This window comes from Dendropsophus ebraccatus, chromosome 3 (genome assembly GCF_027789765.1).
Source record: "Dendropsophus ebraccatus isolate aDenEbr1 chromosome 3, aDenEbr1.pat, whole genome shotgun sequence".
NCBI classification, from domain to species: Eukaryota; Metazoa; Chordata; class Amphibia; order Anura; family Hylidae; genus Dendropsophus; species Dendropsophus ebraccatus.
In genome coordinates this window covers 145,082,797-145,226,975 of record NC_091456.1, presented here as the reverse complement: position 1 = coordinate 145,226,975, position 144,179 = coordinate 145,082,797, and the positions used below count along the sequence as shown (strand labels likewise).

At 40.3% G+C, this 144,179-nt stretch overlaps 1 protein-coding gene and 1 pseudogene across 2 annotated transcripts; both read left to right on the top strand.

Annotated features, from left to right (window-relative positions):
* Positions 1-11,316: 11,316 nt before the first annotated feature.
* Positions 11,317-12,043, top strand: LOC138786554 (isoamyl acetate-hydrolyzing esterase 1 homolog pseudogene; annotated as a pseudogene).
* Positions 12,044-29,232: 17,189 nt separating this feature from the next.
* Positions 29,233-124,989, top strand: HAPLN1 (hyaluronan and proteoglycan link protein 1). Of its 2 annotated transcripts, XM_069962879.1 has the most exons (5): positions 29,233-29,411; positions 81,824-81,950; positions 101,285-101,653; positions 115,675-115,977; positions 121,121-124,989. In XM_069962879.1, the coding sequence occupies exons 2-5, from the start codon at positions 81,851-81,853 to the stop codon at positions 121,402-121,404; spliced, it is 1,056 nt and encodes a 351-aa protein (XP_069818980.1). In that variant the 5' UTR covers positions 29,233-29,411; positions 81,824-81,850; the 3' UTR covers positions 121,405-124,989. The 2 variants fall into 2 exon arrangements, with proteins under 2 accessions (XP_069818980.1, XP_069818981.1); XM_069962880.1 differs by lacking the exon at positions 29,233-29,411 and having other exon boundaries at positions 81,733-81,950.
* Positions 124,990-144,179: the final 19,190 nt, after the last annotated feature.

Below are 144,179 nucleotides of genomic sequence, written 5' to 3'. Positions count from 1 at the left end.
TGAGGTCACGCAGTTCTTTGGTGTGGAGGTTTCCTAATGTTTGCGCGGATGACAAGCTGAGCCCGATGTGCACGCTATGTCAATCCAAACTGAGTAAAGGCTCGGAGAAGAGCAACTTGACCACCTCGGCCATGCAGCATCATCAGGAAGCAAAGCACTGGGCTCAGTGGAAAAAAGCAAACGCAGGAGAACCTGCGCCCGGTGTTGCCACTGCTGACTCTTACCCTGTTTTCTCTGCTAGCGCTACAGTCCAGGCTAACAGCCAGAACACTTTTCTATCTGCCTGTGCTTCGGCCACTTTGGTGCCTTCTTCACCCCCCCCTTTGCCTGTGTTTGCTCCTTCGCCTGCACCGTCATGCGCCTCTTCACTGCAATTGTTCATCAGTCAGGCATTTGATTGCAGGCGTAAGTACACCTCTACTCACCCCTCTGGCCAAGCCTTAAACTGACACATCTCCAAATTACTGGCCATGGAGATGTTGCAGTTTAGGTTTTTGGAGACGCAACCCTTCCGTGATCTGATGGCAGCTGACGCACCTCGGTATTCCGTCCCTAGCTGCCACTACTTTTTCAGGTGTGCTGTTCTCGCCTTGCACCAGCATGTGTCCCGTAACATCGGGCAGGCCCTGAGTTACGCGGTTAGCGTAAAGGTCCACTTGACCACCAACGCGTGGACAAGGGCTTGCGGCCAGGGACGCTATATCTCACTGATGGCACACTAGATGAATATTGTGGGGGTGGGTACCTGGTCTCAAGCAGGGACTGCCTTCCTCCTCCCCCCACCTAAGATTGCCAGCATGGACGCTGACAACCCCTCCCTCTCTTCCTCCTTAACTGTCCTCAGCTGTGAGCTGGAAACTCTGCAGCACTGGCGTGGGGAGACGTCAGCAGGCCGTGCTCTAGCTTATCAGCCTGGGTGACTGTCGCCACTGCAGCTGGGACCAGGCATGGCCGTGTGTGATAATGGCCGTAACTTAGTGGCATCTCTGGAGCTTGGAGAACTCCAACACGTTCCATGCCTGGCCCACGTTTTTAATTTGGTTGTGCAGCGCTTTTTAAAGACCTACCCTGACCTGCTGGAGCTACTGTTGAAAGTACGGCGCCTGTGCGCCCACTTTCGGAAGTCCACCATGGCGGCTGCTAGCCTTAAAAAGCTTCAAAAACACCTGCATTTGCCCGAACACTGGCTGTTGTGTTATCATTTGCTGGAATTCTACTCATCATATGTTGTCCAGGGTGTGTGAGCAGCATAGAGCTCTCATGGAGTACCAGCTCCAAAACACACGGGTGCCTTCAACTCCCTCAGTTTGCCAATCATGAGTGGCCATGGATGGCAGACTTAAGCAATGTATTAAGGATATTCAAGGAGTCCACCAAGAGGGTCAGCTGCGACGATTCCATAGTGAGCGTAACCATCCCACTCCTATGCATTGTTAAAGAATCCCTCATCGCCATCAGGGAATATTCCTTACACACACAGTAGGCCGGGATAGGAGAAGACATGACAGAACTAGACAGTCACAATACACTTCTGTCAGCTTCTTAGTGTCGATTCCTGGAGGAAGAAGAGGAGGAGGAGGCTGTTGGCCGCACTGTCGGTGAGGCTAGCAGTACATTTTTGTGCGTCCCTTTGGTCCAGCGAGGAAGGGGCGAAGAGGAGGCAGAGGAGGAAGAGGAGGAAGAGGAGAAGGAAATATTGAGTGATCCTTCTGGTGGGGGCAGCGATGTGATGCCAATTCACAGCCTGGCTGAATTTATGTTGGGCTGTTTTGCGAGGGACAAACGCGTTGTCCACATAATGGGGAGCAAAAAATACTGGGTTTTTGCAATGCTGGATCCCCGGTATAAAGATAATGTCTCCTTGTTCATTCCAGTAGAGGAGAGGACCACCAGACTACTTGAGTACCAGAGAGAACTGCTGCAGAATATGATGGAGATATTCCCACCTTCCATTGCTGGTGGAAGAGAAGAGCTTTCCTCCCAAAGCCGGACAACATTCATCATGTCCACGGCCGCCAACGGAACACTCTCCAAAGTATGGGACATGTTCATGGCACCCCCTCACCAAAGTACCATCTCTGCAGGGCCTAGTACGAACAGGAGAGATGTTGCTGGAGTATCTAGCCGACCAAAACCCTTTCCTCCCTGATCCCTCAGCGCCCTACAAATATTGGGTCTTCAAGTTGGACACGTGCCTCGAATTCTCATTACACGCCTTGGAGGTGCTGGCCTGCCCTGCCGCCAGTGTTCTGTCTGAAAGAGTCTTTAGCGCAGCTAGGGGCATCATCACAGATAAGCGCAGCCGCCTGTCAACTGACAGTGCTGACCAGCTGACACTCATCAAAATTTCCGCCCAGTGGATAGACCAAGACTTTGCTTCTCCACCAGTTGAAAGCCTCGAGAGGTGAAGTCGCATGTTTCAGCTCTAAGTCATTTCCTCCTCCTCCTCCAGTACCATAGAAATGGGCCATTTTAAAAAATATATACATAACAAGGCTCACCTGAAGGGCCATGTTCACAATTTTTTTAAGGGTTTACCTCATGGGCCTAATTTCATAGGCCTTTATACAATTTTTTTGAGGGCTCACCTAATGGGCCTAGGTTCATAGGCCTCTATACAATTTTTTTAGGGCTCACCTGATGGGCCTAGGTTTATAGGCCTTTATACAATTTTGTTAGGGCTCACCTCATGGGCCAAAGTTCCTAGGCCTCTATACAATTTTTTTGAGGGCTCACTTCATAGGCCTCTATACAATTTTTGGAGGGCTCACCATGGGCCTCAAGCTAATTTTTTCAAGGGCTAACCTCATGGGCCTCAAGCTAATTTTTCGAGGGCTCACCTTATGGGCCTTGTAAGAAGATTCTATTTGTCATTTTAGAGGACAGATACGTGTCACTGAGGTTCCTGGCCTTGGTGAAGTGAACCAGTAGCTTTAGACAGTAACTGTAGATTATTGAAACTTTTATTAAATGCATCAGCTGTTTCCACAGCTGATCCGGGTCCGGCTTTACTGGAGCAGTCAAAGCGACAGGTGAGACGACTGTTCCCACGTATTTCAGGCTTTTCCATTGCCTCAAAAAATAAAAGGACTGCTGTTTGGCTGAACAGCATGGGGAGAGAGACTCTATTGCCGTTTAAAGTAATCCCCACATCAACTTTGCTTTTTGTGATTTAAATGGCTGCATGACAAATTTTCTTTTGCTCAATACTTGGCTTTCTGTCCACGCTAATGTTGAGGCAATAAGTTGTCTGAATATTTTTTTTTTTTTTTTTTCAGTATACAAAGCAGTTATATTGTGTTTTAAGTCTATAGTTCATAGTCTTTGATAGTGGCATAATACTGAAAGTGGATAGATATATATATATATATATATATATATATGCATGTGTGTAATTCACATCACTGGCTGGGCAATAAATAACTCGTATTTCACAAGTGTACTGAATAAATATTACACATCACCTAATATGTGTACAAGTACCGCTAGACCAAAAGGTACACATCTACTTTACGTACATGTACCCAGGCATGCTTCCCCTGCTGTTCCATATACATTCCAGAGGTGTTGGCATCATTTCCTGAGGTTTTATTGTGCACTTAGCGTCCTCCTAGTGGTCGAATCTTGATTTCCAGGTCCCAAGGATTTTTCTCCCATAGACTATAATGGGATTCGACATTCGTTTCGAATAGTTGAATATCGGGAGGTATTCCAATTGAATCAAATTGAATATTTCACTATTCGCTCATCTCTAATAATAATGCAGTGCACAGGCAAAAAAAAAGAATAGAAAAAAATATATTGTACAATAGAGAGATACATGTGCAGAAAAAAATAACAAACATATCACCATGTGTGGCCCAGAATTTAAGGGAGGTCAGGTGGGAGCAGAGAACACCCCAAGTGTTCTACCGTCCAACGGCTTCCGCAGGGATGTGAAGTGGTAAGAGAAATGCAGTATATTTATAGGAGCCATATGTGCAAAGACGTCCCCCAAAACTAATTACAGATTACATACCATATGCAGGAGAGAGCAACATCTGCAAACAAACATCAGCGCCATCTTGTTGGTATGACGCATGCGTATAGGTGCTCAAGCACGGGAGGTAGATGTGTAGACTACAGAAACATGGCATCCACCGTGTTCTTCTATTCAGATATTTCATGTCATTTACGGGAAGGAGCATATCATTCACAGGGGAAACAGAGACGAATAGTGTTCACCAGACTGGCAATCTGTACCATGTCATGGTACCTGAGTCTGTACCTGAGTATAATTATATCACCTGTGAAATACTAAAGAAATCCTGAAGACATGACCTGTTGGTGGGCCATGAGGACTGGAAGTGAGAAGCACTGGCTTAGACCATTAGGATCAATGCTCCATCCTTTCTGGTTGCACACTTTTCAGGCTAGGCCTGACTATGTATCCTGTAGTGTAAAATGCTAAAGGTAGGCATATAGATGCCTATATTATTACAAAAAACACTTCCTAATTGCCATAATGTGAACAGAAACCGGAACCTCTCTCTGCTATCTCTTGATAAATATATTGTTCTCAATAGGAACTAAGAAGTTTAATTTGGGGGTTAATCACCTTTCAATATTATGTGAAATACCTCTGGCGGTTTATGCATGTGTTGTCATTAACATTGGGGGCACAATGTGACATTATGAGTTTGCCAAAAGTGCCCACAGAGATTTACAATGTAATGTATATCTCATCAAGAGGTAATGGATTAACTTCCATTCATCAGCATTTATTTCCTTTGGATATTTAAAATCTGAGCGTATTTATCGATTATTCCAATCAAGTTCGGAAAGCTCAAACACAAACAGCTAGAAAACTAATACAGGAGCTGGAGAAATCAATAGAAAATTCAACTTTACTTCACAACATCTTAAAAAAGCAGTTTATGAATTGTGATGAACAAAATAATACTGAAATTGGATGTTTGAATAAATCCGCTTTAAAGGGGTTGGCCACTTTATAGTAAATTGCTCAGTGTACAGTGTTAGTAAGTGTACTCACTGTATATACTAACAGCAGCTCCCTGTGTACCTCATAGAGCTGAAATCAGGCTCCTCTCCTCCAGGCTCTGCTGCCCTGCTCTGTGGTGTTTCTTTCTATGAGATGATTGACATGGAGGAGCATGCGACCATGCATAAGAATAAAAAAAATGGTATGCTCACCTGTGCACGCTCCCCTGGTGTCCTTCTCTGGGTCTTCGATGTCTCCCTAATGTAGCCTCCTATAGCCTGCTCAGCCAATCACTGACTGAGACAGGACAGTGCCAGAGCCAGTGACTGGCTGAGCGGGCTTTCACGCCTGAGACGAGTGTGACAGCCCACTCATCCAATCACTGACTGCGATGTTGTCTCTTCTCAGTCAGTCTCGGGAGTCAGTGGTTGAGCGGGCTTTTGGCAGCTACGAGGGGCACTGGACAAAAAGGACACCAGGGGAGCATGGGCAGATAAGTATCGATGAGCGAACTCTGTGAACTGCCCTAAAACAACTAAATGTCTGTTTTAGTGCAGTAATTGTTTGCTGATTTAATGCGGTTTGTTTAGGATTTGGTTCAGAGGAACCTAAACTTTACTTCAAAGTTCTTTGAACTTGCAGAACCAAACTTTTGAAAAGTTTGCCCATCTCTAGTAATAAATTTCTCAATAGCAACTGTATTATTTGACATACAGTACCTCACTGTTCTGGAGGTATACAGTTATGAGATTGTAACTCCTCTCCTTGTGTTCTCACTCTTTAATACACTTACCTCCTGAACTGCCACCTGCTGGTGATAGGTAAACATTACATGGGAGAATTACATATAGGCAGAGGTTACACTTTTTTCTCATTTATAATATCAATTTTGTTTCTTCAATCCATCATAGCAGCAATAAAATGGAATTCAAGCTGTGATGGATCTATCACACAACAGGGTCCATTGACTTTCATCATGGTGTCCGATGTTGTACCAGAAAAAATAGCGCTGCAGGTGAACGTTGCCTCAGACAGGATAGGGAATGGTAGGAGAGTATTTTTAAAGTTTTATCATCACTGCTAGCTAGAGATCAAGGAGCAAGTCCGCAGCTACACTGTCAAAGGTAATGGGGTTAAATGGCTTCATACTTCATAAGGATGTGTAAGAAGTATGAAATACAGCAGGTAAGTGGGTGTACATGTGTATCACACTGTCACTGTGTGTTGAGATATATATATATATATATATATATATATATATATATATGCATGTATGTCTATATGCGTCAAAGTGTGTGTATATGTGTGTGTGCACTTGTTAATAAATATATATGAACAGATGTGGATGTTTGTGCAGCCCATTTACCCCATCATTGTTTGATGTACATTGTAAACAGGTGAAGTGCGGCAGATGAAGATCCACAAATGGGCCACAAAAATGATGCAACCCAAAAAAGCCCTAAATTATGCAGGACCAGCCATATGTGTATTCTTACCGATCAGAGAATTTGCTTTCTTCCGCTTGAAAAAGGGCCAGTTCACACTTCAGCGCTAATTCCTCACTGAAAGTTCTGCCTAGAAATATAGTGCAGAGCCAAATTCCATTGAGTTTACACAGAGGAATTTTGAAATGAATTGAGCAGTGAGTTTCTGCTCTGAAAATTTTCAGCATGGAATCAGCGCAGAATCCTTGAAGAAATTCAGTGCTGAATTGGAAAAAATAAATTTAATTAAATGAAAAATGAATTTACGCGGAATTCCAACAGAGGTGAATCTGTGCGGAATTCCATAAGAACACTTCCTGCATCTGTATGCTTGTTTCTTCTGTGTCTCTACAACCTGATACCCTCTAGACAGGCAACTTTATCCCAATCATGAGCGACGTCATTGATGCCTGGATGTGCAGGTAAAATTAATGCAATGTTCCTCCCTGCCTTCTCAGAGCCATAGCGCTTTTATTTTTCCACCTACAGGGCTGGTTGGGGTGTGATTTTTTTTTTTGCTCCATGATCTCAAGTTTTTCTTAGTATCATATAGATGTAAGAGAAATTTGAATTGCTTTTTAATACATTTTTCTGATATATAATTTTAAAAAAATCAGCAATCTTTTTTTTTTTTTTAAGCCGTTCACCGTGTAGGAACAATAAGGAACAATAATGCTATATTTTAATAGATTAGACAATTGCGCACGCTACGATATATATGTTTGTTTATTTTCTTTTTTTTTTTTTTACATATTTTTATTTTTATAATGGACAAGGAAGTATATTAAACTTTTATTGGGGGGGGGGGGGGGGTTATAAGGGTTTTTTCAATACTTTAAAAAACTTTTTTTATTACACCTTTTTTTTACACTTTTATTTTACAGTTAAAGATGCATTCATTAGATTGCATACACTGATCTATACTTGCAGTTATTCAGCATGGTTACTGACACATCAGTAACCCTGTCTGTAATTGCAGACCCACAATTGTGGACAGGATTACAAATGGGTTTCAGTAACTGTCCGCATTTGCAGGGACTGTCAAATAGGTGACACAGGCACACAATGGCTTCATCATTGTTTTGTGGCAACGATCATGTCCCCAAAACGGATCCGTAACACCTACAGATGTGTGTATGGTGTCATATAAACTGAATGTCAGAAAGGGGGCATAATGTCACATGATTCATCTGAATGTAACAATTTTAAGGTTCCAACTTGCATCACATGATGGAATATTAGGCAAGTTTGGGTCTATTTTACAGTAAGAAACCAGACACTTTCTAGAGCAACTTTGTAAGGTGTGTTAAATAAGCAGAAAAAAAAGTTCCCCCTTAATGCAAACCAGTGGCGTAGCTACAATGAAGGCAGGGAAGGCGACTGCTATGGGGCCCCGGCAGGAAGGGGGCCCGAGGAAGCCTGCCCTGCCTTCATGGTAGGTACCGTGCTCCCCCAGGGGTCCAGAGAGGAAGAGGGACCCCCACTGCACTGTTCAGCCCCCTCACTGTAGTGCCGGGTGAGCGGGCTGAACAGAGGACCTGCCAGACGGCACAGGAGAGGAGTGATGGACCTTTGGGTCACATGACCCAAAGGTCCTCAATACTTCTATGTGAAGATCAGCCCGGACTACAGGAGGAGGAGGGGGAAGCCTGGAAGCTGTAAGTGCTGTGTATGTGTTTCAGTGTGTGTCCATATGTATCTGTGGGTATATGTATATGTCAGTGTGTGTATATATGTATCTGTGTATATATTTATATGTATGTCAGTATGTGTATGTATCTGTGGCTATATGTGCGTGTATGTCAGCAATGTCTGTAACACTGGTGTATATGTGTGTGTTTGTGTTTGTCAGTAGTGTCTCAAGTGATTGACAGGTTTGCTCCCAAAGATGTTCTGCAGCAGCTTCTATTAATGCTGGGCTCTAATAAAAGAGCCCACCACTAATATCTGCTGCATTTTCTTTTATTTCTGGTTGAGTATTTCTTATTACACTAAGATGATTTTCCTGTGTACAGTCTATTCATGGTGTATACATCAGCACTGGTGTAATCACATTACAGAGTATATATGTGTGTATGTCAGTGGCATATCTGTATATACATTAATGGTGCCTCTGTGTGTGTATATGTGCGTCGTTGTCTGTGTTTGGCGGGGGGGGGGGGGCGTACAGGATTCATGGGGCCCCATACAGTTTTTTGCTATGGGGCCCCATGAATCCTAGCTACGCCCCTGATGCAAACCTAACTCCTAGGTCAAAAAGAGGGACAGGGACTAGGCTCAAAAGTAGGGACTCTAAGGGGCAAAGAGTGACAAAGGGACTAGGCTCAAAAGTAGGGACTGTCCTTCCAGAAAAGTGACACTTTGGAGGTATGCATTACTGGGACCACATAAGTGGGGATTCAACTTTTGTCACCAACACCAATCAACTTAAAAGACCCATGGCATAGTGGCAAGACAGCTTCAAACATCTTGCGGTTGTACCTGGTATTGCAGCTCAGTCCAATAACCTTGCATTGGACTAGCCTGTAGTGAGCTGTAATACCAGGTGCAACCACTGTCAAAAGTATGGCGCTACACCTTGTAACTGGCAATCTGGTTTCACAGATTGGTTTTACATCCTTTGATGAAGCTATACAAATTAAAAAATGCCAGCTCATCCCATGTTTTATTTATCATAATATTTTTTCCCATGACATCCTAATGTTTGCAGTTCACACACGTTCCTTGTATGCTTTCTTATATTTCTACACATGATAAATGCATCCCTACTTATGCCGAGGTTGGAAGAGCAGATGTCTATCTGTTAAATTAAACCAAACATTTCCAACATGGAGAATGTATACAGTTTACGCACATAAGATCATGCATAGTTCAGATGTAAATGTACATTTATAAAATATGGAACAATGAAACAAATGTGTGTGTGTGTGTATATATATATATATATATATATATATATATATATATATATATAGTGGTGAGTAAAAGATGTGCATCTTCGTATCTTTGCTATTCGGTTGCAACATTTAACCCTCCCTCTCCATTTTTCAAGAAATATAAGTGTACAAATCACAAGTAAATATGCTTTTACTTCACTACATAATTATATACCAAACATCCAATCTATACAGACCAGCAATTATGGGCACAATAGGATTGCAAAACACCATGTGCAACATCTACAGTAGATCTTACAAGTAACAATCTATCTCACAGAAATGGAATATATGATACTTTTTGCTTCTAAAACTGTGAAAATGTGTATCTCACCATAAATCCCTCAGTGTAGCATCAAAGAACCCCAGACTCGATGGGATCTAGTCAAGTAATCTGCTATGTGAGGTGACCGGGATTTTACTGTAACAGCAAATTACAGAACCATGGTGGATTCTGCTTGTGCTCGCTTTGCGGGGTTGGCGGTCGCTGGCTGATACAGTGTTGAGTTAGTGTAGGACTCATGTGGGCCAGGGGACCTGCACGTGGTACATGAGGCAATATGGTTTCATCTAATTTTATACCAACATCCTGGCGTTGGTTTTAAAATGTAGCCGAGAGGCATTAGTGTCAGCCATATGTGTGAGGTGCAGCAGCTCCTTTCCTTCCATGTCCGTATTTTATTTTTCTCCCCTTTCTGAGTGGCTAGCACTCCTCCTGGTAAGACCCATGTGACCACAATTAGCAGGTAGCACCTGTGTACACATGGTAAGTACCTCCTAGTTTTCCCTTCTACCTCCAGTGCAGTGGTAAGTGGTTAGACCTTGTTCACACTTGTGTTGCTTGGTGGCCGCTTTCTCCATTGCCAGCGCTGGCTGGGTTTGGGGTGCCCTTGGGGTTTGGTCCAGTGACAGTGGGGTTGCAAGGCCATTCCGTGGCCTTCCTTGCCTGCTTGTGCTCGCTTTGTGGGGTTGGCAGTCACTGACCAACAGTGTTGATTTAGTGCAGGGACTCATGTGGGGCAGGGCACCTGCACGTGGTACATGAGGCAATATGATTTCATCAAATTTCTCTTTCTTTTCATGTCCGTTTTCTCATAGAAATGATGCAGTACCAGAATTAAATAATAAGTTCAATTAGCTGATGTAGTACGGCAATATGTAACCACTGCCTGAACTCCAAAGAGAAGATGTGGGGAATTTGCCTCTGTGTGCAAAAACCTTCAAAAGTAGTCAAAAATGTTCTCAAGAAAAAGTGGGGATAACATTTTTTCAGTACCAGTCAACATAAGAGTCTGGCACGCAGGTTTAAGAAATGCCTGGTGGAAGTGGCTTCTGTCAAAAGGGAGGAAGTACCACAGAAAATATCATCTATATAATATATATTCTTATATATAATCTTTTATAACCTCTTACTGACAACTTTTTACAACAGTCATTAAGGGTACTTGTTCTAGGCCACCACCTTTTTGGTGGACCTAGAATAAGGTATGAGGGGATCAAGGGAGCTCAGCTGTCAGTATGACGGCTGTTTCTCTCTAAATTTACCAGCAATGGAGAAAACTCACTTCCTGGTAGATTAACCAGTAATTTGCCATTTTCAGATTGTGGATTTGGATGACGTGATCTCTCTGATGCCGATGGGTCTTCATGGAGGGGGTGGGTGGGGAGGGGCTTGGCCTTGTTCCTCCACGCCTTCTAAGAACCATAGCGATTTTATTTTTCCACCTAATGCGCTTTGATCTTTAGTTATTATTATTATTATTATTATTATCATATTGGTGTAACAGAAAAATTGTCCTAGCTTTTTATAAAAATTTTCTGATATATAATTTAATAAAATCAGCAATCCCACATCAAGCTCCTACTCCCCCGAAGCCGGGACCAACACCAGTGCCCGGTGCTAGTAAACGTCGAGATGCTTTCTTGGCCTCGGATCATCCTCTTCGGAGATTCAATCACTCAGTTCGCCTTTAAAAATAAATGGCTGGGGAGCGACACTTGCCAATAAGCTGGTGCGAAAATGTGATGTCCTCAACTGTGGCCTTTCAGGGTACAACACCAGATGGGCTTAACACATCCTGCCAAAACTCATCCCTGATAGCTGCCATGCCAAAAACATCACCGCCATTACTGTTTTCTTTGGTAGAAATGAAGGCTCCATAAAAGAGGAAAAACCCAGCAGCACGTCCCTCTGGAGGAATACACTGAGAACCTGAGAAGCATAATCCAGTATCTGAAGGGCGTCAGTATCAGTCAGGATAAAATCATCTTAATCACACCGCCTCCACTTCACGAACTGTCCTGGGAACAGCAATGCTTCACCAAGGGACAAAAGCTGAATCGTCTGAACTGTGCAGCTTGGGCATACGCCAAGGCCTGTGCTCAGGTGGGCACTGAGAGCGGGGCAGAAGTTGTGGATCTGTGGACTAATGCAGGAAAGTGGTTTGGACTGCACTGTTTATTTATCAGACGGGCTGCATTTGTCGGATGAAGGCAACCAGTTCCTGGAGTCCGAACTGTGGCTCATCCTGGAGAAGAAGTTGGAGGCTCTGCCTTTTATCTTACCTTATTGGAACGTCATGGACAATAATAACCCAGAATCCTCTCTTTTTCAATGTATCACAGAAAAGAAGGATCAATGATCCCCTTTCTTAAACCAGGTTATACTTTAAAACTAAGCATATGGGGCTGCCCATGTTGTGGACAGGATCACACACCGTGGTTACAGCAGATCCAGTCCATAGGGACTATATGGCTCCATGATCATGTAGCCCATTATATACAGTTTGCAGTAGCCTGCAAATCATAGTATATTATAGTTCTCTGCTGTTCTAATCTTGATTTGGGGAGATATAAACTACTCTTCTTGGTCGTGCCATACCCTGGGCATGGTCGTTAACCCCTTAGTGACCGCCGATACGGCTTTCTACGGCGGTCACTAATGGTCCTTATTCTGCTGCCATCAGCTTTTTACGGCGATGGCAGAGAATAAGGCTGCGGGGCCGGGACGGCCCCCACCCCATCCCCCCGGCTACCGGAGGTAGCTGAGGGGTTGGGGCAGTGTGTGGGGTCCGTCCCGGCCCCCCCCTTACCGACGATCGCCGCTATTAACGTTATAGCGGCGGCCGTCGGTAAAGGGGATTACCGGTGCCGCCGCCGCCTTTCATCTCCCCCCGCCGTGAATCTACGGCGGGGGGAGATGAAATAAGTGTATATCAGACCCCAGATCAGGCCCCCCCTAGTGCCCCGATAACTAACCCCCCTCCCCCGGCGGCCATCATTTCCAAGATGGCTGCCGCCATCGCTGTGAACCGACTAACGTCGGTTCACAGCGATTAAAAAGTTAAAATGAATGAAAGCCCCATGCTCTCCGCCACCGGAGGTAGCGGAGAGCATGGGGCAGTCATCGGGGACCCCCCTGTGGGGTCCCGGTACAAGCGATCAGCGGTATATACTATATACCGCTGATCGCTTGTACCATGTGCTCCCGGCACTTTTTATCCCCTGTCACCATAAATGATTGGTGACAGGGGATAAAAAGTGATGTCCCCCCACCCCCCAAGTCGCCCCCCAACCCCCCTGTCACCCCCGTCCCCCAGTCACCCCCCGCTTCCCCATATACGTTACCTGCTCCTGGAGCTCCTTCCTCCTCGACGTCCTGGCTGGTTATGAAGTGCGCATGCGCTTCACAAGCAGCCAACTCTGAAAATTTAAAGTGACAGAGACCAATTTGGTCTCTGTCACTGAACTATGATTACTGAGATAGAAAATATCACAGTAATCATAGTAATACAGTGAAAATGAATGTATAAAGTACAAAAAGTGACAAACATACAAAAAAATAAAACACACACTTTTTATTATAGTAATAATTGCAGTTTACTCCCAAATTACCCCTAACCCCTCCCCAGATTACCCGTAACCACCGCACGTTGCCCGTAACCACCGCACGTTGCCCGTAACCACCGCACGTTGCCCATAATCACCGCACGTTGCCCGTAACCACCGCACGTTGTCCGTAACCACCGCACGTTGCCCGTAACCACCGCACGTTGCCCGTAACCACCGCACGTTGCCCGTAACCACCGCAAATTGCCAGTGACCCCCTCCAGATTGCCCGTAACCACCCCAAATTACATGTACCCACCCCAGATTACCTATAAGCACTTCAGTTTATCAGTAACAATCCCAGATTGTCTGTAACCCTTCCAGGTTGCACATAACCCCCCCCAGGTTCCCCGTAATCATGCCAGATTACATGTAACCCCCCCAGATTGCACGTAACCACCGCGCGTTGCCTCTGACCACGCCACGATGCCTCTGACCACGCCACAATGCCTCTGACCACCGCACGTCGCCTCTGACCACCACACGTCGCCTCTGACCACCACACGTCGCCTCTGACCACCACACGTCGCCTCTGACCACCCCAAATTGCCAATGACCCCCTCCAGATTGCGGTGCCCATGTCAGATTACAGGTACCCACCCCAGATTGCCTATAAGAACTTCAGTTTATCCATTACCACCCCACATTGCCCGTAACCACCCCACGTTGCCCGTAACCACCCCAGATTGTCAGTAAGCACTGCAGGTTGCGCGTAACCACCCCACGTTGCCCGTATCCACCTCAGATTGTCTGTAAGCACTGCAGGTTGCCCGTAACCAGCCCACGTTGCCTGTAACCACCCCAGATTGTCTGTAAGCATTGCAGGTTGCCCGTAACCACCCCACGTTGCCCGTATCCACCCCAGATTGTCTGTAAGCACTGCAGGTTGCCCGTAACCACTCCACGTTTCCCGGAACCATCCCAGATTGTCTGTAAGCACAGCAGGTTGCCCGTAACCAGCCCACGTTGCCCGTTACCAGCCCACGTTGCCTGTAACCAGCCCACGTTGCCTGTAACCAGCCCACGTTGCCTGTAACCAGCCCACGTTGCCTGTAACCAGCCCACGTTGCCTGTAACCACCCCACGTTGCCGTAACCACAGCAGGTTGCCCGTGACCACCACACGTTGCCCATAACCACCACACGTTGCCTGTAACCACCCCGCGTTGCCTGTAACCACCCCACGTTGCCTGTAACCACAGCAGGTTGCCCGTGACCACCCCATGTTGTCCGTAACCACCCCAGATTACCTGTAACCACCTCAGGTTGCCCATAACCACCCCTGGTTGCCCGTAACCACCCCACATTACCTGTAATCTCATTTTTTTTATTTTATTTTAGTAACTGCGCTATTCTAATAACCATTACTAGCTGCGGTTTTGCTCCTGTAAATTGGCGCTCCTTCCCTTCTGAGCCCTGCTGTGTGCCCATACAGTGGTTTATGCCCACATATGATGTACCATTTTACTCAGGAGAACCTGCGTTACAGATTTTGGGGTACGTTTTCTCTCCTGTTCCTCGTCAAATTGAGAAATTTCAAACTAAACCAACATATTATTGGAAAAATTCGAGTTTTTCATTTTTACTGGCCAATTTTGAATACTTTCCTCTAATACCTGTGGGGTAAAAATGGTCACCACACACCAAGATGAATTCTTTGAGGGGTGCTCTTTCCTAAATGGGGTGACCTTTGGGGGAATTCTATTCTGCTGGCACTACAGGGGCTCAGCAAACGCACCTGGCGCTCAGAAACTTCTTCAGAAAAATCTGCACTGAAAATGCTAATTGGCGCTCCTTCCCTTCTGAGCCCGGCTGTGTGCCCATGCAGTGGTTTATGCCCACATATGGGGTACCGTTCTACTCAGGAGAACCTGCTTTACATATATTGGGGTGACATTTCTCTCCTGTTCCTCGTGAAATTGAGAAATTTCAAACTAAAGGAACATATTATTGAAAAAATTCGAGTTTTTCATTTTTACTGTCTACTTTTGAATACTTTCCTCAAATACCTGTGGGGTCAAAATGCTCACCACACCCCAAAATAAATTCTATGAGGGGTGCACTTTCCAAAATGGAGTGACTTATTGGGAGATTTTACTCTGCGGACACTACAGGGGCTCTGCAAACGCACCTGGCACTCGGAAACTTCTTCAGCAAAATCTGCATTGAAAAAGCTAATTGGCGCTCCTTCCCTTTTGAGCCGTCCTGTGTGCCCATACAGTGGTTTACGCCCACATATGGGGTACCATTGTACTCAGGAGAACCTGCGTTACAAATTTTGGGGTACTTTTTTCCTCTTGTTCCTTGTGAAATTGAGAAATTTCAAACTAAACGAACATATTATTGGAAGAATTCGAGTTTTTCATTTTTACTGTCTTCTTTTGAATACTTTCCTGTAATACCTGTGGGGTCAAAATGGTCACCACACACCAAGATGAATTCTTTGAGGGGTGTACTTTCCAAAATGGGGTGACTTATGGGGGTTTTTCTCTCTGCTGACACTACAGGGGCACTACAAACGCACCTGGCGCTCAGAAACTTCTTCAGCAAAATCTGCATTGGAAAAGCTAATTGGCGCTCCCTTCCTTCTGAACCCTGCTGTGTGCCCATACAGTGGTTTACGCCCACATATGGGGTACCGTTGTACTCAAGAGAACCTGCATTACAAATTTTGGGGTGCTTTTTGTCTCATATTCCTTTTGAAAATGAGAAACTTTAATCTAAACGTATATATTATTGGAAAATTTAAATTTTCAATTTTTTTACTGCCTAATTGTGAATACTTTCCTCCAGCCCCTGTAGGGTTAAAATGCTCATTATACCCCTAGATTAATTCTTTAAGGTGTGTAGTTTCCAAAATGGGGTCACTTATGGGGGTTTTCAGGATACCAGACTTCTAAATCCATTTAAAAAAAGAAGGTCCCTAAAAAAATCAGTTTCACGAAAATGTGATAATTTGCTGATAAATTTCTAAGCCCCATAACACCCTAAAAAAGTAAAATATGTTTACCAAATTATGCCAGAATAAAGAAGACATATTGGTAATGTGACTTAGTAACTAATTTATGTGCTACGACTTTCTTTTTTTAGAAGCAGAGAATTTCAAAGTTCATAAAATGCAAATTTTTTTAATTTTTCATGATATTTTGATGTTTTTCACAAAAAACACACAAAGTATTGACCAAATTTTGCCACTAACATAAAGTGCCATATGTCACGAAAAAACAATCTCAGAATCGCTAGCATACGTTAAAGCATCACTGAGCTATAAGAGCATAAAGTGAGACAGGTCAGATTTTGAAAAATTAGCCTGGTCATTAAGGCCCAAACTAGCTGCAGCAAGAAGGGGTTAATGGTTTACGTTAACATTCTTCTCTAGATCACTAAGGTTACATTACTGCTCCGCTGTATTTGGGGCAGCAGACAATTCTTATTGCACTATAGTGAATGAATGGCTGAGGCTCAGAGGAAGTGACCAATAAATCGCGAATCTTATGTTAAAAAAAAAAAAATCAGCAATCCTGGTGTTTTTTTTTTTCGTTTACGCCGTTCATCATGCAGGAACAGTAATGTTATATTTTAATAGATCGGACAATTCTGCACGCTACGATATGTAATATGTTTATTTGTTTATTTTAATATTTTTATTTTTATAATGGACAAGGCGGTATTTTAAACTTTTATTGGGAGGTGGGTTATAAGGTTTTTTTTTATAATTTAAAAAAAAAAATTTTATTACACTTTTTTTTACACTTTTTTTCACTGAAAAACATTCAATCATTAGATTGCATGTACTGATCCACAGCCACAGCATAGCATAGATCAGTGTGATCGGCGATCTATGCATAGAGCCTGCCTGAGAGCAGACTCTATGGACAGATCGCTGAACTAACAGGACAGAGGTAAGTGGCTTACCCCTGCCGTCGGTACATGGCTGCGGGGGTCCCGATCACTCAGTGACAGAAGCTTGCTCTGTCACTGAGTACCTTAAATGTTGCGATCATTATAGGTTACTGAAATGCAGCTGCGGGATTTCAGCTGCCTTTCATTACCTCCAGCCCCGGACACACTGATGTGTGTGGGATCGCTCTCACTGCAGTGGTCCCGCACACATCAGTCAGTCCCTGAAGTCAGGAACGTATATATATATATACTGTACTGTACATTCCTACTGCATAGGGTATGTGCAGTAGGAATGTTTATATACAGATTACTGACGGGAAGGGGTTAAGGAGCTGTGGAACCTTTTCCTATTTTGGAATTTACCTGTGATATCCTTACATTTTTACATACATGTTCTGTACTGAATATAGGTTCTTTTTCCCCCTTAGAACAGAATTAGAATTTTCTGTGAGATCCAACAATAAGCAGATCCGATCCATGTGAACATAACTGCATCTCATTGCTGATACAGATTTGTTTGACTGTAAATCCATGCTGCAAATGTCCCACTGCTTTATTGGACTGAGATTTGGTGCAGAGCATTGGAATACACTGAACTCATTGTCATATTCAAAGGAAAAGCTCGAGATTAATGTACATGTGCTTAGTATGCATGGAGCATTTTACTGCTGTAAGTAGACATCAGAAGATGGATATCATAAAGGGAGGTGCAGCACATGCTCGGTAATAACACACAGACGGGCTGCAGCGTGAGCCAAGAAAGCATTCCCCACACCATTATAACACCATCACAAGTCATTTACACAGAGCAGGAAGACTCCAATGGTTCATGTGGATTAGACCTGGCCACATGGTGTCCGAAGTGCAGCACTAATTGAAATTCATTGGACATTGTAGCCTCAAAATGCTATTATTTTGTGACAAACCTCTATCTTGTCTAATGCTAAATCCCAATTGTTTAAAGTCTGAACAAACCTGTGTATTCAGGGGTGCCATGAACCTTATGGGGGTTCTGAATGTTTTGGGTAGCGGTTTAGCGATTAACGAACGTTAGTGCCATAATAAATAAATCCCACGCATCTATATGATATTTAGCAATATGACGAGTTATATACCACATCTTTACGAGTATGTGACACAAATAAGCCATGTTTTCTAAATTCACAGTACATCACCATATACTTTCATGGATTAGTATGGCATTTATTATAAGAAGAAAACAGCACCTCATACTGTTTTGTCGCTACTCACTACTACACAGAACCTATACATGCAATGACTTTGTTTGGCATGGACCTTAAAGGGGATACCCCAAGATTATTGTTGGGGTCTTGACTGTTGGGACCCCAATAAAACAAGAGCAAAAGTCAAATGTCCCCTGAGTGAACTGAACAGCAGCGCACATGTACAGGCAATGTTCAGAAGTTCATAGATAGTAAATGCAGTGGTGGCTGAACATGCCTGCTGCCATTCCATTCACTTGGGAGACATTTGACCTCCATTTTTTTGACCAAAGCAGGGCAAAGCCATTGGATCCCCAGGGATCAGCTAGTTATCAGGATAGTCGTTGTCAGTAGGTTTGTGCTGCCTTATCTAAACATAGCCTAACCAATAAATGGAGAAGCTGAACAGAATGATGTATTACTTACATTGTTCTGTGCATGTTGATTTAGAGATATCTTCCTGAATAACCCAGACTCTGAGCACAGCATACTAGTCCTCTCCATTATCTGTGTGCTCAGTAGTCCTCGATATTCATGAGCACCAGCTTCCTCTGTCCATTGGCAGCTTATTATAAGTTGTCTATCTATTCTGTTCATATATACTGAGTAATGGCAGACAGCTGTCAATCAGCAGCTGGAGGGGGGAGAGAGTGGCACAGCAAGAAGTCCATTCTACTGCATAGTAGGAGAACGGCTGAACAGAAAGATGAAGTAATACCCCATTCTGTTCAGCATTTCTGTCACTAGTTTAGGCTGCCCTCATCTAAAGCAGCATAAACCCAATGAAAGATTCCCTTTAAAGAGGGTTATCCAATAATTAATAGTTATCCCCTATCCATAGGATGGGAAATAACTACCTGATCAATGGGAGGCGACAGATGTGACCCCAACCAACTAAATGAGGTAAATTTCCCCTGGGTGTATGGACACTATAAAACATGAACAGTTGGTACTCCATTCAATGTCTATGGGACCACTAAACATTGTGGAGCAGTGAATTTGGCGGCCATATGACCTTAATTCTCATGAAGGGGGTGTTGGAGTCTCAGAGGTCAAAACTCTATTATTTAGTTAGTTATTGGGGCGGGGATAAATTTTAATCTTGCAAATATCCATTTAAGTGATTTTATCTACTCTAAATAACCATTAAGAGCCAGGACCATGCAACAATGGTAACATGTCCAACACTAGTAATAATGCATATTTTTATTGGCAAATGTGGCAGACATAAGTTTATCAAGGCAGAAGAGCTGAGTTGCCATTGTGTTATTACAGGTTTTTATGATGAATAATTTTAGCTCTGTAGCTTTTTCTTCCATCCATCTCTCCTGTGCTTATGCTCGCAGCTAATATCAAAATAACATTCTGTAAATGTAATGTGTGGGCTGGTAACATTGTGTAACACGAAGAGTTTTCCATGCAGAACACACAATATAAAATGCATGTATTCATACATGGTGTACATTAATTAAAACAGATGTTTTTTTCAGTACAGAAAATAATCCCTTTGTTGTGGCAGAGTTGACCCATAAAGCCTGAATGTGAAGCATGATGGCTCCATTTGGAAGCTGAGTATTGCTGTCAAAACAGAGTACTTACTCCCAGGCAGGCTTCTTCTAAATGTCACAGCACTAACGCTCCGCAAGCTTGACAAAGTCATCTTGGCGAGAGCCTACAATGCTGGAGAAAATGCTGCTGGAAGCCTGACAAGGAAAGATCATAAAGATCCTGTGAAAAGAAACCCTCCGTCTGAATATAGATTGTTTTATATGGCCATGATGGATGCAGTACAGAAGACAAGCATACGGCAAGCCCCAGCACTATACAGTATATTGCATTTCTGAAGTGTCGGCTTTTATTTTTATAAAGTGTTAAAAGTTATTTAACCAGCAAATTAGATTTATTCTAGAAAACAAATGACCTGGTCAGAGGCCGGGTTGAATTTATAATTAAAAGCATGGGGAGATAATTAAGGCGATGGCTGGTGAATATTAACGCCATCACTATGTGGGAGGAATTGGGAACGTTATTGTACCTCAAGTGAACAATGATACTGTGAGAAATGATAGTTTATTGATATTTATTCCTTTCTGGAAGAGATTGTCGGAAAACACATTTCACGTAGAGTACTATGTGTATTGTAGTTTTGTTTGTAATATGGATCTGAAATCTGGACATATTGATGTATGAAATGGCATCAGTATTGCTTCAGTGTCACATCTGTATCAGTACAGTAAAGGCTGTCAGGTTGCGTTTCAGGCAGGAAATTACACTTTGAACAATGGGTGAGAAGTAAAAAAAAATAAAAATGAAATACAGATGCAATAGAGATCAAATACGCAACACATAAGCATACTACAGTGTTTTAAACCCTTTTCCATGGAATGTAAAGGGGTATTCTGGGAGGTTTTTTTTAACTATGGCGGGAGGGGGTGAATGAAAGAAACAATGCTACTTACCTCCCAGCACAAAGGGTACACATCACATTGCTCCAGTCCTCCCGTCCTGGTCTGAGACGGGCCTTGAGACATCACATTTCAAGCCCGCTCAACCATTCAGTGACAAAGATGGAACCCCACTACAGCCGCTGAATGGCTAAAAAGGTTTTAACATTACGTCTCCAGCCCCGGGGGAAGCAGTCGGGGACTGGAGAAGTGTGATGCAAGCTGCAGCACTGGAACCATGGATGTCAGTGGACAAAGTTGCTTTCATCCACCCCCTTCCCGGCCATAGTGAAAAAATAGGTGTTTAATAGGTGTTTCCTTTTTTTGCAAAATGGAAGAAAGTTGCATATTTCACCCACGTGAATAGCTCCATAGATTAACATTGCAAGATAAGGTAGGTGCATGCCAACAGTAGTGTGGTACTATAACATCTCTTTAAAGAAGAGCAGACCAAGAGTTATCAGGTGAGCTGCAATGCATACAGCACTGTGTACATTCACTGTTCTTGCTGGGTGAATGTACAATGCCAGCACCATACCTTCACCTGACCCATGTAATATATACAGTACTATATACAGTACTGGAACAGAGTGTCAGGGGATAAAAGTTGCTGCTCCTATATGCACATTCCTGAATGGGTTATGCTGATAGCTGATAAAACAGACACAGTAGCAGGATCGGTTCCATGTGTATGCGGGTACTTTGGTGACAGAGCCTTAGTGGGCCCATTTGCAGTGCAACTCACACCACGATAGTAAAAACAGCTGAAACTACAGACACTGAATGGAATTGCTGGGCACCTCCTGTAATTGCACCAGGTCTCCTGCGGCTTTCAACCACTGGTTTGCAAAGGTAAAGGGGTTGTGCGGTGTTAAGCATTTATTCACTAAATAACACATTACAAAGTTATACAACTTTGTAATGTGTTTTATTTAAGTGAATGCCCCTCTTCCCCGTGTTTCCCCCCACCCACAGTAGACCTGGAAGTGTGGTGCATTATAATTACGGAATCGCTGTTAACTCCGGCCGCCATCTTGGGACAATCACGTCATCTTTAGGAGGCCGGCCGGACCACTCCAGCCCTCCCTCATGCCGGCTTCCCTCCAGCGCGTCATCATCTGCTCAGCCGCGATTGGCTGAGCATAATGAGTATAATGCTCAGCCAGTCGCTGCTGGAGAGTATGATGGCAGGGGGACACTGAGAAACACAGGGCAATGGAGGGACACTTAGCATCCCTCTGCCATCATCCTCTCCAGCAGCCACAGCCCGCACAGTTTTGGGAGTCAGGTCGTGACATCACCATTTTATTTAGGAAGTGAAGCCTTGATGCAGTAGTAAGTGCAGGGGAAAAAGCACTTTATGTACATTTCCCATAATAAGTGTATATTGGTGATTTGTGTAACTTTTGGGGGGCAATACAATACTGTAATAAAAGAAAATATTCCAGACTTCTCCTTTAAGGCCCTATTTGTGCTTGAATCTAGTAATTATGCCTCTCTGTTCCCTTATATATTAATTAGGTCTCTCTGTGCCACCAAAATGCAGTTAGGGCACTTTCAATGTAGGCAGGTCCCCTAGTAGGTGGTATGTCCTATGTAGCTATCCCCTCAGTCTAGCTAGGTAGTCTCTCCAATAGGAGTTAGTATCCCCATGGCATCCCTCTTGTATGAACTCCTTTGAGTAGTTATCCTCAATCCATAGGTATTATTAGCCATGTAGGCATGCCCCTTTTAGATTGCTCCCCTGGTACTTATGTACCCCAACAGGTAGTACCTCCAGGTTATTGTCAGAATATATTTTTTAATAAAAAAGTGATTGTGCTTATCAGATAACCCTTAGCAAAAGTTACAGCATATCTTGGTGGAGAAGCAGTTGCTGACAGAAGATTGGGTTGTCGTGAAAATGTCCTGAGCATATGAAATATCTGGGCATGAGCCCTATTTGTCTTACTTTGTTCTTGTATGTGTTGACCTCGCAGGAACTGCTTACGTTGCCAGTCACTTGCTGGGGAACTTCAGTGCTGTGGAAGCGATTGGCTGAATGGGCAGTTCCTGCGGGGGCAACACATCACAAAAACCAAGAGGTAGCAATGACTGGGGGACATAACCCCCAGCTGCAGGGGGTTGGGCAAGTAAATGTTAAATAAAAAAAATACCATGAGTCACTTTTTACTTTTTTCTGGGGCAGGCACACCCCTTTAAATATGGATACATTTACATCTGAAACCAATCTATATCCTTTGGTCCAAATATTGAATGTTTACATGTGTAACCTGCCGGAATCCAAATAGACTGTTATAAACTGTAGAAAGTAAAACTGGATTAATGCTTTTAAAGGAATAAAAACTTGAGGATTCAATTATATCCTATGTTCAGCAGTGCATAGGTGTGTTCATTGGATAAAATCATGTACTTTAATGAAAACACACGTTTTTTCTATTCACTGCACTTAACCCATATGGCTTGTCAACAGCGCTCAGGGATCCCATTATGCTCTGGGGCTCTTCACGATTATAAAGCATTCATCGGATTATAAATCACACTATTAGACTACCAATAATCATTGATTATAAGCCATGGACACACAGATGTTGGGGGAAAGTAATTGGCCATGACCATCTTCATTACAGATCAGTTTAAAGGAAATCTGTCAGCTGTAGATCATGCTCAGAGCTGCAGACATGGACAGATGCCTGATGAGGTAAAACAAATGATACCTGACCCTTAGCTTATAGCTATTTGCAAAGTTATAAAACCATGTTTTCTTTCCAAGCTCAAGTGACATAGAGTCCTTCTAGCTACTAACTTTAAATTAATACATTTAAAATCATAATCTAGCCATAGGCATTGGACCAACCATGAAATCATCACTTTCATAGCCTAAGTGTACTTTAGGGGTATACCTGTCCCAAACTAGCCTCTTTCTCCTGTTATGCTGCTCTTTCCCTCCCATTGTGGACAACTTGTTGTCTAGTTACTGACCACCACTCTGCTCTAAAAGCAGTGTTATGGCTGGTGTAGATATAGCTATAATGTAGATGTATAGTGATATAGTGTAGTGTGTATATTCTGCATAATATAGATAAACATTTTAACTCTTGCTTTATATGCACCAGCCAGAACACTGCTTTTAGAGCAGAGTACTGGTTGACAACCTAGACAACGAGCTTTCAACAATGGGAAGGAAAGAGCTGCATATCAGTAGATGGAGTCAACTATTCTAAATGAATTTATTTGTAAAAATCTTTAACTTGACGAGTCCTACAAGTATGTTAATTATGATGTGAATATCCCTTTAAAGCAGAATGTCGTCTTCAACCAGACTCTTTTTGATAGGGTCCTCAAAAGTGTAGTATCTCACTACTAGAGATGAGCGAATACGATTCGATCGAGTAGGTATTCGATCGAATATTGCGGTATTCGAAAGATTCAAATTCAATCGATTAGTGAGGTGAATACGCGGGAAACAATCGAAAGCCCTCCCATCGCGCTTGGCGCTTTTTTTAATCCAATGACCATGCAGGGAGGCCGTGAGGGACTTTGGGAGTATGCACGCAGTGCGAAAATGGTGTCTACCCTCATTGGATAGCTGAACCACATGACCATGAATCTTAAATAATTGGCTCCTGCCTCTCGACTGCAGATGAGCTTTCAACCTAGTCAGGGAGAGATCTTGCAGCAGGGAGACATAGGTTTTAGTAGCGTTTTGGTTAGGCAGGCTTACTACAGAACCCAAAAGTCCTTTTCAGGGCTAAGATCAAGCGAAAAAGTCATCTCTGAATCCAAAGCACTTCTCAGTGCTAAGAAATAGATGATATAACAGCAGCATCAGCATCAGCAGCTGTATTCATTCCAGTACCCTGTGTGTACAAGTCACTTATAGTGTCCCTGTTTAACACCACTAAGGGCACATTATACATATTGTTCCAGTAGCCCAGTAAGGGCACCTGATATATACTGTTTCAGTAGCCCAGTAAAAGGCACGTAATACATATTGTTCCAGTAGCCCAGAAAAAGGCACGTCATACATACTGTTCCAGTAACGTTCGTACAGCATTACGCGTGATAAGCGCGAATAACATGACGATCTTCAGATGCACATTGGAATTATGTATGTAACAGTGCGCAAGAAATACGAACGAAATGTGTGAACATTGCCATAAATGTTCGTAAAGCGTTCGCAAATATTTTTCCTTCGCAACTGCAGAGAGTGGCATTATACTGCGATTTTGCGGTGTTAGGTGCACCCAGGCATGCTTCCCCTAATTTCCCAGTGTCATACCGGAGGTGTTTGCATAGTTTAGGGAGGTTTTATGAGGGACAAGTGGTCGAATTTTGATTTCCAAGTGCCGCAATTTTTTTCCCTGTAGACTATAATGGGATCGAATACTCATTTGAATAGGTGCCTATTCGATTTGAATTCTCGAAAGTCGAAAGTGTTACCTGAGTAATGACTGTGTTGAATAAAAATTGCTCTTTATACAGTTTAACCACTGTTCTATTACTACATTTGGGCAGCTGAAATAAAAAAGCGTTCACGTCATTTACACTTACACATAAATTTTCTGCTCTCTTCTGCAACCTCTGGTGGACGGCAATACCTTAGCTTAATAGCTGTTCCTGCAAAAGGGCAACAGTGCTGTAGCCAAAACTATATACAAAGGTGGTATTAAAGAGACTCTGTCAGTAGGTTTATGCTGTCCTATCTAAGGATACATAAACTAGTGACAGAAAGACAGAAAAGCTGATCAGAATGATGTATCACTTACATTGTTTTGTGCAGCTGACCCCGAAATATCCTTCTGAATAACATGCACATAATAAGTAGTCCTCTCTATTATGTGCATGAGCTCAGTAGTCCTCACTATTCATGAGAAGCAGTAAACTCCACCCACTAGCTGCTAATTGGCAGATGAACGAACATGATGAAAGGTCAGGCTCCCACAAATCCAAACGATCTGTATTTGACTTCCACTGCCTGTAGAAAAGATTAAAATGCTGATCATTTGGATACGTCCAAACTATTGGTGAGTTTGCCATCGATATTACTCATACATTAACTTGTCCATGACATTTACCTCTGCTGATTGTGACTAAGGAGGCAAATGGTGAAGAATCAGCTCTTATAGGGGATGATGTGTGTGTATGTGTGTGGGTATGTATGTGTGTGTGTGTGGTGGTGGTGGCGGGGGGGGGGGGTTGTTAACACACACACAGCTACCATTCCGATGCTCTCAGTTCCTGCGCAGGGCAGGAAACCGCTTTGACCAGTGTTTGGCTGGCCAAAAGATTTAAGAGATAATCCCCTTTCAATATGTTTTTTAATGCATATGGACATTTTAGAGGGGGCCTCCACTTGGGACCTTTTCTCTATGAACCACCAAGAGCATCTCTCTCTCTCTTTCTCTTTCTCTCTCTCTCTCTCTCTCTCTCTCTTTCTTTCTCTCTCTCTCTCTTTCTTTCTCTCTCTCTCTCTCTCCCTCTCTCTCTCTCACTCTCACTCTTAGATAGAATGGTTTGAATGAGAAATGTGTGTCTGATGGGAAAGATCCAAGGCGATCACTTGATCTGCAGGACAGAAATTTTTTAGGGAAAGTGTGGTTAAAGTTTAGAACGTTATCTATACGTAGAGATAGAGAAAGACTGTATATATATATATATATATATATATATATATATATATATATATATATTGCAATGCCAAGCAATAACTTTTATAGGTTATATCCTTGCATAACAGATTGCATATTTTCCACAATCAAGGAGCTATTTTTAATACATGCACTTGGGGCTCATTTTCCACCCTCTGCATTTTAGTCTTGCAGTAACGCCAAAGGTTCAGTTCAGGGAAAAAGAAAGATATTCATCAGAAGACCCCTTTGTTGGGAAATGAAATCACGTAATGCCAAGTACGTTAGGGAAGGAAGGGGCACGGTGTAGTTTCCAAACAGTAATTGCTGTATAGTAGGACTTGTAACATCCCTGTGTCTATAAGATTATCTGGAATGATAGCGCCATCTACAGTTGCTGACTGAGCAACTCTGTTCATCACATAAGTTTTATATCAATCATTGAAAAATTCTATGAATGCCAGACACTTAAAGGACAATGTAAGCAAGGAAAATATTGTATATACAGTGGCAGGTTTATGTGTCATCATGTACTGTCCAATCTACATAGACACTTCAGTATCACTCAGTGAAATTTACTTGCAAATTGCTTAAATAGCAGTTTCCCAATATACTGTTATTACTGTGGTCTCAGATTCAGGCTGTGATTACAGTCCTAATTTACATAAACAGACACGTTTTGGCACCAAAATGATGGCGGTGCAAAAAAAGCCCGCAAAATGGCGGGAAAAAAAAGATGCTGTGGGAACATAGCCCTGCTGTGTTTTTAACCCACTCCTGTTTTTTGTTGGAAAGACTGACGATAACACTATTTGTGAGCATAGCCTTTCTGTGTTTTTAACCCACTTCTGTTTTTTTTTTTAAAATACTGACCAAAAAATCTTATGTAAAATCAAGTAAAATCTCATGTGTGAACAGAGCCTCATTCCCTTAAGCTTCAGATGTCATTCCCTTAAGCTTCAGATGTGATCCAATACTACTGACCCATGTTCGTACACTTCTTCTGGCTTGTCCTAGCTGTTTGTGGGGTCTGAACACCCAGATCCCGATTGATCAAAACTTTTAACATGTCAAAAGTTTTTTTTCAAATGACAGGGATACTGTGAGCAATAGCTAAAACTTTGCAGATGGAGATTAGACAACTGCTCAACAGTCACTTAACTAACAATTTCCAAGCATTATATTTTTAAGGGAATGTTAAGCAACGTTATTAAAGACACACTTGCAAAAACATACTCTGCTCAAGCATTCAATTGTTATGCACATCCATTCACAGGCCGACCTAATATATAGTTATAATCAGGATCCTCAAAATAAACTATTGAGGAAGAGGAAATTTATGTGTTTTGTAAGAGAACTGTCTGGCTGCAGGACATGATGATCTTATGGAGCCTTTCTCAAATGCTCAGCTGCACACTTCTAGCGGCCCTCCTACTAACAAGTATAGGGGGGGATCTGAATATCCAGCCCCCCCACCTCTAAAAAAAAAAAAATTACAAATGTGGTGCAAAGCATGTGCACTCGTTTTTGTTCTTTTTTGGCACAAATCGCACCAGAATTGTAACATATTTGCAATAGTAAATCTGCCCCACTGATCTCAAGACATCTGTGCATGTTGGCACATATCAAATAGAAACTGAATAGGCGCTACAAACATAAACATTTTTTTTCTTAGCACCCCCCCCATATATATATATATATATATATATATATATATATATATATATATATTACCTAACCTAAGCTGTGCCTCCCTAAACCCTGAGAGGTGTGGATAGAAGCCCCTGCAGGTTGATGTGCTAAGTAGGCGACCACAGGGAACTGAATTCCCTGAAGCTCTGCATATGTGCTATTGGGGTAATGTGAGGTTTACATATATGGGGTCTGCACCAGAGATCAGCAGTATGTGTAAGTGAGGTTGAATAGATTTCAGCGCAGAATTGCAGAGTGTAATCCGAAATGGAATACATATGAGTCCTAAGTAGTAGTAGATATTGAGTAGCTTCAATATCCAAAAACATTTTCAGGTAATAACCTGTATATGAAGCCCCTCTACTCCTTCTTCACCTTAGTCCAGTATATATCAGGGCTCGTTTTTTTCCAACCCGCCCTTTCCTATTTTCTTATTTTAAAACTGCTTCCATTTGCTGCCTTCTTCTTACTTTCCACCTTCTTCTGGCTAAAGGTGAGGTGCACAGACTCCACTTCATCAAAAGTTTCTCTGTTATTGAAATATGAAGCTATTTCCTATCCAAGAACATGCTTTTCCTGAGCGAAGTCATTCAATGGTCCCAATATGCTCTGTGGCTGGATAATGCCAGCTTGTTCTGAGGGTTGAGCTGGTGAGACTGTTCCTTCTGCATGTCCTTGCCTCGCTCCTTCATCACTCGCCTCAGTTCCCTTCACTTTCCCATCTGCTTCTAATTTTGGCAAGTGGTGTATATGTATTCCCAACCCCACCCACGACTGTGTCACCCTAACCCTGAGCACACTATATATACTGTACAGTATACAGTACTGGGGACTGACTGTTCTGGAAATAAGTCTACAATAAGAACATTTACTGGGTTGCAAGCTCTTGGGTGTATGGGTGATCTGACATATCCCATATGAGTGGGATCACACAGAGGTGCATAAAGGAGCTCTGTAAGTTTGGGCTGGAGGTGGTGGAGTAGGTGGGTGTGTTGGATACACAAGCCACCCTGTTGTTGCTGCTGTCTTCAGCACCATACACTAAGGCTGGGAGAGCAGCACTGGCTGAATGCTGGGCTGTAATTAACCCATCTTGGAGGCGTACTTTCTTATGACGTATTACTTTCCCTTTCTGCTGGATGAGAAGCTGGCTCTGGTGCCCAGGATCAGGACCTCTGCCATCCACAGAGCCACAAAGCAACAGTCAGGACTCAGAAGCAAAGTTTACAAGGTGAGCCCTTCAATAACCTATATACAGCAACTAGTGTTACACAACTTTAAAAAAAAGTTTTACAAATTGATTTTTTTTCTTTTACTTCTTAAAAATATTGAATGTTACGCAAAAGGTCTGATAGTTTCTATTCTAGGGGATGTCACTTTACCTGCAGCCTTGGTGTCATGTCAGGTGTACTGGATATGTGCAGCCGTATTATATGTCTCTGGTCATGGATACTGGCTATTAATACTTTCCCTCTGCATGTAGGTTTTTACTTGTTGCACAGGTGACAGTCTGACAATACTGAGTACACATGTAGCAGAGGGGAGTTTGTAATTGAACTGTTTCTGCATAGTAGAATAAGGCAGTAGGTTTATAGTACAGATAGTATGTATTTATGATATACCATTAGGTCCTGTGGAATCGTACATATACCTGTACTCTAATATCAGTCGTACTTGTTTGTGTGATTATTACTCACTTTAGGAAAGTTAGCTACAGGTCAGTAGCTGGTTAAGATGACAGGATCTGGTGCTTCATGTAAAATGACAGTATATTCCAGTGCAGTGTTCTCACATTTGTGGCTCCCCAGCTGGTGTGACGCTACAACTCCCAGAAGGAGATGTTGGGAGTTGTAGTTCTGCAACAGGTGGAGAGCTGCAGGTTGAAGACTATAATCAGATGCTGTGTAATCCTTGGGGCTAAGTTACACGCTCATTTAATAATCTATTGAGGAAACATAACTCCGCATATAAAAGTGCAGTCCTAACTCAAACCAGATACGACGTGACAGCTTAACATTTGGATTAAACTTGGTTACATTTTGTGCCTATACTCATACACATATACTTATGCATGTGACATTTACATATATTGCTTGTGACATCTATGACATAAAGCAGATTGCTTGCATTTCCCTGCAAAACTCCACATTGCTGAATACATCTGCTACATCCCACAAACTCAGCTCTGCTACCTCCAAAGAGATACTCATGTGTATTGTAAAGATATACATTAAAAAAGGAGTTAATCCATGTGCCATCTTCTTAATTCATACATTGCAATTTGTTGTAATTACCCATTACTGGAGACTGGCAAATTGTTTCTACAATTTTAATATTGAATATGAGTATAAACCTAAAGGGGCTAACCAGGACACAGCTACTTTCTTGCAAAAACAGCGCCACCTCTGTTCTCAGGTTGTGTGTGGTATTACAATTCAGCTCCACTTCAATGGAACTGAGCTGCAATACCACACACAACCTGAGGACAGGAGAGGCACTGTTTCTTTTTTTTCTAAGCCTGGGTAACCCCTTTGACATACTGTGTATAATTTTTGGACTCTTCTATTTAGGCCCAATGAAAATGACACAAAGGTGTAATGCTAAGCTGCAGGAGAATTCATTAAGTCATGTTGTGGCTCACTCGGTGGAATTCTCATCTCAAATAAGTTTACTTTATAACCTTTATACCTACAGGCCTAGTATATTTAATAGAATAGGTCAGTTTGAAAAAGGAAATTGAGTAATAAAAATACATTTTGCCATCCCTGGATATAAGAGGAATGTGAAACGCAATCTAAAATGATAGAATCAAATATTTATGAGCCTAACACATGGCTGTGTACAACCCTCCAGCATTGTATTTCCTCAGTAAATAATTGCTCATACTGTAGATCAGACTCACCACTGTTTGCCGTGCTAGGACAGGATACACTCTGTGAATGGGAGACGTCTCAGAGTCGGTTTTGATAGGACAAATGAGCATTCCTGTCGCTAGAATAATACACAGAGGGGCCAATACATATGGGAATTTTTAGTGGAAAACTGTGTCTGTACATGTTCCAATATGATGTCATAGAGTCAAACAAACCTCAGAGTGTAATCTTGGCACTGGAAAGTAGAACTTTGAAAACAAATGCAATAATGCCTCAGCCAGCGTACAAGACTATTGATCCGACGTGACATAAAACGCCAGTATTTATCTTCTTATATCGTAAAATTTACAGGTAATTGAAACCATATTGCACTTAATCTCGAGGATGAAGCGTGTTGTAAAACAATACACTGTAATGCACATTTTATGATCTGTCAAATTGTCCAAAAAACACATTGTTCCCTGTTGTTGTTGAGAATGCTGTCTTGCTGAAACAACATGTTCAATGAGATTTTTGATTCTAAAATTATTTGAGTAGAACTTTCATTACCATCTGTTTCTCTGTGCAGTGGTGGAGACTTTATACTAGTATTTCCTTGATGGTTATAGAGGTTTGAAGCTTTTTAAATACTTAAAGGAGAAGCCCGGCAGTTTTAATCCGGCAGCCGTCAGGGCAGGGGGGAATTTAATCACAAGTACAAGCTTACCTCGGGACCCCCTTCAGAAGGCATTTTCCCCTGAGCTGTGATGACATCATGACTTGGAGGGAAATGCCTGTCCTGGCTGTTAAATGGCATCCCATCCCAGTCACTGACTGGCTAAGAGGCCAGTCCATCAGCTGGGTCATGACATGTCAGCGATGGAAATCCTGGAGCCTAGCGAGGGTCCCGAGGCTGCTTCCGTCACTCACCGCAGGCATATGGAGAGGTAAGTTTGTACTTGTTATCAAATTGCCAGCTGCAAAATTTTAAAAACAGCCGGACTTCTCCTTTAAAGTGATAAAAGCATTAGTAAAGTGTATCTTGAGTGAAGCCTACAACCTACAATAACCCTGCTGCCTCTACATTACCATATGAGCAGCTTTTACCCTCACCTATTCTCTGCTTGCCCTTTCCTATGTAGATGCTAGTTCCTCGTGGGCGGGGCTCTCTTACTCTCCTTACCAGTCTGTCACTTATTTCCTTCATATTTATTGTACTCATTTTCATCATTTGTTATGTACTTAGACCCTTTCCAGATCTCACTAAAATAATTGCAATCTACTACTTGTTACCTTGTTAATCCACGAGTAGGCTAGGAGGCAGCTGTGTTTGTGAATAGGATTTGGGGGAACAGTCTGTATTCTGCTGACTGGAAGCTGCTAGGAGTTTAAATACTCACTTACGACCATGTTATAATAAAGAAGACCCCCACCGCTAGGAGCATATAAAGTGGAACCTCGATTCTCAAACTGCTCAGTTCTCAAACTACTCAGAACTAAAAAGGAAAGTTTGCTTTGGTTCTCAAACTCTTGCTCAGTTCTCAACCACTTTTCGGGCGCCCAAACTTGAAGTATAGTTAGTTATACCACAGTATTTGAACAAAAATTTACCTGGAAGTAACGTTTAGAATTCAAACTGTGTTCGGTATCTTTTTGCAAGTGTGGATTGTGGGTTGTACCTGAGTTTAGCACTGGAGAGGTTTCACATACAGTACAGTACTGTATAAGACTGCTGGAGTGCATATACAGTACAGTAGTAGTACAGTCAGTGCACCACCATCTCCCATCCTGTACTGTATAAGGCTGCAAGATGCACCTACCTACTCGATTCCAGTGCTGGGGTCCACTGTCAGCTCCTCCAGTTCTCGGTCCCCAGGCCGCTTCCTGGTCTGAGCTAAGTTTGTTAGGTCTATGTTTTTTTGGTTAGGTTCAGCCCCCTCCTCCCTGGACGCCAGTGCTGAGCTGATAGACTCAGTCTAGTGGGAAGTTTGCATTGCATTGAGTTGCATTATGTGGCCCTTGGCTCTGGGGAGCACTGGCGACCATATCTGTAATCACACAGCCAGCATCTCCCCTACAATAACCATTCCCTTCCATCTAGTATCCAGGGAACCAACCATCTAAAAAGATATAAAATTCCCTTAACCACTATAGTAGTTTATTGCCCTAAAGTACTTGCCATAGTTCAGACTTTTCAGAATCGAACACTATACCGAACTTCTTAACCAACTTACCATGTACAGTAATTCATTGTCCTAGAAGTATAGTCAGCTATAATTTACAGTGGGCTGAATGGAAGTCTGATGATGACCAGCAAACAATTGTTATGCATGGCTCCTATATTGGCCATAACAAATAGCGCGCTGAGCCCATTGCCTGTAATCATATTAGTGATAGATCCTTTTCATTTGCAGTAAATCGTACTCCATTACGCTTTCAATCACATAACATGTCCATCCGAATCCACTGTTTGACACGTGTTTGCTTTTGGCGAGATTTATAAAAGTCACGTAGCTTCTAGTTAGTGTATATTGTTGATTAGAGGTGATGATATATACACCGTATATCATACGTTTAAAGGATTTCAGACAGACTGGAAATGTCTCCTTTATGGTATTGGGTCAAGCTTACGCATAACTGCTATGTAAAATGAAAGGCCATGTATAGATTACAGTGAAGTTCTGTTATCCCGCAGAAATTATTAGACATTCCGGCTCCACAGTTTGTTACTGTAACGTACAGCCGCATTGAAAAGGTAGCTTGTAATTTGTAGGCAACAAAATGTTCTTTGGGATGAAAAAAAGGCTAAATGTACTTAAGGCTTCAATCGGTGGCGTTAAAGGAGGATTGGAGGAAACAGCTGGCTAAACAAATATTAGGTGTAGAGTGGATGCAATGGCATAAATTAATAATGCAGCTCTTTATTTACCATATGAATGGTAGGTTTGTAAGGGTAGGCTGGAATAAATATGGTTACTGTGTGCCACCTAGTGGTTACTGCCATGAAGCTGTCTGTTTGGCCTTCAAACAAACCACATCTGTGATAGATTTAAGTGAACTGCGTCCTATGGCAGTATGAACAAGCCGTTTTTTATAAGCTAATGTTTAAATAGAGGCTTGGTCCTTGTAAAATTGTAAAATTTAGATATACCAACGGTAACATTCCTGGGGCTTTACTCATTTCTATAAAAGCGTGACTTACGTGAGTCACCCAGACTAAAATATCCATAGTTTATAATACAGGGATAACAAACGTAACTTTTACTAAAAGGCTGAATAAACAGAACACGGTGTTTAACCTTACTGTGATATATGGGGATGTCTAGCTAAAAAATACAGGTTAGACAATGCCCCAATGCAAAAAGTAGGCAAGCTTTATTGGTCTAAACTCGTGACCTCCAATATGTGGCTCTCCAGCTATTAGGAAACTACTACTCCCAGCATATTTAATAGCAGGTTGTACAGATACTACTTTAAAGAACGTTTGTCATCACTTTTGAGACATCATATTTACTCACAGGCCTAAACACAGGTGTAAAAGAGAGTAGAATGAAACCTGGAAACTCAGTTATGTCATTTAGAAAACTTTGTTGAAGTCCTAGCCGTCCCTACAGCAAGTGTCCAGAAGGCAATGCTCTTCTTTTTAGGTGCACAGAGGTCCCAGCATTGGGCTTCCCTGGTCCCTCCTCTTAGCTATGATTGACAGTTTTAGCATACAATCAGAAGAGCACTGGAGCTGCCAATTATAGTTGAAAGGAGGAAACAGGGAACCCCTCAATAGAAAAAGGATGCATCTAAGTAGAACAGCCTACTTGTACTCACTCACTCAATCACTCATAATGGTGGCCAAAGACTAAAGAACATTTTTACTTGTCATGCAGTTTGAATAGTTAAAGTGACTCTGTACCCACAATCTGTCCCCCCCCAAACAGATAGCTGCTTTTAATCCAATATCTGTCTTGGGGTCCGTTCGGCAGGTGATGCAGTAATTGTCCTACACAACAACTTTTAACTTGCAGCCCTGTGTCAAATTGGCATGGCCTAGAGTCTCTGTGCCCTAGGATTGTGACGCCCCTCTGTCCCTCCTCCCCACCCTCCTCCTTATTAGGAATGCCACTGGCAGGATTTCTCCTAATCCTCACCTGTCTGAACCCTGCACAGGTGCCTTAACAATCCAGCACATATGCCCTGTTCAGACAAGTGATGAATAGGAGAAATTGTTCAAGGGTCATTCCTAATGATGAGGAGGGTGGGGAGAAGGGGCAGAGGGATGTCGCAATCCTAGGGCATGGGTACTCTAGGCCACGCCAATTTGACACAGGGCTGCAAATTTAAAAGTAGCTTTTTTAGGACAATAACTGTATAACCTGCCGAACGGACAAGACAGATCTTGGATTAAAAGCAGGATTTTTTTTTATTCTTTTTTTTGGGGGGGTAGATTGTGGGTACAGAGTCACTTTAAGACCTGAGATATCTTTCCACCCTCTTTTATTACCCCTTTATAAAGCTGTCAGTAGAGATCACAACTCAGATCTGCTCACAGATGCCCTTTAAGACTATGATGACACCAAAGCTTGGCAAATATAGGCCGCACTGACCCAACAAAGGCCTAACTATTGACCCCTTTCCTCCCACACACACGCACAACTGCATCCCCCAGTCCCCGCAGAGTTCTTAACAGAGCGCCAGCCAAGGCTTGACGTCACCCAGACAACTGATTGGCTGGACTTGCATTCCGGGTGACGTCATGCTACAGAGCCCCGCAGGAGAGTGGAGGAGAGGAACTTACCACTTCAAGAGGAAGGCGGCCAGAGGTGCTCCAGCAGACAGCTGCACATCTTTTTTAGAAATAGAAGTTAGATGTGCTGTCTGTCTGCCGTCTGTCTGAGAGTGAGGCGGTTAATGCTGCCAGGCCAGTATAAAAGCAACTGGCTTCTGATAACATATGCCTTGTAAACTAGTAGCTACAAACTCTTGGTTATGTGCCCACCAATAACAGAAGAATTTTCATCTGCAAACATGTAGCATGTAATTACCAGTTATTTGTGGCAAACATTGACATCATTGTCATTCCAGTATCCACAAAGCAAAAGGTTCAATATATCAGAATAAAAGTAGTAGGAAAAGTCATAAATAAAGAAGGCATGGGGATATGACAGATATGTCATATTTCTATTCATGGGAGAGTTATTTTCTGTCGTGCTGGCCCAGATCTACTGACCCTTTCATTGTAGACGCAGCTCACGTATGGTGCAGATAAACAGTTATGGTGCACAGTTTGACCGAGAACATTGACTCCTAGAGCGTTCTTCATGCAGACCACAGCAACACTTTCCAAGCTACTTCAGCAAACATGTCAAAATATATATTTGAACGTTCCGTAACTGTGTTATGGAGTTATTTGGTCATCTAGCTAAAGTGTCAAGAAGAGTAGTCTGTTATATGGGTAGAAATTGTATTTATTAACTGTTGCCCTCAATTTTGTTCAACATTACTCATTCATAAAGTGCATTTACCTCTATAGCTGTTACATAATGGCACAATAATAAGATTTATTGGGCTCCAAATAGGCTGAAACACTTAGGTAATCCTATTTAACAGCACATTGCTATAAAGTATAGGATTTTCAGTTGTCCATTATGAACCTGTGGAGCAGTTGGTTAAGAATATTATGAAACATTACCCAGCTTGATATCCTACAGGTAGTTCCTGGGAACACTGAAACATGTTGGAAAAGTTGGTAATAAGCTCGGGTAATCTGAAGACCTTTCCTATTCTAGATCACATAAGCACAATCTGCCTCCTAAGAGTTATATGCCCCCTATGATGATTTATTTGTGGAAACTTTAACAGAGATAGCAGTCACTATGCATTTGCACCATATTGTCCATAAAGGAACACTAAACCTAGATACAAATGATATAAGTATAGTATAATAACTCTCATTGTTTGTCGGTTTGTGAATTTTCAATTACACTGAAACGAAAGGGCATATTAGATGGCCTACTGTAAATAAGTGATGATATTGTAGATCAGCATTGGTTTACAGAGCCTACTATACAGCCAGGGCTGGATGAACAATCAGTTGACGCAGGTATAACAGACCCTGACCATCCCTCCTACCTTTAACTTCCAACTTAACCCGCCACCCACCGGGTCACCCCTGAATGACACACAGAGACCTGTTTCAAAAAAAGTGGCCTCAGCAGCCAATTTATTAACATAAAACACTGAATTAACATACAATAATATCAATAGTATATAAATACAAATTAGCATACAAAATATATATACAATTATACATACAAACAATACCATCCCATAAACTTCCGAAAACCCAAACCAGGAAGGGTTATTTAGGCTCCAACATTCAGAAACCATCTGCCCCACCCGATTTGCTTGCACCCCAGCCGCCCGCTCTTAAATGACCGGCAGATGGCTAATTAACTAACTGGTATACCATTCCCCATGACACCACACTGCCAGGAGCCCAAACTTCCACCGGATGATCTAAGTACATCAGGGGATTACTTTCAATGTACCCCCTTTACAGTTTAGAGACCAACCTCAAGGCCCCCAATCCCTCCAAAGCTGCCATGACAAAATACACCACTAGAAACGCTAACCTTAGGGAGGGTGGGCGGGACTCAGCTCTACTAGCAGCTCTCCTCACAAGTGTTACATGAGGAGAGCGCAGGCCCTATTTAACACCTCCATCCCTGCCTCCCCCTTTCCCTCTTAACCCTGTCAGGCCTGTTTCCTCTGTTATTGCAGCTTCTACCTCACTGGGGGGGGGGGGGGGGGTCACATCTAGCCTTTCTAGACTATTAGTGTGGCCCTTTTTTTAAATACACCACCAGATTTTATTTTTTTTTACATAAAATTAAGCGATCAACTCACAAGAGAATGTTTTTTTCATTTGTCGGCTGATCACCGACCCTATAGCTCGGGTGATATCTGCCTATAGATTGTAGTCCATTTTTAACATGATGGATTCCCTGCATCATAAGCCGCAATCTACTGAACACAGGTCACATGTTAAGTTATTTGTGAATTAAAGGGGTTGGCCAAAGTTGCTCAGTGTACAGTTTAAGTCAGTGTACTCCCTGCACTTACTGACATCGGCTCCCTGTGTACCTCATAGAGCTAAAACCGGACTCCCCTCCTCCAGGCTGGGCTGCCCTGCAGTGAGTGTCTCCATAAGATGGCCAACAGGGAGGAGCATATGACCATGGGGGTGATTTTAGATCTATGGGGCCCAGGGAGCTGCTGTCAGTAAGAGCATTGAGTACACTTGCTAATACTGTACACTGAGCAATTTTACTATAAAGTGGCCAACCCCTTTACGTTGTGAGAATTGTCTATTGCAGTGAATAAGATTTAAATAGGGTTGCTCTTGTTTACATTTTGGGGATTTTTTTTTTATGTAAAAACCTGGGCTCATTGGTGGTGCATTTAGCCCTATGAGAGGCCAGTCCAGTCTTGGTTGCAGCTATTTTGCTTTTCAATTGCTTTACTCAGATGTGGGATTGCTATATAACCACTGTAGCTCCAGAATAGAACAGAAATATATTATAACTCTTATAGAAATATAATTTAATTAAACAATGTACTAGGTGCTGGACTCAATACAATACATCTCTCTCATCTCTGTACTGTAACTTCAGTCACCTGAGTGTCTGAGTGTCATAAGACAGATGGTGTCGACCCCAGCATAGAGTCCACCCCAGGGTTTTTGAAGAACTCTGATAAGTGATTGCTGCCCCCCTGACATATCTGTACAACCAATCCCTCTAACAGGAGATGTTCCTGATGAATAAAGAAGGGCCAATGTTATACCCATCCACAAGAAGAGACCAGTAACTACAGGCCAGTTAGCTTAACATCTGTAGTAGTAAAAATTATAGAAGATAATGGATCACCCAAAAATCCACAATTTGATGGATTTAAACTAGCATGGCTTTACTGAAGGCAGGTCAGACTAATCTCATTATGTCACATAAGTGCTAGGTGAAGGTGGTGCTGTGGATATCGCTTATCTGGACTTCAGCAAAGCCTTTGATACAGTTCCCCATAAAGAGCTGATAGAGAAATTAGAGAAAATTGTACTTAACCCCTGGATAGTTCAGTGGATCTGTGGTTGGCTGAAGGATAGATATCAGAGGGTTGTTGTTAATGGTGCATATTCTAAGGAGAGACTGGTTATAGGGGTGTGCCACAAGGGTCTGTTCTGTGTCCTATTATTTTTAATATGTTTGTAAGTGACATAGGAGAAGGTTTGGTAGGTAAAGTTTGTCTGTTTGCTGACGACACAAAAGTGTGCAATAGGGTTGATATTCCTGGAGGTGTCAGTATTATGGAAAATGATTTAGCTTTACTAGATAAGTGGTCCAAACAATGGAAACTGCAGTTCAATGTTTCCAAATGTAAAATAATGCACTTGGAGATAATGAATACTTTATATGAGTACCATATCAGCAGTTCTGTGTTGGTAAAGACTTCAGAAAAGAAGGATTTAGGGGTAGTGATTTCTGACAGCTTTAAATAGGTCACTAGTGCCACCAGGCGGTGGGGAAAGCAAATCACATGCTGGGCTGTATAGCTAGAGGTATAACCAGTAGGAAGAGGAAGATTGTGATCCCGCTGTATAGAGCTCTACCTACATAAAGATATTGATTAAATAGATTAAATAGGTCTATAGACAGGCTACAAAAATTGTGGAAGGTGTTAAGCATAAAACATATCAGGAAAGACTTAAGGATCTAAATCTGTACAGTCTGGAGAAAAGAAGGGAAAGCGGGGACATAATCTGCAATCTTCTATGTTTCTAAGCGAAGTTTTATCCCCTTGTAGGAAACAATGAAGGGTCCTACTGAAGGACTTAAAACTGAGGTCTTAAAAACCATGAGGAATTGATACAAAAAATACATTGGAAAATTATATTACTTTATAATATACCAAGAATAACATTTATGTGCTGAAACCAGATTAGCCATTTAAATTAAATATAACAGAAGTAATAGCCCAAAATAGCCTTATATAATGCAATACTGTGATGTCTGTATAAATAATACCAGTGTATTTGGTAACAGAGGAGTGCAGCAGAACAATAATCCTCGCAATATAAGCTGGCTAACTCCGAGTAGAAGTGATCATTCCTGCCAGCAGCTGAAATGCCAAAGGCTACAAACCGCTGCCCAAAAACTGTACACTTAGATAATATAATAATAAGGCATATGTGTTTTTCCAGCAACAAGATAAACTAGTAATTGCTGCATGACTCATTCACAATCACCCTGCTATCATTCTGTGTTCTATGCCTGCTATGTATGGAAACCAGATTCGCCCATGACAAAGGCGGCGTTTATAGCAAGTTATGTAAAATGTTGATAATTTGCTTTTCATCCTTGTATTTTAAACTAAATTTGCAAATCTTGCAAGCTTATCTGACAACGTGAAAGCTCTGCTGATAAAACGGACGCTGTGCCACTAGACTGAATGGTATCAGTGTGCAGCAGGGCTTTGCTGCACTTTCCTTCCACTAACTAACACACTTCAAATAACAATTTTTTTTTGTCTGCTGGAGACCCTGAACTCCTACCATAGGACCTTTATAGCACTTGTACTTAAAAGTATCATTGCTACAGTACGATATCAAAATATCTTAAAGGATTTATCCACTCAAACTTTGACTAGAACCCCCAATAGCAAATAATGAGATCCGCTGGCTACAAGTCATATTGCTTTTTCATACCCATCCTTTATTTTCTGTTTTGAATTGTAGCTGACTAGAGATGATTGAACCTGATTTGTCCGAACCCAAACTTTCTGCATTTAATTACCGGTGACTGAAAAAGTTGGATTTAGCCTGAAGACTTCCTGGAAAACATGAAAATAGCCCTAGACTGTATCCATGCTTTCCAGGACTCACTAGGACTGCATCCATCTTCTTCAGCCACCCGTAATCAAATGCAGAGAGTTCAGGTTCGGATTAACCCAGGGGTGCTAGAGATTTGCTCATCTCTATAGCTGAGAAATGACATCCGAAGATACTGTGGTATATGAGAATGACAGCTAAGGTGCTTTATAGAATTAATAATGGGAATCGGATCATCATGATGAAGTCACAAAGGTAGCCTTGGCTTTAAACTGGTCATATGTATGGGATAATCATTCCAATTGTTTCTTATCTACTCCCTTTTTCACATTCTACATGGCCTGGCATCTATGTGAAGTTCAGTGGAGATGGGAAGGCGTATGTGATTGCCAACATTGCATAACCTGGGGGTAGAGGGAGAATCAGTTTTTCCAATTTGCAGACTCCTGAGGGTATCCTCAGTCTTTTGAATGATCATGCTGAAAACAAAGTATATTGATGAACACATATTTAGCCTTTGGGCTCTAATACATCAGTGTAGACTTCTGTACTACAATTATGATTGATGCTATCTGAGCACATAGTGATATATTGGATGCAAGCCTGGCATGAAACTTCTATGCACAAGAATCGGGATTACACCAGGTATACAATTCACTTTGACATGGCCACGGCAATAGGGATCTTTCGTTTTTGTTATTATGGGCTCTATGGGTAATAAAGAAATGTCTATGGGATTTCTGAGAACAAGTACAAATTATTGATGTATCAAATCCATCTAAAACTAGTTTGTGAGTTTTAGGAATTTGTGTGTCCAACATTTTACTGTAACAAGATGCAGGAATACAATAGAAGTCATGTTTAATATTGTAAGAAACAAAATGAATCTAATTGCATGTACCTAAAGGAGTCTCCATAGTAAACTCATCTCCTATCCCGATTGCATTGCACTCATTTTTATTTATTTTTTACTGGATTTTCATTTAATTACTACAACGCAATAAGAAATTTTAAGCGTAATCAATTACATTGAAAAATCATTTCAAAGGAATAATTGGATTGCAAGAGAATATCATTTCTTCTGACGACAGCCTTAGTTATGTGGAGACATTTTCTCTGGAGAGTTACAACATTGCACTAATTGGCTTTTAGCTCAATGCACAAGAAAACTTTTCATTAATTACCAAAAATGCATGAGATGTTAAGAGTCCAAGGTCAGGTGACCACAAGGAAGATGCTGATTGTATTGCTGGGCTTGTAAACTTACTGGGTTACCTCAAAAGAAGACTCATAACTTCATGGGAAACTTCATGAATTTAATTTGAGACTAAATAAATAAAACTTATTTAACCCCTTCACATCAGCAATACATACATATATGTTGCTGCTGCACATACCCCGTGCAGCAGGAGCGTATATGTATATTCCTGACTGTCAGAGGAATTTGATGTGTGCGGGACCGCTGAAGTTAGAGCGGTCCCACACATATCAATGTCCCAGGAGCCGAGGATAATAACAGGCAGCTGCAATCCCACAGCTGCGTCTCATTAACCCCTTAAATGCCAAAATCTATAGCGATCACGGTGTTTAGCTGCAGAATCCGCCCCGGGTGATTTGCGCGGATTCCATAGTGTGCACACACCCTTATTCCTAGTATGTACAACCCCTTGCAAAAGAAAATATGGTATTACAACACGTAGAGGACGTTCAATCAGCTTTTTGACATTATAACAAATATACGAATCAAAATGTTTATTAGCTGAACATTCTGCTTTCATGAACCCATATACCTCATACAAATAAGGTTAGGTTCACACATTGTAATTTAGTTAGTATTTGGTCAGTATTTGTTGCCAAAACCAGGATTTGGACTAACAGAAAGAAAATTATTGTAAATATTTGCCACTTTTTTCATGTTTTTGCCCACTCCTGGTTTAGACTAAAAATATTGACCAAATACTAAGCAAAATGCCTTAAACAAAAGCCTAAAGAAAATTATTTCATTAAATGGCATTTTAAAAAAAAAATCTAAAATAGATAAAAATAATAGGGAAACATGAAATGTTGAGAAAAATATTATTCATTACAAAAAAAAATGTTCTTTTGTTCCGTCTCAGGATTTATGATTCTTTGCTGTGCCGTGATGTCAGATGCAGAGGACACTCTTCCTTGATGTGCTGTCCTCATTTTGCCACCCTCAGACGCTTGTGTACAGTACTCTTTCACCGTCTTCCCGCGATAAGCGAGAGTACACACACGTCTGAAGATGAGGGTGACGCATTGAGGAAGAGATGCCCACTGCAGCTGAGATCATGGCATAGAATGGCAGCACTGAAACAGTGGCAGAGCTACTCTAAAGCATTCTGTACACCAAACACAAAACACCAAAAGTCCTGGATATTAGTTAATGCAGTGTATCTTATCCTTACCCGCAATAATGTAAAGAATGTAAAATATATATATATATATATATATATTATAATAATGTAAAGAATGTAAATAAATGTTAAATTCGTCATGCTATGGACCCCTTTATATTAGTTCACCAAAAATTATTACTGCACCCCCCCCCCTCCCGGTAGGCACTGGAACGTATACTCACTGCAGCTGATCGGTGTCCCGCGGCGTGGCTCCGTTACGACCCCGCAACGCCGTTCAAATCCGGCTCATGCTCACATCAGCCTCTGCTATGACTCTTTTCTGTCCTGTGATTATACGCCGGAACTCACACACTTACATGCATACTCTATGGAAGCGCGTGACTTCCGACGTTCGATTACAAGGCAGAGAAGAGGAGTCACTGCAGGAGCTGAATGGCGCCGTGGGACTGGAACGAAGCCGCGGCGTGGGACACCGATCAGCTGCGGTGAGTAAACGTTCCAGTGCCTTCCAGGGGGCCAATAATATTTTTTACTTTAAACCACCACTAAAACAGAATGGAATGTTTAGCTTTAGGTTTCTTCTTACATTATTTCTTAAATAGAACAATAAGTTGAATTTAGCAATTCAAAAAGGTGGGTGTATCCACCTACCCTAGTATGTCATCTCTGCTTGAGATCACAATTATACTGAATGTCATTCTGGGAAATTAAACTTCCTACTTTGTATTAGATCATTATAGATATAGAGACTTAAATTATGTCCTACTGTTCCTTTGGATTCCGCAGGCAAGCTGAGGCTGTAACCTGTGTTTTCAAACAGGATTTAAATGAATATGTCAAAAAGAGAAAGTGTTGCTTGCTGGCATGGCTACATGAACTATCAGGAAACAAATATATCATTTGCTCAAAAGGCAGCTTATATAGACATCAATTATATTTCATGTACAACATAAATCATAAAGAAGAATGAATTTTAAGATAGCAGTTCAAAGGATATGTCACTGTCTCTTTCCAAAGCGGATCTTTATATTAGAAAAATTAATAGAACTTTATGAATGTTTTGCTTGATAAAAAGTTTCATTTATAAAATGTGAAATTGTTAATGTTCTGTACAATATACAAAACCGCAAAACCATGGCACTCTGGGGCAATATCCCCTAAACAGCTCTTTATAGCAGGGCCGTTCTATGTAATTTGAACTAGAGGGCAAAATTTTGCTAAAAGCGCCCCCCCCCCCCTCAAGTGATGCTGGGGGGGGGGGGGGTATTAGTAGGAAGAAGCAGTGTGTGTATTATGACATAGATAAGTGTTATTCAACCCTTTTCAACTTGGGGCAAAAAAAACATCATTCAGTGACTCACAGGTGACGTCTTCTTTGTTCTGAGGCGTCACTTTCCTTTACCTCTCCTGGCCCACCATTAAGATTTCTTGCTGCAACAATTCGTCTCTTCTGAATAATCCCCTTGTGGTCTGCCCCCCATAGTAAGAACCCCCTGGGCAGCCCCCATAATAACAATCCCCCCCTTCCTCTGCCCCCCTTTCATTGCCAAACACACAAAAACCATTGGACTTACCTTAATATATACATACAGTGAGTCCCTCTCTCGTCTTCTTCTCCAGCCTGCGAGGAGCAGGCTGCCACTACTCCCGCGCACATTTTCTCCCTCCAGCAGTCGCAGTAATATGACGTCACTGCGCCTGCTAGAGGGAGAAGATGTGAGAGGGGGGCGGCGGCAGCCACCTGACAGGTGATCAGCGCTCGGCTGGAGCCACCTCTGCGGGTGTTCGGCTGGTCAGTACAGGTGAAGGGGCGGGCTGCGGGTGTTCGGCTCTGGCCGCACTCTCCATTGTGTTCAATGGTGAACTGGGATGGAGGTGCACAAGGATGCATTCTAATTCAATAAAAATGAGGATCAGCCGCCCGGTACTACAGTACCGGCCGGGATGATCTTCACCAACATCAGCCGTTCTGTGACACAGGAAGTGTGAACATGGCCTTATACTTTGCCAACATTGCATATTTGTTATTTTATTCCCTCTTCTTAACAGACTTCAAAAACTAGATGGAAACAAATGGAAACAAACACTGAGGAAACAAATTTTTGGATAATATCTATTTTAGTCCATAAAAAGGCACTTTGGGTCCACATGTTTTATGCACTAATACATCTCATTCCAGTGATTTCTTTTGGTATGGATAATCACATAGGACAGATAGACCATATTACTTAAAATTCCATCACCTCCTATACACTTTATACTGGCAAGTGGTGGGTTTGGCTTACATAAGTATTAAGTCTATGGAGATTTTAAAGCGTAACTGTCATGTTTTTTTTTTATTGCAGAAATCAGTAGTATAAGCGATTTTAAGAAACTCTGTAATAGGTTTCATCAGCCAAAAAAGCCTCCTTCTGTACTCAAGAAGCAATTTCCCAGCCTCCCCCCCTGACTTCTTATCTGAGCATTATCAGGCAAACACGTCTTCATTACAGAGAAGCCAGTGAAGACGGGTTCTGCTCTCTCCATTTTAAGCCTTTGAAGGGGGGAGGGGCCGAGGGAGATGAGGGAGCAGGAAGAGGTGACATGAAGGTCAGCTGTTTGTAGACTCTCTGGGCACCTAAATCGCAGGATTCTGGGGTCAGAAAGGTCAGTGCTTATCTATGAACTTACTGAGAGAAGATTGCAGGGTGTTGTGCTGTGCAGAAATCCTCCGTGCTCAGTCACTTCTAACAGCCCCTCCCCTCTCCATAGTCACATAATGGAGACAGAAATCCTGCTTCATTTGATGTGAGGGGGGAGGCTGGGAGATTGCTTTTTCAGTACAGAAGGAAACTCTTTTAGTACATAAAACCTATTACAGAGTTTCTTAAAATCGCTTGAACTGTTGATATTTAATGTTTTCAGAAAAATGACCCTGAAATGACAGTTACGCTTTAAGACTCAAGGCGGTTAAAGGATATGTTTTAAATAGAAGGAAACCCTCAAGGAAAGGGAATCATAAAAAAAACACAGGTTAAGGCGAACTTTTTTCCTTAAACAATAGGTTTCGTCAACAGTGATGGAAACAATAGCTTTACAGTACTGTTAACTGACATAAAATCCTTTGGGACTTTCCAGCATTGTGATACACGAGTATTTCTTCTTCTATGTATTTCAGAATGATGACAGCAAATCATAGAATGTCTTAAAAACAATAAGAAATGTGTGGTAACCATGAACTTAATATCTATAAATTCATTACTTTATAGTAAGATTTAGATTTACGAAATTCTCCGCTCTTCTTTTATATACACATCAATCCAATGTTATTTGCATATGTTAGAAAAGTTTTTAGATTTATGAACAATTAGAAGTTACGTGTTCAGGAAATTTGTTTCCAAGAAGTCAAATCTACACCCACAAGTACAGCACAGATTATTTTCTATACCATGTTATTGTAAAAGACCTTACCAACAATAGATAAAAGAACAATGTACGGTATTTATGATACCCACTCCTTTAAAGATAGGGTTATAAGGTGGTTACCCACAGGACGTAATAAAATTTCTGCATTACAGCGACCAAAAAATAACCTCAATGTTTTCCTATGGGAAACAAGCTTGTAGGAGATTTTGTGTTAATTACAAAAGATTGTGTCTATGACCTCATTTCAAGTAGAGAAACATAGAGGATTTAATACAGTAATGCTACAATATTATTGCAACTTACACGGCACCAAATGTTATTATTGGGAAAGAGGAACTGTTCGGTTAATAGTTGTAGGTAAGGTAAATTATACAGTTTAGTCCCAGGTGTGCTCAACATTTATCAGACGACAGGACAGTTTTCCTTAAAGACTAATAGGACAACAACAAACTTGATTGGAAAAATGTTATTCCTCTGTTCATACAGAGGAACCTTAATGAGCAATGGAGGTCCCAGTGGTTGGACACCCACTCATCAGACACATATCGCCTACCTTGTTATTAGGTAATAAGTTGTTGTTCTGGCAGATCCACTTTAATAAAGTCCTTTATTAAATAAATAAAAATAAATAAATTGTGTTTTTAAAAATGCATAAAAACATAAAAAAAACACTAGAGATGAGCGAAGTGCTCGGACTTTAGGTCCGAAAGCAGTTCGCTCTCTGCATGCCTTTGATCCCGGCAGCATACTTGCGCTCACGGGAATATCCCTGTAGAATTCCCTGAAATATCCTGGCCGCATATTCGCGGGAGCGCAAATAAGGAGGCTGGGATCACAGGCATGATGAGAGCGCCGTTGTCGTCGGACCAAAAGTCTGACGGTCCGCTCATCTCTAATAAACACCAACATTTTAGATAAAAGATATTTTAATGGCATGTTTGTAGTGATGTTTCTTATTAAAGGGGTCATGTAAGGAAGCAAAGAAAGTAAAATCAGAGTTGTTTCTGCATTAGAGATGAGCGAATACGATTCGATGGTATTCGATCGAATATTGTGGTATTTGAAAGAGTCTAATTCAATCGAGTAGTTTGGCGAATATGCGGAAAACATTCAAAAGCCCTCCCATTGCAGTTGGTGCTTTTATTAATCCAATGACCATGCAGGAAGGCCGTGAGGGACCCTGGGAGTACGCACACAGCGCGAAAACGGCATCTACCCTCATTGGATGGCTGAACCACATGACCTCGAATCTTAAATACTTGGCTCCCGCCTCTCGACCGCGGATGAGCTTTCAACCTAGCCAGGGAAAGATCTTGCAGCAGGGAGAGATAGGTTTTAGTAGCGTTTTGGTTAGGCAGGCAGCATCATCAACAGCAGCATCAGCATCAGCAGGTGTATTCATTTCAGTACCCTGTGTGTACAAGTCACTTATAGTGTCCCTGTTTAACACCACTAAGGGCACGTTATACATATTGTTCCAGTAGCCCAGTAAGGGCACCTGATATATACTGTTTCAGTAGCCCAGAAAAAGGCACATCATACATACTGTTCCAGTAGCCCAGAAAAAGGCACGTTATACATACTGTTCCAGTAACGTTCGTACAGCATTACGCGTGATATGCGGGAATAACATGACGTTCTGTGGACGCACATTGGAATCATGTAGGTAACACTGCGCAAGAAATACGAACGAAATGTGTGAACATTGCCATAAATGTTTGTAAAGCGTTCGCAGATATTTTTCCTTCGCAACTGCAGAGAGTGGCATTATATTGCGATTTTGGGGTGCTAGGTGCACCCAGGCATGCTCCCCCTAATGTCCCGGTGTCATTCCGGAGGTGTTTGCATTGTTTAGGGAGGTTTTATGAGGGACTTGGTGACTTCCAAGTGGTCGAATTATGATTTCCAAGTGCCGCTAATTTTTTTCCCATAGACTATAATGGGATTGAATACTTGTTCGAATAGTCGAATATCGGTGCCTATTTGATTCGAATTCTCGAAACTCTAATATTTCACTACTCGCTCATCTCTATTCTGCATAGATAGAAGTAAAGGGGAACAAATGGGCTATTTTTAGTAAAGTAGCTTACATAACTGTATCATTTTTCTTCCCCATGAATCTTTTCACTTTCTGGTTTCCTCACTGAACTCTGACCCTGCTGTTGCCATGCAACAGCGTAGACACTTCACTTTCCCATAATCCCTCTTGCTGGCATGTGTAGTGAAAACCAACTGACAGTACTAATAAGACAGATTAGTTGACTGTATTGAACTTGGCATCAGTGACTCAACATAGTGGATGCCTGGTGGGTCATAGCCAAAGCAACACGTTATCAAAACAGAGCAGGCACCTGGGGGGATTAGTGTATCTATATATCTTAAATGCTACATTTTAGGAAATATGCTAAAATATGCTTCAATTTAAATATTGCATCACTAGAGACCTAGTTTTATTCATGACACTGCCCCTTTAAGTGTAGGCGTAAGGAGTAGCACTCAGTTATTTAATTCCAAGTGGTTATTCAATTCCAAGTTCTTATTAGAAAATTATCCAGTGTGTAGACAATGATCATAGAAGAAATGCTAGTAGTTTTGATGCAAGTGCTCTTGTGCACAATTTTATTTTTGCATATAGTGAAATCACAGACATAAATCCTACGTTTCGGTGGTGACACCTTTATCAGGGGTCTATGGACATGAAAGATATATGATATTACAATGAGACATAGTTATAAAGTAGGTAACGTGCAAGAGGGGCTGGGGTGGGTGCAAGGGGATGATGAGGGGTATGTATAGAGGGGTCATGGAAAAACAGACATCATAAGTGACCAGTGGTGCATAAACATATTATAAACATATTATAAACACAGTAGTTGCTGGATGAGTAATTTGGAAGTTGATGGTAAGAGAAGGCATAGGATATTCCGTAGCTATGAGGAAATACACAGAAATTAGTATCGTACTATATACATGTCGTATCAATCATACAAGATAGTAGGGCGAGATTAGTATGCAATGCATGCAGCAAGAGTGCTGTAGAGTATAGGATAGAATGAAATGATAGGGTCAGATTGAAGTAGCAGTAGATGGGAGTACCTGTGTATGTGATGGCAGGGTAGTGTCCCGTAGGTCTGCTGTGGACGAAGGGAGGGGCAGGTTAAGTCAGGGTACGGTATGGAGCTATAATGCTGCCCCTTTAAGTATAAGTTTCTACCTGGGCTTTTTTCTGACATCTTTTAAGTCATTTCATGAAGCCTGAGGCTGGGTTCACACTATGTATATTTGAGGCTGTATTTGGTCCTCATGTCAGGTCCTCATAGCAACCAAAACCAGGAGTGGATTGAAAACACAGAAAGGCTCTGTCCACACAATGTTGAAATTGAGTGGATGGTCGCCATATAACGGTAAATAACTTCCATTATTTCAATACAACAGCCGTTGTTTTAAAATAACAGCAAATATTTGCCATTAAATGGCGGCCATCCACGCAATTACAACATTATGTGAACAGATCCTTTCTGTGTTTTCAATCCACTCCTGGTTTTGGTTGCTATACAGCCTCAAATATACGTAGTGTGAACCCAGCCTTAAAGCGTAACTGTCATTTCAGGGCCATTTTTCTGAAAACATTAAATATCAATAGTACAAGCGATTTTAAGAAACTCTGTAATAGGTTTTATGTACTAAAAGAGTTTCCTTCTGGTCTGAAAAAGCAATCTCCCAGCCTCCCCCCTCACATCAAATGAAGCAGGATTTCTGTCTCCATTATGTGGCTATGGAGAGGGGAGGGGCTGTTAGAAGTGACTGAGCACGGAGGATTTCTGCACAGCACAACACCCTGCAATCTTCTCTCAGTAAGTTCATAGATAAGCACTGACCTTTCTGACACCCGAATCCTGCGTTTTAGGTGCCCAGAGAGTCTACAAACAGCTGACCTTCATGTCACCTCTTCCTGCTCCCTCATCTCCCTCAGCCCCTCCCCCCTTCAAAGGCTTACAATGGAGAGAGCAGAACCCGTCTTCACTGGCTTCTCTATAATGAAGACGTGTTTGCCTGATAATGCACAGATAAGAAGTCAGGGGGGGAGGCTGGGAGATTGCTTCTTGAGTACAGAAGGAGGCTTTTTTGGCTGATGAAACCTATTACAGAGTTTCTTAAAATCGCTTATACTACTGATTTCTGCAATAAAAAAAAACATGACAGTTACGCTTTAAGATCTCCATAGACTTAATACTTATGTAAGCCAAACCCACCACTTGCCTAATTACTGCCTAATCCCTCTTTTCTCTGACAGTCTAATTCAAGGTCTAAAACCCAGAACATATGTATTTTCGACAAGGCTATAGTCACATGTTTTTTTTTCACCTCCATTTAAATTTAGGTCCGTCTTTTTTAGTCTAAAATTATGTCCGTCACTAAGCTGTCTGGCCGCCCATCAATGACGGGGGCTGATACATTATTCTAGTTCAGGTTGACTAATTGCCCTTTGGGTGTGTCTTTATTTAAAAAGTCTATTGAATTTAATAATAAAAACGATGAAAGGACAGTGAAAAAAGAAAAACTATGTGTGAACAACTAAAAAATTACACTGAGGAAACTAATTTTTGGATAATATCTATTTTAGTCCATAAAAAGGCACTTTGGGTCCACATGTTTTATGCACTAATACATCTCATTCCAGTAATTTCTTTTGGTATGGATAATCACATAGGACAGATAGACCATATTACTTAAAATTCCATCACCTCCTATACACTTTATACTGGCAAGTGGTGGGTTTGGCTTACATAAGTATTAAGTCTATGGAGATTTTAAAGCGTAACTGTCATGTTTTTTTTTTTATTGCAGAAATCAGTAGTATAAGCGATTTTAAGAAACTCTGTAATAGGTTTCATCAGCCAAAAAAGCCTCCTTCTGTACTCAAGAAGCAATTTCCCAGCCTCCCCCCCTGACTTCTTATCTGAGCATTATCAGGCAAACACGTCTTCATTACAGAGAAGCCAGTGAAGACGGGTTCTGCTCTCTCCATTTTAAGCCTTTGAAGGGGGGAGGGGCCGAGGGAGATGAGGGAGCAGGAAGAGGTGACATGAAGGTCAGCTGTTTGTAGACTCTCTGGGCACCTAAATCGCAGGATTCTGGGGTCAGAAAGGTCAGTGCTTATCTATGAACTTACAGAGAGAAGATTGCAGGGTGTTGTGCTGTGCAGAAATCCTCCGTGCTCAGTCACTTCTAACAGCCCCTCCCCTCTCCATAGCCACATAATGGAGACAGAAATCCTGCTTCATTTGATGTGAGGGGGGAGGCTGGGAGATTGCTTTTTCAGTACAGAAGGAAACTCTTTTAGTACATAAAACCTATTACAGAGTTTCTTAAAATCGCTTGAACTGTTGATATTTAATGTTTTCAGAAAAATGACCCTGAAATGACAGTTACGCTTTAAGACTCAAGGCGGTTAAAGGATATGTTTTAAATAGAAGGAAACCCTCAAGGAAAGGGAATCATAAAAAAAACACAGGTTAAGGCGAACTTTTTTCCTTAAACAATAGGTTTCGTGAACAGTGATGGAAACAATAGCTTTACAGTACTGTTAACTGACATAAAATCCTTTGGGACTTTCCAGCATTGTGATACACGAGTATTTCTTCTTCTATGTATTTCAGAATGATGACAGCAAATCATAGAATGTCTTAAAAACAATAAGAAATGTGTGGTAACCATGAACTTAATATCTATAAATTCATTACTTTATAGTAAGATTTAGATTTACGAAATTCTCCGCTCTTCTTTTATATACACATCAATCCAATGTTATTTGCATATGTTAGAAAAGTTTTTAGATTTATGAACAATTAGAAGTTACGTGTTCAGGAAATTTGTTTCCAAGAAGTCAAATCTACACCCACAAGTACAGCACAGATTATTTTCTATACCATGTTATTGTAAAAGACCTTACCAACAATAGATAAAAGAACAATGTACGGTATTTATGATACCCACTCCTTTAAAGATAGGGTTATAAGGTGGTTACCCACAGGACGTAATAAAATTTCTGCATTACAGCGACCAAAAAATAACCTCAATGTTTTCCTATGGGAAACAAGCTTGTAGGAGATTTTGTGTTAATTACAAAAGATTGTGTCTATGACCTCATTTCAAGTAGAGAAACATAGAGGATTTAATACAGTAATGCTACAATATTATTGCAACTTACACGGCACCAAATGTTATTATTGGGAAAGAGGAACTGTTCGGTTAATAGTTGTAGGTAAGGTAAATTATACAGTTTAGTCCCAGGTGTGCTCAACATTTATCAGACGACAGGACAGTTTTCCTTAAAGACTAATAGGACAACAACAAACTTGATTGGAAAAATGTTATTCCTCTGTTCATACAGAGGAACCTTAATGAGCAATGGAGGTCCCAGTGGTTGGACACCCACTCATCAGACACATATCGCCTACCTTGTTATTAGGTAATAAGTTGTTGTTCTGGCAGATCCACTTTAATAAAGTCCTTTATTAAATAAATAAAAATAAATAAATTGTGTTTTTAAAAATGCATAAAAACATAAAAAAAACACTAGAGATGAGCGAAGTGCTCGGACTTTAGGTCCGAAAGCAGTTCGCTCTCTGCATGCCTTTGATCCCGGCAGCATACTTGCGCTCACGGGAATATCCCTGTAGAATTCCCTGAAATATCCTGGCCGCATATTCGCGGGAGCGCAAATAAGGAGGCTGGGATCACAGGCATGATGAGAGCGCCGTTGTCGTCGGACCAAAAGTCTGACGGTCCGCTCATCTCTAATAAACACCAACATTTTAGATAAAAGATATTTTAATGGCATGTTTGTAGTGATGTTTCTTATTAAAGGGGTCATGTAAGGAAGCAAAGAAAGTAAAATCAGAGTTGTTCTGCATTAGAGATGAGCGAATACGATTCGATGGTATTCGATCGAATATTGTGGTATTTGAAAGAGTCTAATTCAATCGAGTAGTTTGGCGAATATGCGGAAAACATTCAAAAGCCCTCCCATTGCAGTTGGTGCTTTTATTAATCCAATGACCATGCAGGAAGGCCGTGAGGGACCCTGGGAGTACGCACACAGCGCGGAAAACGGCATCTACCCTCATTGGATGGCTGAACCACATGACCTCGAATCTTAAATACTTGGCTCCCGCCTCTCGACCGCGGATGAGCTTTCAACCTAGCCAGGGAAAGATCTTGCAGCAGGGAGAGATAGGTTTTAGTAGCGTTTTGGTTAGGCAGGCAGCATCATCAACAGCAGCATCAGCATCAGCAGGTGTATTCATTTCAGTACCCTGTGTGTACAAGTCACTTATAGTGTCCCTGTTTAACACCACTAAGGGCACGTTATACATATTGTTCCAGTAGCCCAGTAAGGGCACCTGATATATACTGTTTCAGTAGCCCAGAAAAAGGCACATCATACATACTGTTCCAGTAGCCCAGAAAAAGGCACGTTATACATACTGTTCCAGTAACGTTCGTACAGCATTACGCGTGATATGCGGGAATAACATGACGTTCTGTGGACGCACATTGGAATCATGTAGGTAACACTGCGCAAGAAATACGAACGAAATGTGTGAACATTGCCATAAATGTTCGTAAAGCGTTCGCAGATATTTTTCCTTCGCAACTGCAGAGAGTGGCATTATATTGCGATTTTGGGGTGCTAGGTGCACCCAGGCATGCTCCCCCTAATGTCCCGGTGTCATTCCGGAGGTGTTTGCATTGTTTAGGGAGGTTTTATGAGGGACTTGGTGACTTCCAAGTGGTCGAATTATGATTTCCAAGTGCCGCTAATTTTTTTCCCATAGACTATAATGGGATTGAATACTTGTTCGAATAGTCGAATATCGGTGCCTATTTGATTCGAATTCTCGAAACTCTAATATTTCACTACTCGCTCATCTCTATTCTGCATAGATAGAAGTAAAGGGGAACAAATGGGCTATTTTTAGTAAAGTAGCTTACATAACTGTATCATTTTTCTTCCCCATGAATCTTTTCACTTTCTGGTTTCCTCACTGAACTCTGACCCTGCTGTTGCCATGCAACAGCGTAGACACTTCACTTTCCCATAATCCCTCTTGCTGGCATGTGTAGTGAAAACCAACTGACAGTACTAATAAGACAGATTAGTTGACTGTATTGAACTTGGCATCAGTGACTCAACATAGTGGATGCCTGGTGGGTCATAGCCAAAGCAACACGTTATCAAAACAGAGCAGGCACCTGGGGGATTAGTGTATCTATATATCTTAAATGCTACATTTTAGGAAATATGCTAAAATATGCTTCAATTTAAATATTGCATCACTAGAGACCTAGTTTTATTCATGACACTGCCCCTTTAAGTGTAGGCGTAAGGAGTAGCACTCAGTTATTTAATTCCAAGTGGTTATTCAATTCCAAGTTCTTATTAGAAAATTATCCAGTGTGTAGACAATGATCATAGAAGAAATGCTAGTAGTTTTGATGCAAGTGCTCTTGTGCACAATTTTATTTTTGCATATAGTGAAATCACAGACATAAATCCTACGTTTCGGTGGTGACACCTTTATCAGGGGTCTATGGACATGAAAGATATATGATATTACAATGAGACATAGTTATAAAGTAGGTAACGTGCAAGAGGGGCTGGGGTGGGTGCAAGGGGATGATGAGGGGTATGTATAGAGGGGTCATGGAAAAACAGACATCATAAGTGACCAGTGGTGCATAAACATATTATAAACATATTATAAACACAGTAGTTGCTGGATGAGTAATTTGGAAGTTGATGGTAAGAGAAGGCATAGGATATTACGTAGCTATGAGGAAATACACAGAAATTAGTATCGTACTATATACATGTCGTATCAATCATACAAGATAGTAGGGCGAGATTAGTATGCAATGCATGCAGCAAGAGTGCTGTAGAGTATAGGATAGAATGAAATGATAGGGTCAGATTGAAGTAGCAGTAGATGGGAGTACCTGTGTATGTGATGGCAGGGTAGTGTCCCGTAGGTCTGCTGTGGACGAAGGGAGGGGCAGGTTAAGTCAGGGTACGGTATGGAGCTATAATGCTGCCCCTTTAAGTATAAGTTTCTACCTGGGCTTTTTTCTGACATCTTTTAAGTCATTTCATGAAGCCTGAGGCTGGGTTCACACTATGTATATTTGAGGCTGTATTTGGTCCTCATGTCAGGTCCTCATAGCAACCAAAACCAGGAGTGGATTGAAAACACAGAAAGGCTCTGTCCACACAATGTTGAAATTGAGTGGATGGTCGCCATATAACGGTAAATAACTTCCATTATTTCAATACAACAGCCGTTGTTTTAAAATAACAGCAAATATTTGCCATTAAATGGCGGCCATCCACGCAATTACAACATTATGTGAACAGATCCTTTCTGTGTTTTCAATCCACTCCTGGTTTTGGTTGCTATACAGCCTCAAATATACGTAGTGTGAACCCAGCCTTAAAGCGTAACTGTCATTTCAGGGCCATTTTTCTGAAAACATTAAATATCAATAGTACAAGCGATTTTAAGAAACTCTGTAATAGGTTTTATGTACTAAAAGAGTTTCCTTCTGGTCTGAAAAAGCAATCTCCCAGCCTCCCCCCTCACATCAAATGAAGCAGGATTTCTGTCTCCATTATGTGGCTATGGAGAGGGGAGGGGCTGTTAGAAGTGACTGAGCACGGAGGATTTCTGCACAGCACAACACCCTGCAATCTTCTCTCAGTAAGTTCATAGATAAGCACTGACCTTTCTGACACCCGAATCCTGCGTTTTAGGTGCCCAGAGAGTCTACAAACAGCTGACCTTCATGTCACCTCTTCCTGCTCCCTCATCTCCCTCAGCCCCTCCCCCCTTCAAAGGCTTACAATGGAGAGAGCAGAACCCGTCTTCACTGGCTTCTCTATAATGAAGACGTGTTTGCCTGATAATGCACAGATAAGAAGTCAGGGGGGGAGGCTGGGAGATTGCTTCTTGAGTACAGAAGGAGGCTTTTTGGCTGATGAAACCTATTACAGAGTTTCTTAAAATCGCTTATACTACTGATTTCTGCAATAAAAAAAAACATGACAGTTACGCTTTAAGATCTCCATAGACTTAATACTTATGTAAGCCAAACCCACCACTTGCCTAATTACTGCCTAATCCCTCTTTTCTCTGACAGTCTAATTCAAGGTCTAAAACCCAGAACATATGTATTTTTCGACAAGGCTTATAGTCACATGTTTTTTTTTCACCTCCATTTAAATTTAGGTCCGTCTTTTTTAGTCTAAAATTATGTCCGTCACTAAGCTGTCTGGCCGCCCATCAATGACGGGGGCTGATACATTATTCTAGTTCAGGTTGACTAATTGCCCTTTGGGTGTGTCTTTATTTAAAAAGTCTATTGAATTTAATAATAAAAACGATGAAAGGACAGTGAAAAAAGAAAAACTATGTGTGAACAACTAAAAAATTACATCCGCTATTTGCAATTGATGTCTGAAAATAATTGACATGATCTTTATTTTGACGTCTGTGCGAACAACGTCCGTTATTGTATACATTGTGTGCATTGGACACCCTTCATTCCATTGACTTCAATGCATTTTTAAATAGAAAAGTCTTTTTTGACATTGTGTGAACAAAACCTCATAATATTTGTAAAAAGCTCACAAAAGAACCATAGCTAAACCATGCAAGAAGTACCTTTTTTTGCCACACAACTTTAGTTTAGAGTTTTTTTTGTGTTATATCCACTTAAAGTTGACTTAAAGCTTCATCACAGGCCCTATTTATCAATAATAATAATAATAAAAAAAAAAGTAAGAAAGTAGTTTTCATTTTTTAAATTGCTTAATACAAATTTTGAAATCCCAGGGAATGGGCTATTATGCAGCCACAGAAATTACTGGCTAACAGCTTGTCCTAGTACAGCTAAGATCAAGATCGATATTCTGCAAACACTCTAATAGCTTTACTGATTATTGTATTGGAATAAAATGAATATGTTATTTATTTCTAACCCCCTACCAACACTGCTTTTCCTTCATACTAGTGTTTAGTGTTTAAGAACACCTGAAATTAAAATCTCAGTGCTACATGGATGTGACCTGCAGCATAGCAGGACAGTGCTTATTGCCATAGAAACCAGCAACAAAGGAACATAAAGATGTTTTTATCTTGTTAGGCTGTGTTCACATCATATACTTTCCATCAGTCACATATATTGTTGCCGAATGTGCTGTATACCAACAATAGTGTATATACCATCATATGTCACTAAAAAGGCATACACTGGGGTAAATTTGCCATTAACTCTAAAGCATACCTGTTGTAATTTTTTTTTTTTTTTTAAGAAATTCGCAAGGGTTGTGATTACAAGAAGTTTTACAATGTATTTGCTATATATATATATATATATATATATATATATATTTTTTTTTTTTTTTTTTTTTTTCCCTTCGTTTTTAAAGGGGTTGTCCACCAATTTTTTTTTCTTTCAAATCAACTGGTGCCATAAAGTGCCAGTTGTTTTTAATTCACTTCTATTAAAAAATCTTAAGTCTTCCAGTACTTAGCTGCTGTGTGTCCTGCAGGAAGTGGTGTTTTCTTACCTGTCTGACACAGTGCTCTCTGTTGCCTCCTTTTGTCCATGTCAGGAACTGTCCAGAGCAGCAGCAAATCCCCATAGAAAACCTCTCCTGCTCTCCAGACTGGAAATAATACAACTTCCTGCTGGGCATACAGCAGCTGATAAGTACTGGAAGGCTTGAGATTTTTTTATAGAAGTAAATTACAAATCTCTGGCACTTTATGGCAGCAGTTGATTTGAAAGAAATTTTTTTTTAGTGTACAACCCCTTTAATGTAAAATCACCATTAAACATACGGTCAAACTGTAGTCCTTCCTCCCTTCATGCCAGTATGTGGTCTTTTCTCAGTTCAAAAAAGAGACCAAATGCAGAAAGACCCATTCCTTTGAAAGACATCTGATTATTGTGCAGATTGTATATCAACTGAGGGCAATTAACTTAGGCTTATTATATTACTAACTTTTGCTAATTATGACCTATACATGCTTACCAGCAGACAGTGCTCTTTATTATACAACAATTTAGTCAATATAATGGCACTGTGGGGTTACAGAGGTTTTGGTGCTGTGGGACAGGAGAGCTGACCATACAATGTGAGCACCTCCAGGATTGTCTGCTACTGAATGTGGACATGCAACAGCTTTACATAAGCATATCGAAGGGAGACACCTAGTGAACATATGTATAATGTTGATTTTAACATAGAAAACTTATGATCACAACCGCAGTTGATTTATTTAAAAAATGCAGACAGTGCCTGCAGACAGTATGCTTTTTATGCATGCATTTAGTGGGTAGTCCACTAAAAGACACTCTTCTGTCCTCTGTTGCTTGAATGGAACTATATAAATATATGATTTATATATGGGAAAAGTAGGACAGTGTGAACAGAGCCTTAGTCACAAATGTCACAAATCATTACACTGCTATTAATGCAAAGCCTATTTCCTTAAAGTGAGTCACTTTCAAAGTTAGTAAAGTATTTCCATAGAGATCTAATTAATTCTGACATTGTATTTTATGTTGTAGCATTTGAAAATATAATAGAGAGAGAGAGAGAGAGAAATATGCCTTCTGATCGTGTATAAATAAGTCAAGAGTTTCCTTTAAACCCATGCACCTATTCACAAGGAAAGTATGAAAGACGAATAGGGTAGATTACTGAAATGGTCTAAATCAAAACCAATGCATAACAAACTAGACAGTCTCAGAATGTGCCATATTTGCACTGTTTAATAAATTGGATGTTGTCTAGTCCATGTTTACATCCCTTAACATCTACACTATAGCTACAGATACGCCAGCCAGACCACTACAGGAAGAGCAGAGTGACGATTGGTAACTTAGACAATGAGCTGTCAACAATGAGATTGGAAGAGGCAAAAATGTAAGCTGAAATGAGAATACCCCTTTAGGGTAGCTTCATATGTATAGGATTCTCAGTGGATCTCAAGCTGTGAGTTTGCAGCAAAATCCGCTGCAAATCCTTGCACATTGAAGTTCAATGGGGTTACATACCTGCAGCGGAATTTTTATTCCGCTGCGAGTATGTAACTCAGCCCCTTTAACCCTCCACCGCCTGCAGCATACAGTTACCTGCTCGGCGTCGCAGCTGCAAGTGAGACTCCAAGCTCCCGTCGGTCCTGCTCAGCCAATCAGTGCTGCCGTGCACTGGTTGACTGATGCAAACTTACAGCGTGAAATTCGCTGCGGATCCGGTGTGTGTAAAGGCTTCCTTAAAGTTATTGTAGGGATGAAAAAAAAATGCTTTTTTTTTGGAACCGCTGTTCACCTGTCCATGAAAAGTGTTTCATGCTATGATTTGGCTCCACAAAACCTGTAGACAAGTGTGGCACAACTTTTTGACAGAAATCAGCCAAGGTTGTCCAAGGTAAAAATAAAGAGATTAACCCCTTAACGACCGCAGGCGTTTATTTACGTCCTGCGGTCGTTAAGGGAGTTCTAAACAGTCCCAGGTGTCACATATAGCCCGTAACCGCGGCTATTAGCGGGCACGGTCCAATCGCCATCCCCGCTAATAAGGTAATCGGATGCAGCTGTCAAAGATGACAGCTGCATCCGATTACCTGATGCAGCAGCTCCCTGGTGTCTAGTGGCCGAGATCGCCCCCTCCCCCCCCCCCAGGACGTTGTCCCGGAGGAGCGATCCCTGTGTCTTCACCCGGCCGGGCTCTGCGCCGTAATGTCGCTGATCCTGACTTGGCACTCGGTTGCTTCCGGCTGCAGCAGCCGGAAGCAATCGAGTGCCTATCTCATTGATCTATGCTGTATATCTAATAACCCTAACCCCAGGGGGGATAACCCTAACCCCAGGGGGGCTTCTAGTATAAGTGTAAAAAAAAAAAAAGAAAGTTGTTATTAATTAAAAGAAAAACTCCCCCTAATAAAAGTTTAAATCACCTCCCTTTTCCCATGTTATAAACAAAAATAAATAAATAAATAAATACATGTTTGGTATCGCCGTGTGCGTAATCGCCTGAACTATTAATTCATCACATTCCTGATCTTGCACGGTAACGACTTAAGGAACATATTTAACAAGTCAGTTTTACCCCAGGGCGAATGATGTAAAAACAAATACCCCCCCCCCCCAATAAACAGAATGCGTTTTTGTTTTTTTCAATTTCACCACACATTGAATTTTTGCCTGCTTTTGCAGTGTACTCTATGAAAAAATTCAGCCTGTCATTGCAAAGTACAATTAGTGGCACAAAAAATAAGGGCTCATGTGGGTTTCTAGGTGAAAAATTACTATTAAGTACTATGGCCTTTTAAGCACAAGGAGGAAAAAACGAAAAAGCAGAAAACGAAATTGGCCCGGTCCTTAAGGCGTTAAAGGGAAACTTAGATGCTTCTGCCATGGTCCAGGGTGCTGCTTGCAGATGTTATGTGCAGCTGGTGGGTTCTGGTGTTTTGAGGGCAACTTGTCACGGTGGCAAGGAGTGGTAGTACCTACCCCCTGACACACAGACACCAAACTTTGGTAGAATTAGTGTGAGGTACAGTTGTAGGTGCAGGTGTGGCATAAGTGATGACAGAGTTCCAACTTAACCAGTAATTTAACTTTACTTGAAACGGCTTCAGTGCAATACCAAATATAATAACAATACTGCTCACAGATGCTAGTGCAAAAATACAATAGTACTCTTTAGACAGACTCTTGAGGAAGAATTTAGTAGAAGAAAAAAAAGGCTTGAGTGCAAGGGTAATGTAGGGGCCATATAGGAGCCCTTGTCTAAGTAGTAACAGTACTCTGCCGAGATGTAGGTTGAAATAGAATCTTTAAACTTCTCGTTCTCATGTTTAGATATGACTTGGATATCTGACCACCTTCTGCCTACACAATATCAGAGACCGCCTTGTGAGGTAGTACGAGTCTCATGTCTCTGTCTCTGGGTGGAGATCTGCCCCAGCTGCCCCGTCCCTCCTAATAAATATTGAGCTGGCGCTCTGCTCTGCTAACATTCATTAGGAGGGGAGGGGAGGTGGATATAATTGGTGCATTAAGGGTGGTAGCCCTACCCCCAGTGCACCAAAACACCTCATTAACACATAAAATAACAACTATTATCCAGAAAAAGACACAGAGGATGAAGGTAAAAGCATTACCTTTTACCCAGGTAAAATAACTAGTTGGCATTGCTCTTGACACTCAGCATTCGGGGCACATGTCATTTTTGCTTCCCCCTTGATATGCCCCTGTATTGTGATAACTTACCGTTTCAGAGTCTTCTGAAGCCTATTTATTATTGATTTAAAAAACAGAACACAGGTATACTTAAGTGGGGATATTTATGACATGGTGCAGAGGCCATTTTATGAAGAAGAGGGCCCAGATGCAAATAAATCTATTTGCCAAAGCTTGTTTTGCAAATAATTTATTTGCATCTCGGCCCTCTGCCCCAATTGCACCAGACAGGTGGGGAGAGCACAGGATGGTGTGTGTGTCCTCTGCATGCGCCGCATTTAAAAAAAAAAATGGCAGAAAAATGCCATTATACTGTAGGCCAGTCTGCTCACCACCGCGGAATCTATGGATATCAAGTACTATCCGATACTAAATACAGTTTAGTTCACCTAGTAGATTACTGATGCCTTGTATGGGCCATAAGCCTAACAGCAGTATTACAATCGACCCCAATCATATCTAGGGTTAGCGGTTTATATGCAGCCATATTACATGTATATAAACTGTAAACTGTGCCTCATTGAAAAGAACTAGAACAGTAGCAATAACAAGTTAATGAGTGAGAAAAAAAAATGAATGGGTTTACATCCGCGTGAAAGCAGACAAAAAGTAAAAGAATAAAAGCAATTTAAAAGAAATAAGCGAGGAGGTGAAAATGGTTCTAAAACATAAAAATATAAAATTATCAGGCTTTGCCCTAAGTGACAATAAAGCTCCAACACTAAAATTCTGAAATATATGTGGAGATAAAAATGAGAGGCAGAAAAACCAGTTAGCATATGAGAGGAACGATTTCCATTAGGGAATTAATTGCATAAAAGCAAAAAGGTTAATCACAGCTAGGTCATAAAGAAAGGCTGCCCAAAGTTTGACAAAAGATACATAAATCAATAGAAATGTTTCAGATGTGCTTTGGGAGTGAATAGCGAGTTTGCATTTCCATAAACTGGATTATGCATAAGGTTATCCATTTTTTATTTTTGGACATACCTAAACCAACATTATTGCACTAACTCTTACCATACAACTGCTGTAAGTATGTATGTAATTAAAACTAAATCATAGCTATATTTTTGTAAATATAGAGATGAGCAAGTAGTGAAATATTCGACTTTCGAGAATTCAAATCGAATAGGCACCGATATTCGACTATTCGAATGAGTAATTGATCCTATTATAGTCTATGGGGAAAAAAATTTGCGGCACCCGGAAATCAAATTTCGACCACTTGGAGGTCACCAAGTCCCTTATAAAACTTCCCTAAATGATGCAAACACCTCTGGAATGACATTGGGACATTAGGGGGAGCATGCCTGGGTGCAGTTTAATGCCACTCTCTGCAGTTGCGAAGGAAAAATATTAGCGAACGCTTTACGAACATTTAGGGCAATGTTCACACATTTTGTTTGTATTTCTTGCGCAGTGTTACATACATGATTCCAATGTGCTTCTGCAGAGCATCTTGTTGTTTGCGCGTATCACGCGTAATGCTGTACGAACGTTACTGGAACAGTAAGTATGACGTGCCTTTTTCTGGGCTACTGGAACAATATGTATTACGTGCCTTTTACTGGGCTACTGAAACAGTATATATCAGGTGCCCTTAGTGGGCTACTGGAACAATATGTATAACGTGCCTTTAGTGGTGTTAAACAGGGACACTATAAGTGACTTGTACACACAGGGTACTGGAATGAATACACCTGCTGATGCTGCTGTTATATCATCTATTTCTTAGCACTGAGAAGTGCTTTTGATTCAGAGATGACTTTTCCGGTGGATCTTAACCCTGAAAAGGACTTTGGGGTACAGTAATAGTCCTGCCTAACCAAAATGCTACTAAAACCTCTCTCTCCCTGCTGCAAGATCTTTCCCTGGCTAGGTTGAAAGCTCATCAGCGTTCAAGAGGTGGGAGCCAAGTATTTAAAATTCAAGATCATGTGGTTCAGCTATCCAATGAGGGTAGACGCCGTTTTCTCGCTGCATGTGTACTCCCAGGGTCCCTCACAGTCTTACTGCATGGTTATTGGATTAAAAAAAGCTGCGATGGGAAGGCTTTCGAATGTTTCCCGCATATTCGCCTCACTTCTCGATTGAATTTGAATCTTTCGAATACCGCAATATTCGATCAAATACCTACTCGATCGAATCGTATTCGCTCATCTCTAGTCCCTACATTAAAATAATGGGACATGTTTGCCGTCTCCTAGAGCTCTAAGATGTATTCTTCTTTTTTGGTGTCAGAGTGTTTGTATATCAGTGGGACCCTGGTTTTGGAAACATACTGGTTCTTAGGACTCCTTAACATCATGTTTTATCCCTATGTTTAGCAGGTATATTAGGAAGCATTCACAAAACAAACTTACCATGTCCATAGCTGCATCTGTTACAAAGTGTGTTTAGCACACCATAGAAGTGTTGTACAGGACCTCCTATATGTACTTCTCATGGCCATAGAAACTTGATGTACATGTAGTATACTCTTCTACATCACATACGGTGTTAGAATGATCTCACAGTAAGTCAGTGCTGCATAAAGGCGTCAAGAGGCTCAAAATTGGTGCAAGAGCTGTGGTGTGCTGGCCCAAAATGTCACACCACCACCTTACATTTGGCAGTGGTTACATGTGTACATTATTACAGTGCAAAACAAAAGATTAAGTCACATTTGCGTGCTGCACAGTTTTTTTTTCTATTTTTCTTCAGAAAATAGATGGACAACATGGCAGAGCCTGTCAGTCCCTATTATAAGGCAATAAGGTCCATTGTTTGACAGATTTGCTGTTTAAATTAAATATAGCTTAACATGTACTTTCACAAAAACATGGAGCTAATGTGCTGGTAAGAAGTAGAAAATAAGGGGTTTACGAAGAACTGAATAACCTGTGAAAGGCTCCCAGTGACATGTTGACAACATCATTGAAATGGTTATTGTTGTTAGACAGTGTATCCCTAGTAACCAGACTGTCAGACATATCAGAACAGCTCTTAGCACAATCATAGTAGAAGAGAGAATACGAAGATTGGCAGCAATAAATCCCTGGCATTACCAAGTAGTGCATGGGAAGGTGAGAGATCAGCCAGTGTTGGCTTCACAAAACAGATGGCTGCAATTTCTTTAGCTATAGTTCTCGGCTATAGAAAGTGAACATAAGATGTTGCTAAACATAGGTAAGACTATACTATACTCAGAAGCTGAACATCAATGCCTGACTAAAATGAATCTTCTCTGTTGAATCAAACAACACATTTCAAGATGATCCTGAGCTTTTTATTAGCTGAACCGAACATGACTTAACCTTAAAGGTTGGCCACTTTATAGTAAAATAGGTCAGCACAAAGTATTAGTAACTGTACTTGCTGTATATAATGACAGCAGCTCCCTGTGTACCTCATAGAGCTAAAATCAGACTCCCCACCTCCAGGCTGGGCTGTCCTGCTCTGTTTTGTTTCAGTCCACAAAATGGCTGACATGGAGGAGCATGTGACCATGCCCTGTCCACTGTGTCCTCCATAGACATATACAAGCTCATTGGTGGACACTGGGGGGCGGGGCCTGGTCACATCCTCCTCCATGTCAGCAATCTTATGGACCAAAACATATTAGCTCTATGAGGTACGCAGGGAGTGCACTTACTAATACTGTACACTGAGCAATTTTACTATAAGGCTATGTTCACACTACGGAAGAGACCGGCCATTCCTAATCTTTCCTTTGGTCTTTCCCTATGCTAAAACAGAAAACTAAACTCACTGACAATGTTATAAGCCTGCAAAGCCCTAGACCAACCTATGTCAAAAGAAACAATGAGGCACTAAAACCTAGAAAAACTACACAGCTGCACAGCTGTGTAGCTGAGCATGTTTTCTCCCCACCATCTCTTCATAGCAGAAGAGTCTGTAAAGCTTATCTCCTGCAGAAAGGAGATGGTGGGGAGAGAAAGCCCTTGGCTAAGCGCTTCTCCCTTTTCATGCTAGCGATTAGTGAAAATAACACTTGAAAAGATCAAAAACTCATAGTAAATTGCACGATCCTGGACCATTTACAGAGTAACTAATAAAACTTCACCCAAACTAGCTAGATCCAGCAATCAAAAACCTGATCAATTACTCTGGAATAAGCTATAAGACAGTTGCATAGCATCTCTTTTTGAAAAACTAATTTAAAAAAAAGTAAAATGGGATAACAGGAAGATTCCTTCTATTTGTAACATTAATGCATAAAAGCTGAGCCCATGAAAGCAGTGGTTCAAACAATACGTAGCAGTCAGGGCATACTAGGAGTTGCAATTTCAGAACGACTGGAGAGTAACAAATTGCATAGTTTGATTATAGTTGTAACAGATAGAAAATATGGATATTGCTTAATTTAGCACATAGCAAGACTGTGCAGTGAGAAATCAGTCAGCGGATTGGTTTGGCACAAAGGAGAGCTGAGACAGCTTCCTCTGGAACATTCAGTATAACAACGAAAGATAGAGATTTTCCAGATTTGAATAAAGAGGGAATGGGGAAATTCACTAGTAGGTAAGTAGAAAGTATTCTGTGATATTGAGCTAACTGCTTAAAGGAACCAATCCCCTCGTTGAGGAAGTGTGACCTGACCCCAGTACCTTATAGCTGCCAGGCACAGCTCTCCAATGCTGTGCCCAGCAGTCTCCAATGGGGCATCAATTTTTTTTAAAAAAATACATCTTTAAAAGAGAAGCCCCATGAAATAAAAAAAAAACCCCAGAGGAAAGCAGGAAATGCAGAAACATAATAAACAAAGTATACTTACTAATCCCCGTGCCCCCATATCACCACTCCCAGGTCTTGCTGACAGCGGCCTGCTATGATTTGCAGCTGGCACCCAGGTATGTTACTTGCCTGGCTCCTACAGATGCAAGGTCGCAGCGCAGCTGATGGACTGCCCACCCAGCCAGTCAGTGACTGGGGACGTGTCCCGCCCCAGTCACTAATTGGCTGAGTGGGCAACCCTTCAGCTGAGTATGTGACGTTGCAGCTGGAAGAGCTTTAGAAGGCCAGTGGCTGTCAACAAGACCAGGGAGATTATGAGGCATGGAGATAGGTAAGTGTACTTTGTTTATTATGTTCCCACACACCCCTGCCTTCCTGTCATTTTTTTTTTCCAAGAGATTTTTCCTTTAATGCTCAGTCCCCGGTTACATAATTAGATATGGGCCCCAGCTGCAGTGGCATGTAGTAGTGCAGCCTCCGCCCTCTTCCCAGCCCTCTTAAGGGTGGGTTCCCATGTAACTGATCCGCAGCGGATTGCATGATGCGAGTTCGCAGCAACGTCACTGCGAATCCCTTAAAGTGACTCTGTACCCACAATCTGTCCTCCCAAACCACTTGAACCTTCCGATAGCTGCTTTTATTCCAAGATCTGTCCTGGGGTCCGTTCGGCAGGTGATGCAGTTATTGTCCTAAAAAAAACAACTTTTAAACTTGCAGCCCTGTGTCAAACTGCCATGGCCTAGAGTATCTGTCCCCTAACCTTTCACCACCCCTGTGTCCCTCCTTCCCACCCTCTTCATCATTAGGAATGCAGGATTTTTCCTATTTCTCTGCAGTGAACACTGCACAGGTGCCTTAACGATCCAGCCCATGTGCAGTGTTCACACAGTTGATGAATAGGGGAAATCCTGTCTGGAGCATTCCTAATGATGAAGAGGGCGGGGAGAAGGGACAGAGAGGTTGTCTCAGCCTAATACACAGACACTCTAGGCCACGCCAAATTGATACGGGGCTGCAAGTTTAAGGCTGGGTTCACACTACGTATATTTCGGTCAGTATTGTGGTCCTCATATTGCAACCAAAACCAGGAGTGGAATAAAAACACAGAAAGGATCTGTTCACACAATGGTGACATTGAGTGGATGGCCGCCATATAACAGTAAATAATTGCCATTATTTCAATATAACAGCCGTTGTTTTAAAATAACAGCAAATTTTTGCCTTTAAATGGCGGCCATCCACTCAATTTCAACATTGTGTGAATAGATCCTTTCTGTGTTTTTAATCCACTCCTGGTTTTGGTTGCAATATGAGGACCACAATACTGACTGAAATATACGTAAGAGCAAAATTGTAGAGAAAGTTGGTCAGCGCCCAGGAGAAATGGAAGAAGCTTCTTATGATGTAGGTAACCGAGCACGAAGGTATATCCCCTGGATACCGAGGTATATACAGTGAAGAAGAACAGACCAGATTCCTTCAGCTCACGTTAAAAAATATTTCTTTTTATTTCTCAATTCATTAAAATAGTGGCTACTATTTTAATGAATTGAGAAATAAAAAGAAATATTTTTTAACGTGAGCTGAAGGAATCTGGTCTGTTCTTCTTCACTGAAATATACGTAGTGTGAACCCAGCCTAAAAGTAGTTTTTTAGGACAATAACTGCATCACCTGCCGAACTGACCCCAGGACAGATCTTGGATTAAAAGTAGCTATCGGAAGGTACAAGTGGTTTGGGGTCGGCAGATTGTGGGTACTTAAACTGCCATTCTGAATAAGATTACATACTCGCACTGGAATCTTCATCCCGCTATGAGTATGTAAACGCCGACTTCCTTAACCCGAGGCTGCATGGTACAAACATTACCAGTCCACTCTCCGGCTTGCTTTGGGGGCTCCCGGCATCCTTATGTCCCGCTCAGTCAATCAGTGGCTGCGGAGTGGGATGTTAGGATGATATGTTTTCCCAGATTAAGGGAGATCTGAAACTAACCTTATGCCAGCCCATGTCTCAGAGGGAGGCCAGACAATGCAAGCTGGCATGAAAAAGAACTGGCAAAGGATTAATGTGGCACAAAGAGGGACCAACCTAATGCCAGCCCTCTTCTCAGAGGGAAGATGGACAGTCAATTTTGCATGAAAAAGAACTGGCCAAGAATTGATGTGGCAAAAAGGGGGATCCATTTTTACATTTCTTTAAATTTTCTATAAAATGATGAAGCTTTGCCATAAGATTCTTAGCTTTTTCTTACATTGCATATATTTCCCTACTTTGGATACCATTTTGCTTCTGGAAGACTTTATTCAATTGAACCCTTGTGTATATGGAGCCTGCCTGTGATCACATTAGAATTATCCTGGAAGATAAATGCCTTTCAGTCTAACAATAGTATTCATGCATTGTAAGACTGATCCACTTTTCAATTTTCATTTGTTTTCCGAATGACACATATAATGCTCTAGTCCGTGAACATTTCATTTTTATAGAGCAGAATGCTTTTCCAGGGAGAATTTCTGTTTTGTTGAACATTTCTCCTATATGACATTTGGAGGCAAAGGTGACTAAAATTTTGATGGAACAAACAGTCTTAGAATTTTAACATGCCCTCCTATAACAAGATATTTTATGAATCTGTCCTCATGTAGAAGACGCTATATCTATCTCTATCTATTTAATAAAACCATTTTCATGGATCATTCTCTCAAAGATTATCTTTCATTAAGACAAGTAAAGACTGTTGCATAAAGTGCGAAAAATTAAAAGAGAAAAATGAAGGGAAACTCAATGATAATGTATGCAGTTAAGACTCCATAATAATGTATCAAAAGGCTTTTCATTTCTGTCTTAAAGTGAGTCCCCGATAGATGACCCCATCTTTAACTTTAAACTCAAACATTTGGAAAACATATGGAAATTGGCTGTAATTGCCAGAGAAAGTTCTGGGTGCTGCAGATTTTTCTCCTTAATGACTGCTGCAGGATAAGGACTATGGGGAATCGTATATTGCTATCTTCTCAGGGGTACTCCGGAGATAGATAGATAGATAGATAGATAGATAGATAGATAGATAGATAGATAGATAGATGGATAGATGATAGATTTTTTTTTTTTATCAACTGGTGTCAGAAAGTTGTATGTATTTATAAATTACTTTTATTTAAAAAATCTCAAGTCTTCTAGTACTTATCAGCTGCTGTATGTCCTACAGGAAGTTAAGTATTGTTTCTGTTGTCTGAAACAGTTGCTCTGCCACTTGTGTCATTGTGACTGAGGCATCCGATAGAACTGCACTGGGAGTCTGCCTCAGTCCTATGACACAGAACCATGACAGAGCACACTGCCCACACTGTCCATACCTCCACAGACTCATCTGCACCGACAGGGACATGTGCTATTAGTTTACTTAAATAATTCAGTGCTTCCACAATGGTGTTATATGGGAAATGTAGGGCTGCATTAAGTATAGACTGTGTACACAACTGGAGACTGAGCAGTAACCCTTTTCCCCCAAAAACGGCAGCCACATCCACTGCTCAGGCAACTGTAGTAGGAGCTGCTAGAATGGGGGAAACATAATGTTTAGAACACTCCAAGCTTTACAATATTGTTTAGGGTCCTTTTACACAGAGAGATTATCTGAACAATTTTTGAAGCCAAAGCCAGTAATGGATTTTAAAAAAGGAGAAATCTCAGTCTTTTCTCTGTGAGCTGTTCTCTGTTTATATTCTGTTCCTGGCTTTGGCTTCAGATAATCTGTCAGATAAAGCTCTCTGTGTAAAAGGACCCTTAAGGTAACCAAGATATATATATATATATATATATATATATATATATATAATGATATGGTTCCCAGCTGCATGGTATAGATCTACTGTGCAGCTCTCCAATGTTACTTTACATCAGGAGAAAATTAGTTTTATTTTGGGACGCAGGGCTGGGAGAGGGGTGGCGACTAGTCACCTGGGTGGTGAGATGCCTGTGACTAGTCACGGCTCTCTGTCAGCACACAGTGCGGGGATGATTGACAGGCAGAGAGACCCGTGCGTGGCCTCTCTGCTTGTCAATCATCCCAGCACTGCTTGCTGACAGGCATAGAACCATGACTATTCAAAGGCAGCTCTTCATCCAGGAGACAAGTTGCCGCTCCTCTCCCAGCCTTGCGTGTCCAAATGAAACTACTTTTTCTCCCATGTAATGCTACTTCTGCAGCCGCCGCTGGTAACCTTGAGGAGTTGCACATTAGATTTATACCGTGCAGCTGATAACCATATGAGCACAATTCCCCTTTAACACATCCCCCAACCCATGAACCTTGACAAAATGCTATGTTCTCCCTTGACTATTTTTACTTGCAAATATAAAGCCAATCCAGAAGGGGTAAACCTGAAGGGTCAATCTGAAGTACCTGCGGTACTTAGCAAGAAACCACTATACAAAGCTTATTGCTGATTGTAACCTACTTGCAATATCAAAGGTGAACATTTTTGCGTTTGGCATAAATGATAGATATACATAGATTTCCAGCATATACAATTGTAGCAGCCAGCCCTGTAAGTGTCATAATTTACCTGTCTCCGCATACTGACACCTTAACTATATGTTTAGGCTCATAAACTAGCAAAGCAAATGTGCATTTAGAGACTCGAGATCTGAACATCTGAAAAGACTCGAACATAAATCTAACTTCCCACAAAACTCAGGCCATTTTTATTATGTGTGGATGACTGCATCTACAGTGATACTTGTGCTGCATACATATTTGTGTTAAATATACAGAGCTGTGACCCGCGACCTATCAGTTCTGTAACATCAAGTTATTGAGTTTAACAGCAACATCTAAGCTTTCCCCTTCTTCACCTTTTAATTGTGTTAAAATGAACTTTTCCTGCAAAATTAAATCCGGTATTCACATTGTTATACAAATGAAGTTGTACCTGTACATATTGGCCGGCCAGGAGTGCCCTCTGTGCTCATTACCAATAAAGTGTTCTCTTTCCTAATATGCTAATTTGCTCAGTAAAAACATAAGTATGCATCTAAAATCAAGGCAGGAAAGTAGGAAGTAAGGTAGAAGTAAGCCTCCTGCTGTGTGCAGATATGAATATTATTCATAGCATATTGCTGATTGCTGATAGATAGATAGATAGATAGATAGATAGATAGATAGATAGATAGATAGATAGATAGATAGATAGACAGACAGACAGACAGCAGCACCTCCAGCCAATATGGGTGCCAGCGTACAGGGCCCAGATCACAAGTCCAACCAGTATAGAAATCCAATTCTGAAGCACACCACAAGTTCAATTAAATAAACAGTGGTTTATTGGATTTGGAATTAGATAGATAGATAGATAGACAGACAGACAGACAGACAGACAGACAGATAGATAGATAGATTAGACTTTAAGTTGAGCTCATGTTACATGGTTCGTTCGGCAGGTGATGCAGTTATTGTGCAAAAAATTTACTTTTAAACTGGCAGCCCCGTGACCTACGAGAGTGGTCTGGATTATGCATTAGGCTGGCACAACCTCTCTGTCTCTCCTCCCCACCTTCCTCATCATTAGGAATGCTCCAGGCAGATTGCCTCCTATTCCCCACCTGTTTAGCCCAGCACATGGGCTGAATCGTTAAGACACCTGTGCAAATGTTCAGCATGGAGAAAATGTTCCAGTGGCATTCCTAATGATGAAGAGGGTGGGGAGGAGAGACAGAGGGGTGGTGCAAAGTTAGGGCACAGATACTCCCGTAGGGAATGGAGTTGTAAGTTTAAAAGTAGTTTTTTGGACAATAACTGCATCACCTGCCAAACAGACCGCAGGACAGATCTTGAATTAAAAGCAGCTATCCGAAGGTACAAGGGGTTTGAGGGGGGGGGGGGCAGATTGTGGGTACAGAGTCGCTTTAAAGTTGTATACTTGGTCTGCAATATTTTGGTCGGTGATAATGTACACGTCAAAGTAACATTCATCCTTATAAATGCATACCTCCCAACTTTTCCTGAGAGCAAAGAGGGACTTGTGTGCCACTGCCCCCATAACCACACCCTTGTCACCATGCCTTATAACCATGCCCCCATTACTGTGCCCACTCATAGCATATAGTAGCCAGGCCCTTCTCTATGCCCCTATATAGTAGTCAGGTCCTTCACTGTAAAGCCCCCCTCCTCCGGGTAGCATCCCCATATAGTAAAGGCCACCCTGTGTAGCATCCCTATATAGTAAAGGTCCCCCACTGTGCAGCAACCCCATATAGTAGAGGTCCCCTAACTGTGCAGCAATCCCATATAGTAAAGTCCCTCTTCCATGTAGCAGCCCTACATAGTAAAGGTTCCCTAACTGTGCAACATCCCTATATATTAATATATGGCACGTCTGCTACTAATCGCACATATTTTTAAGGGGCAGAGTGGCCTCAAAGATACCCAGTGGCCAAGGCCCTTATGTGTACTGGGGGGGACTGGTAGCCCAGCCCACACCTGAATGCTGTTCCCCAGTCTGCTGCTGAGAAAAGAGAAGCGCCGAGTCGGGATGTTTAAATATAGAGTGAACACATGGGGGCCATTCCGGAATGGCAGGACATCACCCCAAAATCGAGAATGTCCTGCTAGATCCTGGACGGTTGGGAGCATGCCCAGAACATCACGGTGCTCTGTCTGCATCTCTTCTTTCCACAGTGCACATGATCCTTGTAGATGCTTTTGGTGATTGAACTGGGTTAGCAAAGGCACTGTGACCAGTCTGTGACAGCTATGAGGCATTAAGCTTTTATATTAATTTGCGCCATGGTTGCCCATGACCCTGTCGCTAGTTCACCGGTTATTCTTCCTTGGTAATAACCACTACATACAAGGACCTGCCATCTTGATGATGCTGTGACGCAGCCCTATAGCCGTGATAATTTTTCCCTTGTCAAAGTTGATCAGATTCTTACGTTTGCCCATTGATGCAAAAAACCTAGCTTAACAGAGACATTATATTTTATTGTAACACTGTTCTTGGCTGATAATTATGAGTGATTTCTACAAAACATGAGGTATCAGTCTGTTGTGAGGCTCGGTGGCCAGCAATGAAAATATCCAAAAATCTTAGTTTTTAAAGGGAAACTATCGGCAGGTTAGAAGCATCTAACCTGCTGATATGTCCTTATAATACTTGGGGTAAGTTTCTTACCTTCATCCTTGGCACTGTTTCCGTGATACTAGGAGTTTTCATACCTATGGTAATGAGGCATTTTTGTGCACTGGGGGATGAACTTACCTTTTTCCTTAGCGCCCTGTGAGCTATAGAGACATGCTTCTAACCTGCTGATAGTTTCCTTTTAATACAGCTCAGAGGCAGTACTGGTTTCCACTAAATAGACCTAAATAATGCATTGAAATACACGCAGAGCTTATTTACATACATTATACCGTGGATCATTGTTTATAAAGAGGTTGTCCAAAATAGTTTTTATTGGAAAAGTGAATAATTTGTAATCCGTCCCTTTCCCTTAGTGGTTTTCTCTAACCTTTTCTCGCCTCTGTGTCCCTGGCCTCCTCCTCTGTTGCTGCTTTTTGTGTTTGTTTACATAAAGAACTTCCGGGTCACAGGAGTCAGCAGTGACATCACAGCTCTGCAAGCCTATAGCTCCACCCCCTCCTCTCTGAATCTAGCTCCATCCACTCTACCAATAGGCAGGAAATGTCTGTCTTCCTACAAGTGTCTTTTGAGCAGCATGGTGGCTCAGTGTCTGAAAATTACTTATATTATCAAATCAACTACTGTAGATTTTTTAAATCTTTTATCTGTTGTAGGACTACAAACCCCAGCACACATATACATGTTAGAAGTTGTAGTACTGGATTGCATATATACTACAGTAGCCGTCCTACAAATGGGTGTGATTTCAATGAGCCAGGATTCTATTGTAAGTTTATGGGGTTACATACCGCATTTTCAGGCGTATAAGGCGACTGGGCATATAAGACGACCCCTGACTTTTAAGCAGATTGTCAAGGATTCACCTTATATGCTGGAAAATTTTAACCCCTGTCTGACCGCAGTCCTGCTGCGGTCAGGCAGGGGTTAACTGCAGCTAAATTAAAAAAAAAAAACTTTAACTCACCTAGGGCCTGTTCCCGGCCTCCGTGCGCCTCCTGTACTGTTCCCGGCGCAGGCAGTATGACGTACACTACCTGCGGGGACGGAGATCACCAAATGTCTCCTGGGCAGCCGAACGTCTCATCGGAGCGGCTCGGCTGCCAGGAGAGCTTTGGGAGAATGAGAGAGGCTTCGGGAACTTCCGTCACCTCTCTCATTCTCCCGAAGCTCTCCAAGCCTCCCCGATGAGATGCTTAGTTGCCTGGGAGAGGTTTGTCGATATCTGTCCCCAGCGCAGGTAGTGTACGTCACACTGTCTGCGCCAGTAACTGTACGGGAGGCGCGTGGAGGCCGGGAACGGGCCGTAGGTGAGTTAAAGGTTTGTTTTTTTTGTAGTGCTCACCCCATACAGTAGGAATGGGGCAATTTTTGAGCCCCCCCATCGTATGGGGTGACCATACCCGGCGTATAAGACGACCTCAACTTTAACCCCGATTTTTCGGGGGTTAAAAGTCGTCTTATACGCCGGAAAATATGGTACATGTAGCTGTTATCCCAGGACCCCAACACTACAAAGCAACACGGCTAACTTCTATGCCCCCCACTTCTATGGCTAACCTCTGTGCCACCCACAACATGGCTAACCTCTGTGCCTTTTGGTCTCCTCCATGTCATGCTGCCCTTACTGCTGCAGTTTCTACTGGGCTCACATAATAGCTCCTCCTACATTGATGGGACTAAATAAATGTGGCTGCATAACCCCACCCACCTGATGACTCACTGTTCCCTCACTGGCAGGAACAGGAAACAGGGATCTGACATCACAGGAAGTAAAGAATATACAGGCAGAGTGGTCATGTGACAGAGCCTGAGAACACAATAAGCACTGTAAATAAAAAATAGAAGTGTATGTAGAATATACAACACCCTTAGAAGTCAATGCAGTGCCAGTTTAGTAAAAAATCTCGGATTACCCTTATAGGGCTGGGTTTACACTATGTATATTTGAGGCTGTATTAGGTCCTCATGTCAGGTCCTCATAGCAACCAAAACCAGGAGTGGATTGAAAACACAGAAAGGCTCTGTTCACACAATGGTGTAATTGAGTGGATGGCCGCCATATAACGGTAAATAACTTCCATTATTTCAATACAACAGCCGTTGTTTTAAAATAACAGCACATATTTGCCATTTAAATGACGGCCATCCACTCAAATACAACATTATGTGAACAGAGCCTTTCTGTGTTTTCAATCCACTCCTTGTTTTGGTTGCTATACAGCCTCAAACATACAGCCTCAAATATACGTAGTGTGAACATAGCCTAAGTCTGCATACACCAGTTATGTCTCTCCAGTGAGAACCAGAACCTCCCCTAAGTTACATCAAATGCTTAATTCTAGCCAAGCAATACCATGCTCTATACTTACCAGGGAGAAGAACACCAGAACTGCTGCCTACAAATGGTTTGGTTTATAATCCCCAGTAACGTTTAAAGGCTCTTTTCTGGGTCAGAAATCACATTACGTGGCAGCTAGTTAGCTCAGAACAATAGATAAGAAGCACTCCTATTTGGATAATGTCCTGGGGCCAGTAGAATGGTCCTGACCACGGACCAAAGTTATATAGTCCATACTCCACAGATAATTTCAAAAATTGTGAAGAAGATTTATTCCATTATTTGCAAAAATGTAAAATCGTGCAGCACAGCAATGATTTGCTGTTTGCTGTGCTGCACGATATTACATTTTTGCACCTAATGGAATAAATCACAATTTTAGAAATGATCTAGAGTGTTGTGGAGTATTGTGCATGAGATAGGTGGATAGATAGATAGTAGGGATGGTCCGAACCCTCGGTAATGATTCCCGCTGTCTGCCCGCTCCGTGGAGCGGGCGGATCCAGCGGGAGGACCGCCTGGAAAACTGGGATACAGCCATAGCCATAGGCTGTATCCCAGTTTTCCAGGCATTCCTCCCGCTTTATCCGACAGCGGGAATCTGCTGCCGAGCGTTCGGGTTCATACGAACCAGAACCTCGGCAGGTTCGGACCATCCCTAATAGAGAGATAGATAGATAGATAGATAGATAGATAGATAGATAGATAGATAGATAGATAAATAAATAGAGGATAGGAATTTAAAGAAATGACAAAAGAAAGGGCTCTATGACACCAACAGATTATCTGACAGATTTTTTTGAGCCAAAGCCAGGAATGGACTGTAAACAGAGAATAGGTAACAATGGAAAGACTGAGATTCCTAGTCTTTTCAAATCCATTCTTGGCTTTGGATTGCAAAAATCTGTCACATAATCTGTTGGTGTAATAGGGCGCTAAATCTTACTCCTCTGAAACTACAGCATCTTCACTACAGTAATAGGTAAATAGGTAAAAAGATGCTGATTCTGAATCAGAAATCTTTATCTTAATGCTCATTTGCATCCCTCACTGTAAGCTAATGCACAGAGAGGACTCCTAAGTTTAGTGAGATAATGGAGAGGACTCCCAGGACTTGTTCATCAGCATACGGTACATGGTCCGTTAAAGAGCTTATAGTGGTTGGTAGAAACAAATTATAGATTCAGAATCAGCGTCTTTTCAGCCATTTGCTGATTATTGTAGTTTAGGGGATTTTGAAGGTGACAAAGTCTCTAAATACTAAGTAATTGACCAGTGATACACTCTTTTTAAAGAGCAGCAATAAATGACTGTAAGACCATTTAAAAGTAATAGCAGAAATAGCATACTCCAAGTCAGCTAATTTTGCTTACTCAAATTTTCCCTATATTGCATTATCCCCAACTTGAACCTGTAGCAAGTTATGAAATTGGTGTAAACTAACCTTTAATCTAACACTCTAATATTTCCTATTACAATCTTTCACATATATTATAAAATGTGAATGGTTTTATGCAATGTAATTAAGAATTATGAAGCAGGTTTTTCTTTATTACTAAATTGCATGTTCTCTTTTATACTTAACAATGCAATATGCATGTATAGCAATTTACAAGTGTAATGCTATAAAACCTGACCTTTACCTTCATTTTCATCTCTTGGTACAATTTCCAGTCTGCTTAGCATATCAGTTAATGTTGATGAAGGCATATGCATTGTGTGAGCGAGGTTCCCTCCATGTTGACATAGAAATTAACCATATACAAAGAATTAAATGTCAAGTGTCTTTTACAATTGCAATTCCACACTTCCAGTACTTTAGTCCCTCACGGTATGTCCCTCTAATAAGCATTCACAAAAGCATCTCTACCCTCAGGCCTCAAGTGCTAAAAGAAAAGGCTGAGAGGTGGTATGTTAAAAAAAATAATATATATATATATATATATATATATATATATATAAAAAATTTTTAATCAGGCCACTTGTTAACATAAAAAAACCTATACTTACCTTACCCTGCTCTGCTTTCATGCAGCCCCAGTTCCAACCACTTTGCTGATTTGTGTTGAATGAGACATTGGCTGATTGGCTAAGTGGCTATATGGGTTATTCCAAGATTACATTTATTAACAAAATACTTGATAGGTGCCCATCAGTTAAAAGTAGGAGTATCAAAGATATCAAGCAGCAGTACTCCTGCTCAACCCACCACTCTGTTTAGACATAGGCTCCTGGGACCCATGTTTAAAACATCATTAAAGTTTCTAGCAGCAGTGGCATAGCTATAGAGGGTCGCAGGACCATAAATCAGGAGGTCTTTGCCCCTCCCCTTATCTCTTTAAGTTGACTGCTTATGCCTGTCCTGCTAAAATTCACTGGTTAGAGGTCAGAGATGTAAAATCATAAAACAAGAGGTTGCAATGACAGTAGCAGAGGAGATAAGAACTGTGTGTTAACCTCGTCTTCTTAATTTGGTATCTGCCTATGCTGTCCACAAGTTTAAAAAAGAAATACTTTTTAATTCTTTATTATATAGATTACTTTTACTAATTATAACTATGACCAGGGCAAGATTAGCATTGCAGTTCCTAGAGCTTTAGCTCTAGGCCCACACAGGTACCTACTTTAAGGTTCCTATTACACCGAGCAATAATCTGTTGCAGATTATCGCTTAGTGCAATAATGATAATGATCAGCTGATGAACTACTCATTGGCTGATCGTTATTTATTCCAGCCTAAAACTCATCGGCTGCCAGACACACATCACCACATGTAATACATACATCTTTACGCTGCCCGTTGTCCTTCTCTTCTCTGACAGGTCCCCGCAGCCGCCGCTGGAACTTCAAAGGTAGTCTCTGAAGTGACAAACCACTTCACCAATCACTGGCCTAGAAAGGACCACCTCTGCCAGAGATTGACAGAGCGGCCTGTCTCTTTAAAGACCAGCTCTGAAGTTCCATTGGCGGTTGGGGACAGTGGGCAGAAGTTAGAAGAAAGTGTGACTTAAGGGGCTACGTATCAAGGTGGTTTGGTGATCTTCCCACTGGTAGTAACCCCCTTGGCAATAGGCTTTCCTCTCCTGGAGGGATATTTGGCAATTTCTGTGTTTTGAGACTCGTAACTGAGGATTCACAGACCCCTTTTTTGCATATTTAAATTTATAAATTTATTTTCAGTGAATACTCCATTTGATTTTTTGTCGCTGGTCTCCCTGAGGTCAGCAAATGCTGTGTTTTATTGGTCTATTTTTCATTGCCCCTGTTAGCCAGAATCCTACTCCACACTGATGAGGGGCAACTACCCTGAAACGGCCATATGTGGATGGATGCCTGCCTTGGTAAACCCTTGTCATGTCGCAATATTTGCCACAGAGTTAGACTTTAAGCAAAAAGGGGCCACCCTGGTATTTCCCTATTTATGTTCCAATACTTGCAAACCAAGTGGGACTTAAGGGGCTATGTATCAGGGTGGTTTGGTAATCTCCCCACTGGGAGTCACCACCTTGGCATTAGGCTTTCCTCCCATGGAGGGATATCTGGCTATTCCTGTGTTTTGAGACTTGTAACTGAGACTCCACAGACCCCTCTTTTGCATATTTAAATTTATAGGAGGCAATGTATCAATTGAGACTCTTCAGTGAGTACTCCATTTTTTTTTTTTTGTCGCTGGTCTCCCTGAGCTCCGCGAGTGCTGTGTTTTAAGAAGTGAGAAGAACACTGGTGATTGTGGACAGATATGTATAAACTATATTATTTTACACGTTAAGGGTGCCTTCACACCTACCGTATCCGCAGTGGATTTCACGCTTCGGATTTGCAGTGAGATCAGCTGTGGATCCAGTCCCAATTATCCCTATAGAGCACATACTCACAGTGGGATTGACATCCCGCTGTGAGTACGTGTTTCAACCCCCAGCCACCCGCAGCCCTGCAGCCCGCCGCTGAATGCATACATTACCTGCTCGGCGACGTGGCTGTATGTTAGGCTCCCGGCTCCGGCCCCGCTCAGCCAATCAGTTGATGGCAGCACTGATTGCCTCAGCCGGACTGGAGCCGGGAGCCTAACATGCAGCCGCGTCACCGAGCAGCTAATGTGTGCTCTCGTTGGTGGGCTGCGGGCGGCTGGGGGTTAAAGCACATCCTCACAGCGAGCTGTCAATCCTGCTTTGAGTATGTGTTATATAGGGATGAATGGGACTGGATCCGCAGCAGATCTCGCTGCAAATCCGCAGCGTGATCTCCGCTACAGATCTGGTAGGTGTGAAGGCACCCTTAAAGCGGCTGCTGCATGGGTATCATTAGCTATATATGCACTTATCGATATCTATCTATCTATCTGTATATTTATTGGAGACGGCATATTTACTGTATCAGGCCATATATAGAGGAAGAAATAAGCCAAGCATTTGCATCAGGGCTCATAAATGTTTAGCCACGCCCCTGCTTAGCAGTCAGCCCTCACTGTTTAGATACATTAGCAATGGATGTTGCAATCCACACTGTAATACCCAATAGCATTTGTCAGAGCCTTTTGTTGGAAGTACACAGCAGGTAAGGCTCACGTGTATTGTGAAGAAAGCTTGACACATGCAGATCACATTTTGTTTCACAAGCAGAAACAAATCTAACTTGTCTGAACTCAACCATAAGATGAAATGTTCTAAATAATTCAGTTATTATTCTTTAGTTTACTATGAAGACTTTTCTATACTCTATTCTATCTATCTGTCTGTCTATCATCACATTTTTTAGTATCCCAGATGCTGATATACTGTAGGTCACATTTAGATCGCTGGATCTGGATATGGAATTACTTTTCCCCTATTGAAAAAAAAGCAAAAAATATTTATTGTACACAGTATAATAAGTTTATTGTATACAGTATAGAGTGTTATAAAGTTTTATTTGCATTGAATCCTAGAACACAAATTACCTTTTATACCTTTGCAGATAATATTATTTCATTGCATTTTATATTATTCTCTTTGCTATGCCTTCTTTACTCATTTACTATTATTAACCCTTTCGCCTCATTAAGTCCAAGGCTGAAGGATCTCTCTGCAGAGGCTGATTGCAGCGACTGCCCATAGCCAATAAATAAACGCGTCAGCATTCTAGGTAGCACGGGCTTGAGAATCAATCTGTACAGCTGCAGTGGTAGCGTACAGTACTACCATGCTGTATATACAGTATGCATGATTTCACACATTATAGTAAATACACACTTCGAAAGGTTAAAACAACCGGCAATTTTAACTCTTATTGAATGGAAAAAATTATTAAAATTCAATCAATATTTATTATGTAAAAATTAAGCGGCAATCTAGAATTGGTTACGTAACTTTATAAAAAATAATTCTGGTTAAAAAGCTATGAAGCAATATACTGTATATTGCTAGAACACCACTAGATGGTTGTTGGCAACATTTACCTTGTGTCCTATCAGTTGCTGTAACTTCTATAGTGCAGAACAGGACCAGCAATGTTGTCAGGCATTTTCCCACTGATGGTAATGCTGTAACAAGTTAGGCAGCAGGAGCAGCAGTTTTCACAAGCCTCTTCCTATGTTATGCCTTTTCAGTGAGGAAGATCCATTTGGTATCCGAAGATGAAGAGGGTACTTTTCCTGGTGCTAATATCTTTCTGTTGGGCTGATCATCATGCCAGGAACTCCACACTGCACCAAGACAGGATCATTCAGGTCCATGGTAAGTCTACACTAAAAGTAAGCAACTAGAATTGTTTCCCTGCATTTATGTGTTATTCAATATGAGGCTGTTTGCTTCCTGGCTCTCTAGCTCTTATTCTGCTGCATTGGCTTTTCCCCCTATCCAACCTTCTTTTTACTTTTGCTAAGTTTGCATGTGTATACTGATTCTGCAATGGGTTTACAGTTCTGCAATACAGTATCAGGGATCTGTGTGAAAGTCTTGCTCCCATCCATTTCTTGTTACTGCAGTGTCCTTCATTCTAAAGATAGGAGATATATTAATATCCTAAGGTATGGAACGACTGCATAATACTAATACCATCCTCACCTAAGCTAATGGTTGTGTTGTATAATCCGTATTCATTTGTGATTTACATTTTTTGTGTTTTTTTTTTTCCTCCCCCACTTACACACTATGCATCTGCAGCAGGATCTAAATCTGCAGTGCATGTCAGCTTTTCAGATTTGGCATCAGTAGTTAAAAGTCACAATGCCAGGAAAATTCTAAGCTTGCACATTGTCAGGCGACTTTATCCAATCTGTATGTATTTTTTTTTAATAGATAAAAATAGAAAAGGAAAATGTAAGAAAGTACTTGCTATTAGGGATGACTGGGAAATGGTTAGCTTAATATGACATAAGGACTAATAAGGGACATATTTTAGTGACAGCTGGAGGACTTACAATGTGATATGTGGGCTCTTACTAATGTACTAAATGTATTTAATAGTCTGCTGTCAGAATAGCCAGGGTGTTCTGTATGTTCTGGCTTACATGGCCATACAGGCCCCTCTGACAGAAATACTCATGTCGACACTGATGCCCATGACAAGGCCAATGGTCAGCGCAACCCGCATGGAAATTTGCTGGGTTTTACATGTATATTTGTATTCTTGCAATAAGATGACTTGATATTTCTATAGTGAAATGTCAATAGCTAAAGATATAATGTCCTAGAAAATTACCCAATGCTGCCCAAGTGTAAGTGTTTGTCCTTTTGTTTGTTCACTCAATTTGATTCAAGGGTGCCCAAAAGGCTAATCTATATATACCCATCAGGTACTCACTGTATATTTAATTTTTAACCACTTAAATAGTCAAACTGGTAAGAGATAGGCCTCTATGATGAACAACACTGGCAGTTTTATTACTAGATGCAGAGGCATAAAGATTTTTACCTGATCCAACTCTGGAGCAGGCAACGTACAATCGTCCATGCGAGAAACAGACTAATGTCTGCCGCTTGAAATGATTGGCTTTGGCCCTTATTCTATCATCATTGCAAATAAGAGCTCATAGCATCCATTCAGATTATAGTTCTTACCTTTCTCATTTCCCTTAAGTGTAGTAATAAGTGTAGTAATAAGTGTAGTAATGTGATTATTTGCTAGGAGCTTATGGCTTCACTGCAAAGTGAACTACCTGGTACTGCCAGATACAAATGTGCAAAAAAAAAAAAAATCTAATTAGAAGCATTAGTTCATGGAGACTGATTTTACACTGGTATAATACAGGCCATTTCTGTGCCCATATGATGGCTGAAATCTTGTGGTCTGTTGACCTGAACTAACAGCATCACAGATCACTATGAATACAATATTTCACATAATTCATCCCATAATACACTTGTGTGACATTTTATTATTTTGGGCAGCAGAAAAGGCCTTCTACTTCTTCCAGTGTATAGTTCAACATTTTATCACACCCTACTAACTCAGGGCCCTATTACATGCAGCGATAATCTGCTGATTCAGCAGATTACTGCTCCATATAATAAAGACAACGATCAGCTGAAGAGCCGATCACTTGGCTGATCATTCTCTTTTACATGTTTGAAAAACCTTCCGCCACCACCACCAATCAAGCATTGCTATTTGTAGTTTTGTGTGGCCAATAGCTGTAAAAATAATGTTTATATTCACTTATTCTTCCTTGGTGTCCTGCAGCTTTTTGCCCATGTTCGTTGTTCACCACTCACGGTTCAAGCCCCATCTCTAAAGTGACATCCCGCTCAGCCAGTGCCTGGCTGTGACAATGCCCCATCTCGGCCAGTGATTAGCTGCGCGGACTGTCACTGAAGAGATGGGGCCAAAAGTGCCAGCAGTGATCAGGGAACATGGGTGCAAGACAAAAAGGGAGAATAGCAAAGTATAAACTTTATTAGTTCTCATGTAAAAAGCAAGGGCTGCACGGACATCGCTAGTGATGTTAGCACAGCCCTCATGTCCAATTATCATGCCGTGTCTAGGCTGGATAAACAAGCTCTGATCTAGAAGATTGCTTACAAGGAAATATGGCCCTTATAGTTGACCTGATAACAATGTGTATATCTTTTGGAACAATGACAAGTGAGATGTACATTTGTCTGGACACCCAAAGTTCTGTTTACATCTGGTCTGGCAGGGTCAAAACCTTTACAAAAACATTTCCAGGTAATGTTCCTATGTGCCTAGGTGCCAAACACGGGGCCAGACAGTCAAAGGGTTTGAAAACCTATAGAGAACAGACAAACAGACATTCTGTTTTATAAATTAGGCATGACTGCTATAGTCATATTTAGAAAAATAACATAATTTACATTTACAACATACTGTGATTTTTGCTGCAAACTGTGAAGTTTGCAGCAACAGAAATGTGTGGACATTGGCCTTATTTCTTGAAGATGAAAATTCCAACTTTTTTTTTTTAATAATATATTGATATATTTAATAAATAAACAAATAAATAAACATATTTGGTATCGCCGCGCACGTAATCGCCCGAACTATTAATTAATCACATTCCTGATCTCGCACGGTAAACGGCGTCAGCGCAAAAAAATTCCAAAGTGCTAAATTGCGCATTTTTGGTCGCATCAAATCCAGAAAAAATGTAATAAAAAGCGATCACAAAGTCGTATTTGCGCAATCAAGGTACCAATAGAAAGAATGCATCATGGCACAAAAAATGACACCTAACAGCCCCATAGACCAAAGGATAAAAGCATTATAAGCATGGGAATAGAGCGATTTTAAGGAACATATATTTGTTAACAATGGTTTGAATTTTTTACAGGCCATCACATAATATAAAAGTTATACATGTTACATATCATTGTAATCGTAATAACTTGAGGAACATGCATAACAAGTCAGTTTTACCATAGGGCGAACGGCGTAAATGCAAAACTCCCCGAAATCAAAACAAATTTTTTTTTTTTCAATTTGACAGCGCAAATGATTTTTTTCCGGTTTTGCTGCATATTTTATGGAAAAATAATGCCTGTCATTACAAAGTACGATTGGTGTCGCAAAAAATAAGGGCACATGTGGGTCTCTAGGTGAAAAAATGCAAGCGCTATGAACTTTTAAACATAAAATGGAAAAAGCAAAAGCGCAAAAACGAAAATTGGCTTTGACCATAAGGGGTTAATGGTGTGTTTACACAGAGAGATTTATCTGACAGATTTTTGAAGCCAAAGCAAGGAATGGATTTAAGAACAGGAAAAGTCTCAATCTTTCCTTTTCCTGACCTGTTCTCTGTTTACAGTCTGTTCCCGGCTTTGGCTTAAAAAATCTGTCAGACAAATCTCTCTGTGTAAACCCACCATCAAAGACCAGTATAACCAATTTTATCCCCAGAAAGTGGCCATTGGGGAGTAGCTGTTATGTGGCAGCACTGCAGCCCATATTAGTAAATACAGAGCAGTTATATCCAGTGACTTAGGTGAATTAGGTCTCAGCTTCTTGGTGCCGTAACTGCAGTGAGATACCTGCTGAGTATCGTGTCAGTGGCCTCAGCAACTCTACTTCTCAGTGTGCAGCTACAGATATCCGTCAAACCAGCTCCACAGTGCAGCATTAAATAAATAAAATAAAATAAAATAAATCTGCCCGATATAAACCAGAACTACAGTGCAGAAATAAATTGGCTGGTGGCAGCACTATGATACTACTGTAGATTACAGTGTGTTATTTGCTGGCAAGACCAGTATTTGCAAAGATACAAGTATACAAATAATACCACCACACCATGACCACTGACCTTACCACCATACTGTTACTGAATAAAATCCTATAGTATTCTAAGACAACTATCACCCGATACAATGACCATATACTGGTAGATACAAGCTCTACACTGTACAAATGATGACATTGACTTATATCCAGTGACTCAAGTGACCTATTCTCTGATCGGAGTCACACACTTTTTATTTTCCATCTGTCCCCGGTCATGACGCTTCTCATTAAAATCTGCTAGAGAAATATATTAGTTTCCTTACTCCAGCACATTAAGTATTAGAGATTAATGCAAGATAAGCATACGGCACTACCAGTTGGAGGGGACAACCGCACTGTGTGGCCACGTACTCAGACCCGGTTCAGCTGGTGGTGCTCAATTGACCCAACAGTCTTCCAAATATATAGTCCACAGAAACATGAATGTCAAGGCACTCACCACAGCTTCTTTTTCCAATACGCTTGCTTTATTCACATATATCACGGATACATAGATGCAGACGTACTAATTGCAACACAATACACACCTCTAAAAAATATACACAACTTATTTAAAAGAACATAGAACGTTACATAATTTACAGCAATGATACCCCTTAATAGTAACCATGTAGATCGGAGCGATCATTCAGACCAAGTGGTCCGAGTGCTTCCGTCTTTAAAATCAACTCAGTTTCCTTTTTAATCAACCTATTATCCCTACCACCCCCTGCTGGAGAGTTCTTAACTTGCAATAAGCCCATAAAGCGCAGTTCAGACGGGTTGCCCCCATGAACTGTGCGCATATGAGAGATTACTCTCGGGCAACCTCTACCTGTTTTCAGAGAGCGTACGTGTTCAGCAAATCGTTGATACAGTGGGCGGGTGGTCTTACCAATGTAATAAATGTAATAATGCATCTATGTATCCGTGATATATGTGAATAAAGCAAGCGTATTGGAAAAAGAAGCTGTGGTGAGTGCCTTGACATTCATGTTTCTGTGGACTATACATTAAGTATTAGGCCTACTCTGTGCCCCATGTAGCTGTTAAGCCCCCTCTGTGTACCCATATAACAGTTTCTCTCTGAGCCCCCATATAGTAGTTAGGTCTCTCTTTATCCCATAGAGTACCTAGGTCCCCTCTGTGCCCCCATATAGTAATTTGTCCCTCTCTATGTATCCATTTATTAGGGCATCCCCCTCTGTGTCCTTAAAGGGAACCTGTCACCCCGTGCCGGGGTGACAGGCTCCCGACCCCCCGTTAGAGCCCCCTATACTCACCTAATCCCGCCGGGTCCCGCTTCTGGAGGTGGTCGGGTGATGAAGATCTCAGCCGCTGCAGCCCGGCGCGCGCGCTGAGAGATGAGTCCAACACCCATAGAGAATGACAGGAGAGTCCAGCGCTCCGTCATTCTCTATGAGCGTTGGACTCAATTCTCTGCGCGCGCGCCGGGCTGCAGCGGCTGAGATCTCCGTCACGGGGGGTGACAGGTTCCCTTTAATAAAAAGAAATGTGCATCCATATAGTAGTAAAAGTATACCTGTCAGGACAGATGCTTTGTGTCTCCATTTAGCCTCCTGTATGTGGTCCCCAAGTAAATTTTATGCCATTGTAGGTAGCCACCTGTAAATGTTATGCCCCGGTAGTTAGTACCCCCAGTAAATATTATGCCCATGCTGTTAGTGCCCCAGTAAATGTTATGACCCTGTAGGTGGTCCCCCTGTAAATGTTATGCCCCTGAAGTTAGTACCCCAGTAAATGGTATGCCCCTGTAGGTAGCCCTCTGTAAATGTTATGCCCCTGTAGTTATTACCACAGTAATTGTTATGCCCCTGTAGGTACTCCCCTAGTAAGCCCCTGTAGCTAGTGCCTCAGGAAATGTTACGCTCCTGTAGATAGTTGCCCCCAACTCTTATGTGCCCCCAGCCCTCATCTTCCCCGTTCACCATGTAGGCAATGCTTGTCATAGAAAAAAAAAAAGCCATCTATACTCACTGTTTCCAGCCCCCTTTGTCTCCTTCCCTCTGCTCTTCTCTGCAAGCAGCGTTTGAATGACATCACTCGAGCACCACCACACCCCTGGGGAGAGCGGCCTCTGATGCCTGACGGACCTCCAGGGAGTAACTGACATGGCAGTTGGTGTATTTAACTACAAGCGCTCTTAAGCTCATGGGCGCTTTGTAGTTAAAGTGACGAGTGCAGCAACTAGGGAGCGCGTGGATGGGTGAGCAGATCTTTCACTCACCCATCCTGATTGTGCCCCCTTCAGGCCTGCACTGGGGGCAGCTTCTGATCTGGGGCTAAAATTAATTTAGAGTCTGGCCTGAAAGGTGGTCCTTGGTACACATGGATGCACCAATAGGGAGGCACTGGGTGATTAATTTATGGCCATCAGGTGTGAATTTGGCTACAACTAGGAAGCTTCACTCCTTCACTTCATCGTTCCGGGAACAAGCAGGTAGCGAAACTTGTTGGAGTGTGGAGGAAGGGGGCCAGAACTAATGGCCACTGGTTCAGAGACGATGTAAGTTTCCTGGGGATTGCAATATTGTGAGTGGGCTGATATTACCAGTTATTTTCAGATTTGCTGGGCAAGGTGCAATACACCTCAGATCACTGCCACAGGGAAGTGCAATATCTTTAAGGGTGCCTTCACACATACCGTATCGCTGCGTATTTATCGCACAAAACTCGCACGAAAGTCGCTGGGTTTTTTGTGGTGTTAAACTCTCCTGTGAAAATTAAAACTTGCATGTAAAAATCGCACCAAATACGCAGCGAGAATCACATACATTGACTTTATAGCAATCAGTATGACTGTGGATTTATGTGCGAGATACTCCCAGCGATAAATACGCAGCGATACGGTACGTGTGAAGGCACCCTAATATTCATTCTGCCTGCATATTCATATTATTGTTGTATTAGTGTTGCATTATTACTGTATTGTAGCTTTTGTACACTATTGTTTGGTAGTAGTTCTCAGTTGAGGATCCGGTGACCTTATTTGCATCACAGTGGAACATTTGTGACATCATTGTGCAAGCTACACGGATCCCATGTATTTGTGACTTGGTGAGACTCTAATATATTTTGTACATCTTGGTATGTGACTGCATAGTCTGTACTTCTTACCTGGCACCAATAGTGTTGTTTTAAATTGTCTGATGTGATGTATTTGTGTACATGGTTTTTTATGGGAAATTAATTTGTGTCTGAAATAAATTTTGTGATTTTTTTTTTTAATCATATTTGAGGTCTTTGTAGGAGATATATTGTTTAAGTGACCTTATGGGTGAATATGATTAATTCATAGGTGATGTTCTTATGTAGGATATATATATTCATTAATAAATATGTTTGGTCGTAGGTCTACATTTATTTAAAGCAAATGTACCATCAGGTGCATCGTTTTAAGATTTTTATATCAATAGACTGGCGACAGCGTGGGGATACTGGTGCCGCAGTCTGGTTTCGTGGTCCGGCGCTAGTCTACTCCTGGGCACTGGCCCGACCTGGAGGCAGGGCCCACTGCCCCAGTGTGACGAAGCTCCCTACCCTCTGTGATGTGGCTCCATTGATTCTAATAGAGCAGTGTCACAGAGGGGAGGGCAGAACGTCACGCTGAGGCCGTCTGGGCCTGCCTCCAGTGCTTCAGGCCAGGCAGGTGCCCGGGAATAGATCAGCATCTTGTGCCGCAGTTCAAAAAAAGGACTGAGGCGTGGGTATCCCCATGCCAGAGCCAGTCTATTGATGCGAAAATCTTAAAGCAATGTACCTATGGTACATTCGCTTTAAGGTGACTGCTATAGAATCTGAATTTATTTGTGCTGCAATACAGGACGATTGTAATGTAGGTAGGGTCAAAGAAGTCTTGGCAGGAAATACTGCCGTCAGTGGAAGTCAACCAAGTGCCAGAAAGAGATGAAAAGGGGGAGGGGGAAAGCACACACATCTACAAGCAGGGAGTATGTGACAAGTGAGCTGTCTGGCTTTATAGAGGAATTGTCACCTCTTTTGATGTACCCAAGAGAAAACTTTGGAGCATTTTAATTTTTGTTGCAATGTTTCTCGTTTACCTGAAAATGTATTAACAAGGCTTAGCCTATATCAGTGGTGAGCAATTCATTTTCCCATGGGGCCACATGACAAACTGAAATGGTTTACAAGGGCCAGTATTTGTAGACCAATATACTTAACTCAGTTCTGCTGGGGTCAGCAGTACATGGGGACTGCGGTGAGGCAGGAGTGTTTCCCAACCTTTTCCACCTTGGGGCACCTCTACTAAATAATATTCTACAAAATACAATATACTTTATTCAGTGACTCACAGGTGACATCTTCTTTAATCTAAAGAATTACTTTCCCTTTTTCTCTCCATCCAGCCAAGGCTTCTATGATGATTTTTTCCAGCTACATCATCATCTCTTCAGAATCTGCCAAACAAACATCTTAGGCTCTGTGCACTTTTGCTTCAACTTCCTTTTCCTTTTTTCATACCTATAGGGTCCCATACAGGAGTGATTCAGCTGTTTGGTGTCATGCACAGTAATGAGTAGGTATGTGGGATGCCCCATATGTAGGATCCCTCATATAGTAATAATATTTCCTTCTATGACCCTCCACCCCATATAGTAATAATGTCCCCTGTGCCTTCAATATAGTAATAATGTTCACGGCTGTGTCCTAAATATAGTATTATTGTCCCCTGCCTAGTCCCCATATAGTAATAATATCCACTGCTGTGCACCCTAACATAGTAATAATTCCCCTTACTGTTTGTCCCCCATATGGTACAGCCTTCACCCACAGTAATAATGCCCTCTGCTGTGTACAGCCCACACCTATAGTAATAATTCCCCCTGTTGTATATAGCCCCGTCCATAGTAATAATGCCTCTTCTTGTTTACACCCCCCCCATAGTAATAATGCCCACTATTGTGTATTATTCTAGGCCTAGAGCAGCTCTTTTCCATTTTATGACCTCCAGTCTGACAGCTGCAGTGACAGATACTCCAGCAGGTGCAATGACATCATATCATTGTAGCTGCTGGAGAGATCACATCCCGGCTACTCATAGGCTGAAGGTACAATTTCCCCCAAAGGCACAATCTCCCCTATTCTCCCCCTATCCTCCCCATACACAGGAACATTTATCACCGCTAAGCTTTCTGTATGGGCAGGAGTAAGCTGTAGCCAGACAGCTCTAGCGGTGGTTTATCTCTCTGAAAGCTTCAAACACTGTATACTGATGGCCAATCCCGCTGCAAGCAGTGGCTACAGCTGACAAAAGTATAAAGTGTATGAGGACCTTTACAAACGATGCAGAATTGTTTTTTTTCCCCCACAATACCTGTGGTATTTGCTACCACAGGTCAGGAGTGGTGACAGATAGTCTTGTGGTAGTTTAATCTGTCTGATCAATGCTCTATCTATTCTCTTGTATGGTCAGCAGCAAGATATCTGCACACCACCCCAGTTATCCTTGCATCCTTCCACCATGTAATTTTTTGTTATATGCGTACTGGTCTTGTGGTAGTGTTTATCTTTATATGCAAATGTCCTTTACCATGTGTTTTAGGTGTTAGTAAAATATGTTCCATCCTTGTTTTGCTTACTGCATGCATTAGGAACAAAACTGCATGTGGGCTAGTGGAGCTAGTGTGCCTGTTTAGTCCTATATTTCCAGATAGACCCTGTAGAGAAGTATCTATTATTTCATTGTAGTAATTTTGAATCCTCATCCCCACTTCACAATATATTTTAACCGTTATAATTGTAAAACATGTTTTGATTTTCATTCCCCTTTATTTTAAAAATTATCCTAAATTTTAGCATGAATCATAAAAATAGTTGGGACTTGTCATCTTCTTATGTCCCGCTCTATGATTTATAGATTCATATACCTTCATACGCTCATCAGAGCCCTGTTGTTTTGCCTAGATGTTGATGAATACAGTATGCCAAGCTTCAGAAACACTCTGCATTAGCATTTATATTCCATTTGTTCCCCTAATGTCTAAGTAATGTCCTGATCTGGAATGAAATGTGGCTACACTGAAGTAAGGACAGTGACATCAAGCAGCTAGGTCAGATTCATTGTTAGTGACTGAATAGTTATCAAAAGCAATGGAATGATCTACAGATCTACAGATGTCTGTTACCATGTATTGGCGGCATGGGATGGACAAAAAAAAGAAAAAATTGTTTTACTATGTGTTATTGGGTTTGTGCATGACTGATTATTTAGTATGTTTATAGGGAGGAATAGAACGGGACCAGGCATATTAGTATACAAATGTAAAACCTAAAATTGGCTGCGTCATGAAGAGGTTAAAGTAATGGATGTTTAGTGATAATCAGGGTGATCCAGCTAATATACTGTATTTATGGACTAATTTGAACCTATTTTGTATATATTGTTCAGGTATATGTTGCTTATCTTATTGGGATGTTTGTAGTATATTGTTTACCATTATTGTATCATATTATATTTTTAACCCATTCCAGCAAATAAACGTAAATGCATGTCCATTTTGTGGTTGGCCTGTGACATCTGCGGCAGGTCCCGGCTGTCAATCATAGCCTTACACGCACCACGACTATGGGACCTAAATTGCATTCCAATCCCAATAGTTAACCTGATAGGCGCTGTGAAATCTTCCTCTCGTTACCATCAGGACTATGTGAAGTGAACACAGAGTCCCAATGTTATGACTACAGAAGCTGATCAAACTCTGCTCTAATGACAGGCTTAATACACTACAGTGCAGATCAGAAGATCATATAGTTAACCCACCCTATTGGGACAGTAAAAAAAAGATGTCAAAGTAAAGAAAATATTTTAAAATTACATAAAATATACACAAAAACCCCAATGCCCCCCAATACAAAAATCAAATGTAGAAAAAAATAAACACAAAATTGGTATCAATGCAGGCAATAAAATTATCACATGATTTAGGCTATGTTCACACTGCCATCAGCAACAACGGCCGTACTTTTCACGTTGTGGAACACTGCCTCTGCTTCTGTGGGATCCCAGCCTGAGTGTACACATATCGTATATGCTCCGGACGGGATCCAGTGCGGCACCGCAAAGAACTGACATGTCAGTTTTCTGCATAGGAAACCCTGTCAGTTCACACAATGAAGCGAGCAGCTCCGGCCGCTTGCTTCATTGTGTGCTGTGGGAGGTTCTGATGCGGGCGTGCGCTGATGTGCCCGCATCAGAACACTATGGCCAGAAAGATAACCTGGCCGGTACTTAAAGGGGTAGTCAACCCAAAAAATTTTTCTTTCAAATCAACTGGTGCCATAAAGTGCCAGAGATTTGTAATTCACTTCTATTAAAAAATCTTAAGTCTTCCAGTACTTATTAGCTGCTGTATGTCCAGCAGGAAGTGGTGTTTTCTTTCCTGTCTGACCCAGTGCTCTCTGTTGCCTCCTCTGTCCATGTCAGGAACTGTCCAAAGCAGGAGCAAATCCCCATAGAAAACCCCTCCTGCTCTCCAGACTGGAAATAATACAACTTCCTGTTGGGCATACAGCAGCTAATAAGTACTGGAAGGCTTGAGATTTTTTAATAGAAGTAAATTACAAATCTCTGTCACTTCATGGCAGCAGTTGATTTGAAAGAAAAAAAATTTGGGTGGACTACCCCTTTAAGTACCGGCCGGGATGATCCGGGCAGAGACCAGCCGTTCCGTGAACGGCCGGTCTAATACGTATTGTGAACATAGGCTAAATCTGCACAGTGAATTTTAAAGTTAGAAAACTGTTATTTTTGCCATTTTTCTGTTAAATGTGGGTATTTCTCACAAGAAAATTTTACAGATATGTGCCAAGATTTACCACTAACCTAAAGTACATAAATAGACAATCTCAAAATTTCTTTGATAAATTAAAGCATCCCACAACTATAACTGCATAAAATGAGACAGGTCAGGTGTAAAAATTGTCCTTGCCCATTTTTTGGGCCGGTCCTGAACGGGATAAATAACAGCTCTACAGACCATAACCACCCTCTGCTTGATAAAATCATTGGCATGGACCATACTGGTGACTTTTAAAACCGCCTCTATTCCATGTGGATTTTAAAAGATTTTATTTTCAAGAGACATTGTCCATCACACTTATTACATTGCATTGTACCTGTACTTTATATATAACTGATTATCATTATCAGTCCTTTTTATTTGCCTTTATTGTTTGTTTGTTTGTTTGTTTTTTAATGCTGTGTAGTCTACAGATTCATGTTACGTCTTTCAGAAAAATGGAAGCACAAGAACATTGGAGAATTTTAAGTCACTTTCATTAGACTTTAATGCAGTAAACATGTTGGAACACAGTGTTATCGCATCCAGCTAATGTAGTGGCAATACAGCAAGTTACAGCTGTCTATTAATCCAATTTGCAAAGCTGTTGAAAGGTCATTGTAACACTCTAATGAGACAGTATATTTCTCAGATACTTTCTGAACAAACACTGTGGTCTGTTTCTATAGCTGGAATACAGTGTTCCAGTTGATTCATATGGCATTTGCACCCTTTGAATATAAATGGGACTTAAACCACTTTTATTAAGGAACGAATGACTTGTTATGGCGGCAAGTTTCTTTATAATGTCAGTGCTAATAACAGCTAGTTACAATTCCTATATCCCATCATAAATAGACATGTTAGAACTGGGGGAAAAATTTAATGATTCCATCAAAGTGCACACAGTTATAACAACATTATACTAGTACTATGCATTGACTTAATTTGGAATATGGCCAATGACTTACAAATTTCCTTGTACTACTTTGCTGGTTTATGTGCTGTCTTGCATTCTTATCACCGTCTGTGTTTTCACATTTGTCCTCAATGTCCCCAGTAAAGCATTGCACTAGGAGGACTGCGCTCATTCTCCATAACCTTCTCAAGGTCTTTTAATCATTCTTCAATCAGCTCCACTAACTTGTTGCCACTTCTGCTTTATGAACAAGGCAATTAGGGACACAGATGTTTAGATATTTACAAACCAGGGAAACAGTCCGTGACAAATGGGAGTGTATCAGAAGGGTTTACTTTTCTGCACCAAAATTTTTTTGTGATATTTTTTTCCCTCAATGTTAGGGAGCTGTGGTTAGATATGTTACATCTTTTTGTAAGAATAGAAATCTCTATTCTAGTTTATTAAGTTGATTAGAGGAAAAGACCTGTTAGCCAAGCAATGTTGGGTGGGAAGAAGCCATTGAGACCGCCCAGATGGCACTTCACCCTGTGTCTAGTTCCATTTTCTTTTTAAATTATGTTTTCCATTGCATGAAGCTGAGTTTGAGTAAAACATGACTGTCTGTAGCTCGGGCAGCAGGAATATCCAATTCCAATTAAAGCTGACCATTTACTTGTTTTGAATAGAGACCTGCTGCCAGATTTATCTGGTGGTTTATTAACTCTGTGAAAAAAAGGATCAGGCAATTTATCCCTAATATGCCCAATCCTTCTCTAACTCCCAATCATTCTCTAATGGTGCGTTTACACAGAGAGATTTATCTGACCAGTTTTGGAAGCCAAAGCCAGGAATGGATTTGAAAAAAGGTGAAATCTCAGTCTTTCCTTTATGGCCTGTTCTCTGTTTATAGTCTGTTCCTAGTTTTGTCTTCAAAAATCTGTCAGATAAATCTGTCTGTGTAAACGCGACATAACGCTTAATTCTTCTCTAAGGACCCTATTACACACAGCTTTATAATCTGCCAAATCAGGCAAATTTGGCAGATTATCGTAATATTGTGTAATAAAGACAATGATTAGCTGATGAAACCATTATCGGCTGATCGTTGTCCTTTATTCCAACCTAAAAATTATTGGCCACCAGGCACGCATCACTACGTGTAATAGCGATGTGCAGCCTTTGTGTAAAAAAACTCATAACGTTTATACTAACATCTCTGCATTCTTGGTGTTATCCTCGCCTCTGCCCGCTGTCCGCAACTACCAGTGGAACTTCAGAGGCGGTCTCTGAAGTAACAGGCTGCTCAGCCAATCACTGGCTGAGGTGGGACCACCATGGCCAGATATTGGCTGAGTGGCCTGTCACTTCCAAAACCAGTTCCACCAGCAGCTGCGGACAGCAGGCAGAAGTGAGCATAACACCGGGAACATGGACAAGTACAGTATGTATAAACATTATTATTTGACAGCAAAGAATGCATGGACATTGTGAATGATGATGTCCATGCAGTCCTTGCTGCACAATTATCAAGCTTTGTAATAGACTCAGTAAATGAGCCTATCTGACAGTCAGTCTTACTGAAATTCTCCCCACTCTGTGAAATAGAAGGACAGCCATAGAACCAGAAATGTGGGAGTTAATGTGCTGTGCGCAGATTACTCCCAGCTCATTCTTCTGATTCGTCCCAGTCTGAACACTCACACCACAACTGATCAAAATCTTTGATATGTCTCTCTAACTTACAGTATATTAAAAAAAAAAAAAAAAAAGACAGTTCCCATTTAAAGAGAAATGTTCAGCTGGGACATAGCCTGTATTAAATTTGTAGACCATAAAATTAAATGGGTATATTCATCTCGGATACTATCAGAATATCCACAGGGTATGCCATAAGTGTCCTCTAGATGCGGATCTTCAGATTGCCACTAGAGGTAATTGGGAAGCTGAGAACTGCTAAATCCAGCAATTTACGCAATTTGCATAGCTCTAATAGACTTTATCGGGAATTGCACAAACAGCGTAGTGCATCAGCTACACTTTCTGTAACTTTGGGAGTTATGCAAACAGTGTAACTCATTGAACTATACCGTTAAAGTTAATGGAAATTAGGCAAATTACGCCCAGAAGTTGTGGGCTTCTCAACCACCTCCACCTCAGGTAGATCTGAAGATACAGTAGGTGTGTCTCCCAGAGGTGGCACCCACATCTAGGCAACACATTAGTGTCTGAGATGAATATTCCCGTTTAACTTTATGGCCTACAAATTTTATACAGGCTCTACACTAAAAATAAATTCTAAAACTAAGATAATATAAACAAGATAGCTATTCCAATGGACCACAACAGACACACAGCTGGTAAACATCGTATTGCAGCAGATTTGGCTAAATGAATTAACACAGCATCAAATTCGCACTGCCAAATCTACTGCGGATCCGCAGCAGATCCACAGCAGATCCGCAGCAGATTTGATGGTGCGGATTTGATGCTGTGTTCATTCATTTAGCCTAATCTGCTACGATACTGTATGTGTGAAGCTACCCTAAGGCTATGTTCCGTATATTGGGGAAAGATAGCTGTGTCTATTGATAATGGTGGAGTCTAGTAATGATTTTTCCATGAATTAATATTTGGAGCATTCTCAGACATCCACTTTTTTACAATTTGTAATCTAGCAATGGAAAGCCATTTACTGAAATAAACTTTTTTTTTTTTCCTATTACATACAATACTGGAATCCTCCCCTAAAAATATAAGTCTTGGATCCAGAGGGATAATAATTTTCAGCGCAGCTTGAGTTTCTCTTACTATGCTTTCCCAGTAACCCCGCAATTCAGGGCGAGACCATAACATTTGTAACCAGCCTGCTGACTCTCTACCACATCTCATACATTGAGCTGTTTCTCTCTTCCTGATTTTGTGTTTTGTGCAAGAGGTGTGTGTGTGTGTGTGTGTGTGTGTGTATATATATATATATATATATATATATATATAATTTTATTTTTATTTTATTTTTTTATTTTATTTTTATTTTTTATTTTTTCCCCCCTCCCCAGCTCTGCCTGGTGGGGTGGTGGTGGGGGGGGGTGTATTATTGGAGAAAATAGAAGAAATGTTAGATGGTTTGTGGGGTTTTTTATGTGACCTTTTCTAGATAAAACAAAGATTATAAAAAATGATTATGATCCATATTAGCAGCCGTCATTATCAATTTACAGCTACCTTTCCCCAAAATACTGTAGGACGAAACATCCCATAGTGGGAACATATCCTTAGGTTATGTTAACACGCCGTCAAAAGCATTTAATGACAAATAACAGCCGTTATTTTATATTCCTATTCCTGTAGTTATATTATAAGAGACGTATTTTGTTGTTAAATAATGATCGGACAATAAAGGCATCATTTTGACAGTGTGTGAGCATAGCATTAAAATTTATTATTCAGACATTTATTATGTATGTGACATGTCTCTTCTTTTTACTTCCGTAAAATTTATGGAGGTGTACACCATGCACCAACGGAATAGGATTGCCTTGTGCTGTATCTGTACCCCATCTGTGCTTTACTGCACCTGTTCCTGGGAATCCTTGGCATTTTTTGGTATCCTACAGAAATGTGTAGGATTTTTGGCAAGTACAGTACAGATAAAGTATATATGATGTATAGATCGAGCGCAAGGATTCTGCATTGTGTGGGACCAGCTTAACAGTAATTACCCATGTAAATTCACCCCTCAATTTTATGGCATCAAAAGTAATTGAACAATTGGTGACTAGCTGATCAGTGAGATGTATATTATTCCCTCTTTACCTAAGCTGATAAAATTTCTATAACAGATTTAAAGTTGTAGAATTAATATTTGCAATCTGTTGCTGATAACTACTTCCTTGATTTAAAAAAAGGAAAAAAAAAAACCTACACTACAGATGAATGGATCAAGTGCACCCTGCAAGATGTAAATGCATCTGCATCAAAGTCATCAATTAAGAAAGTACTTCAATAAGTGAATCCCATGGAATTGCTACAAGATATAAAGCATCGGCAAGCCCATAAAAAAGAAAGACCAAAGTAGAGTAGCATTAAAAGTCCATATAACTCTGGTAAAACATCTGGACAGATGAGAAAAATATTGACTTAAATATTGACATGAATGATTAAAATTAGAGATGAGTGAATTTACAGTAGGAACAAAGCAAAAAGTTATAGATTGTAAGCCCTCGCGGGCAGGGTCCTCTTCTCCCATTAACCAATCTGCCATTTGCCTTCATGTAATGTGTTTTGATCTTATAATGTTCCTGCTTGTTACCCCTATCGCTTGTATAGCGCTCTGAAATTAAGGGTGCTTTATAAATAAACATTAGTAATAATAAAAATTTCCCAGGACTGGATCCAGTTTTTCCCAGCACCCGTGAAGGAGTGGTATGGAGCAGAGCAGGCTTCAGAGCCTGCAGCCTGATGAGCAGAATCCAGATAGAAATGAAGTTATTTGCTTTATTCCTACTGTAAATTCACCCATCTCTAATTAAAATAGGAAACCATGAGAAGGAACACCTGAATCCACGTTATCCATGTTTAAAAAAAAATAGTTTTAAAAATGCATTAAAGTAATAGTTCACAAAAAAATTCAAATCAACTGGTGCCAGAGAATCTGCTGTTTGTCCTGCAGAAAGTGGTAATTTTTCCAGTCTGGAGAGCAGGAGAGGTTTTCTATGGGCATTTGCTACTGCCCTGGAAAGGTCGTGACATGGACAGAGGTGGCAGCAGAGAGCACTGTGTCGGACTGGAAAGAATACACCACTTCCTGTATGGCATATAGCAGCTGATAACTTGCTGGAAGACTTGAGATTTTTTAATACAAGTAAATTACAAATCTCTGGCACTTTCTGGCACTAGAAGATTTGAAAGGAAAAAAAATATGATCTACCCCTTTAAGAAGCAACTTCACTGATCCTGTGCTTATCACCTGTTTAGGGTCTGGTAGGCACGCTATTCTCCCTTCTGGAGCGAACATCATGTGACCACTGAAGCCAGTCATCATCATCAGAGATCATGGCCATAGTCCTGGCATCATAGCTCCCATTAATGAGTGGTGATGCCAGGAGTATGGCCCATGACCTACTGTATGACGCTGCCAATTGGCTACAGCAGTCATAGGACGTTCATTTTAGAAGCAAAACCTGCGTGCTGACTGGAGCCTGAGGTATAGAGGACTAAATATTCCGCCACATGCCGTTTGCAGTATAGAGGAAAACGTCCTGCAAAATGAAACTCAAGACTTTTTGAAGCCATAAAAGTTATGTCTATAAATCCAAAGAAAAAAGTTCTTCCAAACATCACTCATTTTTGTTTGGCTGGTTGGCTATCTTAAGACTCCTTTCTGTGAAAGTCTATTATTGGAGATATAAAGCTGGTGCTATGGTAACATGGGCCACTTACTTTTTGCCTCTCAGGCCAACAATTCAAGCCCTTCACAGTGTTTCCTCTAAGAAATCTGAAAAAGAGGTCATTCTAATGAGATCTTCATCCTGAAGGGCTGCATGCACAGTCGTCTTTTTCCTTAACAAGTTTCTTTTTTTTTTTTTAAATTCAACTTTACAGATTTCTCTACTTAAAAGAATATTGTTATGGCCCTGCATCCTTTTTATGATTTTTAAGTCATCGATAAAAGGATAATAAAAAATGCTTAATGTATAAATGCAGGTTATGGGGGAGAAAACAGAAGCTGCATTTCAATGAAGCTCTGAATAATACAATTTCCATTGTGGTTGTCCTCTGAAAAGGTGACAGAACATACTGTATGTAAAACCTATAGCATTGTAAAAAACCATTTAAAGGTTTATTGAGACTTTTACATTTAAGAAAAAATTCAAAAGAGCTTCAATAATTTTCTCTGTATCCAATATACATTCCAAAATAAAACCAAAGTATATACCAATTACCCCAGTTCAGTGCGTGTACATTGCTTGTGCAAAGGGGCCCAAGGGCCATATTACACGGCCAGCTAGATCAGCGATAGCTACTGAGCCTACTTATGACTCAATTATCATTTAGCAAGGGCTTTGCAAACATTTTTAGCGATGTCCGTGCAGCCCTTGCTTTTTACATGAAAAATAATAAAGTTTATACTTACCTATTCTCCCCTGTTGCCCTGCAGCCTGTGTTCCCCAATCACCGCCGACACTTCTGGTTCGCTCTCTTCAGTGAGAGGTTGATCAGCCATTCACTGGCCGAGACGAGACAGCACCACAGCCATTGATTGACTGAGCGGCCTGTTACTGAAGAGACTGAGCCAGAAGCATCAGCGGTGAGTGAGGAACATGAGCAAAAGGCTGAAGGACAATGGACAATGCAGGCCGAGTATAAACTTTATTATTTTTACACTGTCATTAGCCACATACCACAACACATAGCAATGAACAACCGGCGGCTGATGATTTTTAAGCAAGTTTAAATGAAAACAATCAGCCTATGATCGGCTCTTCAGCTGATCATTGTCTTCATTGTCATAATCTGCCAAATCAGCTTGATTCAGCAGATGATCAGTCTGTGTAATAGGGCCTTTAGGGAAGAAGGATAAGAAGACATTTTTTATGGTTTACTTTTCTAACCAAATTTCTTTATCTTTCAGAGAATGGTCCTAGTCTTTTTGTGGAGGTGGAACAAACAAAAGTTATTTCCTATCGAGGTGGTAACGCAACATTGCCATGCAAGTTTTTACATGACTCAGTGACTGCTGTATCACGCTCTCACAAAATCCGCATCAAGTGGACCAAACTGACTTCCGATTACCTCAAGGAGGTGGATGTTTTTGTTTCAATGGGACATCACAAGAGGGTTTATGGCAGCTACCAAGGAAGAGTTTACCTACAAGGAGCAAGCGACAATGATGCTTCACTTGTGATTACTGACATAACACTGGAAGACTATGGCAGATACAAATGTGAAGTCATTGAAGGACTGGAGGATGATACCGCTGTTGTGTCATTGGACTTACAAGGTACATTCATTCATTATCGCTTAAAGCTATTTTAAGAATCGGTAGAGCTCTTTAATATAAACAATTTTCTTACCTATATTTTCCTCAAAAAAGGTTTTACAGATTCTATATTTATCAAGTTATTATATCAGTTTCATCTTCATACTTTTTTGTTAGCCAAATTTGGACTGACTTACTAGGGAGCATCATATTATTTTTATGGATCCACGGGGAGGGGTGAATTGTTCTTTAGATTGGAACCAAAACTCTATAGCCCAGCTGGGCAGATTCTGCCAGTAAGTCTACCTTTAAAACTGGAGGGGACCCTATTCACTTTTATAGACATGCTGTATGGCCTAACACAAAAGCAAATCTGGCAGTGTTACTGTCAAAGGTGTAGTCCAAATATACCACTTGAAAAGTGTCACCAAAATGAAACTTTAGAGTTCATTCACACTTGAATCCTTACCAATATAGTTTTGGACATTCCATTTTTGTACTTTCAACCATATCCTTATTTAAAAGCTTATAATAATGTGCTCAAATGTGGCACACCCTTATCGTACCCTTGCCTTTCCCTCAACAGCCTTATCAATATGCAGAAGGTGGGTGGGGGAGTCAGAGCTTTGCTGTGAATGGACTGATCCCATCTTATCTATATACTGGTGTCCCCTTTCAATCTTGTCTGTGATAATTGCAAGGTAAATGCTAAAAAGTCATCTCTACAAAGCAGAATGTGTCAGCTTATTATTTGGTATAGTGGCCAGAATTAAAACTGTAAGATTTGAGGAATATTTTATCATTTAGAAAGTGAAATGAAAAATAAATATCACAAAAAAAAATCATAAATACTGTATATTTTTAATCTAAAAGCTTGATTTGGGGTAGCAATGGGTAATTTTCTGATGATACTTTCCCTTTAAGGCTGGCCCTGAATGACTCTTGCTAATAATGCAAACCTAAGATTCCTCATTAGTGTGGACATGATCTGGGAAGGATCCTATGATGTTTAAGGAGAATATTCCTAGTTGCCAGGAATTCTGCACTAACTACTACGATGGTATAGCTACTGTGTGATCTTCAGGTCTCTGCATGTTAAACATAATGGCCAAATTATCATCTTATGTGGCAAAGTATTACTTGTGTTTCTTAAGAATCCATAATAAAGCAAGTTTTTTGTAGTTAGCTCATTTAGATTTACAAATTAATATTTGTTGGGTAGCAAGCAACCCAAAAGCTTGTTGTGTCAGGCTGACCTCTAAAGATGTTTGCAAACCTGTATTAGCTACTTGTCCCCTGCTGGCAATTATCATGTTCTATTATGTGCATAGCCTCATGGTTCATAATAATAGCAGAGAAGGCATTGAAATCCTGCAAAGTTTTTACAAAGGACTAGAAAGACATAAATGTTCAATTTAATGATACAACTATACTTACTAATAGATTTTTTTTTTTAATACAGCCCTAATTACAGCTGTAGAGCAGCATAGATATCGAACACCGGAATCTCATTATAAAACAAACTCTCCATTCGGTTCTTTTACTGACAAAGATTCATATTTTTTTTTTTTTGAGGGGTGGGGGACTTAGTTTCTTCATGGGAACAATACTACAAATGGGGCACATAAATAGTCGCCATTCATATATATATAGCTATTTATATATATATATATATATATATATATATATATATATAGCTATTTTTGAATTCATCTATATACATATTCTAAGTGAATACAATGCGAAGGCAAATGCATACAGCTAATGTTTGATGCGATTGCTGGACCCATAGCTTCCCCTGCACATAAATACAGAAATGTCTCTATGTTTATGCCCATGCACAAGCAGAGCGTGCCATGGAGTCAGCCGTTCATCACATGACAGCAACCTCTATCTCTGCTGCCACAACTGTTTAGACAAACCCCCACCCTATGGCATCAATTCCATCTTAGCAAATGCCATAACTTTTTATTTCTTTGACAGCTGAGAGCCATTTACTAGAAACCGGTCAACATCACTAAATCTATGGCTATAAACAAGACTCTAAAAGAATCACATACATATCCTAAAAGTATAGACTGTGAGCCAGGGATTTTATGTAGCCTAATATTAGCAGCCCACCCAGCTACTAGAAATCCTCATTTACACATCCGCTTTATTTGTTTAGTTAACTTGCACATGACAGGTGTTCTTGAGAGAGTCCATATTAAAACTGACACCTGGTAACTTGGGCTCATCTGCTCTTACATATCGAAAGGCTTAAAAATAATATGCAAAGAAAGATGTGAGCTGTGGAATGGGGATAGAAGAGCTTATTATTTCACCATCTGAAATCCCACAGGAAGCATTGTACCTTGCAAAATACTAAGATTACAATGACTGCTCACAGTTGAGGACCCTTTATTATATGTCCATCCCTGTACTTAATTGTAGTTCAGTATCACAAAAGTTATTGCATATTAGTCTCCGTAGAGAGGTGATAAATGCATAGAATAGGGCTCACCTGTCCATCAGTATCCATAGACATGTACACTAGGGTGTTTCATTTTCTTGGGGTTCGGGTAGTGTGTCACTCCACAGCAAAGGTAGGATGAAAGTATTCGCCATATGGCCTCCATATTCAAACCGGACCATTCAAGCCTTGCTTTATCACTAAAGACTACGTGGTTACAGTCCATAGGAGTCCAGTTTTCTTGTTCATGATACCACTGCAGAACAATAACTTTATAATATTAATTCTTTGTAAAAGTGGAGAAAAAGAAGCCTGAATGTAAGGCTAGATATGTGTCAAATGTTCTGTGGTTCCCATATTAGAAAGTCACAATCTACATGCAATCACATTCACAAAGTACTGCAATCCATATAAACTATAAACTATAAAGTGCTGGCAAACTTTGTATTGTAATAAGACCTCAAGGCAATGAGAGGGAGAGTCACAATCACCCTACTGCGTTTCTCTCTTTTCAGATGTATTTCCAATATGTTAAGTAGAGAGGAGAATTCTTAATTATTTCATTTAAAGTAAATGTCCACCTTTTAGTACCATGTCATTTTTAAGAGTGACATTATGTGCTGACTACTTACATGCATTTTATAGGGGTGAGAGTGTTTTTATAATACAGATCTTCAAATCCCTTTCATAGCCATTGATTGAAATAATAAAGTTCTGGCAGCCACCACTATCGGGACTTTAGTGCATATTTATTCTTCATTGAGCTCTTTTTTACAAGCTTCTAAATTATACTCAATTCTAAATTATTGGCTCAGTGGGAGCCTATGAATATGTGGTGGGTGCTTCCCTGCTGCATACAACAAGCATACACTCCATATGAATGTAGAACTAGCCTAATATGTCACTGGTGGTAGTTGTAGTCATATACAATTGTATTATTAAAAGGGAAACTAATGGTGTGTTTACACAGAGAGATTTATCTGACCAATTTTGTAAGCCAAAGCCAGGAATGGATTTGAAATGAGGAGAAATCTCAATCTTTCCTTCATGGCCTGTTCTCTTTTTATAGTCTGTCCCTGGTTTTGGTTTAAAAAATCTGTCAGATAAATCTGTCTGTGTAAACGCAGCATTAGAGTAGGTTTATACTTATGAACCTGCTGGTGTACCTGGAGGCATTCTAATGCTGATTATAAAGATAAATGTTTCTTGCTGATCCATTGCACGTTTTTTCCCCCCAAATAATAAAAATCCACAAATGAGGTGCACCAAGGGATCTAATCTACATATTATATGGATCGGCCAGAATGGATATCTTTGCAATCAGCATCAAGACTTCTCCAGATGCATTCCAGCAGGTTCAAATGTATAAACCTGCTCTTAGTTTTCCTTTAATTAGTTTCCCTTTAAAACAAGGCCTTAGAAGAAAGGTGCTGCAAACCCTATGTAGATACTTTATGACATTAAAGTGGTTAAAAAAAATAACATCTATAACCTATCCATAAGATAAATCATACATTTTATTATTACTGGGTCCCCCATGCACTAATCATCAGAATAGTCCAGAGGCCCACTTTCCATCTCATTGTAAGGAGTAGTTTAAATTGAACAGAAATCATGCATTAGCCCTGCAGCTCTATTTCTTTTCAATGAGCTAATTGGGAAAAAATCTATAATATAGTAAAAAAAAATATCTGGACAAAAAACAACAACATTCATATAATGTTGTGCTCAAAAGTTTACATACCCTAGCAGAGTGATAACACAAAAACTTTTTTTTATCTACTCATGGTTAGAGATGATCGAACAGGGCCAAAGTTCAGGTTTGTACAAACCTGAACCATCGTCATTTGACTACCGCTGCCTTCCCGTTCCATCGGGAAGGTGGAGACAACTCGAGTACCGCCTGGAAAACAGGGATACAGACTATTACCTATGTCTTTCTAAATCATAATGACAACTAAAAACATCCAAATGACCCTGAAGTTTACAACCTTCAGTTCTTCATACCGTGTATTGCCCCCTCTAACATCATTGACATCTTCAAGTCTTCTGCGGTAGTTGTGGATGAGGCTCTTTATTTTCTCAGATGATAAAGCTGCTCATTCTTCTTTGCAAAAAGCCTTCAGTTCCTGTAAATTTCTCGACTGTCTTGCGTGAACTGTGTGCTTTAGATCTCCCCCAAGTGTCTAAATGATGTTAAGGTCAGGTTTTTACAGAGCCCTTGATTTTATGTGTTAATCACAGTTTGAACACTGCTGACTGCCATTATTAATTCCTTGGCTATCAGAACAAAGTGAAGGTTCTGGAGTGGCCATCTCATTCTAATGACCTCAATATTATTGAGCCACTCTGGGGAGATCTTAAGCAAGACAGCCCAGGAATTACAGGAACAGGAGAATTTTTGCCAAGTAGAATGGGCAGCTTTACCATCTGAGAAACTAAAGAGCCTCATCCACAACTACCACAAAAGCCTTCAAGCTGTCACTGATATTAGAGGGGGCAACACACAGTACAGTATTAAGAACTGGGGTATGTAAACTTTTGATCGGGTCATTTGAATGTTTTTGGTTGTCATTCTGATTTAAAAATAGAAAACATAGTAGTTTGATAATAAATGGATTCACCCAACCAATAAGCATGAGTGGGAAAAGTTTTTGTGTTATCACTCATCGCTGATGTATGTAAACTTTTGAGCACAACTGTACATACAAAAAAAAATAGAGGTGCGGCCCCTAAACTTAAGAATTTCATTACATTTGTATATGCACTTCATTACACTTGCATACTGGGAACTTTTCATGAGCAAAACACATGTTGCTGCGCTGTTACATGCGGCTATCCACAGCTATTAGCAAAGTCAGTAAGAACGTCGTTATGCATTGGTTCTTTGGGTAGTATTTGTTGTTTTTCTGCTTTAGACTTTTACATTTGGTGACTTTTGTCATTGGATGTCTGAGTTCAATATTAGTTTCCATTGGCCTCATAGAAGAGGTGCCCTAGAGAAAAAAAAAAAACATTGTTATTAAATCATTAGGTTTCAGAAAGTTAAACAGATTTCTAAGTTACTTCAATAAAAAAAAAAAAAAAACTCAAGCCTTCTAATCCTTATCAGCTACTGTTTGCCTTGCGGGAAGTACAGTTTACTTTCCAGTCTGACACAGTCCTCTTTGTTGCCACCTCTATCTACAGTATGTCAAGAACTTCTAGAGCAATAGTAAATACCCATACAAAACCTCTCCTGAAATAATTTACAAATGACACCAATGGATTTAAAAAGAAATAAATGTTTCTTCTTAGATTTCCCATGTAGTAGCAAAGGACTTGGGACCTGTTTAGCAATATGTAAAAAAATAAATAAATTAGAAAACATTGTTTAAGGGTGAATTTTTACTTTAAAGCAACTCAACCAAAATAGCAGCATTTAGTGTTGAGTTTAACCCCTTCAAGAGCAAGCCCATGGATGCACGGATGTCCGGGTCAAATTAATGTTCCTCCCCACCTTCTAAGAGCCATAGCGCTTTTATTTTTCCACCTACAGGGCTGGCTGAGGCGTCATTTTTTGCACCATGATCTCTAGTTTTTATTGATATCATATTGGTGCAACAGAAAATTTTAATCACTTTTTATAAAAAAAATTTAATATATAATTTTAAAAAATCATCAATCTTAGTGTTTCTTTTTTTTATTCGTTTATGCTGTTCACCGTGCGTGAACAATAATGTTATATTTTAATAGATCGGCCAATTCCACACGCTACAATATACAATATCTTTATTCATTTATTTTTAAGTATTTTTAGTTGTATAAAAGTTTTATAATGAACAAAGGGGTATTTTAAACTTTTTGGGGGTTATAAGTTTTTTTTTTTTTAAATGGCATAGCATAGATCAGTGTTATTGGTGATCTATCCATAGACTCTATCCATAGATGGCCGATCCGAGAGGGCAGAGATAATTGGGTTACCCCCGCCCATCTGTACAAGCAATCAGGACCAATCCCAATCACTCAGTGACAGGAGCTTGTCCTGTCACTGAGTACCTTAAAAGCTGCGATCACTATAAATCATGAAGTTTAAGGGGTTAATGAGAGGCAGCTGTGGGATCGCAGCTGCCTCTCATTATCCTCAGCTCCTGGTACACTGATGTGTGCGGACCGCTCTCACTGCAGTGGTTCCGCACACACCAAACCCCTACAGTGTCAGGAATGTATTTATTCATTCCTACTCCACGGGGTATGTACAGTAGGAACTTATACCTACATATTACTGACTTAAAGGGGTTAAAACAATCTGCTGTATAGTTGTACATGACCTATACTAAACTGTTGATATATTATCATGTGACTCAATCTCAATAGTTTCACAGTTAGTAAATTATTCAGAAAAAGAAGGGACTGTTGAAGCAAATTGAGTATAGCCATTTATCAACAGTTAACTGGAAAATAATAGGGGAATCAGGGACAGACCATTATCTCAAACTTGCAGAGGGTCACTATGAAACAAATAACATTAGTCATGTAAAAAAAAAAAAAAGCTTAGTAAATACATGGTTAAGTGTCCTTAAAATGCAACATTCCCATGACAGTGATGTTAGATGGTAAATTGCTGTATATACGCGAGGCTGATGTTCACGCTGATTAAAATGTTTTAATTTAACTGGTTCACAGTTTATCATTAAATTGCTATTCTTTCTAGCAGCTAAGTGTGCCTCCAATTTATAAGTGTGTCATGCTCATCTTGCTTTATCTCCCTATTTAGAGATTATCAAACAATTCTCTGGGTATAGTTAAGCAATTATATTTCAAGTCAATGTAATATGACCATTGCTACTAAACTAGATGTCTTTTTGCCTACTGAGACCTTGTACTTGTGAATTGTCAAGAGTTGCTAAAATAGACCCCCTCCTATGGTGGATTCAAATTGTATAAAATAAATTTTTCCCATTGTGGCCTCTTCAGGGGGTATACGTGGCAAGCCATAACCTCTGCTGTCAGTACCAGCATGGATTTTTTTTAGAACCAAAATGATTCAATGATTTGTTGATTATTGTAGCAACATGTAGGAATAAGCAAATCAGTTCAAAACTAATCAGATTTATTTCAAATTTTACAGGGAAAAAAATGATTAATGGGAATAGAAATTTTGATAATTATGATTCACTTAAGATGACTTGCCTGCTGCTTCTCAGTTCACATTCACTGGGCCAGTTACAAAACTAAAATGTGTACCACTAGGGGAGAAGCAGTACACTGTAGAGCGAAACCTAACTTTGCCTTTGTATGTAAAAAAAAAAAAAAAAAAAAAAAAAAAAGGGGGGGGGGAGGAACGTTTTTCATAAATCTCTACTGGCTTCCATTTAAGGCTATGTTCACCCAACGTGAACACGGAACGGCCGGTCTCAGCCCGGATCATCCCGGCCGGTACTTAAGTACCGGACGGGTGATCTTTCTGGCCGCGGAGCTCTGATGCGGGCGTATCAGCGCGCGCCCGCATCAGAGCTTCCCATAGCCCACAGTGAAGCAAGTGGCTGGAGCCGCTTGCTTTACTGTGTGAACTGACAAGTCTTTCTGCGGCCGGAATTCACTGAATTCCTGCTGCAGAAAACTGACATGGGATCCCGGCTGGAGCGCATACGATGTGTGTACGCTTTCGGCTGGGATCCCATTGAAAACAAGGCTATGTTCCACCCCTCAAAACTCTGCGGCGAGAACTACGGCCATAGTTTTACGTAGTGTGAACATAGCCTAATAATGTATTCCTGGGACAATGAGGCAACTGTTGGAATTTATACAGTGTCTACTCAGTGGACTACTCAAAGTCAGACCTAGCCTACGTTTATACCATCTATTGGTAAGCCTTATTTGCACCAGAACTGTGCACAAAAATTTTGGAACAATTTTTTGAACCACTAACTGAAATCAAGCCCCTTTATGTCCAAGCCCTGATCCCTTATAGGGTGTAGTAAAAAAAAGTTTTTTAAATCGCGGGCAGGGTCCTTTTCCCCCATGTACCAGTCTGCCATTTGCCTTCATGTAATGTGTTTTGATCTTGTACCGTTCTTGTTTGTTACCCCCTTGAATTCTGACAGCCTTAAAATGAGTCACTAGTGCAACCAGGTGGTGGGGAAACCAAATCATATGCTTGATAAAATAGAACGGGTCCAAAGACGGGCTACAAAAATGGTAGAGGGTGTCAGACATAAGCCATATCAGTAAAAATTTAAGGATTTATAAGTGTATCATGCTCATCTTGCTTTATCTCCCTATTTAGAGATTATCAAACTATTCTCTGGGTATAGTTAAGCAATTATATTTCAAGTAAATGTAATATGACCATTGCTACTAAACTAGGGGGGGACATGATTGAAACCTTTAAATATGTTAACCCTTTGAGGACCAAGCCAAAAATGACTCAGTGGACCGCGCAAATTTTCCTTTTTGTGTTTTCGTTTTTTCTTCCTCCCCTTCTAAGAGCTCTAGCACTTTCTATCTACAGCGACATGTGAGGGCTTGTTTTTTACAGCAGTAGTTGTACTTTGTAATGGCATCTATCACTCTACGATAACATGTATGATGGAACCCCAAAAATATTATTTATGAAGATATAAATTGATGAAAATGTAAAAAACAATGCAATATGGTAACTTTTGGGGGGTTCCTGTGTCTACGCAATGCACTATATGGTAAAAGCATCATGATGCCATTATTCTATAGGTCAGTTTGACCACAACCATATGTAGGTTTACACAGATTCTTTAATGTTATATATTTTTTTATTAAATCTTTTTTTTTTTTGCAATTAATTATTAATAGAGTCGCTGTTGTGACGCTTATAACAGTTTTAGTTTTTCACATACGGGGGTTTTTGGGGTGTAATTTTTTGCGCCATGATCTTTAGTTTTTATAAATACCATATTTGTGTAGCTCAGACGTTTTGATCACTTTTTAATACATTTTTAAATATATAAAGTAAAAACAAATCGTTAATCCTGGCGCTTTTTTCCCTCTTTTCGTTTATGCCGTTTGCCGTTCGTTATGACAATTGTTATATTTTAATAGATTGGACAATTATGCACACTACAGTATATAATATGTTTATTTATTTTTATATGTTTTATTTATATAATGGGAAAGGGGGTTATTTTAACTTTTATTGGGGGAGGGGCTTTGGGGTATTTATAAAAACATTTTTTACTTTTTTTTTTTTTTTTTTACACATTTTAAGTCCCCCTGGGGGACTTTTACTTGCAATTATTAGATTTCAGACACTGTACAATTTTAGGAAGGTAAGAGACCTCCGGCGGTCCGATACAGCAATCGGGACCTCCGCAGTCACACTGCGGGGGTCCCGATCGGTAAGTGACAGGGCACTCCCCCTGTCACTTACACTTAAATGCCGATCACGGCGTTTAAGGAATTAATGACATGCTGCAGTGAGATCGCTGCTGCCTGTCATTAACGGTGAAGTAATAATGAATAAAGCCAGCTTACCCTTTCCACTGCGCCTCCTAGCTTGGGCTCTCACTCCAACAGGTGCCACTGAATACTTGCGATAAATCACTGAGTCCAGCTTCCAGCAAAGTGGTTGCAAATAGATTTATTCAAGACCTCCGTCCCTGTACACACACTGCAGCATGCCCCCAACAAGACTCCTACGCGTTTCAGCTGCGGATCGCAGCCTTAATCATGGCTAGACTTCATGGGGTGAAGCTGCACTAAATAGCTGCTGGGTGGTGGTGCACGTCATCAGTCCCGAGCGTCGCTCCGCCGATGACGATTGCATTCACCACCTGCAGACTAATGAATGAGATCACCCGTATAGTGAAAAACTGTGTAGTTAATAACATCAAACTTCATAAAAACAACACAAAAGGTTACTGTTAATTCCCACTGTAACATATACAATCATGATTAAACATCAACATGGGGATAGTCACACCAATAAATGTTTTGTGACCTGTAAATCTAGGAGACAGTTTATGCGGAATGTGCGGAATAGGCTGGAAATAACGCAGATAGATGGTATCCTCAGCTCTAAGCTGCATATCCATATTAATAATATATTAATAGTTCTTTTTTCAAATTCATGCCTTGCGGGTAGCACGTGTCTAGGCAGAACATCCAGAAAGCTTCTTTGTCTCTCAATAACCTCTGAGTGTCTCCTCCCCTGACAGAGGTGTATACTTTTTCTATGGCAAAGATACGGAAGTACTTTGTGGAACCCTGGTGTTCATCAATAAATGTCTTGATGCTCTAGATAAAGTTCTATTACCCGGCTGTTCAATTTCATTTAAGTGTTCACATGCACGCGTTTATCACCTATCGTCTTGGCTCTCCTAGACACCACACTTATTCCATCTGATGATATTGTGTCTGTTACAGGGTCTTGCCTGAGAATCGGTAGGTATGTATTCACAATCTTTTTTATCTGAGAAAATTGTGGGCTGAATCTGGTAACCATTGTTAATTTTTGTGTCTGAGTTTTGTGTGTTTTTGTTGGTTAGTAACTCATTTCTGTTTCTTATGTTCACTTTCCGCTCTGCTCTTTCCACCATCCATTTCTTATAACCTCGTTGCATTAGACGTTGTGTACATGTTTGTTTTTCTTTGAGGTATGTCTGTTCCTGACTGCAATTTCTCTTCATACGCAGTAATTCACCAACTGGTATAGATTTGATGGTATGTGAAGGGTGACTGCTGTTAGCATGTAATGTAGTATTGCCTGAAATGGCTTTTCTGTAATTGGCAGTATGTATAACCTGACCTGGTATGCCTTCCAGTATCAAATCCAAAAATGCTATGGTGTTGTTGTGAATGTCAGCTGTGAAACACAGATTGAGACATACCTCAAAGAAAAACAAACATGTACACAACGTCTAATGCAACGAGGTTATAAGAAATGGATGGTGGAAAGAGCAGAGCGGAAAGGGAACATAAGAAACAGAAATGAGTTACTAACCAACAAAAACACACATAAAACTAAAATTAACAATGGTTACCAGATTCAGCCCACAATTTTCTCAGATAAAAAAGATTGTGAATACATACCTACCGATTCTCAGGCAAGACCCTGTAACAGACACGATAATATCAGAGGGAATAAGTGTGGTGTCTAGGAGAGCCAAGACGATAGGTGATACACTTTCTCCTTTGATGCCAGGAACAAAAAGACGAAAAAATATGACCTGGCTATCCACTACTGGTTTTTACAAATGTGGTCATCACCCATGCAAAACCTGTTCGTTTGTGGCCACATGTAGCGATTTCTCGAACAGTTCGGGCAGTCAAAAATACCAAATTAAATCATTTTTGAATTGCAATAGCTATAATGTAGTATATATTATCCAGTGTATTCATTGCAACGTACTACACGTGGGCTGCACCACACGCAAATTAAAAACACGTGCGTGTGAACACTTAAATGACATTGAACAGCCGGGTAATAGAACTTTATCTGGAGCATCAAGACATTTATTGATGAACACCAGGGTTCCACAAAGTACTTCCGTATCTTTGCCATAGAAAAAGTATACACCTCTGTCAGGGGAGGAGACACTCAGAGGTTATTGAGAGACAAAGAAGCTTTCTGGATGTTCTGCCTAGACACGTGCTACACGCAAGGCATGAATTTGAAAAAAGAACTATTAATATATTATTAAAATGTATATGCAGCTTAGAGCTGAGGATACCATCTATCTGCGTTATTTCCAGCCTATTCCGCACATTCCGCATAAACTGTCTCCTAGATTTACAGGTCACACAACATTTATTGGTGTGACTATCCCCATGTTGATGTTTAATCATGATTGTATATGTTACAGTGGGAATTAACAGTAACCTTTTGTGTTGTTTTTATGAAGTTAGATGTTATTAACTACACAGTTTTTCACTTAACGGGTGATCTCATTCATTAGTCTGCAGGTGGTGAATGCAATCGTCATCGGCGGAGCGACGCTCGGGACTGATGACGTGCACCACCACCCAGCAGCTATTTAGTGCAGCTTCACCCCACGAAGTCTAGCCATGATTAAGGCTGCGATCCGCAGCTGAAACGCATAGGTGTCTTGTTGGGGGCATGCTGCAGTGTGTGTACAGGGACGGAGGTCTTGAATAAATCTATTTGCAACCACTTTGCTGGAAGCTGGACTCAGTGATTTATCGCAAAAGTAACGGTGAAGGCCGGGCTGCTCGTTGCAGCCTGCCCCCACCTGCTATGAAGCGTGCCCCTCTCGGAGCGCGCTTCATAGCTCAGGATGAACCAGTATGCCTAGGGTCATCTGGGGACAGTTATGGCGTGATGGCGTACTGGTACATCCTAGGTCGCCTAGGGGTTAAAGGACTTAATAAGGTTCAGGAGGGAAGTGTTTTTAGTAAAAAACTGAACTCAAGAACAAGAGGACACAGTGAGAGGTTAGTTGGGGGAAAGATCAGAAGCAACGTGAGAAAATATTACTGTTCTGAAAGAGTAGTAGATGCTTGGAACAAACTTCCAGCAGATGTGCTTGGTGAATTTACTATAACAGAATTTAAACCTGCCTGGGATAAACATAAATCTATCCTAAGATAAGAATGGAAATGCTAAAAGGGCGGACCAGATGGATCCAGTGGTCTTTTTTTGCCGACAATCTTCTATGTTTCTCACCATTCTAATCTGATAAACTTGAATACTATCTTTAGAATCTGTTGGTATCTTGAATGCACCACCTCCATGCTGTTTCCTAGCTTTATTGATGTATCATTGATGTATTATTCTCATTTCAAGAATCTGCAATGACACCAGGAGGCCAGTCAGTGGGTTTATTAATTAATGACCGTAAAAAATAAAATAAAAAAAAATGCTGAGGATTTCTTTAATACTGGCGTTATGGCCCTCCTTTCTGAATCCTGACCTTTCTTGTTGTGTGTGACATTTTAGCTCATTCATCCATAAACAGTTCTACACTATGATTATTATCTGAATGCATTTCTTGCCACTGTGATGGGATTTTTCATGTACATTGACATTTTACCATCTCATTATTGAAGCAGACGAGTAAATACAGTAAAACCACTTCACAGCCACCCAAAATTACATTTTTACAAAATTACAAGAATTGGTTTTCTAAATGGGTCTTATCAAAGACAAAGGCTGATATCCATAAAATATTATGAGACTAACAATTTGTCTTTAAAAAAAACTGGTCTCAATTTTGAGATGGACGTCTTAAATAGGTGGCATTGTAGTAGATACATTTATCAAGATGAATTAACAGAACTATCTATGGGACGTTCTATCGGTAATGACATTCCTCATACAAGAATATATCCATATATACAGAATCTGACAGGGTCTGTTCAACTCTATATAAGGAAGCCTAGAGCCTTACACTGCCATAAGACTCCAGGCACTGGATACTGCTGTGTGCCTGAGCGCAAAGTATAACATTGGCAAACTAGTAAGAAAAATAAAAACCTTTAGATAGAAAAATTATCCATTGGCAGGTTTGTTTCCTTTATAAATAGCAAGTATCCTGCAAATGCTCCATTAAAGAACGTAGATGCGCTTGCTTTCTTGTTTGTATATCTTCTAATGCATTTTTTGCTTGTATTTCAGGTATTGTATATCCATATTTTCCACGCTTAGGCCGCTACAATTTTAATTTTTACGAAGCACAGAAAGCCTGTCACGACCAAGATTCCATAATTGCCTCTTTTGATCAACTATACGAAGCCTGGAGGTCAGGACTCGATTGGTGCAACGCAGGCTGGCTTAGTGATGGATCTGTACAATACCCGATCACCAATCCTAGAGAACCCTGTGGGGGAAAAAACACTGTTCCTGGAGTTCGAAACTATGGATATAGGGACAAAGAAAGAGGCCGATATGACGTATTTTGTTTCACATCAAACTTCAAAGGTAATAAAACATTGTCAATTCTTATTGTCTAACTTTTTACAAGTGAAATATACATTAGAACCTACCCTACACAGAGGCTGAAAGTTGACAATTATAATCTAGAAAGCAGTCCAAAACTAAAAATTGTGGTAACGATTTCAGAGGATTCAGTTATGTTAGAGATCATGCCAGGTTTAAAATTGGAAGGGATTTATATACTTTGAGGATTGGGGTCAGCAGTTTCTGAGATTGGACATGAAGTGGTCTGATCACGGTGTTTAAGGTGCTAAGTGACAGATCAAGCATCTGTTACTGAGTGATCAGGATCGATCGATTGATCGCATGTAAGCTCCTTACCTCCGTCCTGTCGGTTCGTCGATCCATGTATAGAGTCTGCTCTCAGGCAGGCTTTGTACATAGATCGCTGATAACACTGATCTATGCTATGCTATGGCATAGCATAGATCAGTATAAGCAATCTAATGATTGCATCTTTTACAGTTCTAAAAGTGTACAAAAAAAGTGTAATAAAAAAGTTTTATACAAGTATTAAAAAACCCCTTATAAACCCCTCCCAGTTAAAGTTTAAAACACTCCTTTACCCATTATAAAAATATAAATATAAATAAATAAATAAACATATTACATATCGTAGCGTGCGGAATTGTCCGATCTATTAAAATATACAATAAACAAACAGAGATGGTGGGAGCTACTACAAATTTATAAGGGGGATGCTGCCAATGTCCTTATACCAGAACATATACTACACAAGACAGAAAGACAGAAACAGGCGCACCCACAAAATAATAATATGTAAATCTTAATATCTTTATTATGTATACAAAAAACAGCAAATGGACATACACTTAAAAACACTTAAAAACCCAATCCGGGAAAACCATCACAGGGAATATACGTAATAATATACGTGTCCCTCTAGCCGCAGCCCCAAAACCAATACCTATCAGGCCCTATATCCTATTGTAAACTGATAAACTGAAACATCCTGACTTATCACAATACATCTATCATAAAGTGCACGTGCTCACAAAAGTATCAACAACTCATCAATAAAACATGCAGCAGTAGTAATGTGAGAAATGTAGTTCAAAAAACAAAATATTTAATGTGCATCTCCCCCCCAAAGGAAAGTGACCAAGTGCATAACCTATCATATAATGGCAGAAAGTCAGGGTCAACACCATATAAACTGGTAAAATATCACCAAGGGCTCTGAAATGGGGCTCCGGTCTGTAACCCTACGCGTATCGTCACCTCTTTATGAGACAGCTATGACATAGGAAGTGAGTCTGGAATCATGATGGATTATGTGTTGACTCGGACAGTCCATCTCTCCTTACTAATTTTCTGCTGCTAATCAGATTTCCTTTATTACCTAAATCCCAACAGGTTTTCTAATGTTTAGTGCAAATTAATCATTTTTCATACCTGTAAAGATAATTGTAAAAAAAGAATTGTATTTACTAAAACCTAAAATTGCAAAACACTATAGTTCAATTGGATACCTGTCTACCCCACTTTCTCATTATCATTAGCCACTTTTTACACTTTTTATTATTACTGGGCTATTACCAACTCAACTAACATAGTTATACTTGTTAAGTTAGGACTCGTCAAGTTAAATATTTTTGCACATACATTCATTTAGCAAACTTGCCTTTTTCTCCTGATATGCTGCTCTTTCCCTCCCATTATTGACAGAGGAGATTTATCAAACATGGTGGAAAGTGATATTGGCTTAGTTGCCCCTAGCAACCAATCAGATTCCACCTTTCATTTTTCAAAGAGAATGAATGGTCGAATGAATTGGTTGCTAGGGGCAATGGAGCTAAACAACAAGCTGTCAACAATAGGAGGAAAATAACTGCCATATCAGGAAAAGGAAGCAAGTTAGTTAAATGAATGTATGTGCAAAAAACATATATAACTTGATGAGGCCTAGGTGACTATAGATATATTAGTTGAGATTGGAGTACCCCTTTAATTTATTTACACTACTCTCTAGATCTCTGATATTTTGTTTCAATCACTTTGTAGCTGCGCACATCAGCAACATAACAAAAAATCTTACAACCTCAATAACTAATTTGGTAATTAACATTTCCTGTAATTGCTTATTTATTTGGTGATCAGATAGAAATATGGATTCCTATGAACTTATTTGTTATTATTCCTTCCATTAAATAGTGTATAGCTTATCACCAAATATATGATACTGCAATTAATTGATAAGATGCTGCTATTTCTGGGAGCATTTGACTGAGAACACAGATTTCTGGCACCAGAAGATGCTAATGGGAATTTAAGTGTTGGTTTCCATGGAGACTATTTTCTTCGCAATCCTCTTCAGACTTATGTTCACCGAGATTAGAAAAAAGGTTTGAAAATAATTATGAAAGATAAAATATCTATATAATTAACTACCATTAAACGTGTGTACCCGGCCTTACAAGGAGAGCTTACAGACAACAAGGGACCTTACACAATAGAATGTATTATTTCAAGTTGGTAAAAAGGTGTTAAGAGATTGTGTGACTTTCCTAAGGTCAAACATAAGCCTTGAAAACAAACAAGCAGTTCTTTTCCAGAGTCATACACTGGTTATGAAAGTCATCACACTGACTTACTGCTTAGTTCTTATATTAAAGGCTTTAATGGAAATGAGCTGCGAGACCACATACAGACTTGGCTGGGTTCACACTATGTATATTTGAGGCTGTATTTGTGAGGCTGTATAGCAACCAAAACCAGGAGTGGATTGAAAACACAGAAAGGCTCTGTTCACATAATGTTGTAATTGAGTGGATGGCCATCATTTAATGGCAAATATTTGCTGTTATTTTAAAACAACGGCTGTGGTATTGAAATAATGGCCGTTATTTACTGTTATATGGCGGCCATCCACTCAATTTCAACATTTTGTGAACAGATCCTTTCTGTGTTTTCAATCCACTCCTGGTTTTGGTTGCTATGAGGACCTGACATGAGGACCAAATACTGCCTGAAATATACATAGTGTGAACCCAGCAACGACTGTAAAGAAGACTGGCACTGTTTCTGGAAAAAAAAAAATATATATATATATATATATATTTATTTATTTTTTAAATAAAAATTCTAATAATCCTGTTTTGTAGCAGTTTTTGTAATATGTATTACAAGCCTGTTCGTCTTACACTGCATTAAGGTACTACATCGCTATTACACCTAGCGATTCATGGTCAGCATCCGATGGTTTTAGGTCAGGGCCTAAAGAAACGATTAGCCGGTGATTATTTCATGTTATAATCATTCTGCCTCTTTTATACATTTCACAAGTGAGAAAAAAAAATTATAATGATAATAACAAAATAAAAGAACTGACACAGGCAACAAAGGTATGTTCTGGATGCTTTCATTGATATCTATCCAACAGTGCTGCCAGCTTAGTAGACACTCGGGTGGTGACAGGCACCCTTATAGTAAGTAAGATGTTCTTTGTTGCCCATAGCATTCAATCACATCTCAGTTTTATTTTTTATATTGCTGTAATAAAATAAAAGCTGAGCTCTGATAGGTTGCTATGGGCAACAAGTAGCTCTACTATGGGCAAAGCACCCAGCCCAGCAAATGTAATAGGTAGAAGCTGCATTGCATCCAACATCACTAGTCACCAGTGACAATTTGATTAATCCCAAATGTATTTGCTTATCTCTACATAGTACATATTCAATAGGTCATCTACATAATGCGGGACTGGGCAGGTTAGAGTCGGAAGGTTAGACACTTGGTATTTGCATTCTTCTTTTAGCTCCTAAACGATCCATGACATGTGGGTACAGCATGGCCACCTGGGACTTGAAAACCCATGATGTAGCCATATGCAATAAATATGCTATGGAACTATGAAGTGAACTCAGGAGCTAAGGATGAGAACTGGCTGCTATCAGCATCTGGGTCCTCACCATCAGTGATGGGCAGCAGAGATTACTTTGCCAACCTTTATTAACACCTTAAATGCTGTGATAGCATCGTTTAAGCGTAAGTGAGAGCATAGGCTCCTGTCACTGTTAGATGTGTGACTGATTTCCCTTACAGCCTTAGGCAGACTCTATGAGAAAAGCACAGGTAACACTGATCATTGCTATGCAATGGCATAGCATTTAACAGTATAAGCAATCTAATGATAGCTTTTAAAAGTCCCCTAAGGGGACATAAAAAGTGTTATAAAAAAAAGTTTTTAAAAATATAAAAGAGCCCATCCCCTAATAAAAGTTTAAATAACCCCCTTTTTCAATTTACAAATAAATCATGTAAAAATATTTCAGTAAATATTTGATATTGTCTTAAAAAATATTAAAATGTTAGAAAAGATAAATAAACATGGTTATAACTTTATTTGGACTGACCTGTAAGGTCTGTCTGTAAGGTGCACTGTAAGATGCATTGAGTTAACATAGAACGTCGTCGCCACTTCATTATATCTCAATTCACATTGATTAGTGATATAAACCGTTGGCTCCAAACTCTATTTAGTCGCAGAGACAGGTTACTGCAGTGCAACTACTATATACCATCACCCAGCACCTAACTCTGTGGATAACCCTTCTGTTTTCTCATTTTTAGTTTTTTAAAGTTTTATTTATTCTGTAGACTACAATTATACTAAAGTTTATATAAGGTTGATGTGATATTTGAGGTCACACAAGAAACATATACATCTATGAGTGTTCCATCTGTCTAATGTTAGGTGCATGCATTATTTAGCTCCAGTTTTTGATTTTTACTCAAACCTAATTTTCAAAACCACTTGGCTAATGTATAATTATAACACCTCACACTTGTTTAGGTTGGCAATCTGAATCCACCAAGGAAATGTAAATCATGGTTTTGTTCATATTTAGTTTCTAATGAAGAAGGCATGCACTGTTCTATATGTGGCGGCACATAGTACTGAAACGAAAACATATTAACAGGTGTGCAGATGCTATAAAATCATGCAAGCTTCTCATTGGACACACATGTTTTAAGGAAAGAATATAAAACGAAAGTAATAGAGTACCGATCTATTTAAAAAAAAAAGGGGAACGCTGAAGGATTATTTTATCAATGTAATGTGTTGGCTGAGTTTTCTCTTATTTATATGTGTTTTTCTCAATAGGTCGATTCTACTACCTAATACACCCAACAAAGCTTACATATGATGAAGCTGTGCAGGCTTGTATCAATGATGGGGCTCAGATTGCTAAAGTCGGTCAGATGTACGCTGCATGGAAACTCCTGGCTTACGACCGCTGCGATGGAGGATGGTTGGCCGATGCCAGTGTCCGCTACCCAATCTCAAAACCAAGAAGACGATGCAGCCCTAACGAGGCAGCTGTCCGCTTTGTCGGTTTCCCAGACAAAAAGCACAAGCTCTATGGTGTTTACTGTTATAAAGCATAGAACTGTAATAACCTAAAACATGAAACAGTATTACAAATATTAAGAACATGTGAAAAAAAAAGATTTATTTGAAAGAATGAACTCATACAAGCTATAAAAACTGTGATAAACCTTTTTACTTACTGTAAACATTGTCATAAGTCCATGTCACTTGCTTTGTTGTTTATTTTTTTCAATAATATGTTAAAATTTAAAAAGGAAAAAAAAATAATAATAATTGAGTAAAAACTGTAATTCAAGCACATCAACAACAGTTTAATGAATGGGCATGCCATAGCTTAAAAATCTTAAATGTGGAATGTAAAATGATTCCTAATAGAAATGTATAAAGCACATCTTTCATGACTATACTTTATTTTACTTTTTTTTTTTTAACTTTTTTTTTTTTAACTTTTTTTTACATTTCCAATTTTTTTTTAAATGCACTACCAGGAAGAGATACAGTATATCATTGGGTGCTTGTATTTGCAAAATAGAAAGATAGCTAGCATAGTATTTAAACTGTATTTGCTTTAAAACATGGTTGTTACTATTATGAGAAAAAAAGTTAAAAAAAAGAAATAAATAAAAAAAATGTAATAGCCCAGTGATGTAAGAAGCACAAGCAAGTTCTTACCAACATTTTAAATGTATTTTTTTTTATTTGTATAAAACATTGATGAATGTTTGAATAATTCATGAACAAAACGTACTTTGTTGTTAATTCAGCTAACCGATGCCTAAGAAGTGTTGAATTACAGGTAGATTTGACTAGCTTTACTGGGCTATTTAAGCAGCATGGGCTGTTTAGGAATAACATATTTAGCATCTTCTCAGGGCAGTTATACCAAGTGAACTGCTGGACAGAACAGGACACACTTAAATATTATAATAACAAATATATTATATGTAGTCTTTAAATATTATTGTCTTTATAAAGATATATTTAAAACGATGTTCATATTTACAATGGAAACGAATGCAATTCAATATGGTTACTCACAAAACTATATAATACGCAATCCCTGATCTTAAAACGTTTTCTTGCTTCTCACATGTACGAGCACATGCCTATATGAAAACATGATTACAAAATATACACATGACCGTGACCGCATGCTCATCCCTACAGCTAAGAGGCTGTCCTTTATCAATGCCAATGAGCCGATATTATATTGTGTTAAGCATGCCGTATACAGACAATGTCATCCTACATTGAGAATGTCACTATTAGTATCACAACCATGCTAAGCTCAATTTTATTTAAATAAAATATTAAAAAAAAAAATTTAAAATGACCTTGCAAATGACACTAAGATATATATATATATATGGCTATGTTCACACAATGTCTTTTCATCTCAGTTTAAAATGAGTCTAAAATAACAGACGTTATTTAGCATCTTGATCTCCCCGTGGTGCACTGACGGCTGTTGACACATTGTTTTAGTTACTAATTGGCCTTTGGATGCGGCTTAATTGAAAAGTCCATTGAATTTAATAGTAAAAACAGAGACAGAACGGTGACAAAAGGAAAACTGTGTGTGAACTACAAATAAAAAACGTCCGCTGTTTGCAAAAGACGTCCGAAAATAAGGATCATGTTCATTATTTTGATGCCCGCGGCAAAAACATCTGTTATTCAATACGCTGTGTGCATTCGACGTCTGTCTCCCTATTGACTTCAATGCATTGCATTGCAGTCAGTTAAATCTCGGCAAAAACAGACATTATTTTAAATACAAAAATCAGCTGCCTTTTTAATATTTTTGACGTTGTGTGAACATAGCCTATTGGTTCAAAAGAAATAGAAAAGAGATGAGTGAAGTTACAGCCCCTAAGGCTGCATCCATGGGAAGGGCTGCATTTAAATGTCAAGCAATTGGGTTTGTGCAAACCCGGACTTATTATTAATAGTCTTGAATTTTTTTTAAATATATCCTGTATCTTCATTGTAATTTCTTATATTAGTTTAATGGGGAAATGAAAACATGAAGTGATATGCGATTATGCATCCGACAAGTTATCTGATATATAAAAAGCATGTAGACTATAAAATGATAAGACATTATGGTATAGAAAATGTACATCCATATTTAGAAGTCAAACTTCATATGCCATAAATATATTTATAGCTGTATAATAAGGATTAATAGACCTCAAATTTTGTATCGGATGTTTTGACTCCTTAAAAAATTTGTTTGCAAATACAAAATGGCACAACATGTTTAATACACTGTACCTTAGGAGCACTTAGAGGGGTTGTAAAGAGAACTCCCCCCCCAACTAAAAAAATGCATGTAATCTGTCGTATATAATATTATCAGAGTTTACTTTATAACTGACAGTGTTTATAGCATGTGGTCTCTTGCAGCAGTCATGTAAAGAAAAACTCCTGTTATAAGGCCGCTGCCTATCTCTCAGCAGCAGTTCAGCATAATCTCAATGATCTATTGTTAGCCAGTTGCATGTAACACTTTACCACCTCCTTCTCTTCAGAAACTATACACAACTGGCAAACAGAGTACCTGTTATTAAAAAAAAAAAAACAGAGACATGTCAAAAGTTTAGATGTTGAGGATTTGAGTGTTCAGACCTTTACAATCAACAGAACAGGCCGGAAGACATCCAAAAGCGCAGTGTGCTCTCTCCCGTGTAGTCACATAATATAAGTCTATGGGGCCATCCAGGTCGGAGAATGACACAGAGATGAGAGTAATGTGGTGCATGGACTTCTCCTTGCTCTTTCTCCTGCTCAGTCATGGCCTGAACACTCAGACCCCAACCGATCAAAACTTTTCTCTCTGACATGACAAAAAAAAAGTTTTAAGACCATTTAAGGTTTAATTGTTAGGGGCAGTTTTGGTTTACATCCCGATCAACTGCTGTAAAAAAAAAAAAAAAAAAAAAAATTAAGAACCAAGATGCATGAGCGACAGCGAGTAGTAATAACAAATAGGGTCAATCATAAGAAAATTTTGTTTACATAGTGTGAGATTCCGTAGTGAGACAGACAAGATCTTTTTTCACTTTAAAGGTAATATGTCTGCCATGTAAAGGTTTATGTATTTTGGGCACATCTCAGCTACCGTACACTGCATACCAATTCAGATCTGTAAAGGGGTGCTACTAATTGGAAGTCTTCAATTTACAACAAGGTCTATTTGAGGGTGTAATGCCTCTATTTTACTGCCAATCTCTATATTCTGTCCATTTAAGGGCCATACATATAAAGATCTGTCTTCTTATAACATGTCTCATTACAACACTTTATGAGATTATCTAGGGCACAAACTAACGGAAAGACTGATGAGAATAGGAAACCATTTAGAACTATAGACTCCAGACTAAAGTCACATTACTTATCCCATAAGCTAAGAATGTCATGTACTGTATATGAAGTAAATTCACAATACTGTTCTACCAAACCTGAATTATTATTAGAAGGTATGGAGTATGGATATTGTAATGACTATTTGCTAACTGGATGTTTTAGGTCAATAACAATTATTTTTAACTACATAACAGAACTGGGCTTGCTCTACTATTGAGAAGACCGTGGTGCTGCAGGGAGAAATGAATTGTAATATAAAAATGTGACAATAAATGACAAATTATTTTATATTTCGGACTACGTCTTCTTATTTAAAAACGTAACTTTTGTTGTGGTCATTCATTTCAACTAAAGCAGGAAAACAACTTATTTGTAGGAAAAGTTTTTTATTTCACCACATCTAGAAGTAGCCAGCTTGGAGGGCTGTACCCTAAATCTCCCTAAAGATCAACACTGAAAAAATTGTCATCAATTTTTCCCTTGTTCCCCCAACATCCATTGAAGTCAATGGAAGCAGGGTTTTCTAGGATGACCCCACAGTGTCTTTGACAAGCATTTTCTACATCAAATGCAGTGCACCTTTTGCCTATGTGAATGTGGATGTAATTTATGTATATGTGTGACTTTTATGTCTGTGTGGTGCAGTAAAAGGGTTATAGTACATTGTTATATTAGGGTGCTTTGACTCCCTTAGAGTTGTATTACATGGCGCGATATTGCACTGTAAGTGGATGCTGATTGGTGCTGGCTTACCAAGCCTATACACATCTCTATAATAGTTCATAAGGGCTGCATGTTAGTGATGTCTGTGCAGCTCTTTCTTTTACATAGAAAATAATAAAGATATATACTTGCCCGTGCTTCACTGGTATCCTGCTGCCTCACCACAGATGCCGCTAACACTTCTGACCCTGTCTCTCCAGTGACAGGCCACTCAGCCAATTATTGACCAAGGCAGGGCAGCCAGTGACTAGCTGAGCAGCCTATCACTGAAGAGACGGGACCAGAAGTGTCAGCAGCAGCCACAGTGAGCAGGGAATGTGGGAAAAAGACAGCAGGAAACCAGGGGAGCAGGGGTAAGTATAGACTTTATTATTTTTGTTACCCTGGCATCAGCTATTAGCCACGCATGTCTATTACACAAAGCTTTACGTCAGCACCCGATTATTATTATATGTTTAAAGAAAACCATAAACCAACGATCAGTTCCTCAGCCTATCAGTTGCTTTATGGAGTGATATCTGCCTGAATCAGCCTGATTTTGATGGAATTGCAGCAAAAATATCAATATTTTATCACAAATTGCACTATAGCACTAATTAACATTAATTAAATATGCATTTAATGCTATGTGTGAGCATAGCCTAAACTATCTGTCTGTTTACGCATGAAATATACGCCCAGTGGAGTAAAACTTTTTAATCTTTATGAATTAAAGGATTGCTTTTAACCATTTTCATTTTGGAGTGCTGGAAGAAGTTTCTTGTTTTCCCTCGTATTGTTGACAAACAGGAGTTTTAACTCTTTGTGCTATCTGGCCGAGAAGTACAATATTTAGTATTCTTTATTTAGACACATATAGATATTAATTATAATTGCTTGGTACTGCAGGAAAAATAAAAGAGTCAAAAATTCTAAAAATTACATACACAAAAGTAAACTATTCATCATGAATTATATTGAGTAAAGAAAAAAAAACTTTTCTTACAGGTGTGTCCCTTTAAATGTCTGAAGCAGATAACATGCTCTCTTTGAATAAATGTCACTAAAGCAATTAATGATTCTGCCTCGGAAGCAGTTGTTTCAGGAGATATTACATGCATCATCTACATGGTTTACTGATACAGCTAAAAGTTAACAATGGATAGTATTCTGAAACCTGCACATGCAGAAAAATAAAAATGAGAAGTTCTATAAAAGTAGAGCAAGGTCAGCAGGAATTTTGTCCTTTATAGTTTTCCAGTTACTTTTTACAGTCTTCTGTACACTTGTGCATTTATAAAAATGAACATAGCAGAAAGTGGAAAATTATCGTGTGGAATAATAATAGAAGGAAAGTGCAAGCAGCTGGGATTGCAAGAAAGAAAATCTCATAATTTGGAGAATTAAAAAAATATTTTTTATTTTAATGGATTTATATTCCTTTTCTTTTGTAGAAAATTACAAGGGGGCACATTAAAGAGGACGTCTGGTTATTATGTGTGTTTTCTTGGGAGCATCTAATTCAATTATGTCTGTTATTCTGCCACGTTTTCAGGAAATGTTCCTTCTGTGTAAACAATGAACCTATCAAAGAGCTTCCTTGCACACAAATAATTGTTCTGTGAGCGCTTAAAGAGAACCAATCACCTAAATATAACTGTCCCTATTATGACAGTACATCTCTTCCTAAGTCTATTCATGAAGATACAGACTGCCTTTGCAGTCTGTATCTTTATACTTTACCTGATCCTCTGTTCCCTGGCTGTTCCGGTGAGCGCCGCCATCTTGATGACGTCACTTGCGTTCCAGCTGTGCGTTCCAGCGTGACGTCATCAAGATGGCGGCGCCGCCGGAACAGCCAGGGAACAGAGGATCTGGTAAAGTATAAAGATACAGACTGCAAAGGCAGTCTGTATCTTCATAGATAGACTTCATGAGGATACAGACTGCATTTGCAGTCTGTAGCTTTATACTTTACCTATCCTCTGCTTCAGTGCCGCAAGGCCGGGCACCGCCATCTTGATTACAGGCCTTGCGTTCCACCGCTGGAACGCAAGTGACGTAATCAAGATGGCGCCGCCGGCCTTGCTGCACCGAAGAAGAGGATTAGGTAAAGTATAAAAATACAGACTGCAGAGGCAGTCTGTATCTTCATAAATAGATTAGAGAAGAGGGACTTTAGATAATACACAGCGATCTTGCGCTGTATAGCGCGAGATCACTGTGTGTTAACAGAGCGGCAGGCAAAGGATCATGGGAACCTTTCCTGCCACTCTGCATGACGGGAGTTTCCTGTCTCGCGCCGGCTCTTTTGAAAAGAGCCGGCTCGAGACAGGATAGTAAAAAGGGAATAATTCAAAAACGTGACAATAAAAATAATTAATTATATTTGCAAATGTCAATTAAATTATGATTTGCATCTAATTAAGGAATAAAAATTTTTTAACTTTCGTCCATGATTGGTTCTCTTTAAGATTCTGCTCTACCAAAACCAATACATAAAACAAGAAGGAATATACTAAGAATGATACCTTTGACTAGTATGCATCTTTAGGCTATGTTCACTCAACGATTTTCAACACACGTTATTTAAAGAAAATGTACCACTGGTATATGGCTTCTTTGTTTTTTACAAGAATAGACCGGTGCCGGCCTTTTTTTTTTTTTTTTTGACCGACAGCCGTTGGTATATTATTTAGCTCCTTCACGTCAGCAAAACGTATATATATGTTTCTATTGCGCATACCCCGTGCAGTAGGAACATGTATATATGTTCCTGAACTGATGGGGCCTTAAATGTGTGCAGGGCCGCTGCAATGCGAGTGATCCCGCACACATCAGTGGAGTCTATTACATGGGTTGGGGTTTAATCATATCATAGCAATTTATCATGTCATTTATCAAAGTGCACAGTGCTGGGAGACGCACATCACTGACAGTGCCAGCACCTCCGCATTCACACTAATTTCTGTAAAGGTTGGAATTCATTTCGAAAGCAACTGTTTATTTATGAAAGATACAATATAAGAATTTATTTGACTGCAGTCATCTTGCCATGTCATTTGTTGCAAGGAAGAAAGTATGAAGTTATCTGTGATTCATACCATGTCATATTGTGAAAACACCATCATACTACAACCAATATAGTTTTGGCAACAGGAGCCAGACTACAACCAATACAGTTTTCGCAGCAGGATCTGTACTGGGACACTGCGCTAGGTTATAACTAAAGCCATTATTCTGATCTTGTTTCTCATCATAGCTACAATTGTTTCCTGGATATATGATCTAGTATATGTTATTCGCAGGAAAAGAGTTAAAAGATATTTACACATCCCAGTTTGCAATGTTTACACATCCCAGTTTTTTTCCCTATAATATTTGTGGAGCCCTACCTTCGCACTGAGTGTGATTTACCTCTTTGGTCTAGTAGCCCCAGACAGACAATGACTCACAGTATCCTCCTTGGACCACTGCTTTTGAGGCTCAGGCAAGCAATATAAACAGCCAGCATAAATATCTGGTGGACTGTGGTTCACCGGTCTGTTGGCAATACCAACCTCACCCTACATGTACATAGCTACCAATGTACTCATAAACTTTCTTGAAAGTGGTCAGAAATTGAGTTACTGCAAATGACAAGGAAAGTACATTTTTATTTTTTTCTATTTTTGTTTAAATGTCATTTGGAATATCTGTGCATGGTCAATTACAGAATTCCTCAAATCGACTGGTATCTGTCGTGTGAATGCTTTAAGGTTTTCACTTAGTAAAATTTCACAGTTATATGGTATTGCAGAGCAATGGAAAGCCTAAATAGATAAAATAAGCAAGTAGAGAAAAAAAAATGTTCATCTATATTAGTCCCACAGTCCAAATTAGAGTGTGACTCAAACTTTTCCTTCCTAATTGCCAACCGCTCAGACAAAGCAAACTGTGTCTAGGATTGCCAAGGCTTTCTCGTTACATCAAGGGCCAAAATACACTGGCACGAGTAATACTCATATAAAAACACTGAAAAACTTCTGCAAGCACAGGCTATGGGTGCTATTATGTCCAGAGATGAAATACATGTGTTCCTGCTTGATAACTTGCAGTGGTTTAGAGCCTTTAGCAATACATATGTCTATAAAGAGCATTTATATACAGCAAATACCTTATTCAACACAGGTAATAGCCCAAAATATTTCTATTTTACAAAGCTGAAAGAAATGGTTAAAAAAAATTGACCTTTTCTTCACCCTAGAGTTGACAATTGGCCATTTAAGTGGAGCTCAAGGTCTCATAACCCCTCACTTATTAATAAGTCTCGTCAGCTCTTCAGCAAGTCTTTTAAACATTGGCCGAATAGTTTTTAATATGTAAAACATGCCATGGTCACAAATGACAGCTTATACCACATAAGGGGTTGTACAGGTTATAAAACTACTGACCCTGGATTCCGGACCACCAAGTCTTACCCATGGCGTGCGTCATCACGCCACCACCTGGCCTCCTGACCATCATGGAGGTCTCTGCCTACTGAAGGATACGTGGACTCTAAGGAAACACTGAGGAAACACAGCGCAATTCCGCAGCGGAGAGCTCAGTGTCCTGCTTTGAGCGAATAGGAGAGCGCGCGCTCGTCCGCTTCCTCTCCTCTCCGCTCAAAGAATGAACATGTCCTGGGGACAGGAAGCGGACGAGCCAGTGTCATACTTGCAGTCTATGGGTGGGCTCGCGCCTCCTCTCTCCGCGCAGAAGAATTTAATTTTTTTTTCATTTCATCTCCATGCAAAAGCATCTTTTGTCTTTGAAGTTGAGCCCCACAATAGGGACTTTATCCGATACTATCTTACATGGCATATACTGTTTATGCCTGTTTTCTTTCCAGGTTGGATTGGTAGCGCTGGCTCTCATCTTCTTTGCCATTTAGCATCATTTAATTGTGTTACTGCATTATTTTTTTGTGAAGATGCTGCAGTACTGCAATGAAACTCCAACATGTGTGAACATAGCTCTAATTTCACTGCAGAGTTTTGCACAATCAGTGAAGTTACAGCACCTGCTTCTGGCTGGTCAGAGATGGTGAATCACTCAGGGGATTGGGGGATCCAGCCAAGCCTCCTGTGACATCATGCCCTGCCCACTCATCAGTCTGTGCCTGGCAAACACACACAATGTGAGACAGAGTCATGGAATATTTGTCTCCTAAGGTGGGAGAGCAGAGGCAGCAGGAGACAATGTGGATTGGCACAGAGGCCAGTTTTCTTCACTTCCTGGATTTCAGTCCGCTACCAGTGTGGCAGAACCGCACAGATATGGTAATACATTATATAGAAACATCTATATAACTTTTAATGTTCTTTTAATAGAAAACAAGGTTTCCTCATATGGAGTTCCCCCTTTAAGTCATTGTACATTTTCATTTCATGTAGTATATTAGTGCGACAGATAATTTCCCCACATGTTCTGGCTATAACGAAAAAGTCTCCATGTGCCTAAATGTAAAACATATGCTTAGTTTTTACATTTGTATATAAATATTTGTATTATATTCATCTGAGTAAAACACAAGGAGAATTTTGGAGAGAGCTGGAATGTTTTATGTTTTTATACAAACAGTGGTTACAAGGTCAGCCACAAAGAAGGAAGAAACATTGAAAAAGAAAGAGATTCTCAGATCATCAATGAGCAAGCTCAGATTGTGGACAAGAGGAAGGAATCCTGGGGAGCAGACAATACAGGTAGGAGAAAGAACAGAAAGCTAACAAAAGGTAGTTTGCAGGGGAGAATCATATAGACTGTGTACAGGTACATAGTAAGAACATACTGTAGATGAAACTGCAGAGGCTGAAGAGGTAAGCAAACGTAAGACCTAGGGGGACATTTATTAAGTCCGACGGTTTTAACGCCGGATTTCTAAATGTCCCCGCATCTCCGGCACTACGGAGATTTATGTAGAGGCGGACTGCCTCTACATAAATCCCGTGCGCATTGGTGCGCACAGCCGAAAACCTACGCCGCCTGAAAGGTGGAGTAGGTTTTTGGCGTATCTTTCAGTTCAAAAAATCCGCGCCCCCGTTATTGACCTTCTGAACAACTCTTAACCTTCCTTATCAAACCTCCCACCCACGTCTCCTAAGATTTCTCCTGTGCTGATCTTGTACTGTCGTGCTAACTTCATCTATGAATCAGACAAACTGCTAACACTGCGTGGTACACCTCATAGAACACCTTTTCTTTCTCTTAGCTTGATTACTCACTGCACAACATACTGTACATGTATTTGCACAGATAAAACATGGGTCTAGACCTTCTTTCCTTGCATAGCAATGTTTGTAAAACATGTATTTTGTATTCTCACATTGTAAAGCTATTCAGAGTATGTCATTCCCTCTAAATGTCACTTCCCTCTAAACTACACATTCTGTGAACTGAATAGGATCAGTTAAATGCATCCGCCATATAATGCTGCCAGTGAATGAGAAGATACATAAACTCAGCTTGACATTAATGGTGCTGTGCTGCATATTTTCTCTATGACTCTATGCACTATGTCACTTCCGCCACTTATCCAGAATAAACCTATGTCTGTACATAGAAGAATATAATGAGAGGGCCTCACTGTGTAACATGGTCAATGTAACTGACCTATCCAGTTCCTATCCTCTTAACTAATCGCATCACACTTCCTCAGCTTTATTAATTTGGGTGTTGAAACTATTTTGTCAGATCATTTTACATTGCAGTTTTCACAGTTATAATAGAAAGTGGAATACTTGCATGAATCATGAGTTATTTTCCTTTGAATGTATATACTCCATTCTGACCTTTACTCACTATGTGAATGTCCTGAAGAAACCCCAATAATACAGCTCTGAGGATATTGCAATTAAAGAATTTCTACCTATTAACCATTCAATGATGGAAACTCAAATGGGCGCTGTCATTTTAAATTTAAATCCACGGGGGATGTGATACAAAACAATGTACAATAATAATAATAATAATAATAATAATAATAATAATAATAATAATAGTTACTATTATTATTATTATTATTATTATTATTATTATTATTATTATTATTATCTTTTAATGCTTAGGGGTGCGTTCACACCTACAGGATCTGCAGCAGATCTGCAGCAGATTTGATGCTGTGTTCAGTTATTTAAATGAAATCTGCTGCAGAAAATCAGCTGCAGATCCTGTAGGTGTGAACGCACCATAAAGGGGTATTTCACTAGGGAAAAAAATATATTTTTTGTAATTTACTTCTATTTAAAAAAAAAAAATCTTGGCTTCCAGTACTTATCCCCTGCTGTATGTCCTGCAGGAAGTAGTGTATCCTCTCCAGTCTGACACAGTGCTCCCTGCTGCCACCTTTGTTCATGTCAGGAACTGTCCAGAGCAGTAGCAAATCTCCACAGAAACCCTTTCCTGCTTTCCATACTGAAAAGAATACACCACTTCCTGTAGGACATACAGCAGCTAATAAGTCCTGGAAGACTGCAGATTTAGAAGTAAATTACAAATCTCTGTCTCTCTCTGGCACCAGTTGATTTGAAAGAAATTTTTGTAAACTACCCCTTTAAAAACAAAGCTATAATAGTGACCACTAGGGGTCTCACTAACTCTGAAATGCCAGTCAACCAGTATGCGGCGTTTTGGTCTTCTCATGGATAGAAGAAAAAAAAAGACCAGATGTAGTAAATCAGATCTTGAATCCCAGCCATATGCTCACTCACAGACAAAACAGTCTTTTGATTACCAGCCATTCCGGAAAGCACATTGATCCTGAACAGTCTGTATTACACATGTGTCCATACAGCAGCCACACATTTATAGTAAACCAAGGGGTCGTGTACAAGCGCTGAGCACTTGCACACAAAGCTGAAAAGACTGCACTAGCACACAGCACCAAACCTACAGCAGCAGGATTCCCCCACATTTTATCAATACCAAAAGTTATGTTTTATGATTTTTCATATAGAGCGAAGCTTATTCATAAACTAAACTCAAAGTGGCCCAAACTCTTTGTTAGAGACCATTACTGCTTGCACTCAGAGGGTCACGTTAGTTTTTAGAAGACCTGCCCCCAGAATCTCTGAGAAAATCACATAGCTGAGCAGCACATGGGGGGGAAAATGAGCAAATTGAGTGGTGAAAAGAAAAGGAAAGGGCAAACTCTACCTAAAAGCATTTTATCTTTTTGGCCATGTAATTACAGTTACACATTCATTGTTTTTTTTTTGTTTTTTTGTTTTTCATTTTTGCATCCCCATGTTTGAGCAGCTAAAACTTTTTTTTTTTTTTTCATTGACGTACCTGTATGAAGCCTTGTTCTATTCAGCAGAAATAGTTTTTTTGGGGGGTTTAATTTGGCGCTACATAAAAATCACTGTATTATGTATTTATTTCTTTTTTTGCGGCACAAAAACATTGCTGCACACTGAGGCCCACCATCAAAAGACAGTGAGTGGTCGCCAAGAGGCTAACATTCAAGTTTGTACGGCTTGGCTGCCAGTTTGTGTGATATAAGGGGTACATGTATCCCATTTTTAGAGCAGATGTATAAAATTTTTGGGCAGGTGATACTTTTTATTGGATGCGCAAAATGTTATGGTTGTTAATTCAAAATTATCAATAGGCCTTAAGGAATGAAAGTGCCTTAATGAATCTTGTACATTTTTTTGCAGTTTTTGTTTGGCTAAAACAGCTTGGCTAAGAAACTCTACTAGGGTAGGAGTGGAATAATGCTGGGCAGTAATTTGTGCAAAAAATAAAAAATTGCACATGATAAATCTCACTAACAAAGTAGCTAATAAGAAAGCACGTCCCCTCCAAGCCTTAAAAATGAACAAAGGTGCAGGCAGTCCATACTGCTCAAAAGTAGGGCAAAAACCTTTATAAATCGAGCGCAATTTTGTACACCATGTGGAGTATGGGAGGAATGTGACATATCCTGCAGGAAATCCATGCTAAGGCTATGTTCCCACTACGTAAAAGTATGGCCGTTGTTGCCATCGGCAACAATGGCCGTACTTTATGCGGAGTGGAACATTGGATCTGCTATCCCATGCTGACCCGAAAATAACTGACATGTCAGTTTTCTGCGGCCGCAATTCAGTGAATTGCGGCCGCAGAAAGATCTGTCAGTTCACACAATGAAGCGAGCGGCTCCGGCCGCTTGCTTCATTGGGTCCTATGGGGAGTTCTGATGTACTTCACACACATCTTGGCAGAGTGCCGTACTGATAAGCCAAGGGCTCCTAACCGACCCCTACACTACCCTGACAAACAACTTCTTCTACCTCCTGTTACCAAAGTCTGTCTAAGAAGTCATGTGATTTAGATTTTTGCACTAGCACTTGTGTGTAGTATTGTTCTTATATTTTTCTGTGTTGCACTGGAGGTTATTCAAGTAAAGTTCAAGTATCTGTTTAAGTGGGACATTGCATCTCCTTGTCATCGCACCACTGCCCCTGCAACTCACACTTGTCCTAACCAAAGATTTGGAGCCCTTGTGTCTATATTGTTCTTGCTGGGAACCCAGGACCCAATTGAAGCCGTGTCCAGTGGAACATGCTACAATGTTTTTCTCAGATTTATACAAAATTTAACTGCCATTATCGTGTACTCACATATGATATCAGAGACCCACAGAGGCTCCTTAGATCACACCAGTATAGCAGTATAAATGTATGAAGCATTAACATACATTTATCAGCCCTGTGCTCTTCCTTCAATCATCTAAAAATCCAACAAATATTATACAAAATATAAAGCACCAGAGCTACTCCTAAAAATGGCAATAATAAGTTGCCAACACTTTTTTGTTATTTAGAAAAGCTAAGGTACAATGTGCATTGGACCAAAACATCAAACATATTCTAATGACTGTTCTAAAGTGCAGCGATGGTAGCCTGCATATTAGATTCTGAACTAAGAATATGGAACATTTCTTTTACAATACATGTTTGGTATTAACTTAAACTTTTTATATGTAGTATATAGCCATTCGGAGATTTTCTCTCCTAGATCTATGATTTGTCTCAGATAAGTCTTGGCCTCGTGAACTTTTAATTCAAGCAGAAATAAACAATGATGTAAGTAATTCAGTTCAGCTGTTCCCATCAGATAACAGTTGAGGCCCGGGATGGGGCGTATGTGTGGGTAGGAGCTTATCCTCATCGTTGTGGGTTCTAATGCCCATCTAGGGCTTTCTTCATGTTACAACTTCTTTGTTTTTCTTTGCTGGAAAATGGATGTCCTCATGTCATCTAGTACTGTACGTCTGTTTTTTATTACTCCAGATGATTCCAATCAGTTATACACAAGCGTACAGCTGGATATAGGATTTGATTAGTCTGCAAGGATACGTTTCATTGTTATATGCTCATGTGTCCATTAACTAATTAGGTACCATTTACTACCTAAGACGTATGTGGTTGTGATTTTCGTTTTGCATTTACTCTCAGATACATATTGGATTTGACATTACGATATGAAATCTCCTTAGTGGTATATAATGCCATTTTATATTTCATCACATTTTATTAAGTTTAACTAGTGGTTTTGTACTTTGCACGATAATGGAGGCTTCATTATGCGTGCTTAGTTCCAATACGTAACAGAGTCTAATGTTTCCCTATATTTGTGGGTACATGGCTGACAGAGGTTGCCTGTTTATGTAAACTAGTTGGCAAAGATAACACGTGTTTTGTCCAACTGTGGTTTATCTACATCCAAACTCTTCGGGTTTTTGATTTTATTATTTTTGGCGGTAAAAGCTGGGCTAAAAAGTAATAATGGAAGCTCTTAAGCAACGGTGACACTCAGCGATAGAATTATAACCCAACCTTATGCTATAATCACAGTTAACAACATTAATTACATCTCCAATTCATAGAAGCCGCAATCATCACAATTATTCAGGTAATAATGAAAGCGGAAACAAATTAAATGCATTGTGATGTGAATTCAGAAATATTCATGTTCAAAAAGTTTTGGAAATTGTATTTTTTTTTTATGTAATCGCTGCTCTGAGTCACTTGTTAAAATCCGTTCTTTTTAAATGTCAGGAAACTGTTTTGTTTCTACACAATTTTCTAGATAATTCCATTTCAACTTTTTATGTAACCATGTCGTACATAACTTTGTAACACGTTTCTTATTAAATAGAATAATGGAGTCTGGCATGAATAGATTTCAGAAAAATACATATTTATTAACTGACCCGCTGGGTGTATCCACTTGCTTTTGTTTATGGGAGAAGAAATCAAACGCTGAAATGAAATGTATTTACAGAAGAGAACATTTTGATGTGTTCACCAACTCTTCGCTGTGCCATGAAAACATCACCATGTCAACAACCTAATAAAAACTTTCTATATAGTTTTACTCGAGTTGACACAGAGGTAACTATTTTTATAGTTGTATTCTAATAATATTAGATCAACAAGGAACGTTATTTGTTTCTATTGTTAGAGTAACTATATTACCTATAGCATACAATAGATATGACCTATCGTTTATAATTTCACTTTTATCCGTGTCTAATATACTTTACACACTGAATCATTTACACAAACTATATGAAGGGTTTAATAGTGTCAGAATCTAAGAGTTCATCAAGGCTTTCCCTCAAATGAATGTTCAGTTCTTTCTTGGCATATAATCCCTAATCATGTTATAAGGCTTTAATAAGTTGGCTATTGATTTCATTAGAAGTTATCTCCACTAGGTAGCTCTCCAAGTTCTTTTCCTTTTAAAAATAAAAGGACTACTTTGCCTACTTTTTTTTACTCAAGGAGCATTGCATGGCTTGTAAAGGTGGACATACTACTTCAATAACCGACAGCCTAACGATTGTCCAGTTATTTTTTTTGTCTGCCTCCTGTCGGGAAAGCCCCATAGTGGCAGTTAAACCCACCACGAGCAGCGGATACAACTGACAAAAGTATAAGGTGTATGAGGATCTTAAGTTTCCGTATGTCAGTTTGGCTGTCTCCTCAAGGAGACATATTACTCCCCAGTCCCATTTTTTTTTTTTTTACCAATAAACTATACACACATTCTACAAATACTAAAATAACCCATACTAACAAATTGTGACAGGCCGTGGTCTGTTTATGCTTCTGTGCAAACTGTATGTGCAAATTGTGTTATTTTGGTTTTCATTCCGGTTTTATTGCCTTGTTTTGCTTCCGGGCCTAATTTTCCTATTTTAGTTTAGTTATGTATGTTGATTTAGCATTTAGGCTTCAGATTCTGTAAAAAAAGGTGACGTCACAAATCAATTGTAATTCATATGGAGTGTCCAGCAGGGGGCGCACTCTATGTAGAAGTCTATGGCACAGTATTGTTTCTATGGATGTCTATGTAAAGTAAGGGAAGAAATATATGTAATGTAATGTAATGTACAGTATAATTTATTGATTGAATACATTAATGGAATACTTTGGGGAGCAAGAATACTTTTGGGAGCAGGGAGAAAGAGTGTATTCTTCTTCTTTCTCTTCCTCGTCTTCTTCTTCTTCTATGACATATCAAATGAGGATTCCATAGGTATCCAGGTAACGTATATTTAACCCCTTAAGGTCACTGCCAATTTTCATTTTTCCACTTTATGTTTAAAAGGCCATAGCACTTGCATTTTTTCACCTAGAAACCCACACGAGCCCTTATTTTTTGTGCAACTAATTGTACTTTGCAATGACAGGCTGAATTTTTGCATAAAGTATACTGCGAAACCAGAAAAAAATTCAATGTGTGGTGAAATTGAAAAAAAAACAAAAACATATTTCTTTTATTTGGAGGGTATTTCTTTTTACGCAGGCCACAGCAATCTATTGACAAGCCGGGATCAGCAACATCATGACGCTGAGCCCCGGCACGGGCAGAAGAACGGATCTCCCCCCTCCGCAATCGCATCGCGAGGGGGAGATCCGACCCACTAGACACCAGGGAGATTATGAATAAAGCACTTCAATGCAGCTGTCAGGTTTGACAGCTGCATTGAAGTGCTTAATTAGCCGGCGCGGCAACGGGACCCGCGCCGGCTAATAGAGGCACTTCCCGGCTGCAGATTGCATCTGGGAGCGGTGGCGTTCAGAGGGGGCTCCCGGCGGGACCCCTCTCTGAACAACCCCCGCGGCACCATGACGTACTAGACACGTCACGGGACGCTAAGGGGTTAATATTAATCACAGCCGTTGTTGCAATCGGCAGCAACGACCGTACTTTTATGAAAATTATACGTTCTGTGAACATGGCCATAACCTTCATGGGATCGTTTCAGCAATACACCAAGTTAAGGTCCAGTTGTAATTCAGATTAAGACTTAGGACACATAGCGGGGGAAGGCGGCCATACCGTAATATAGACAGCAGATAATAATTTTTTTGATCATTATTAGTGACTATAGATATTATAAGAGAGCTGCCTTCCCCCGATATGTTCCCGAAATAGGGTTTCACCACAGAGGCCCTGACCACAGAAAACAATAAAACATTTATTTTTGCAACGATTAAACATTTTCGTGATCAAAACCTCTTCCTCAGGCCAAGGACGTACATAGCTAAATGTGAAACGTCTCCTTAGTTAGCCTATAAACACATTTTGTAGCATCCCCAGCAGCACCTTCCTTTGTCGTTATTAATAAAGCCACTGAAATCCGAGTCTTGCCGCAAATCAGGACTTTTCTTTTTTTGCTTTCTTTTAAATGTTGCTATTGTAGTGCACTTAAAAGATAGTTTCCCATCAGCCAACTAAAAGAGTCTTATAAAACAGTAAAATTTAATAGAATAAGGGTCAAAGTGACTTCAGAGTGCGTGGCTGTGGCACCCATTTGTATCAACCAATCTTATATCTATTCTTACTCCAAAAATACATCATACATTTATATATTTCAAAAGACTAGGTCAGGTGACATGACTCTCATTCTTTACCTTAGCTGCAATATGAAACATTAAATATCAGCAAAAGTAATTGTTTCATAAATCTTCAGTCCACTTTTCTATGACATCTCTTATCTTCCCTTCTTTCCTGGTCTTCCCGATATGAAAGTCATTTGAACTGTGCCAGTGGTACGGTACCAGCATGTTTATAAGGCCGGCCTGATGCTGGTAGAGTGACAGCAAAATTGTCTAGATGTGCTCCAGGGATGACATTTTCTTATCAATGTGCTATTTCAAATGTCACCTAGCTTTAGCCTCTGTTACAGGCATGTCAATCAATTTATACACTTTGAACAGATTTGGAGCCTGCCTAACCTGTTCTATGTACAGTATGTTCCCAAAACAACCTCTTCTATTTCAAACTAGTTTGTCCAATGGACCATACCAAACTTTCTTGACACAATCTTTCTTCGGAAAGATGAGACTAGATTGTGGTCATAGTTTCCAATTTTTATTGTCTAAGAAAATAAGCTATATCCACATTTCAGCAAAGATGTCAGTGCTTTGTGTGTTGAAATTGCAGGCAGGATCACGTGCTGCATTTGCTTCAATGTGGCCTTAAATTTGCAGCAGTTTTATAATCAGCTTCTTCTCAATTTCATCCCGCATCAGTTTTTATAGCAGTTTCAGTTTCTTAATCGTTCGTCTTCCGCATTTATATATGTTCGGACTTTCTTAGCTGTCACTGCTGTCCAAGTAAATAACAGATCTCTGTATTACGTTAATTGCATATCAGACATTACCTCCTACGCATAGAATGAATAAGGAGATGAATAGTGGGCTCCAAAACAAATATTTATTAGCTGGAAAATGCAGCCAGCTCCAATCTGTTGCCTCCACATCAGCTTTCCGTGTCTGTTCCTGTGTAAGTTACTAATGTAATCAGTTATATTTAGGGAATTATCCAAATTAATGCTGTAAGAAGAATGTATATACAGTGCAAGAAATAGTATTTCGTTTTCTGGTTCTTTACATAATTTAGACTCGTAAAAGGGGTTTCCAGGCTGCAGTTTTATTATGTAATTTTATTCCAAGTAGCAAAGAGGCAAGAGGCTATACTCCCCTCCTCCACCACCCCCACCACCACTACTGCTGTTGTGAAGTCTTCCTGTCCCCTCCACAGTTCTCTTCTTTTGATGTTTCATACCCATAGGAACTGCCCACTTGGTACATATACTTATACATATACAGTTTAATCATCATCATATAAAAGCTGAGTGTATAGACGGAAAAAAGCTAATCCTAATAAAGCACATGACACGGGAAAGCTTTATTCAATCTCCGCTGTCCACAAAGGAATAGGTATGAAGGGTTAAATCGCCAGTCCTAATCATATTTTCAATACTAGTATACACTCTCTTTAATATCTATTCTTGTAGACACAGGTTATTATAATAACCATTGTATTTTTAGGAGCTTTTTGTATTTGTATTTTATATGTATACTTAATAGATGTGTAATTGTATCAATAGGGGGTCATTCTTTATTCTGAGTGGTATGTGAATGTTTCAAAATCTCAAATTTATTTGGTGTTTGAAGTTAGAATAGGGCTTGAAGTCAAATAAGTAACGTGTTATCTTTCTATATTATGAGGTTTTGTCACCAACTGTTTTATTCTTAAATGCTGAGTATGAGTTTACGGGAAACACTGGAGCTTTGGAAATCCACACACTTTTGTCACCTGTTCAGTGCAGACTGCTGCCATCTATAGAACACTACAACACCTTCTATAAGAGGTTTGACACTCTCGTTCTCTGTTGCCCTCGCCACATGATGCTTTTAAATGAAGGCATGCTTTCTTTTGAGTTTGGGGAATTAATGAGGATTACAGTTCCTGAATCCCACAGTGCTATCTTCTCGCACATCTACACAATATGTCAGTGGATACGCCAAGGTGATATTCCCATAGGGAAAATACAACCCTAAATTAAACAAATACAAAATGTGACAACTCTCGAGTGAAAGCAATCCAGATGTCAAATATACTGCTAGACAATGAGATATTAGTCCAGGCAAAAGCCTGTCCATCTTGGATTCTATGTGGAGATATGGCCACGCTCCAACAATGTACTCGTCTCCCCTGAGGTTACATCGGGAGCATTCCGGGGTCCCTGTGACAAGGAGTGCTCAGCAGCACAGGGTCAATTGTCGCTGCATCGTCAGGAGAGGTGGAACCAATCAGAAGGTGCGGCCAGTGGGCCAATAAGGTGTAGCGCTGGCATCCTATTGCTCTTTTTAAACTTGCTACATCTGCTTGTTTCTTCCAACCTCCCTAATGTTTTTCTGTGTTTTCAGCTTTCCTGGTATCCTGATTGCCTTTTTTTCTTGACCTTGCTTCTCCAGATTTTGGCTTTGGACAAGCTATCCTGGTTTGAACCCTGTTTGTTTGCTTGCTTGTTTAACTACTTTTGATTTTCTGTTGTGCTGCTGTCTAGGTTATGAACCTTGGCTTGTCTAGTTTAACTTTATAGTGTTCTGTTTATTTGTCTGTTTATTCTGTCCTGACCTCTGTCCATTGTTCCCTACCTTTAATGCATGTAGTTTAGTGTAGGGACTGTTGCTTGATTGAGGGCTGCCATTTACGGCTGATTGTCAAAGAAGGTAGGGACAGTGGCTTTAGGTGAGAGCAGAGCCGTACTAACCCTACCGACCCATGCCATACAGTATATCAGTTACGAAGTGGGCTGAGATGTAAGGTTGTAGGAGATGGCCTACCAGATGGCGATACTAATGCAGCTCAGCTCTGACTCCTTGACATTTGAAAATAAAAGGCAATTTTTAAGTTTTGCAACCAGCCCCCTTCATGTGCATTTACCCTGCCAACCTCCAGATTGTTATTCCCATCACTGGTGCACATGTCCCCTAGGACGGGAGCATGTAGGTTTACTGAAATTTAAAGAGCAGGCAAAAATTAAAAAAGAATGGTACTCACAAAATCCCATTCCTGGTACCTGTCGCTTGCAGTCCCCTATCCTGTCCATCACCAGACTTACATGGATTTTGAGCTACCCCATCGGGGTGATATGCATACAGCCCAAGTGGCTTAAAGGTGAGTGTAATCATCACACTCTTTTATTCCTGGTCCCATCATGATGAGACACGAGGCGCCGGCGTTCTTGTTTTTTCTTGTCTTGTCTGAAATTTAAAGAGACAGCACACCCTTGATTAGTAGTATACACCAAGCACTCCTCTATAAATGCCTGCCCTCATCCTGACCTCGTGTTGGAGCCTCTGCATGCTACCCTTTCCATGTGGTCCCAGCTGCCCATGATTCCTGCCTGTGGTTCCTGCTGTCCAGGACTTTTGGCCTGGTTCCAGTCATGAGTCCTGCTGCTATCCAACATGCCTGCCTAAATGTCTCCAGCTGCACCTCGCTAGCAAGCCAAGATGGCGACATGGGGCCGTCTGCCGCAGCAAGTCCAACTCACCTTGTGGTGGTAAAAACCAGTGGCCCCTTAGACTCCGCTCCCTGGTGCAGCTTTGCCATTGCTAGTGGTGGTACAGTGGATCCACGACTCTTGCCGTTATACTATGCACATAAACTGCATGATTTTTAGAATGCGACAGAATAAAACGGATTCTTCTCAATTTTTGCTAACTTTTTCTTGGATTTGTTTCTCCTAGAAATATTACAATAGTTATTCATAAAGCAGCCTACTAACCAACTAATGCAGTCTGTGTCCTTATGATTGTGAGGTTTCATTTCATTGTAAAAGTTCTACCATTCACATGAGAATAGAACTGTAGTGACATTATGTGCAAGGACCAAAGGCATTAGCTAACTCCAGTTTCAAAGGTATGAACAATGTGAGTCAGTCACTCTACTATATCTTTGGTCTTATAAGTGCAGTATATGTATTTTTTTTTTCTTTATATTAACCCCTTCATGGCAGACCAATTTTCATTTTTACCTTTCAATCTTTTCTTCTCACATTTTAAGAGCCATAACTTTTCATTCTATCTGCAGAGCCACAAGTTGTGTGATTCTTTATCATATGATCCAGGATTTTTATTTAAAAACAGGGAAAAATCTACAACAGCAATATGCCTATAGACTAAATTCTATGGGGGTAAAAACACCAATGTTTCTGAAATAGTTATATATTATCCTATGCTGACAGAATATCTTCATCCTGTTACTCTAAATTATATGAAGGTCCTAGCAGTTTCTCAACAGCCTGTTCTATCTTGTCCATGAGATGCTTTATAGAATTATGATCTTCGGACTGTGAAGACCATGGAAGCAAAGAAAACTTGCTGGCATATTCCTAAAATCAATTCATGATTATAGACATGTGATGCTTTGTCCTGTTGAATGAGTCCTTGCCAAAGGATAAAAAGCTGCCATGAAGAGGAGAATTAGTTTCGATAAGTTCTACTGTTGAAATGTTTATCCACAGAATCCAGAGAGTGCCAGGAAAATAATACGCACATCATCATGTCACTTTCACCAGCCTGAACTGCGATACTTGACAGAAGCAGTTTTTTTTATTTATGCTACTAACCCTCCCACTAGCCTGGTCCAAAAAGAATTCTGGATCAATCTGACAAGCAATGTTTGTTCACTGCTCACTGATCCAGTTGAATTGGTCATCTGCTGCTACATCTTATCCATGTTAAAGAACAACATGTTGTGAATTAGTACACAATATTTGTAGAACCATGGTTGTATTTGGCTGCACTGTGCAAGACTGTGTTCCTTGATAACGCCATTCATTCTTTATAGATGTAGTCAACGTCAAACAAATCACAGTGGGAGGACATGATGGTACCACAGCATGCCAGCAATACAGACAAGTGTATGTGGGTAGCAAAGC

Excerpts from the sequence above, each read along its gene's own strand:
- HAPLN1 (XM_069962879.1), top strand. The coding sequence starts at position 81,851 with ATGAAGAGGGTACTTTTCCTGGTGCTAATATCTTTCTGTTGGGCTGAT. Across the intron at positions 81,951-101,284 it reads CAGGATCATTCAGGTCCATG|AGAATGGTCCTAGTCTTTTT; the intron begins GTAAGTCTACAC and ends TTTATCTTTCAG. Across the intron at positions 115,978-121,120 it reads TTTCACATCAAACTTCAAAG|GTCGATTCTACTACCTAATA; the intron begins GTAATAAAACAT and ends TTTTCTCAATAG.